This window comes from Rhinolophus ferrumequinum, chromosome 10 (assembly GCF_004115265.2).
Source record: "Rhinolophus ferrumequinum isolate MPI-CBG mRhiFer1 chromosome 10, mRhiFer1_v1.p, whole genome shotgun sequence".
NCBI lineage: Eukaryota > Metazoa > Chordata > Mammalia > Chiroptera > Rhinolophidae > Rhinolophus > Rhinolophus ferrumequinum.
This window is the reverse complement of record NC_046293.1, coordinates 32486744-32630922: the sequence shown is the minus strand read 5'-3', so window position 1 is coordinate 32630922 and position 144179 is coordinate 32486744.

The following is a 144179-nucleotide window of genomic DNA, read 5'->3' as shown; positions in this document are numbered from 1 at the left end:
TGACCATTGCTAAATGTCTCTTAATGCTGACAAACTGGAACATTGCTACAGGACCATTCCATAACTTGTAGAACCTCAAAAATTGTTGCACAGCTCCTCATTCCAAACATTAGAGTATAACATACATTTCCCAAATAACCTAAGTAATATTTATTGAAGAGTTACTATGTACCAGATACTATTCTAAGCACTTTATATGAATCAGTTTATTTAATCTTCACAGCAAACAAATGATATTTTAAATATCAGTAATATAAGTAAGAAGAGTTTCAATAAGTTTCAGTAAGTTCCCTAAGATCCCAAGCAGTAAGAGGTAGAGGTGAGATTCAAATCCAGGCATTCTGGTTCCAGAAGTCCTACCCATAACCACTGTGATAATCTACACCACAAAACTGATCAAAACAAAGTTTTGTTCCCCAAAAGTATATACTAGGTAAGGGAATAATATGCCATCAACAAAGTTACAGTTCAGTTGGGGAAAAATGCAAATCATAAATGATTTAAAGTGAGGCTCAACATAATTAATTGAAATGAACTTGAGAAGAAAATTGTTCATTTGATTGTTGTTTACTGTTTTAGAAAGTTATATGTTGTATGCTGTTTTATATTCTGTTTTGTGAAATACTTGAAAAATCTTATATAAAAAGTAAATAAAAATTTACGTAATTAGAATTAGAAAAGATACCAAAGTAAAAGCTCAAGAAAAATTAAGAAAAACAACCCAAAGTATGCGATCTTATTCATTTATTAAAGTTTATTAAAGTGAAATTTCTGGCAACCAAAAAGGAAAAGTGACCATTTACATAATTTCCATTGCCCATAAGGAGAAAACATACCAGACCACATTTACAAAAACTCAATTTTCCACAGGCCCTTATATTGCAAAGAATTTTATGGAATCTGTGATATTTTTTATTCTGCAGATAATTATAAAATACTTAATAAAAGAAGTAGAGTTGTGATAGGATTTTAAAAGGCAAAAGAAGTATGGGCAAGGCCGCTTTAGAAAAGAAGTGCAGTAGCATGAAAGCATGAAATTCTTTGTGGTATTTAAGAAATGGTGAATAGACTGACATGGTTAGAGTAGTGTTTCCTAAAGAATCTTCTGTGGAATTCCTTGAAGAAAGACCTAAAAATAAAAAACAGGTTCCCATTGTAAACGTAAGTTGAAAAAATGCTAATAATGGAGATTGCTTTTATGGGCTATGATGAAATAACTGTACCAGACTAATCTACTTCAAAAACAAAAACAAGACAAAAAACAAAAATAGTACATATAAAGCTCCTTGAAGGCAACAACTGGGAAACAACTAAGGCAATCAGGACCTAAAGGTCAACCTCCTAAAGGGAAAGAAGTAAATAGAGTTGAGCTCTATTATGACCTGCTGCTTTGTCTCTTTGGGGCATTTGCCAATTCACAGTTCAAAGCAAAGAATCCAAACAGAATGAAGTAGCTTAGAACTTGTGGCCATGACAATAGATTGGAGGAATAAAAATGAAAGTTCATGGATGCCATAGGAGACAGGACAGGAGGGGCAAGATCCTAAAGAAAAGGGCAGTTTGTAGTAATGACCCCAAAATTTTGGGTGCAATTGCCACTTCAAGTGATTTGTTGACTCCTTAGCTGTATAGGGTAAGTTGCTGAAGAAACAACAAGAAGCTGCTGAGATATTAAAAAGGCAAGTAGAGATTTGGGCCATCCGGGGTAAAAGAAATCTGAGTTACAGTGTCTGTCCTGATAAATAAGCCAAGACTTCTGTTGAGACCTCTGAAGGACTCTCTCCTGAAGTCAGGCCCAGCTCTGGTACCACTTGGACTTATTTGGCCTTGTTCCCCAAGCCACAAGGATTAGGAAGGGGACTAGAGTGCAGTCTGTTGTTCTAAGCAAGCCAGGCCATGTTGCTAGGGTGTGTATCCATCTAGGAATGGTCTCTTGAGGCTCTAAACCCTATAATGGGATTCAGCCTCACCAGGATTGTTGCTAGAAGACAGTTCCTATAGTAACCAGTGTTCTGTAGACTCAGGGTTAGCAAGAATATCAATTAGATATTCATATGAAAAAAAAAAACTTTAGCCCAATCTCACACCAAACATAAAAATAATTTTCACTAGTAAACATCTATGCACCCAACATAGGAGCACCTAAATATATAAAACAGGTTCTGACTGACATAAAGGCAGAGATCAACAGTAACACTATTATAGTCGGGGACTTCAACACACCTCTGACCACAAGGGACAGGTCTTCCAGACAGAAAATCAATATGGAAACAACAGCCTTAAATGATACATTGGACCACTTGGATTTAGTCGATATTTTCAGAACATTTCATCCCAATGCTGCAAAATACACCTTCTTCTCAAGCGCACATGGAACATTTTCCAAGATAGATCATATGTTAGGCCACAAAACAAGTCTTGATAAATTTAAGAAAATTGAAATCATACCAATTGTCTTCTCTGATCACAATGCTATGAAATTAGAAATGAACTACAGGAAAAAAACGGGAAGACACACCAATTCATGGAGGCTGAATAACTTATTACTAAATAATGAATGGGTCAAGCAGGAGATCAAGGAAGAAATCAAAAGATATTTCGAGATAAATGAAAATGAAAACACGACGACCCAAAATCTATGGGATGCCGCGAAAGCAGTCCTAAGAGGGAAATTCATAGCTTTGCAGGCCTACCTAAAGAAACAAGAAACATCACTAATCAACAGTTTATCTTCACATTTAAGGGATTTGGAAAAAGAACAGCAAAATAAGCCCAAAGGGAACACAAGGAAGGAGATAATAAAGATCAGAGCAGAAATAAATGAAATAGAAACCAGAAAAACAATACAAAAGATCAATGAATCCAAGAGTTGGTTCTTAGAGAAGATAAACAAAATCGACAAACCTTTAGCCAGACTCATTAAAAAAAAGAGAGAGAGGACCCAAATTAATAAAATCAGAAACGAAAGAGGAGAAGTGACAACGGACACTACAGAAATACAAAGAGTTTTAAGAAGTAACTATGAGCAACTATATGCCAACAAATTTGACAATTTGGAAGAAATGGACAATTTTCTAGAGGCGTACAACCTTCCAAGGCTAACTCAAGAAGAAACAGAAAACCTGAATAGACTGATTACCACCACGGAAATTGAATCAGTAATCAACAGTCTCCCAACAAACAAAAGCCCTGGACCAGATGGCTTTACAGGTGAATTTTACAAAGCGTTCAAAAAAGAATTATCACCAATTCTCCTCAAGCTCTTCCAAAAAATCCAGAAGGAGGGAAGACTCCCAAACACTTTTTACGAAGCCACTATCACCCTGATCCCAAAATCAGACAAAGACACCACAAAAAAAGAAAACTACAGGCCGATATCTTTAATGAACATAGATGCAAAAATCCTCAACAAAATATTAGCAAACAGAATTCAGCAATACATTAAAAAGATCATTCACCACGATCAAGTGGGATTCATCCCTGGTATGCAGGGGTGGTTCAACATCCGCAAATCTATTAATGTGATACACCACATTAACAAAATGAAAAATAAAAATCACATGATCATATCAATAGATGCAGAAAAAGCATTTGATAAAATCCAACAGCCATTTATGATAAAAACCCTTAAGAAAGTGGGAATAGAGGGATCTTATCTCAACATAATAAAGGCCATATATGACAAACCCACAGCTAACATCATACTCAATGGGGAAAAGCTAAAACCATTCCCCCTAAGATCAGGAACAAGGCAAGGATGCCCACTATCTCCGCTTCTATTCAACATAGTTCTGGAAGTTCTTGCCACAGCAATCAGACAAGAAAAAGAAATAAAGGGCATCCAGATTGGTAAGGAGGAAGTACAGTTATCATTGTATGCAGATGATATGATACTATATATAGAGAACCCTAAAGACTCCACCAAGAAGCTATTAGAGCTGATAGATGAATTTAGTAAAGTGGCAGGATACAAAATTAATATTCAGAAATCAGTTGCATTTGTATATACCAATAATAAAACATCAGAAGGAGAAATTAAAAAAACAATCCCATTTACAATCGCTCCAAAGACTATAAAATACCTGGGAATAAATTTAACCAAAGAAGTAAAAGATCTATACTCAGAAAATTATAAGACACTGATGAAAGGAATGAAGGAAGATATAAATAGATGGAAACACATATCATGTTCATGGATAGGAAGAATTAATATAGTTAAAATGTCCATACTGCCTAAGGCAATATACATATTCAATGCAATTCCTATCAAACTGCCAACGTCGTTTTTCACAGAAATAGAACATATAATCCTAAAATTTATATGGGACCATAAAAGACCCCGAATAGCAAAGGCAATCTTGAGAAATAAGAACAAAGTGGGAGGTATAACAATACCTGACTTCAAATTATACTACAAGGCTACAGTAATCAAAACAGCATGGTACTGGCATAAAAACAGACACATAGATCAATGGAACAGAATAGAGAGTCCAGAAATAAATCCACGCCTATATGGCCATTTAATCTACGACAATGGAAGCAAGAATGTACGATGGAGTAATGACAGTCTATTCAATAAATGGTGCTGGGAAACCTGGACAGACACATGCAAAAAAATGAAGTTGGACCACCTCCTTACACCATATACAAAAATAAATTCAAAATGGCTTAAAGACTTAAATGTAAGGTCTGAAACCATAAAATACCTAGAAGAAAATATAGGAAGAAACTTCTCAGACATTACCCGGAGTAAGATTTTTACTGATATACACCCTCGCGCGAGGGAACTAAGAGAAAGAATAAACATGTGGGATTATATCAAACTAAAAAGTTTTTTCACAGCAAAGGAAACCATCAATAAAACAAGAAGGGATCCTACTGAATGGGAAAAGATATTTGCCAGTGATATATCTGATAAGGGATTAATATCACAAATCTATGGAAAACTTACTCAACCCAACTCCAAAAAAACAAACGATCCAATTAAAAAATGGGCAGAGGACTTGAAGAGACATTTTTCTGAAAAGGACATACAGATGGCAAACAGACATATGAAGAAATGCTCAACCTCACTAACCATCAGAGAAATGCAAATAAAAACCACAATGAGATACCACCTCACCCCAGTCAGAATGGCTATCATCAATAAATCAACAAACAACAAGTGCTGGCGCGGATGTGGAGAAAAGGGAACGCTTGTGCACTGTTGGTGGGATTGCAGACTGGTGCAGCCGCTATGGAAAACAGTATGGAGGTATCTCAAAATTCTGAAAATGGAACTACCTTATGATCCAGTAATTCCACTCCTAGGTATCTATCCGGAGAAATCCAGAACTTCAATTCAAAAATCTCTATGCACTCCTATGTTTATTGCAGCACTATACACAATAGCTAAGACATGGAAACAACCAAAATGCCCATCGGTAGATGAATGGATTAAGAAACTGTGGTACATTTATACAATGGAGTATTATGCAGCCATAAGGAAGAAAGAAATCTTACCATTTGCAACAACATGGATGGATCTAGAGAACATTATGTTAAGTGAAATAAGTCAGACAGAGAAAGATAAGTACCATATGATCTCACTTATTTGCGGATTCTAAAGAAAAGAATAAGTGAATGAACTAATCAGAAACAGTTTGGGAGACAATGAGGAAAAACTGAGGGTTGCTAGATGGGCGGGGGGGGGTGGGGGGTGGGGGGAGGGGGGGGAGGGTGAGGGGATTGGAGGGCAGTCGGTGTCCACAGGATGGCCACGGGGTTTGAAAATCAATCTGGGGAACGTAATTTGGTGGTTACCAGAGCGTAAGGGGGTTGGGGGGTGGGGGATGAGGGTGAGGGGGATCAAATGTACGGTGATGGAAGGGGAGCTGACTCTGGGTGGTGAACACACAGTGTGATTTATGGATGATGTGATACAGAATTGCACAACTGAAATCTATGTAATTCTACTAACAATTGTCACCCCAATAAATTAAAAATAAAAAAAAAGTAATATAAAAAAAAAAATAAATAAATAAATAAATAAATAATTTTCAGATGGACTGTAAAATAAATGTAAAAATTAAACAATAGGATCTCTAGAAGATAACATAAAAGAACATTTTCATGTTTCATGGGTAGGCAAAGATGTTTTTTAACAAGAAAAAAATAGTACTAATCATAAAGTAGATTTTAAAAAATTAGACTACATTAAAATTAGGAACTTCCATCCATCACAAGACACAATAAGTAAAAAGTCAAACCAAGGAGAAGACATTTACAATACATATGTCTGAAAAGGATTTGTGTGAATAATATGTAAAGAAATTCTATAAATCAATAAGAGAAAAGACAATTTTTTGATGAGCAAAACACTAGAAGGACTCAATGCCAAAAATAAAAAAAAAAAGGTATCCAAATGCCGAATTAGAATATGAAAAGATAGATCTTATACCTCATGAAGGAATATCAAATTAAACTCACAATGATACACCACTACACATGCAATAAAAAGAGCTAAAAATGTTAAAAATCCACCAATATCAAATGTTGAAAATATGGAGCAACTGGTATTCTCTTACACTGATATGGGAATTTTAATTGGTATGATCATTGTGAAAAAGTTTTTAGCAGTGTCTCAACAATTCCACTCCTAACCAAAAAATATGTGCATATGTTCATCAAAAGACATGTAAAAGAATGTTCACAGCAGCACTATTTGTCATGATCCAAAACAAGAAATAGTCCAAATGCCCGTAAATAAAAGAAGGGATAAATAAATTTGTATATTTATACAAAGGAATGCCACAGAGCAAAAATTGGCAACCTTTTTCTATAAAAGGCCAGAAAATAAATGCTGTAGGCTTTGCAGCCCATATACATTCTCCATTGCACATTCTTTTACGTATGTATATTTTACAACCCTTGGAAAATATCGAAATCATTTTTAGCTCAGAGGCTGTACAAAACAGTTGGTGGGCTGGATTAGGCCTGTGGCCTAATACTTTGCCAACCACTGGCCTCAAGCAATACAACAAATTATGTGACTACATGGATGAATGTCATAACTATAACACTGAGCAAAAGACAATAGACACAAAAGAAAACATACTCTATGATACCAGTTACATAAAGTTTGAAAAGAAGCAAAACTCATCTATAGTGATAGAAGCCTGAACAGTGTGGTGGGCATAAAGAGGGTTTCTGGAGTGAAAGAAAAAGTCTCTATTTCGATTTGGATAGTGTTTATACTACCCAAATTGTGTATACTTTGCAAATATTCATAGACCTGTACACTTAAGGTTTATGCACTTTAGTATATTTATGCTTACTTCAATAAAAATTTACAAAAAACAACTGTCTTCACTACATGACTTCTCAGACCATTAAGTACACTAATGTGCATTTTGAAGTTCCCAGAATGTGAAAAATACAGACTTTCCCAAATGTATTTAATCACAGAATGTTTTCTCCCAGAAAACCTCTCAAAATTAACTCTTTGAGAAAAAGAAAAAAAATATAAAATTGGACTAGAACACAAGTTGTGTGTGAAAGTGTAGAAGAGAGAATGAAAATGAAATACTAGGCTAAGATCATAGGAGGCTTCAATGCCGTAGCTTCAAATGGCATATCTAGTTTTAATTTTTATTTTGTAGGATTTTAAGCGGGAGAGGGACAACATGAGATCTGTGGGTATAAAAGATAATCCTGGCAGAAGAGTAGATGGAGGAAGAGAGGCACACTGGAGAGGAACAGAAATTGTATGTTGGGGAGCAGTTAGTGATGCAGTCACACTGAAATGCAGTGGGAAGAGTTTAATCAGAGCAGCGACAATGAGAATGAGACAATTTAAAACAGGTTCAAGAAAAAAATAAAGATGTTGATTGGTCAATAAATCACTGGTGACAGATAAATACACTTGTTGTATTTTTAAGGAAAAAAAAATGTACTCTCGTTCTATAGCTTCTATTACCACTCACTTCAAATCTAGAAATCTATATTATCAGTAAATATAAGGCACAAAAGATGCAACACAGAAGTTCTACAGAGGAGTGCTTAGAGAGAGTAAACTGCTTTAAAAAGGGGTGGGGAGGGTCCTTGAGGGCTCGTCTTACAACCACACATGCAGAGCAATGCCCAGTTTTCACTTATGTGAAGTTTTATTGAAGCTGGCTTAAACCTACACTTGCAGAGCAAAAAAACTGTGGTTTTACTTAGAACAGCTGTTTATTTGTGGGCAGTTGGGGAAGGGGATAATGAAGCTTTGAGGAAAGTCAAAATCTCTCCATCTGACCACCCTTTTGCATCAGCATTTAAATTTGTAACATTTTAATGATATCATTCTTTTGTGAACTCAGCAGCTTTGCATGCTTTGTCAGTCACCAAAATGTCAAAGACAATAGTGGCCATACTTCAATACTTTCACTCCAAATGGCTTTATTTGGAAAAATAAGCACAAAAAAAGCAGGTGAATACATAATGAAATAAACATGACAATGTTATTCAACTTCATTTACGTCTCTAGTTTATACATGAGAGGTTGTCATGGGGTCTGTGTTAAACTGAAAAATATTCCCCCGTATATATTCACATCCAAATCCCAGGCATCCATGAATGTTATTTTATATGGCAAAGGGACTTTGCAGATACGATCCAGAGAAGCATCTTAAAATGAAGATTATCCTGGATCATCTGGGTGGGCCCAATGCAATCCCAGTGTTCTTTAGAAGAGGCACACCGAAGAGAGAAAGCAGAGGAAGTAGAAACTGAAGTGATGCACTTTGAAGAGAAAGCAGCCACTAGAATCTGCTAAAGGCAAGGAAACGCTTTCCTTCCCTAGAGCATCTGTGGGTTTAAAAGATAATGTTAGCAGAAGAGTGGGGAGTAACTGCCTGGAGGAAGAGAGGCACATTGGAAGGAGCCCTGCCGAAACCTTGACTTTCACTCTGTGAAAATTTTAGACTTCTGACCTCCACAACCATAAGAAAATAAAACTGTGTTGTTTTAGACCTTAAAATTGGTAGTAATTTTTTTATAGCAGCCATAAGAAACTAATACAGCATCCTACTGAAATGTTGACCAAACCTGGTGCACATCAGAATCACCTAGGCCGTTTGTTAAAGATACAGATCCTTGGGTCCCATTCCTAAAAATTCTGATTCCCTAGATCTGTGACAAGGCACAGAAATCTAAACTTTTTAAGAAGCTTCTTGGATGACTGTTGTGCTGCAAACCAGAGTATGTGAGTCAGAAGAATGGGGGAAATTCACTGCTTTGAATTGGTTTCCTAGGGCTGTCATACCAAATTACCACAAACTTGAAATCTTAAGACAACAGAAATGCATTCTTTCACAGGTTGGGACATCGTAAACCCAAAATCAGTTTCACTGAGCCAAAATCAAAGTGTCTGCAGGGCTGCATGCATTCCCACAGGAAGCTCTAGGGAAGAATGTGTTCCTTGCGTCTTCCAGTTTCTGGTGGCTGCTAGCATTCCTTGACTTGTGGCCACATCACTCTAATCTCTACCCCTGTGGTCACACTGCCTCCTCTTCTATGTGTATGCAATGCCCTCTTTGCCTCTCTCTTCTAAAGACACTTATGATTACAATTAGTGCCCACATGGATAATCCAAGACAATCATCCCCTCTAAAGATCTTGACTGAAATCACCTCTGCAAAAATCCTTTTATCTTATAAAGGAACACTCACATGTTCTAGAAATTAAGACCTGATATATCTCAAAGGCCATTATTCAGCCCACTACACTGCCTTAGTACCTTCAAGGTAATTTAGGGACGGAGGCAGTAGAGCTGAAGCAGACTTTCCAAAAATAAAAGAATAAAATCTTTTTTTATATTCAAATCCCCCTCTGACTCTTTACAAATTACAGTTATATTATGTAAAAAAAAACAACCAGTCTCACTGGAATATTCTGATAATTAATGAGGCTATGCCCAGGGAATTGGGGGACTATTGAAAGAAGTATGTCCCTAGAATTCAGTAGCATTTTAATGATGAGGTTACCTGCCCCTTTTCAAAATTGGCTCCTCACAGGGGCGCTTCAGAACATAAAAGTGTTGCCAACAAAGGAATCTTTGTGAAAATTCTGTCACAAAGGAATTTACCACATGTAACCATACAAACAGATTACAAGAAATGTTCGCTGCAGAGTTACTTTTTATGCAAAAGTATATTTCAAATTTAAATAAATCCAAGATTCCTTTACCTGCATTTTTACTCTAATCAATCAAGAATTGTAGACTCTGTGGTTCATTGACAAAGAGCATTCTTTTCCTATTTGGCTTTTTAAGGCACTTCAGGTAAATAATCCAGAAGCGAGATTAGCCCCAAGTCACAAGGAACACACACCAGAATTCAAACAATGGCTTATGAAATGTGTATATTGTGGTGATGCTCCACAGAAATAATAAGTAATATAGATTTTATTTTCAAAAAACATCTTCTTCCTTTCGGAAATGGTAAGTACTCATTCTCATATTATTCTAACATCCCTGTACAAGGAGGCATAAGGACTTTCCTAACTGTAAAGTGTTATCCTTTTCTCAAATGTACATTTTTATATCTATCCCTTAAAAACATTTATAGCTCCACTTTCCTATTACTTGCTTAAAATCTATAGATAACCATCCCCTTAAAATAATTCGTGGAATAGCTTTGAACAACCTCATTTTCAGTTTAGCAGGTCATTATTCCACTCAGCTTTCAGAAAAATAAATAATAATTTCTAATTCATCCCACCTGAGCATGACCATACTTTTCTTGCCTACAAGGTATCATTTGCTTATTTGAATGCACTTAGTAGCAGTGGCTCCAAATTTTGCTGTTGAAGCTCTGAGCTAATCTGCCAGTCTATGTCCTTAAAATTCCCAGAGAATAGGGTTGGCTAATAAATAACAAATAATGTAATATATCATATATACATAACTAATAGTGTTAAGTAATAACCAACTAATAATAACACTAAGATCCAACTCGTCAAAACCACCCAGGAAGCTTGCAGAAATGCAGATTTCAGGGCCTCACCTCAGACCTAGTAAATATAATTTCCAGGAAAATAACTTAGGAATTTTCACTTTTCATAAACAAAATAGAACCACTAGTAAGTTGCAATCCAATGATTAGAAAGACCTAATACTTGGAAATACCCACTTCATGAATGTTCTTCTCCCCATGAACACCCAGGTTTTTATGGTTTGATGGCAGTGTTCTATAGAAATAAAGTTAAGCATCATAACTGTGACATATTCTACTGCACTCTTAAATGCTCATTCCATTTTTGTGTTCTTAAATTCCTATCCAATTTTATTCTTCCCTTTTCAATCACCATAATGCCAACATTTCCTGGATAAATCCACACACTGCTTACACTTCATTATATCAGTGCCCAGTTCCATTTTCTAGAGACTTTTTCCTATTACCCTTATCCCAATCCAGAAACTCCTTCTATTAAGGCCAGGAGGGTGGGTAGGCAAGGAAAAATCAAATATCTAGGATTTGACAAATGGAACAAGAGAAGGTAGCAATTAACCTGCTCTGAGCACATTGTGGCCCACTAAACTTACCAGCAGGACCTAATTTCCCCTTGGTTAGCATAATAGAGAAGACTAATTATTAGAGGCTTATTCTTAGGGGGGGAAATCTAGTTCCATGTTGTGTGATGGGAACCTCACTCCTCTTATCTGTAGAGATTTTTAGTCAATATAACTACATGAGGACAGTGTAATCTTATTCAGTTTTACTGCAAGTAAACATTTTTTTTCCAAAAGGAAGTTAATTTATCCACCACAGACACAACTCTTCACAAAATGCCATTGACAGGAGTAATTGCCATCCATGCTCTTTACACCTAAAATAGTGGAACTTCTTGGGCAAAACACCAAGAAAGAAAACCCAGTTGTAACTGGGACAGAAAACACATTTTTTCTTTGTACAAAGTAAAACTCCTACGTTCAAACTGTCTTGGTAAAGTGTTTCACTGTAGAATGTTGTTGGCCAATTTACATGGCATTTAGATTTGAAGTTATATGCCATTTGGGGAAGATTACTATAATTAGAAAAATGGCCTGATTACTTTTCTGGCAACGGTGAAGAAAGAGAACAGACTTTTCAGCTTATAAAGACAAGTCCTTGAGAAACCTCAAAAAGTTTCAGGATCCTGTTTGACAGGAAAGAACATCTCATCTGAACCTCTTGGATCTGTTGAAAAACCAAGCTTTTTTTGAACAGTCAAAACCACAAGAGAGGGAGAAAAAAAAAAAAACCCAAAAAGTAAGAGATACTCCTTCCTATTGGATTTTGAAACAGAGATGATAGGAATGGTCCTTTCTGTTGCATTGCAAGCTTCCATGACGGGTCCTTCTCCGAAGCACAATGGGAAACAATGGGGTTGTGAGGAAACACTGTGGATTTTTCATTAACAAGACTTGGAAGAGGGCTTCTCAGGAGTGTTTTGATGGCTATGTCTGCCTAACTGCAAATAATACGATCTTATAACCTCATAAATTAAAAGGGCCACTCCTATTATTTTAGGTCTCAAGTTAACATTTACAATATAAAAGGCAAAAGCATACTAAGTTCCTCTTTCACTATGCTAAGAGAGGGAGACACTGCTGCATTGATTCGAACACGCATTCTCCAGGCCTCAGTCTTACGGCACATTGCCTTTCACCCAGAAGAAAAGTGGGAACAGTAAGAGCTGTGTTTGAGAAAAGTGACCCAAGTCTTTAGCTATTAGGTTCTATTTCCTGAACTTCGCAATTGAAAAACCTCCCCTAGACCAAACATGTCTTCACAAACATATAACTTAAAAAACTGCCCTGATTTTTTTTTTTTTTTTTTAATATAAGGGTACAATTGGGAGCGTGAAACAACTTCAAAATGTGCATTTTGGAGTGGAGGACAGAAAGCATGGTAGTGGGCAGAAGTAAAAAGAGTTATTAAGTGGTTGCAGCTTTCAAGTTATGAGCTGTCTAATGAAAATGTTCCCTTGGTCAGTGTGTCTCTTGTTACAGTGTTTCCTATCATTAGTGACTTCTGAAGTGTACCCTCCTTTTTTGAGACACTTTATCTAACTCAGAAAGGACAAGATGGATTTTAGGCTGTGCTAGAAGTGAAACAGCAGCTCTGTCCTCCACCAGTCTTAGAGGAGTCATAGAGAACCCCCTTTGATCTAGAATCTCAGGGTTTCTTATTCAGTGGCATAAATAGAAAATGTAAATACATATAAAACACTGCCTCCCATAGTGATTTTGACTCTTTTTACAATTTTAAGTTAGCCTTTAAAAAAATAATTTTACCTTATATCTCTCTTACTTTATATCAAGTAATTCATGTGAACATTTTGTTCCAACCAGATTCTCATTAATTTTATTTGTTTTCTGGGGGGAAAAAAGATTTAGTATATTATATCATAGCATTAATCAAGTAAATCGCCCATTCTTCTTTTGGCAATAACTCCTTTGGAAGAAAGAAAAAATATTCTACAATTACACAGCCTAGGTTCATTTTTGGTGTGTTTTATAAATGTTAACTAATTTGAAATATAATTTTTTAATGCAATTACAAGGTACATAAACAGTGTATGGACTCTTTGTGAATACACAGGATCAGAATTATTTTCGATGGAAGAAACATAGACCTTTTTATTGAGCTGCTAAGAACAAGTTAATTAAAGGTGGGCTACCATCCTGGGTCAAAAATTCTAAAACCAAACTGCTATCGGTTGAATTATGTCCACTCAAAATTTGTATGTTGAAGCCCTGATCCCTGGTACCTCAGAATGTGACTGTATTTGTATCGGATAGACCTTTACGGAGGTCTATGATTAATTTAAAATGAGGCCATTGGGTGAGCTCTAAAACAACCTGACTGGTGTTCTTGTAAGAAGAGGAAATTTACACACACAAAAAGACACAAGGGGTGTATATGCATAGAAGAAAGACTTATGTGAGGACATAGCAAGAAGGCAGCAGTTGTAGGTCAACAAGAGAAGCCTCAGGAGAAACCAACCCTGCCAGCACCTTGATCTTGTCTTGGAATTCTAGCCTCCAGAACAGTGAGAAAACACATTTCTGTTGTTTGAGCCACGCAGTCTGGTAGTATTTTGCTATGGGAGCCTGAGAACACTAATACACAAACCGTCAAGTAAAAGCAGCAGTCAGAATGCAAGGCTCCACTACTAGATTGGAGTTGACAACACAGAGAGCTGGTGTAAATACAGAGAATAAGGAAGGAGTGAGGTCTGGAACATAGGAGAAAGAGCCATGTTGCCAAGGCAAAGCAACAGACACAAGAAATATACATCTTGACTTCCAAGCTTGTGAAGGTGCGGGCTGGGAGGCATGGCTACTTCCTATTAGATGAGAATTCCATTGAATACAATATTAGAGAGTATCAACTTCATCTGTGAAGGAAGGTAGAAGAGTCATCAAGCCTGGGTTTTATGAGATGTTGGTAAGGCAAGAATGTGATCTTTTGGTACAATGAGAGATTAGGCAAAAGATGATTTCGGTTCCAATTAAGGCAGGATTAGAGATATCTCAATGGCTGTAACAAGGATTGAGGCTGACAGAATTAACCAAGGGAATAGAATGAGAGAGAAAATTTTTTGTCAATAATAGAGATTTTAAAAAGAGAGAAAAATGAACTCAGATGAGTTGACTCTATTTCTAATGTTATTTAGGTGTTTTCTGAAAAGCATCCAAAATCAATGAAGGGCAGGAGACGGGATATGTTTGAAAGTATGATTCTGGGCCTGGACATCCACTTGATATGGTAATTCCCTGGACTGTTGGATGTATCTTAGGGGGAAAAATAAAGGATGTCTTATGTGGGAATAAAGTTATGCAATGTCTTTAGCACAATTAAGACCCATAAAACAAATCTATAAAGAGACTCTCCATTTCCCATTCTCCTCGCCTTCTTTGTTCCTCCCTCCCAAAGAGTGAACCCTGGTTCCTATAATCCTGGCAGATTCTCCTCAAAGTCGGCACTTTCTTTTCTCTTCTTTTTTCTTCTTTTTTTTAGTGCTTAATTATTTATTTTTTAAATTAAAGTTTATTGGGGTGACAATTGTTAGTAAAGTTACAGAGATTTCAGGTGTACAATTCTGTAATACGTCATCTATATATCACATTGTGTGCTCACCACCCAGAATCAGTTGTCTTTCCATCACCATATATTGGATCCCTTTTACCCTCATCTACCACCCCTTTTCCCCCTTACCCTCTGGTAACCACTAACCTATTATCTTTGTCTATGAGTTTTTGTTTCTTCATTTTTTTTTCTGTTCTTTTGTTGTTTTTAGTTTTATATACCACATATCAGTGAAATCATATGGTTTGCTTATTCCTTTTCAATCTTTGGGACTGCCCTCTCATATATTTAGGTCTTTGGACTATCATTATTCCTAAACGATGCTACTTTACCTAGGCTGAAAAAACTCCTCATAAAAGACTTACTAATTTATCAGTTGATATGATTTCTCATTATTCAAAAACTAGACATTATTTGACAAAATATACCTTCTTTGTTATAAAGAATAGGAAACATTCATTCTTAGCTACATGGAGCCTCAAATGAATAGTAATACCACTAGATTATTTACAGCCTATGTTTCTGTGGTGGGTGAATTATTCCCAAGTAATTCAACAGAGCACCTTCTTTGAGCAAAAAAACTACAGCAGGGACAGCAGGATATAGAAAGATAAAGAAGATATGGTTTCTAAACTTAAGAAGTTCACAATCAAGAAAGGAGACACAGATCCAAATGTTGCAGATGACGAAAAATACCACAGTCTAATGCAGGCAAGGGCTGAGAAAGTTTAAGAAAGGAATAGATTGATTCTAAATGGGGATGAGGGAGAGGCTTCCCTGAGGAAATTGCATCCAAGTGTGAGAATCCTACTTGATAGGGTAAAACTCAATTCCCCATGAGAAACCTAGTTCCTTGACGAGGCTAAAAAACCATCAGTTGCAGAAGGAAAACATGAGTGTCACGTTAACTTATCTTGATGCCTAATTCTTCTGAAATTAAAAACCCAGAATGGCAGGCATACACATCCAGGTCTATTAAAAATAAAGCTTCAGTGACTCAATAATAGCTTCATTTCTGAAAGTCAATTTTAACAGAAATAATATAAGATAAATATTAAGAGATTGCTTCAGGGCAGCCCGCCTCAGAAACCTGAAGTTGCCACTCTCAATACGTCAGACATTGCCCACTGCTGTTCCAAAGCAGCCACAGACTTTTTTGGTACCAGTTATGTACTGTACTGTCATGGTTCATTGAGTGTCATAAGACACCATGTATATGTGTATGTACGTGCATGACTCTGTGAGTGTGTGAGGCAATGAGTGAGAGAGAGAGAGAGAGAGAGAGAGAGAGAGAGAGAGAGAGAAAGAGAATACTGATACAAGATTTGAGTCTGAATGGAAAACAAGGAACTTCTAAAAATAGTCCTAAGAAAAGGTAACAAGCCTAAGAAAAACATCTTATTTTTTTTGTCTTAGAAATACACTGTAACTGTTAAATTACATAGGAATCCAAATGAGCCAGCTCCTGAAATTAAATACACATATTTGGAATTGTTTTTAACAGTTTCCATGACTACTCCTGGGGTTGCCTAGTCTTCTCAGAACCTTGTTTTCACACACACGAAGGAGCACAACCACACCGCACACAGTCTCCAAAATTTACACTGGCTCCTCATTCAGTTAAGGATCTTTCCTAAATTGCTTTCCTAGTTATTTTGAAATTTCTCCCTGAACTTCCTTCAATTCCCTGAGATGCCTTCACCTCTGTCAGCTCTTTCTTCACTCTGTGCCTTCAATATCAGCCATCAAGACCCGGAGGGAACTGGTTTCCTGTTCTACCAATAAATCTCTGTCAGCTGCGCCAAGTGACTAGAGAGAACTCTCCTCACTGCCATTTTGCCCTGTCCAGTTCTTGTACAAACTCAGCCAAATACTCAGCCAAACCCAAAGAAGATTTTATGAAATCCCGGCTCCAAATCCATTTATAAGATTAAGACCAAATTTGTCAGCTGAATATAATGGACCCCCCACAATCTGGCATCTAGATTTTATCTACTGCTGTTGCTCTCCAATACTGATTCCAATTAGAAATGTCTATTCTCTTTCTTTAAACAGTCATAAATTTCCCCAACTCTGGTCCTCTGTTCATGCTGTTGTTCATGCTATTCTCCTTGCCTGCAATATCCTACCACCTTCTCTTCACTCTACTTAGCACTGTTGATTCTCATTATTTGCCATAGTTATGTTCTATAAAATCAGCACAAATACTGAATTAGCACATACTGAACCACTGCACTTAGGAGAAATACAGGGTTAGGTTCCTGCACGCCTCCATTCACAACATGTTTGTGAACCAATCAATACTTAACTTTTGTTTGATATGTGTTTCTGTTTAAAGACACCTATTTAACATAAATTACTGATTCATTAGCATTGAACTCAATCTAACACTATACAACTCATGAATGAATGAAGCTTATCAGACACATATTTCTCCATGAGGCACATCACAGCTTCTTGCATTCAGGAACCCTAGACAGCACTTTGACACTATGCCCAAGGGCCATTTTAAACAGAAAAATCATCAACAAAAATGTGAAAAACATGGCACTAAACAGACCACGAAAAGGACACTTGTTTACAGTGTGAGCTGGAACAAGAAGGCAGAGAGCACTGCCTTGTTTGACCTCAGCGGGGAATGTGCGCCAGTTGGGCAAGTGAAATCTTTCACGTCGTAGCTCATGTCCGTGTATGACTGCAAAAGTGCCACAAGCATTGATTTGGGGCTACAAAGACATTGTAGTGAGTAGGTGAATTCTCAAATATGGAATTCGAGAAGAATGAGGATTAACTGTATTATCTGTTCATCAAGGATGCCATAGAGTAGCAAAATTGGTCCTGAACTTTAAGTGGAAAATCAGGATGTTATGAGTCCTTTCTACCTGTGTAAAAGTTAGCCAGTGTTTCATCTCTCAAGGCCTCGGTTTCCTGAGCTTTAAAATGGTAGTACTAATGGGACTCTCAAATAAGAGATGATGGATGTAAAATCCACCTGTTTCAATAAAGCACTATATAAATGAGAAGTGGTATGGTAGTCCCATCTTCCACAAAAATCTTGCCTGATTATTCTAGCCCATCCAATCTCTGTCTTCCTTGAATTCAGAGCACTTACTATTTAAAACGCTTATTTGTCATGTGACATAGTCTTTCATATTTTGTACTCCCTCCATTCATTTGATTATTTAATTTTTGACCTCTCTAATAGAAGATAAGCTTCTTGAGGACAAGGAGCTCTTGTCTGCTTCTTTGTCTCATTCACCCGCATCTGGAGCCATTCTATTCATAAATGAAAACATGAATGCAAAGGTCACATAAATCATTCCACAGACTTCTCTCAGACCCTGACAGCAAGAGGGTATGGTTTACTTAGAAGCAGGCATCCCTCATGATGCCAGGTTGTGACTTAGCTTCTGGCTGGCAAGCCGTCAGACCAGCAAACTTTTCAGACCAGTTTGCAAAAGGGCTTATCTTTCCCTGTAGATAAACCACCTGGCACTAACCCAAAGCCTCTTGTATACAAGTTAAGAAAGTTTAGTTGACTTTCTGATAGCTCCTATGCTTCCAGCTTTTGACGGAGACCAGTTCCAAGCGTGCTAACCTTGGAAGAGCAAATCTTCTCATAGGGCACATGATCTGGAAAAACAAGTGAGATGTGTGCCCCTTTTGAAACTGCTATGTAGTTTTTTTCAGATATTTGAGATTTATAAAACTGTCTCTGATTTAGACTAATGTTTGGGTATTGATTAGGACCCAATACCCAAACATCCTGATAGTCTCCCCTTTCCTAATAACTGAAGTTATTTTCATCCACTTGCAATCCCCATTCACAGCAGCACACGGTTTCACATGATTCCATGATGGGAATAACTGGGGAGAGGAGAAAGGGGGCAATATTCAAAAGAAAGCCTCTGTCTGGTGTAAGAGGAGAGAATCATATCACACGGATAGCTCGTGACGTGCTCTTGGCTGTTGGTCTATCCTTATACTTTCTTAGTGATTTATTCAAGGGGCTCTGCTTTGTTTCACTTGCAAACTATTTTAACATTGCTGTGGGTAAACAGAGTGTCACCAGATTTCCCGTCTTTCCTGGGTCATTTTTCCTGGTTATATAAATGTTTGTCTTAATCCTACTTCTTCCTCTGCACTTTTCAAAATGTTTTTCTATGCTTCTAGTCTGCACAGGGTCAGTGTGCTAATTACCAAATGAGATGAAGATGAAAGACACTCCATGTTCGGGGCCAAATATCTAGGCTACAAGTCTTCAGGCAATATCATATTTTTAATAACACTTGTAGTTATCCATCCAGGCACCCTTCACCCGCACATGTTGTTTCAAATTACTAACTGACAGCTCCAAACAGGCTCAGAGCGGAAAACTCCGTGTCAAGGATACAGTAATGGCTGCTTCTGCTTTTGTGGTTTTCAGAAATGGGAAAGACTGCAGTCAGGTGTGCTGATTTATCAGCATGTTTTCTTCAGCTCCAAACTTGTATATTAGGGGGAGAAATCTAGGTTAAATGTGAATACACCAAGTTTTCCCACCATCCAAACTGTGTTGTATTTGGCAAATGGTTTTCTGGAAGGGGAACAACACGTTAAGCTCTGGCCATGACATAGTTTGTGATAAGCTGAACTGAATTCAAGAAGAAGCAATCTATGCCAACTGTTCTTACACCCTTATAATTTCTCATGCACGTGGGGGGGCAGAGGGAGCTCAAACAAAGCGTGAATGTTTCAAAAGCAATTTGATACATAAACTACATTAATTAATCCTGGTACTATTCTGAAGTGGTTTTAAAATTGTAAGCAATCCTCTGATCACATCCAGAGAGAACTATTTAGACTAAAATAGTAATGACTGAAACAGGACAAAAATGTACCAAATTATTTTTAAAATATATGTGAATATATATATATATACATATATATATATACACTTCCTATTTAATTCCAAAATGAACAGAAAAATAGAACTCATATAGCTGAAATAATCACAGACATTAATTTTTCTCTTTCTTTATGAGAACTGCTTATATTTTTGTAAGCTTTACTACCAGAAGAGAATTTCTATTTAAAGTGTTTAATGGTAGAGACTAAAAACTCTATTAACTAAAATCTAGCAGCCTCCACATTTTACTCAAGTAAACCCAGCATACTTTTTTGCTAAGGGGAATAATTCTAGCTGTAAGGAGATGATTCATTCATGAGCAACCAGCCTACACATTCCATTTTATCTATGGTGAGGCTGATGACTGAGCTAAGGTTTAGTACATAGTTAAAAGAGAAAATGCCTAGAGAAACTTTTCAGGGCCATAGCAATGATATTTCAAGTAATTTCAGAGTTTCTTAGAGGCGAGGCCAAATATTAAGAGTATGGCACAGGCCAGACTACATAAATCAAATTATTCTTTCCATTTAGGACTGTAGTCATAGTACTTGTTGCATAACAAAGAAACTCTCTTAAATGTACTCGTAGGTAAATAAACAGATATGAACTCAAGTAGGACTTAAGAGGTGTAAGAAAGACCTTTGCTCATCCTTTGGTTTGCCTCTAATGTCCAAATAGTATCGTTAGAGTGTATCAGAAGACAAGCAGTTAAACCAAGTGTTAGGGCAGAATATCTTTGAGAATCTGATAAAAATAATGAACTTGTTCCTGCAAAAATAAAGATAAACACAATTTGGCAAATTTGCAGGAGGGTTTTGAGTTCTGTGAAACTCTACGAGCTATATCTACAGAACTACAATGATTAAGGGACCTCATATTAAGAATCCCTCTCCCCCCAAAAAAATTTTTCCCCAGTAAGAAACAAATGTCATTGAATGAAGTAACTTCAAACTGTTTGAATCATTGACATTTATTGATTTATTCTCTTTCAACAAATTCTTATTCAGCACCTACCCTCACACAAAGCACTGTGCAAAATGCCACATACTCCTAGGTGATCTTAGCAGAACCTCACCATTCAAAAAAAGGTTTGGATAAAGGACAGCATTTTGCTTTATAGGAATAGTGCTGTTGCAAACCAAAGGGTTTTGTTCTTTATTGTGTTCTGCTCAAGTTTAAATTTTTATATTTATTTTTTAAAGGAAAGATTTCTGCAAGTCCAGAAAACATGTTAACTTTTATTTTTGCAATTTAGGGTAAGTGTCTGCAAAAACCCCACTGACTCAGTAGAGAGAGCATTATTATCAGTTACCCATTCCAAAGCATAGACTCAAATCTTATACATATTGCCTCCGCCTATGCAATGGGACCAAAGGGCAGTCAGGAATGTGACTCCGGAGCCCCACTTAGACACCTGCCTTCCGCTGCTGCAGTACAGGCAGGTTTAGCAGCAATGCCCCTAAATGAAGGCACTGAAACAGCTGCCAAATCCCAGCAGAATGCAAAACACAATCCTAACACTTAGCATTAAAACCCTTTAGCTGGAATTCCCAAAACCCCTTCAGCTAATTCTACTACCTTGTCTTTGGACATTGAATTATAAGATAAAAAGGTTTTTTTTCAGGTAGGTGGATTTGAAGCCTGCCTCCACCTTCCTAGTTTTGTGACTACAGAAAGGCAGTTAACATTTTTAAACCTAATTGGGTCCTTATCATGGAGGCTCTTTTGAAGACTAAATGAGATCTTCTTCTAAAAGATTTCGTGTGGTGCTGAACAAAGAGAAGAACTCTATAAAATGTTTATTCTTTTTATTACTATACATTACCTGCCCTGATCCTCACGAACTCTGAAAGTTAATAGGATCTGGCCCAGAAAAAGTAAAACTTGCTCAAAGTCATATAAGCTAATAGTCAGGGAACCCCAATGGGAAAGTCAGTCTCCCAGTCCCTTGTCAGCAAGCATGCTAATAAATACAGCATTGGAGTATATAAACATGGATCCAGGCAAAGGGTGCAAAACATTGCTGGTGCAATAACAAATAAGACCCAGTCTTTGTTTTCAGGATAGAACAGAGTGCAATTAGAGAAATCTCCAACATGGACATGTTTATGTACATGACAAGCTTTTTCAGCAGTAAAAATAAAACTAGGGGGTCTTCAGAGGAAAGCATGTGGGGGGTTGGGTCAGCAATGGTTTTCTACAAAAAATGACACTTGATCTAGGTAAGCTGCAGTGAAAACATGTGAAGTGAGGACACCAAGATAGAATTATTCTACCACTTATAAGTAATGAGACTTTGAATAAATTCCTTAATATTCCCTAAATTAGTTTTTCTCATGTGGAAAATGGAACAACATCCACCTCATAAAATTGCTGTGAGAATTCAATAAAGTAATGTTTGTAAAACGCTTATCGTTATATAATTCATTATCTAAACCAGGACACTTTTGAGAGTACGAGAGGACACTATTAAAAATTATACCAGGGTTAGTGGCATAATCCTGGTCATCTGGTCACCCTACTTATCACCATACGTAGCACACAGATGGCACTCAAGATATGTCAGTTCCTTTATCTGTTCCTGGGCCTTGAAGGATGCATAGCAATTTCCCAGGCAGAGGAAAGGGGAAAAATATTTAACAAACAGAATGAACGCCATGAACAAAGAAGTCTAATATAAAATGCTTGTAAAATGGTGCATCTCATTCAGACAATCACAAAATTATAAAATATAGCTGGAAGGAATCAAGATGTCATTGAATCCAAACCGTTCATTTTATAGATGAAGGAAATGAACATGTGAATGGTGAAATGACAGAGGTATCTAGTTTCAGAGCCAGGATTAGGACCTAAGTTTTCTGACTGATCACCACTATATCATCCTTCATCTCTAAGAAAGATTTCCCCTAAACCACAGTTGTCAGAGAAATAATAGAAAAATCCATAATTTCTCTTAACAGCTTGTCTTGTGGTTCTTAAATTCTTAGTGACTGAATCCAACCAATTGTAGGTCCAACTAGTACTGTCTTCGGGGAAGATGAGTACAACTAGCAGCTCTCTTGCCAAGGATGGGAGGAATTTTACTCTGCTACATGTAATTTATTGCGAAGTTAAGAAAGAACAAATAACTTAGTCCTCATTTATATAACATCGTTTCTTTGGATTTGGAGATGTCATTCATAATAGACATGTAAAGGACAAATACTTTAAGAATAGCGTTTCGTAAATAATAATATTCTTCATATAAAGCTCATTCTTTCAATTGACAAAATAACTCCCTAGGGCTGAACTTATCAATATTTTTCTGCACAGCATGAATGAGCTAACTGGCACACACTCCCCTCTTTCATAATGGTTCTCAAAAGGAAGTCGGGAATAGAAGAATCTCTGGGAGATATATATAACTTTTTTCTCGAAGGTCCTCAGCTTATTCTGATACTTTCCTGACTCCCTCCCAACATTCCTCCAACCCCCTAAGCCATTTTTCATAGCTCTGGGACTGAGCTGAACAGAGAGAATGTCTCCATCTAGAAAATAAGTTGGATAGAAGAGAGAAATTTCCATCCTTGTTTCGTTGCATTGCTGAGACCTTGCTCAGCAGTTTCCTTTCTAAAGCTTTTCAGATGCATCCCTGAAGCAGAGTTAGTTACTCCGTCCTCTGAGATTGTCTGGTATTTGCATTTGCCTCTATTACAGCCCTTAGCCACACTCCCTATTATAATAATTACTCAGATCGCTCTGCTCAATAGACTGCTACTCATATATATGTATGAGGCTTTATACTACCCTATAAACCCAGTAACAGCCTGACACATAGTAGGAGTTCAAATAGGAACATAATTTGAACATAATCACCCACTGAATGAATTACTTGGGGCACATAGGGAACAATCTATTAATACAGAATACTATCCATGAATTGTTTTTAAGACAGAGGAGATGGTCTCTGTAAAAGCACTGTAAGTTCTTTTGGGAAAAGTTACTGTAAAACTACAAGGCATTATTCTCCTTTATTGTATGGCAAATCACTACAGTGCTTTCCTTAAATGGTACTTAATGGCCTGGAAAGCTAATGTCTCTCATTAAATGCCTGACTCCCAGAGAGTCACTTATGTCACTGGAAGCACTTGTGTGATTTCGTTGCATGAAGTCATTTTGTTTGAAAAAGTGTTGCACACAAGAATTTTTTATCTTACCTAGCTCATTAGTTATAACCTTAGGGAAACAATAAAAAAATTTTTTTTTTGAAATGTTGAAAACCCTTCATGTGGTAGGAAAATGAGAGGGCAAAAAGCTAAGAGAATGTTTAAAAAGTAGGATGGAAGTGGGGTACTACCCAAATCAAGCCTATTAAATAACCACATGAAGCTTTTAGGCTCTCAAGTCCTGTTAGAATGCATGATGTTCAAGAAAAGTTTACTTAAATACACATATTTTGGCTTTCATAAACATGCTTTCTGATTTAAAGTAGGGAGAAGAAATTGCAAGATGTTGCAGACCAACAAAGTGATATGATGTAGACACAAGAATTTAAATTTCACCTTGCATGATTTTTAACAAAACATCAAAACATGTCAGACATAGTAAAAAATTTATGTCCTACAGTTATTTTATTTTCTTTACGGTCAATTGAATGGAAATAGTAATTAATCTGTTGGTCTACTGATATTTACTTTTTTAAATCCTTCACAACTGTGTTGTGCAAAAATAAATAGCAAGCACACTACCCTGTACTATTAGTGGAGGTTTAAACCCAAAACTCCGGTCTTCAGACTGCAAACATAGTTACTCACTTCACATGTTAGTAAAAGGTTTTTAGTGTCAATTTGCACCACAACCACCACCCTCAAAAATAAAAAAATAAACCTGCAACATTTTCAATCTTTAATCAATTCACATACAAACATATTCATTTATCACTAAAGGCATTTGTTCCAAACTGTCTTTCAAGGTTTTATTAATTCCAAATGTACATTTTGAGATGTTCAAACTGAATTATAAACATTTAAGCACTATGCTTGTATGTTACTAATTTGTTGTTAAAGTGATACCTTGGCAGTCTCCCCATGTTATCAATGACTTCCAAACACAGATATTTTCAGCAAGCATTTATTAAGCCCGTATCATATGTAATGGGGCTATGAGCTGCTATAAGGAGCTATGAAACTTGATTTTTGCCTCCAGACATTTCTATCATTTGTACACCTTACCAAAAGAAATGTGGGCAAAGGAATCAAAATACTTAGAAATACTTAGGACAAACCTGTTTATCCTAAGAAGTTATCTTTCACTTTATGTTAACACGTTTAAGTTATATTCAGCCTTCTCATTGATGACACTATGAATTTGCTTTTTTCCCTCTTTTTCAAACAGTTTTGTGACTGTCACATGAATACAGTTCCAGTGACCTCTGGCATACAAATTTCTACACACAGTGAGGGACACTACAGAGAACTGAGTGTTGACACAAACATGTTCAGGCCGAAGAACATGTGTCAGATGTTCCATTGGCTGGAGAAAGATATTTTGCCTCTCAAGCTCTATATTTTTATATTTAATTGAATAAACATTGTAACACACCCACCACGTGCCCAATATATTAAGCACTGCAGATATAAAAATGAATAAAACATGTTCCCTGCCTTCAAGAAAATAAGAGGAGTTAGTAAGACAGCTAATGGAGAAAGGGGGCACAGATGCCATACCCTGGCTCTAGCTGGGGCTGGCATTAATCGGGAACAAACTGAATGACAGAGAATTCATTATTTATTTGGGGCCGGTCATTTCTCTGCCATGGGATCTCTCAAACTGAAAGCTTCTTTGGATGGGACTGAAAGTAGGAGGCTCATCTTCAAATTTTTTTTTCTTTTGTGAGTTCTATAGACCTTCAAATTTTTTTACTGCTACTTCATGCTAACTTCTGGCAGGAAGGGGAAACTTTCAGCAACACAGTTCTTCTATAATTCAGCAGGGGGAAAAATTGTTTCTGCTGTGGTGTGGTAATCCACTCTGCTCCCCTAGCACAGAATGGTGTGAGGGCCAACTAAACGTGTCAAAAGTTTTAAAGTGACAGTTATGAAAATAAAACTATGCGGACTGATGAGAGAAGTCATTTTAGACAGTTATTATATTAGTCAGGGTTCTTCAAAGAAACAGAACCAATAGGATGTGAATTTATCCGTGCCTGCACGCACACTCTGCAAGGTCCTGGCATATATTGATGAATAAAACATATTCCTTAACTTCTTTGAACCTATGGTGTATTAGGGAGAGAAAAGCCCCCTGGAGTTCACAGACTAATATGGAAAGAAAAACAAGTATTTAATTACAATTTGGTGTGATTTTCAGGAAATACACAAGTAAGTATTTTTCCTGAAATATATATGTTAATATGAGAGTGAACCAAGGAGAAGCAAATATAGGGGAGTGGAGAAGAGGGTCAGACAAGGCTTCCCTAAGGAAGTAACATATAGGATGAAACCTTAGGCTTGAGAAGACTTTAGGCAGCATAATGATAAGAAAGAGTATTCCTAGGAGGACGAGCAGTGCAAAGGCCTTCAGGTAGGGAATAGCAGGACAAGTACAAGGGAGTAAGAGTAGACGTGAAGCATAGAGTTTGAGTAGGACCAGACAGGGTTCCATCGTGCAGTCTCGTTCAACCATAGTAACCTCAAAATATAGCCAAAACCCAAAGTATCTATATAAGCTAGAACATTTAAAAGTGATTTCCCCTCCATTCATTTAGGAGATTTAAATCTTTTGGGAAAAACACATATCTTAAATTATTAATAAATTACATGCAACTTGTTTTCCTTTATATTGAAGTTTCAGAGCTACAGAAATAATCTAATATATTTTTTAATTATTGAGAGGACATTTAAAAAACATTTTTAAACTAAATTCCTAAATATTACTAAATATTTAAAACTAAATATTCCCTCTATACTACTTATAGTATAAGCTTGTGGTTAAAACTTCTCACAAACCTTGAGAAAAGTAGAAAGAAGGTAACAGAAGCTTTGAAATTCAATAAAATGCATTTCAACAAAATACTAAAGGTTGAGTAAAACACAAAACAGAGAAATTAAGTGATATCAATGGACTAAACAATAGATTTTCTTTCCAAGATATCTGAAAATACATTTGAGTTTAATTTAAAATAAAAAACATTATTTTTTCCACTTTAATTTTAAAGTTTAAGTGAAAAGAAATGAATCTGCAGAGATAATTATAAGTTAATATAAAATACATGTGAACTATTTGGGGAGTCACAGACTACAGTGTCAGTAAGAATATGTGAGGGATTTGGGGACATGGCAACTTGATGACTCTACATACAAATTTATGGGTAAAGGACTAAACAATGATGCTCTCAGAGACAATTTAGTGCACTGGACATGAGCTCAAATGATCGTGAATTCAGTGGCAGATCTTTAGAAAAGATACGATGCCAGATTCCTAAGCCTTCTTTCTAATTGTAATTTTTGCTTTCTGCTTTTTTCTTTTATCTGTCTCTGAGAATCTAAGAGCCAGAGCACTGCATTTGAATATAAGTAATTGGTTGTTATTTATTCTCTATTATTTATTCATCTCTTGGATGTGAATATTACCATGTTTCTATTTGGACACTGAGAATAAGAATTGCACCATATGAGTCAACATTTGCAAGATATATTGAAATTCTAAAACCAGGACTGTGGAGTGACAGTTATAATTTTTCACCAGAAAATGACCTCCAAGGTCTCTGTGAGTCCTGAGATGCTATGATATGCTCCATTTGTTGTACATCCATCATAACCCAGGGGCTAAGGTCAAGGCTGCAATAGCAGGAAGCACTGGTCTAGGTCAGACAATAAATGGTGGGAAAGGAATGTGTTCTCAGCATCTTACATTAACAGTCAATAAAATTCAACATATATCTTATGAAAGGATAATACCAAATTTTTTTTAAATTAATTTTAAAACTCAAAATGGAAATGGGACAGGGCAGGGGAAAACCCATTTAACAGTCAATCCTAGCTTTCAAGGAACCATAAAAAAAGGAGAGGAACAAGTTTTAGTTTTTTTGTTTTCTATGAAAGGAAGTTAAATAGCCACATTTCCTCCAAATCAGGAACAGATTTGAGCAGCCACAATTTGCCAGGATGAGTGGGCTACCTAAATTACCTAATTGGATGAGGGTCATTTACTCGTAGTAACTGATATTGCTTTTACTCCGCTTAATTCTCCAACCAAAACAAATCAATCCACAAAACCTTTCAGTGGTCTTAAATGATGATAGTATTGTTTGCCTTTAACACATTATTTCTTTAGCATTTGAAAATGTTACCAAAGATTTTCTTCATTTTTTAGGTGTTTTTCTTTTTCAACATACAAATACTCTAAGCCACACAACACAAGTGGGGGGGAAAAAAGGAAAATTTTACACAGCATTAAAAATATACAAAAGATATTTTAAGGCCTTTAATATTCTAAATTAATCAATAGCAACAGAGTTGGAAAGAAAAAAATGTCATAACAAAATATCAAAGCAGCAGCCCACAAGAATCCACAAAAAAACTTCTTGAGCTAATAAACAAATTCAGTAAAGTTTCAGGGTATAAGATCAACCAAGAAAAAATCAGCTGTGTTCCTCTACACAAGCAATAAATAACCTGAAGACTAAATCAAGAAAACAAATCCATTTACAAAATATAATGATTAGGATGACAAGTTTTGAAGGCAGAGTGCTTGAGTTCAAGGCCCAACTGCCACTACTAATCGGGGTTTCGTGCAAATTACTTAACCACTCTGTGCCTCATCTGTAAAAATGGAAATAAACCACAATTTGCTTCACAGGGTTTTTGTGAGAATAAATTGGTTTATTCATGTAAATTGCTTAAAACAGTCACCTGACACATAGCAAGCTCTCAATAAATGTCAGAGATATGAAAGAAATTTAACAATGAACAAGCACGAGGAAGTATAATTAGAAAGCCTTAAAGTCAGCATTATTCATCAATGCTTATGGAGTTGAATTTGTGTATTTGGAGGAATTTGTTTTGTTTTCATTATTTAGCTGTGTGGCTTTGCTCTATGACACCACAGTGAAGAGTGGCAAAGGTCCTCAACGTAGATAATCAGGCAAAAACCACTATATACTCTTACAGGATGCTCTAATGAGCAACTAGTCTTTTCTGAAACCTGACTTTGTCTCATCATTTCTGCATCTATTCAATCATCAAGTCCTGCCATTCTACCTTTAAAACGGTTTTCCAATCTTCCCATTCCACTTCCTCCCTACTCTCCCTACTCTGGTTCAAGTTCTCACAGTCTTTCATCTGGAATATTGCCACAGCCTCCAAACGTGTCTCCCTTTCTTCCATTTCATAATCCTCAAATCTTCCCTCCACATATCAACCAGGGACGATCTCTATCCACACCATTTCCCTGGTTAAATGTGTCAAAGACTTTACCACAGCATTCCACGGCTTCTATTCTAGATCTCTGCCTACCACTCCAGCCTCCATTATATCACCAATTAGTTTTCAAGAAAGGGCTTGCAGTGCACTGTGTTCTTCTTGCTAGTTCTCCCTCCATTACCTTTGTTCATGCTATCCCCCTTCCAAGGAGAACTCTTTCTCATACTCTCACTCTATTTAGAGGGCTCACACCTCATCATTCTTTAAGATTTACATCAAGGGCCACCTTCTCCAGAACAATGATTTAAACCCATCCAAACTTAACACCCTCAAATATCTCCCCACCAGGCTGTGATTTCCTTGGAAACAGAACTTGCTTATTTATATCTGTATCCTCCATGTCCTGCAGATACAACAAGCAAAAGGGACCTTGAAAGAACCAACATATTACATTGGCTAAAATATAAATGGACCACTATTCAAAACCCATCTAGTACTACCACTCCTAACTCTGTCACTTTCCATATGACCCTGGGTAAATATTCCTTAGTATCCTCACCCATGAAATTAAACTATTACTACCTATCCCATTGTTTTTAACATTAACAGAGAAATAGAGATGTCACGGAAATGGCAGTGTAAGGAGTGCTTCTTGAAATCTCCCATGGAAGACGCAACAAACTGAACAGCTATAATTCAACAAAAGACTCCCTGCACAGCACACAGAAAGAGCTAAGAGATCTGAAAATCAAATCATCTGAAGGTGGGCAAACTGAGTGAATGGAGGATGAGGGAAGGGGGAAGTGCAGAGACACGTGCCACAGGACACAGGATGGAGCTCACTGCAGTCTGGAGTCACGGAGAGGAAAGAATCTAGGCTGCACGTGCACCCCCTATGCTCACAGTTCTACCTGAGGGATGAACATATAATATCACTGAACCCAGAGCTCACGGCAGAGACCTTGGCTCAAAGACTGAATATAGAAGGGTGAGAACAGTGGTTTAAGCCCTCATTGCCAGGCAGAAAACAGACACAGAGCCTGGCCTACTCCCTTCTAACCTCCCAGAGCTTTCCCCACCCACACCCTCCCAGGATTAGAAGCAGACTCCAGAAGAAATGGTAGCAGTATCAGATTAAAGAACAGAATATTTACAACCCTGAGAACTTCAGCCCCACAGCCACAGTCTCACAATGCAATTAATTCTGGAGAAAGGGAAGGAACTATAGGGGCACGACAATTGTGGACTGGTAGGTTCCATTGCTCAGAGCCACCTCTCACAGCCCACCCCAGCCCACCTTTCTGGGCATATCCCTGCAGGGGCAACCAGAGCACTGAGACACATATGCTCTGTGTTGGGCTGCAGGGGCAGCACTGGAGCTTCAGAAGCTCAGATCTCCATCGCCCTCCACATCCCCCCACAGAGATGGTACTCTGAGACTCAGGTGACCTGCTCACAGAGGAGAAGCCCACCATCCAGGGGACCCTCTCTCCCTGCCCCCAATCGCATGAGAACCCAGGAAAGTGCAAGAGAAAATATAACGTTACAACATGAGAGAGAACAAAAAGCTGCAGTGGGAGAGAAAATAAAACATTCTACCAACACCTACTGGAAAGCAAAAGAAAGACCTCTTCATATCAACCTGCTGCAGCACCCACTCTTGTAGATGCCCATGAAGAGAAATAATAATTCATTAAATGCCATGAATAACCAAGGTAACAAGGCAGCTCAGAAAGAAAATTAAAAGTCTCCAGAAAATGAACTTAAAGACATGGAAATATTTGACTTAAATGACAAGGAATTTAAGATTGCAGTTCTGAAAGAACTCAATGAGATTCAAGAAAATACAGAGAGGCAGTGTAATGTACTCAGAAACAAATCAAAGAACAAAATGAACATTTTACCAAAGAGACTGAAATTTTTAAAAAGAACCAAATACAAATTCTGGAGATTAAGAACTCAATAAAAGAAATGAAGAATGAAATAGACAGCTTAGGTAATAAAGCTGACCAGATGGAGGAAATAATTAGTGACATCAAAGATCAAAATCTGGAAATAACACAGATGGAAGAAGAGAGAGACTTGAGATTTAAAAGAAATGAAAGAACTCTACAAGAACTTCCCTACTCCATCAGAAAGAGCAACATAAAAATAATGAGCATACCAGAAAAAGAAGAAAGGGAGAAGGGAACAGAGAGTGTATTCAAACAAATAGTCGACAAGAACTTCCCAAACTTGTGAATCCAAGAAGCAAATATCCTCGAATCCAAGAAGCAAATATCACACCTAATTACCTCAATCCCAACAGGCCTTTTCCAAGGCACTTGGAATTGAAGCTGTCAACAATTAATGACAAAGAAAGAATTCTCATGGCAGCCAGGGAAAAGAAGATGGTAACCAACAAACGAATACCCATTAGATTATCATCAAATTTTTCAGCAGAAACGCTACAATTCAGGAGGAATCAAATATTCAAACTACTGAAAGAGTGAAATTATGAGCCACGAATAATATATCCAGCAAAGATATCCTTTAGATATGAAGGAGGAATAAAGACTTTTCCAGACATACAGAAGCTGAGGACATCTTCTAACACACGACCTGCATTACAAGAAATACTGAAGGAGGCTATTCAACCTGAAAAAAAAGCAAAAGAATACAAAACCACGGGTACTAATACAAACAGACAGACAGAAGAAGGAAATGGCAACCCCTACAAAATTAGGGCACCATACGTTTAAGCATAACACACAGGGAGAAGAAGCAAAACATTAAAAAGAAAAAAAGGGAAAAAGACAACTTGCTACTGCAACTCAGAAATCAACTCATAACATAAGTGGGATAAGTTGTGACAACAGAAAAATAAAAGGGGAGAGGGTAAAGGTCAGAACCTACAAAGGGGAATAGAGATAAGAAGCATGCTCAAGAAAAATGATTACTGTAATTATGAAACATTCTTTTACAAAAATTTAATGGACCACTCAAAAAAAATCTAGAACTGAAATATATAACATAAAAAATGAAGAAACAGAGGGAAAAATCATAGAATATCACCACACTGAAATAACACACAGCAACCAAAGGCAAAGAAACAAAGGAGATACCAAGCCACCAGAAAACAAGTTAGAATAATAGAAAATCCTTATTTACCAATAATCACCCTAAATGTAAATGTACTGAACTCACCAATAAAAAGGCATAAAGTAGCAGATTGGATTGAAAAACAAAATCCAACCATATGTTGCCTCCAAGAGACATATCTGAGCTACAAGGACAAATATAGATTCAAAGTGAAAGGGTGGAAATCGAAGCTCCAAGCAAATGGTATTCAGAGAAAAGCAGGTGTGTTCATAGTGATATCAGGTGAAACAGACTTCAGGATAAAAAAGGTAACAAGAGACAAAGGTGGACATTTTATAATGATAAAGGGAACAATACAACAAAAAGACATAACAGTTATCAATATTGATGCTCCCAATCAAGGAGCAAGAAATATACAAAGCCACTACTAACAGAACTAAAAGGAGAAATTGACCAAAACACAATTATAGTAGAGGACCTAAATACATCATTGACAGCTATGGACAGATCATCCAAACAGAAAACAAATAACGAATTAGCAGCCCTAAATAACACATTAGATGAAATGGACATAATTGACATTTATAGAGCACTTCTTCCTAGAACATCAGACTATACATTATTTTCAGATGTACATGGAACATTCTCAAAGATAGATGATATATTGGGACATAAAACTTGCCTCAGCATATTTAAGAAGATTGAAATCATACCAAGCATATTCTCCAATCACATGGCTTTGAAACTGTATTATCAACTGCAAAAGAAAGCAGGAAAAACTACAAATACGTGGAGATTAAACAATACACTTTTAAAGAATGACTGGGTTAAAGAAGAAACAAGAGGAGAGATTAAAAGATACATAGAAACAAATGAGAACGAAAATACATCCTATCAAAATTATTGTGATGCAGCAAAAGTAGTAATAAGAGGGAAATTTATATCATTACAGGTCTATCTCAAGAAAGAAGAAAAATCCCAGATAAACAACCTCACGTTACACCTTAAAGAACTAGAAAAAGAAGAACAAATGAAACCCAAAGTCAGCAGAAGAAAGGAAATAATAAAAACCAGAGCAGAACTAAATGAAACAGAGAACCAAAAAACACTAGAAAAAATTAATGCAACAAAGAGCTGGTTCTTTGAAAAGATTAATAAAATTGACAAACCCTTGGTTAGACTCACTAAGACAAAAAGGAAAAAGACACAAATAAATAAAATCAGAAATGGAAAAGAAGTTATCATGGATACCACAGAAATACAAAGGATCATCCAAGAATACTCAGGACTACATGCCACCAAATTAAATAACCTAGAAGAAATGGACAAGTTCTTAGAAACATATGGTCTTCCTAGACTGAAACACACAGAACTAGAAAACCTAAATACACCGATCAACAGTAAGGAAATTGAATCAATCATCCAAAACCTTCCCAAAAGCAAAAGTCCAGGACCAGATGGCATCACTAGTGAATCGTACCAAACATTCAAAGAGGACATAACACCTGTCCTCCTCAAACTCTTCCAAAAAATTTGGAAGAGACAATACTCCCTAACTCATTTTATGAGGCCAACATTACCCTGATACCAAAACCTAGTAAGGATAACACAAAAAAAGAAAATTACAGACCAATATCTCTGATGAATACAGATGCAAAAATCCTAAACAAAATTCTAGCAAATCAAATACAACAATGCATTTAAAAGATTATACATCACAATCAAGTGGGGTTCATCACAGGGGCACAAAAATGTTTCAACATACACAAATTGATCAATGTGATACATCACATAAACAAAATAAAAGACAAAAATCATATGATTATATCAATAGATGCAGAAAAAGCATTTGACAAGATACTACATCCATTTATGATTAAAACACTTAATAAAATCGGTATAGAAGGAAAATACCTTAACATAATAAAGGCCATATATGACAAACCCTCAGCTAATATCATAACTAACAGTGAAAAACTGAAACCCTTTGCTCTACATTCAGGAACAAGACAGGGTTGTCCCCTATCACCACTGCTATTCAACATAATATTGGAAGTCCTATCCAAAGCAATCAGGCAAGAGAAAGAAATAAAAGGCATCCAAATTGGGAATGAAGAAGTTAAATTATCACTTTTTGCAGAGGATGTGATGCTTTATATAGAAAACCCTAAAGACGCCACCAAAAAGCTATTAGAAACAATAAATGAATACAGAAAGTTTCGGGCTACAAAATCAACATACAAAAATCCATTGCATTCCTATATACTAACAATGAAATCTCAGAAAAAGAAATTAAAAAAAACAATTCCTCTTGTAATTGCAAAAAAAGAATAAAATACCTAGGAATAAACTTAACCAAAAATGTGAATGACCTATACACTGAAAACTATAAAATATTTTTTTAAAAAAATTGAAGACACAAAGAAATTGAAAGGCATTCCGTGTTCATGGATTGGAAGAATCAACATAGTTAAAATGGCCATATTACCCACAGCAAATACAGATTTAAACACAATCCCCATCAAAATCCCAAAGCATATTTTAAAGAAACAGAACAAAAAATCATCAGATTTGTATGGAACTACAAAAGACCCTGATAGCCAAAGCAATCCTAAGAAAAAAGAACAATGCTGGAGGTATCATTCTCCCTGACTTCAGCTTGTACTACAGAGCAACAATAATCAAAGCAGCATGGTATTGGCAGCAAAAACTGACACACAGACCAATGGAATAGAATTGAGACCCAGAAATAAACCCACAGAAATATGGACAGATAATTTTCGACAAAGGAGCCAAAAACATACAATGGAGAAAAGACAGCCTCTTCAGTAAATGGTGCTGGGAGAATTGGCAAACCACGTGCAAAAGAATGAACCTAGACTGCTATCTGTCACTGTGTACCAAAATCAACTCAAAATGGATCAAAGACATAAACACAAGACCTGAAACAATAAACTGCATAGAAGAAAACATAGGTACTAAACTTATGGACCTTGAGTTCATAGAGGATTTTATGAATTTGACCTCAAAGGCAAGGGAAGTAAAAGCTAAAATAAATGAATGGGACTATATCAAACTAAAAAGCTTCTGCACAGCAAAAGAAACCATCCACAAAATAAAGAGACAACCAACAGAATGGGAGAAGATATTTGCAAACAGCATCTCCGATGTGGGGAGAGATAGATAATTGAATTATTGATTGATTGATTGATAGATAGATAGATAGATAGATAGATAGATAGATAGATGGATAGACAGAGCCACAGAACTTCAATTGATACCTAACATGATCTCCTACCTTCGTACAGTTACATAGTTGCCAACTACAAAGGTTGTCTTCATCAACTTTCCTCCATTGCAATCTACCAACTTTTAAACCACTCTATTTCTCTTCTACATTTAATTAATCAAATATTCACTGAAGGCCTAACAGTATAGACCACTGTGTGTGTTCTCTTTAACTCATTTTGGTCAGTACTCTCAGAATGTGATTCTGGTTTCCTCATCATTTATTTAAGATGTGGTGACTCAAAATAGATGCAATAATTTAATTAAGGCTTTTTCTCTAAGCATCTAGATTTAAAAAATCAAGATTTCTGTACACTAAAGAATCAAGTTTCCTTCTACCAAAATATCATTATACTATTTATTAAGCACATGTTGAAATGGATTCTTCAGATTAATTTATTTTACCACTACCATTACACCTGAATAATATTACCTTGGTGCCTAATGCTTGGGTTGTTTGGGATTTTTTTTCTACAGAACACCTTCCCCTAATTCTAAGAAAACCATTTTTCTCATTGTCACAATCATTTTGAATTTCAAATATTTTAATCATATTAAATAGCTTTCGTGGTGAAAATTTGATTTTAAAAAATCACCTTGATCCCTTTTTCTCAGACAGCTAATTTAAATACTTAAAAGAATATGTTCTAAACCAAGCTCTTTGAGCCACCACTTCAAACATCTTAGGCTTTTTATTAGTAAACCACTGCTGAGAATGTTTTGAATATACACCACTAAGTCAACGCATCTATAGTCACAGGAGTATAAAAAGACCAGAGTTGTATCCTACACCTGATACCTGAAAGCTTTATAACCTTCAGAAAATTTACTTAATATACATAGTCTTTAGTATACCTTCATTTCAGGATAATCGTGAGGAATAAATAAGACTGTGTATGAGAGAATATACATATATTTTGAATGAGCTCAAGAAAACCTTACTAAATATAAATCTACTATAAATAGAATTGTATTTTTCCCAACTTCAATAACCACAAAGCTATATAACATGGGAAAGTTAAATTAGAGAAAATAGTTATCTCCATGCTTTTTTTGATTATGGGAGCAAGAAATGCACGGCATAGTATCAAATTTGTACTCTCTTTTGATCATTTCTATTACTCAATAAATACGTAATAACTCCCATGTCCCTCCATCTATTGCCTCACTTACTATGTATCTATCAGTAATTACTTTAAATGTAAATGGATTAAATGCTCCAATCAAAAGATATAGGGTAGCTGAATGAATAAGAAAACAAGACCCATATATATGCTGTCTACAAGAAACCCACTTCAGATCAAATGACACACACAGACTGAAAGTAAAGAGATGGAAAAAGATATTTCATGCAAATGGAAATGAAATTTTAAAAAGCTGAGGTAGCAATACTTACATCAGACAAAACAGACTTAAAAACAAAGGCTATATATAATAAAAGACAAAGAGGGACATTACATAATGATAAAGGGATCAACTGAACATGAAGATCTAACCCTTGTAAACACTTGTGCACTCAACATAGGAGCACTTACATATATAAAGCAAATATTGGCCTACATAGAAGAAGAGACCAACAGTAACACAATCATAATAGGGGACTCTAACACCCCATTGACACCCCAATGACACCAATTGACAGATCTATCAGACAGAAAATCAATAAGAAAACAGTGACCTTCAATAACACACAAGACCAGATGGATTTAATTGATATTTTATAGCATATTGTCCCAAAGCAGCAGAATATACATTCTTTTTAAGTGCACATGGAACATTTTCCAAGAGAGACCACATGTTAGGCCACAAAACAAGTCCCAATAAATTAAAGAAGATTGAAATCATATCAAGCATTTTCTCTGACCATGGTGGTATGAAACCAGAAGCCAATTACAAGGGAAAAAAAAGCTGAAAACACACACAGATACATGGAGGTGAAATAACATGCTACTAAAAATGAATGGGTCAACAACAAGATCAAAAAAGAAATCAAAAGATATCTTGAGACAAATGAAAATGAAATACCACCTCACACCTGTCGGGATGGCTATCATTACTAAATCAACAAACAAGTGTTGGCAAGGATGCGGAGAAAAGGGAACCCTTGTACACTGTTAGTGGGATTGCAAATTGGTGCAGCCTAAGGAAAACAGTATGGAGGTTCCTCAGAAACTTAAAAATAGAACTACCTTATGCCCCATCAATTCTCTCCTGGGTATTTATCTGAAGAAATCCAAAACACTACCGTGTTCCCCCGAAAATAAGACCTAGCCAGACAATCAGCTCTAATGTGCCTTTTGGAGCAAAAATTAATATAAGACCCAGTCTTATTTTACTATAATATAAGACCGGGTAATATAATAATATAATATAATATAATATAATATAATATAATATAATATAATATAATATAATATAATATAATATAATATAATATCGGGTCTTATTAATTTTTGCTCCAAAAGACGCATTAGAGCTGATTGTCCACCTAGGTCTTATTTTCGGGGAAACACAGTAATTTAGAAAGATATATGCACCCGTATATTCACTGCAGCACTATTTATAATAGCCAAGATATGGAAGCAACCCAAGTGCCCATCAATAAACAACTAGATAAAGAAGATGTGGTACATATACAATGGAATATTACTTGGCAAAATAAGTCAGACAGAAAAGGTTGAGAACCATATGATTTCACTGATACGTGGGATATAAAACTGAAAACAACAGAGGAATAAGACAAACAAATAAAGAAACAAAAGCTCATAGACACAAGCAATAGTTTAGTGGTTACCAGAGGGTAAGGGGGGGGTTGGTAGATGAGAGTAAAAGGGATCAAATATATGGTGATAGAAGGAGAACTGCTTTTAGGTGGTGAACACACAATATAATATATACATGATATATTACAGAATTGTACACCTGAAACCTATGTAACTTTACTAACCATTGTCACCCCAATAAACTTTAATTAGAAAAAAGAAAAGAAAATGAAGAGTTGGAGGGCTAGACTAGAAGCAAGAATAGACAATAAGTAGCATCCATACAATTTTTTTTTATATCTAGTCAGAATATCTAATTCATGAAATATCATAGATTTACAAATAATGTCAAATAATTGGAACATTTTTATTTTTATTTTTAAATGAGATTTCAAGCCTAGTTTATTTTTATAATTGCAATAAAAATTTTATTAGATGTAGAATCAGACCAAAATCTTGAAGATTTTGTATGCCTTTCTTTCCTGTCGATTTCCACCAGTTTTCTTTTAATTATTTAAGTTTTTAAGTTAAGTTCTTAGTTCATTTTATTGCTTCAGAGAAATTTATGCAAAAAAAGCCAGCAACCCTGAGGTGGGTAGACAACTTTTTAAATTATACAGAAATGCATGAGAAAAAATTACGATAGTATAGCCATGCACATAGCCAATGGAATAGAATAATTCAAAGTCCAAAAATAGGCCTAAATACATACAGTATTTCAAATCCGTGTGGGAAAGACAGTATTTTAAAATATATGGTGCTGTGACAGTGAATCATCGTCTGGTAAAAGATAAAGTTGGATTCAAAGAATCATAAATTTAAATATAAAAAAATAAAACCATAAAATTATTAGAAGAAAACACAAATTCCGCTATTAATTTCAGACAGGGAAAGGCCTTTCTAACCAGCAATCAAATCCAGAAGCCATTTAAAAAAAGATTGACAAATTTATTATGGAAAAAGTAAAAAATTTCTACTAGATACTTTAAGTAAAACCAAACTATAAGCAACAAATGCATTTTTCACTCCCCCCAGCAATCTCAATTCCAGAAATTTATCCTACAGATAAACTCCCTACATGCTAGATGACATGCATCCAATGTTATTCACTACAGCATTCTCTGTAGCTGGAAAAAAAAAGGGGGTGGGGAGGAACCCAAATGTGTATCTATCTATATTGTTGTATATGTTACATATAAACAACAATCTATCCACTTATCTCTAGATACTGGTATAGAAAGATGTCCGTGATACATTAAGAAAAACAAAGCAAGTGCATAAGAAAGAGATAAGCAAAAATATGTGTTAATCTTCTCTTGTATTTGTATATTTAAAAGATAAATAAGAAATTAATAATAAAAGATGGGGCAAGTGTGTACAAATGAAGTGGTAAAAACAAGTAAGAGTGAGACTTTTCGAAGTTACCATTTTAATATTGCTTATTTTAACCATATGAATATATCACCTATTGAAAAAATTTAAAGCTAAAGTGTCAATGGGCAAATAAAATAATTACCAAATTTTAAAAACTGTAAATAAGAATTGGCATAAAAATGAAGAACTGAGAACTCTTTTTAAAAATGGCATTAGACGAAAGACCCAGTGGATTTTGTATTTCACGTTCTTCTGATTTCTCCCTATGACATGACTGTTTTTACAATGGCAGCTTCCTTGCAAGTATACTCCATACCATTTCACCTGACCAGCCAGCAAAGAGACTGATTAATAAAGTTAAGGGCTTTTAACATAGGCAGAGTAGGAGCTTAAAAGCTGATGTGAGCATGTTGTTTTCATACCTAACAATTTACCTAAGCTCATAGTGTGGTATTTTCCTTGGTATTTTCTTTTTAAAGATATACATCAGTATTATTTTCATTCCATATCTATACAGCAACAGTATGCTTTATACAAGTACCAAAAAGAACCAGAGGAAATGGGCTTGAATCAAGAGCAGTCCAAAAAATAGAACTGCAACTGTTTTAGAACAGATGCATACATTCAATTTCAACAATATTAATGTGTCAAAACAGGTAACTGAAGCCAATCTGCCTTCCCTACGAAAGAAATGGAGAATGCTTTCTCCCTTGGGAAACCTTTCCCAACAAACCACATCAACTGATAGCAACACATCCACCAAATCTACCAGCACTAAGAAATGAAAGACAAACACAAGAGACATTCAGAAACAATCAAGCATTTGGGAAAAATAAGAAGGAGTGATTAAGTTGATTCCGACCAAATTTAAAATGTTGAAGTAGATAAACCCGGAAATAAAGAAGTAGAAAGCGCCACATCCTAGAAAAGTAATATTGAGGGCACCTGAAGATATAGAATATTTTCCAAAATTCTTATCCAGATCACAAAGGTAATACCATATTGCATTTTCAAATTCACGGAACTGTTCATTAGAATATAGATTCCTATTTCTTAGAAGGAACACTCTGGCTTACAGAAGTGAAGTAGATTGCCTACAATGAACCAAACCAACAGTGGACCCAAGATTTGAGGAGCCTAACCTCTGGACCACTACAAATGTCAAAAAGTGACAGACAACCAACAAGGAAGAAAACCAGAAACACAGGTTCAAAACCAAACCAAAACGAAATTAGCTATTTGACAGTCATTTTTCAGTTGAGCAATATTTCCCCATGTCACAGGAGCACATGTAGACTCTCATCCTTTTATACAACAGGAGAAATTTTAAAAATCAACAAGTAAATTTTCCTTGATGACTTCCTCAGTGCCAAAGCTCTTTTCCTGTACTATTTCATTCTCTCCTCGAAACAATATGTGGTGGTTAATGCCATTATCATTCTCATTTTGAGATCAGGAAATTGGAACCTGGAAAAGTTCAGCAACTTACCTCCTCACTCAACTACCAAGTGGCAAAGCCAAAATTCGAACTTGAACAGAACCTATGTTTATCTTAGAGGCCATAAAGCCTGAGGGTGAGGGGACAGGCTCTGGGTATAGATTGAATGAATGTTAATACTGGCACTACCACCTCTGAGCGTGGCCACCTTAGGCCAGTTACTAAACCTTTCTGTGCCTGTGCCTCAGTTACGTCATTTACAACATGAGAATGGTACTCGTACTTACTTCACAGTGTTCTTATAGGAATTAAATGAGCTAATACAAGCACTTAACAGCATGCCTGCACACAATATCCTACATGATCACAAACGTTAGCTTTATGAAGATGACTATACTGTTATCTGTAGCGCTCTAGACTGTTACAGCACTGTAAAACAACAAGGAATACCTATAAGATTTCCTTGAACCCTTAGAAGTTTAATGTAGCTTCAGTAAACTTAGCAGACAAGAATGTTTTCGAAATGTTTCTACAAGAAACATTTATGTGCTTAATGGAGTACTCCTTAATCATCCCAAAAAGTCATTGTAAGGAATGATAAGGTTAGATAAATAAGCTGCCATTGTTTGTGAGAACATTATTGGACTCACAATAGTGAAGACCGTATACCAACATTTTGATTACATTTCCTTTTCCTTTATTGTTCTGATTACCAAGGGATTTGCAATTAATGTTAGTTCTTTTAAAAAAGAAAACCAAAGCTACAATGCAACCATATCCAAACATTTGAATTCTTTTAGAGCTTCCCTTGCTCTTTGTATTAAAAAAAAGAAAAAAGAAAGAAAAGAAAGAATCTCGCCATGCTAATTTGAAAAGTAAAATACAATACAGTCGTGCTCCGCATTATGATAGTTTTGGTCAATTATGGACTGCATATATGATGGTGGTCCCATAAGATTATATTGGAGCTGAAAATTTCCTATCACCTAGTAATGATGTAGCCAGTGTGATAGTATAGCACAATATATACTCACATGTTCTTGGTGATATTGGTATAAACAAACCTATTGTGCTGCCAGTCATATAAAAGCAGAGCACATCCAATTATGAATGAGAATAAACTACTATGCTAATGGTTTATCGATTTACTCTACTATTTATTGTTATTTTAGAGTGCACTCTTTCCACTTACAAAAAAGTTTGCTTTAAAACAGTACGCCACATTATGTCAGCAACAGCCTCATACATCTCATGTTTAGCGCGTCTCTTGATTGCATCATTTTCTCTTGTGCTTGATTCTATCTCCTGATATTTTATATAGTAACATGCTGTACAGGCTTGTAGCGTAGGCACAATAGGCTATATCATACAGCCTAAGTGTGTGGTAGTCTACGCATATGCCATCTATGTTTGTGTAAGTGCACTGTATGGTAGTCACACAGCAATGAAATAGCCTAACAATGCCTATCTCAGAACTATCCTCGTCATTAAGCATCGCATGACCGTGGTAATCTCAGATTTCATCCATATTGAGTTTAGAGGCAGAAAAAAATGGTTGCCCCTCTAGTGCTCCAGTCTATATGTATTTTCAAAGCACAGGACACCACCTATGTAAATTCTAAATAAAACAATACTTACATGGGGATAACGTCAACATGTTTGAGAAGTATCTCTTCACACCTGTTTAAAAAATGGTATCTAAGTTTAGAGACACATTAGAAATAAGTAGATTTTACTGAATGTCAAATTGGTCCAATTTCCCAGCTGGGCCTTTTCTTTATGTTTACGTAGATTAATGCTTTTTAATTCTCTGACTTTGGACAGCACTCACATCCTCTGTGGATAAAAATATTTTCTTATTTCCTGTTCACTATGTGTTAGACATACTTGTCTGTTTCACCACACTGGAAAATTAAGTTAGAGCACATATTTTCAGAGACATGTAGAGACCACAAAGAAATGAGGGACGGGAGCATCACTCCTAGTCCTATTAAATGGGGAAGAAATATGAATTTGCTAAATACAGATACATGCCAGTAGAAGAAATTAAGAAGCCTGTTATTTCCATTTTCAACTAAACTTATAGGAGGGAGCAAACAATTTTTTAAATTACTCAGTAGGAGAAAGGCAGAGGAAACTATCTTTTTTAAAACCTTTACTTATTTCAAGTGTGTTTTTTCCAGGACCCATCAGCTCAAAGTCAAGTAGTTGTTTTCAATCTAGTTGTGGAGGGCTTGGCTCACAGTGGCCCATGTGGGGAATCGAACCAGCAACCTTGTGCTAAGAGGACTGCACTCTAACCAACTGAGCCATCTGGCAGCCCCCAGGGAACTATTTTAAGTCTATAACATCTTAGTAGTCTCTTGTGACGACAATGTTTTTACACTTTAAAACATGGAACGCGAACACATGAGAAATGTGTGAGTGAGCTAATGGTATACAATTGAATGATGAAGCTTTTCAGTGTGGCATGTATGGCCTTATGTCCTATTTTACGTTTCTTACCCATTCTGTGTCTTCTGCTAGTTACCTTCCTCACAATGATAGGACAAGTACAAAATGTTGGCATGAGAGGCCACAGAATGGGTGAGATACCTAAAATAGAACAGTCGGTGACATACACCACATCGAAAGGCTTCCTCATTCAGTTGGTAAACTACATCAGTGCAAGAGACTGCTGGAATAAGACTGTGCAAAAAATGGAAAATACAAATAAAATGGAAACTAAAAATTTTACAGTATGTTAAAAATCTGCATTAAATAATACCAACGGGCAATTTTGTCCAAGGCAATTCAGCAAATATTGAATGCTTACAGTGTGCCTTCCTCTGTGCTAGGTTATTAAGCGGTACAATAACCTTTAATACATTCACAAGTACATATTTTTTCTCCTTGAAGAAACCAGACAGAGCCAGGGAGAGCAAAACTTGTTCAAGCAACAGTGAGTAGATCAGCCCAAGTAGAGCTAATAATGTTCAGACGCAATGTGAAAATTGAAAAAAATATTGGCATCTGAGTAGAGCTCGGTTCATGTCTAAGCAAGTCACTTAATAGCTCCAGGCCTCAGATTCCTCATACATAAAAGGAGCAGTAATATTTAATATCATGATACTTATTTCATAAGATTGTTGTAAGCGTTAAATTAGGTAATGCATGATTTAGAGATCTCCCTGGCATGTAGTAGTCATTCAATTAAATATACTGTTAAACTGGACAATAATGGGAGAAGTGCTGGGATTAGTAGGTTGGGATTAGATAACAATCTAATCTATCTACAAGAAAGAAGAGCTAAAAAGAAATAGGCAAAGATGCTCAATCTCTCTACTATAAAGGAAATACTAATTACAATAATAGTGAGATAACATATTTAGCCCATCTGATTGAAAAAAATGAATACCGCCCACTATTTGATACAATGTAAGGAAATTGGTATTTTCTTGCACATTTAACAGGTGTGTAGATTGACGCAACCTTTTAGAAGGACAAATTGACAGCAATGCACATGCACTTTGACTCAGCAATTATACCACAGAAATCCTCATTTACATGTACAAAAACACTTCTACCACCCTAGGCCATCATCTGACCTATTGTAATAGACTTCTGTATTAGTCAAATTTGGTGCAATAACAAACCCCAATATCTTAATAACTTATAATAACAAACATACATTTCTCCCATGTTATCTATGAGATGAAGATCTGATATAGGCTGTGGCTCTTCTTCACATGTCTTTTCATTCCAGGATCCAGTCTGAAAGAGGACCCCATCTGCAATTCTCATAGCAGAGAGAAGAACCAAGGGGCTGAGCTGAAACTTGCAATCCGATATAAGGATTTTGATAGGTCATGTCTGTACACATCCCATTGAACCAAAGCCAGTTACATGGCCCAAGATTGACCATTGGGTGGATGGGTGATGGTGGGGAGTGCTGGGGCAGGGATACTCCTCCTGCACTGCACATCAAATGGCAACAAAGTGGAAATGTATAATCATCTTTCAGGGAAGCAAGGGAGTAATTGTATCTCACACCCCTAACTGGTCTACTTTCTTCCACACTGCAGCCAGCATGATCCAATTAAAACAGAAGTCTGATTTGTCACTCCTCTACTCAAAACCTTCCAATAGCTGCAGATCTCAGAGGGAAAACAAGTCTTCATCATGGTCTTATAGGCCCTACATGGTTTGACTTCCCTTCCCCATCCAACTACCTCTTTGATCACTCTCTCCCTCAAAGTTCTTCTTTAGCTGTACTAGCCTCCTACCTCACTCAGGGCCATTGTACGGACTAAGCCCTCTGCCTGAAGCACTCTACATCCATATATGCTGTGGCTCAGCTCCTCGCTTCCTTTATTCAAAATGGCATTTTGAATTTCATTCAAATGGCAACTTAAGAGTAGATAATTGGTGGTTACACAAATCAATACATGTGCTAAAATTGCATAGACGTATACACACACACACACACACACACACACACACACCCATAAATTAGTACATGTAGAAACTAGTCGAATTTGAATAAGGTCTGTAGACTGTATCAAAGTCAATTTCCTAACTTTGATATTGTAATATAGTTATGTAAGATATTACCATGGGGGAAACTGAGTAAAAGTACACCCAGAATCTCAGTACTGGGTGACCAGATGGCTCAGTTGGTTAGAGAGCAAGCTCTGAACAACAGGGTTGCTGGTTCAGTTCCCACATGGGATGGTGGGTTGCACCCTCCGCAACTAAGATTGAAAACTGCGACTGGAGCTGAGCTGTGCCCTCCACAAGTAGATTGAAGGACAACAACTTGGAGTTGATGGGCTCTGGAGAAACACACTGTTCCCCAATATTCCCCATTGGAAAAAAAATTTAATGGGGAAAAAATAAACTATTTTTTTTTCACTTTCAGTGAGACTATAATTATTTCAAAAGTAATTTTTTTTTCAAATGAGAAGGGATAAATGGTGATCAATAACCTTGCCACACCACATAAAATGACACCCTCATACCATTTATCCCTTTATTCTGCTCTATTCCATTTCATTGCCCTTATCATAATCTGAAAGTTTTACATGTTTTGATACAGATGATATATTTATTTGATTATTGTTTGTTTTTACACTAGAAAATAAATCCATGGGAGCAAGGGCTTTATCTGTTTTATTCATTGTTGATCCGTTGGCACCAAGAATTATGCTTAGAGCATACTAGGTATTCAATAAACTTCTTTTAAAGGGAATAGATGTGCCCAGTAGTCAAAGTTGGAAACTACCTAAATGCTCATAAATGGAAAATAATTAATTAAATTTGAAATACAGCAGAATATTACACAACAATTTAAAGAAGATCCATATTCACTCATATAGAAAGATTTTGGATTTGATATAACTAAGAATATATATTCCATGATATATTGCTAAAAGTAAAAATAAGTCGTAGAAAATTGGTACAACATGATCCTAATTAGTAAAGCAGAAAATCATAATGCTTAAGAGTGGAAACTCTAAGTGCACATCCTGTTTTCATTTTTCATTTGCAGGGTGGCCTTGGACACGTTATGTAATCTCATTTGCCTCAATTTCCACTTCTGTAAAATTAAAATAATAATGCTGCAGGAATTAAATGAGTTAACGCCTATAAAGCCAAGACACAGCATAATCCCTTTCTAGTACTTAGCATATTGTAAACATTTAAATATATGCTAGCTATGATTATCATTCACATACAAAATCCTATCTAACTATATGCATAAGTGTTTTAAATCCATAGAAAAGAGTCAAGAATGAAACACAGGCAAGTGTTAACAGTTGTGACCTAGGGAGAGATGAGAGGAGGGATGTGGGATTTTTTTTTTTAATTAAAAAAAACCACACATCCGAGAGTCAAATATGAATTATTTTAAATTACATAAACTGATGCTTTCTTCCAGAACTATGAATAACAAAGGATTAACTATATCTGCTTCACCTAAATTCACAGTGGAGTTTTCAGGGCCCCAGAGACCACACAGGACTGAGGCCTTCGACCCCCAGGGCCCTGCCCCCACATTCCTAATTGCTGAGAAATGCTGACTTGGGCTGTGGTGCCCAAGGTGTGCCGAAGGGCAGGAGTCTAAAAGCACAGGCTCCTCTCTCGCTGTCTCCCTCCTCTATACCCATTAGCGACTCTATTAAATTGGACCTCACACTACGGAAAATGGTTTGCAACTCAGAATTTTGCTAAGGACTCAGGCCACTTGCTAGCTTCCAGCTGGTTGGTCAGTTGACTTCTTATTTTCATTCAGGTTATATTTTGTCTTTTGAAAAACATCTCTGCAGCTCAGCATTGTTTAAGCTTGCTTTTCAGTTATGCTACTTTTCCTTTTGTATGTTTACCATACGTCTTTCTCATCTTCCTACTTCTTGCTTTTATTTTTCTCTTTTTTATTATAAATCACACCTTTTTATGTTTAATCATTTTTATCAGTCTTTTTTCATCTTTTATCTCTATTGGTTTTACTTAGTTTTATTAAAAATATCAAAATTTGGTCAATCCCCTTAATTTTTATTATTTTTAATTGTTTTATCCATTTTCAATTCAATAAATTCTATAAAAATTGTCATCTTTATTTCTTTTAGCTTTTTCTTTGTTTAGGTTTGTAAAATCCTTTGTTATATAATCTTTATTTGTTATATAATCTTTATTTGTTTTGCGTTTTTCTGGAAAATTTAATCTAATTCGTTTCTTCTCCTTTCTTATTTTTATTTGGTTTTATGTCATGATTCGTCTTTACGATGGCGAGCAGAAATCACAGGCAAGGTGGTGGTGATGGTGGACATACACACCATGCTAAAGGGAGACTTGTGGACTTACTATCATTCAGAAGTCCCCAGAGGCCCTCTCCAGTTCTATTACCCTCTCTACCCCTACTTAGCAAAAGGCATTCTTTTATAATGTTATTTGTCTTCTAAATATTTTCCTCTAGAATAGGGTATGAACTGTTCCATCTCTGTGTGAGGAGATCCTTATTCTAAATTCATAGTTCAACCATAATCTAAGGAGTTCCAGTTGGGCAGGAGATTATAGTAAGAGATGTTTGCTTCATCAAAACACCTGGCCTGACTTTGGCTAAACCACCCATAGATTTCTGTCAAAGAAGGCAAAGTACAATATCCATAATCATATTTCTAACATCATTTCTACATCACCCTGATTCCAACATACTTATTTCTAGCTTAGTCTTCTCCCCTCTCAACAGATCTATAGAAGATCGTCCAATGTATCATCAGTTTCTCCAGCTATCTTCCCTCATGTGACAGAAGGAGAAGCTCAAGAGAACTGAGCTGATCCTCAATGAAATGAGGGGAAAGGAGGGTTATTTGTGCCGTTTCATCTTAATTGATCAGTTCTGCTTGAAGTGGATAACACCATAAATGTATAGTAAAATCATTAAGTGTATGGTTTATTTAGCCTACCAAAATCAAATGAAAAGATAATGTTCCATCAACTGAAGAGATTTATATGATCTACAGAAGGTCTCAAGATAGACTAACACAGCTCAATTTGAATTTCTTCTTCCCTATGTCACTCCTCCACAAAGAAACACAAAGCTATACTAAGAATACATCTTGCTTAGTTTTCTGGACTTGGGCCGTAACGTTGATTCTTCTAATTTCCTGCGGTTTTCTCCCATTATGCCTCTTGTTTATTCTTTTTGGATCCTCTCCCTGTGGACCCAGCCCACTATTGCACAATCTCCATTATTTTATTCCCCCCATCCAGTCCTAGGAAATGACATTAGCCAAGAATCATCAGGCCATTCCTATTCACTACCCACACCCATTTAGGACACAACACTCTGCATTCAGCTTACTCACCAATGAAGGAACCTTATGTCAGGTATCTTCCAAGATCTGTCCATCCATGATATAACCTTATAATGTCCATTTGAATTTTGTCAGCTCAACCAGCAACTGCAATCCTAGCTGGTGTAAAGCTGCACAATTATGCTGGTGTCTACATTTCCTCATAGTTAGGAATGTTCCACCCAGTGAATGGGAATCCCAAGGAAATTACTGCAAAGGAATTCCACAGTAAGGAGCCTCACTGGTTTGTTTTTCTAATTCATTTTCGTAGTAGATATGTGCTACAAGAGACCTGTATTTTAGAAATCTGTATGCTTGTATCAATGGTTAGGATCCTTCCTGTTTTTCTCCAGCTATGAAGGGTACAGATAGGCACTAAAAAGGCCACTCTGAGAGCTGTCCAGTTCAGAATTGATAGCTGTGCAATTTATGCTCTAGAAATATAGTAGTCCCCCTTGATCATGGGGACACACTCCAAGACCCCCGGTGGATACCTAACACCACAGACAACACCAAACTCTATACAGTATATTCTATGTTTTCTCCTATATATACATACCTATGATAAGGTTTAACTTATAAATTAGGCACAGTAAGAAATTAACAACTAATAATAAAATAAAACTATTATAACTATACACTGCAATAAAAGTTAAGTGAGTGGCTTTGAGGCCATCATTAAGTAAAATACGTGTTACTTGAACAAAACAATACTACAATACCACAATAGTCAATTTGATAACCAGGACAGCTACTAAGTGACTAATGGGGTCGGGGGGATGCATCGCAGAGACACTGGACCAAATAGAGGATTCACATCTGGCAGGACAGAGCAGTATGATGCAAGACTTCGTCACGTTTGCTACTTGCTACTAGAACAGAGAGCAATTAAACCTTACGAATTGTTGATTTCTGGAATTTTCCATTTAATGTTTTCAGACTGTAGTTGACCTCAGATAACTGAAATTACACAAAACAAGACTACGGATAAGGGGAGACTATTGTATGTTCATTCTGCTCATACTTTCAGTTTCCTGATAAGCTGCACATGCCTGGCCCACCTGTGCTGTGATAAGGAACAGAGAGCTTTGCCATTACCTTTTTCCAATATTTTGTTTCATTTTATCTCAGACTCTAACAAGAAACAACTTATTAATAAAAACCCTGTGTATATTCCAGAAAATTATAAATGTTTAACTATGCTGTTAGAAGAACTTGTTTAAAGAAGAAGAAAGAGAAGGAGAATAAGAAGTAGAAGAGGAAGAAGAAGGGGGAGAAGAGGAAGGGGAAGGAAAAAGAAAAGGAGAAGGAGAAGGCGCTACCTAGTCAAGGGCCTCCAACAGGTTTTCCAGAAAAGGCACTCGAAGCTCCCTCAAAATTTCCCAAGTTGTTCAAATTCAGAGAAGTGATCATGGCCTTGCATGGCAGAGAATGTAAATTGGTTGGTATGATTCTAAGATTTACAGAAAGCTTTTGCCAAAATCCCAGAGCAAAAATAAATATATCACTTGCTGCCAACCCATGAAAATAAAATATTAAATAATAAAAATATTCTGCTGAAAGTCAACTTAGAGACAGAAACTAGCTATTACCAAAAGTAAGAATTTGAAGATTTCTTCCAGAGTCCGTGTTGATACCATTTAGAAAGTATAACTAACACTAAATTATACCTATGTTTAATACATAATACTTTCCATGGTTCTGAGAAACAATCTCAGTAACTCCTGCCATTGTTCATGAAGTAGGTATTACTTCTCATACAAATAATCCAATAGCAAAAGAAACATGTATGCCCAAAGATGTTATTCTCCGCATTATTCACAACACTTTTTATCCAAAGCTATCTTATATGATCTAAAATTGTGAAATGATTAAGTGATGATTAATTAGTAAGTGAAATAATCAATGTCAAATACACAGTGGAATAATTCTGTGCCGCAAAAATTATTTTTATGCCTTGCAATAACATGAAATAATTATATACAACAATTTTAATTGGAAAAAAGAAGAATGAAAAATTGAATAAGCAGCTTATATAAAATGTTAAAGAAAGAAATTTTAAATGGCAGAAATATCCCCAGGTAGGTATGGAAACATGGGTTACATTTAATTTCTTCTCTGTGTAACATGATATTGAATGAGAATTTTTTCTATGACGCAGATGTTTACAACCAAAATTCAAAATTGAGGACAAACATATTAAGTGATAAAGTAAAACATCCTAAACAGGTCAAAATAATGGGGTCAAACACTACCTCGCAGTTGATTAAACAGAAGCTAAACTGTTCTGCTACTCGATTCTTTATCATACCACTACTCTAATTCCAATAAGCAGACAATCAAGAGAAGGGAAAAGAAATTGAAGTAATGACCCAGCTTGTAAAGAGTGAATTATTCAAGGTGTACCCTCAGAGGGCACAAATGAGTCCACGTGAAGAAACAATGAGATAGAGAAATGAGCTGGAAGCTGCACTATCCCCTACTAGGAAAGGAGGTTAGCACCACAGCCTCCAGTGGAGCCCTAAGATGCCTCTTTCCTTTGAAGCCAACACCACCCCAAGAAAACAATATTTACCATCTCTATAGAAACCAGCACATGAAGAGAAGTAATTGCTGGTGAAAATAGCCAGTCTGAGCCACTGCAAGACCGGGTACCCTCCCGAAACAGACAACCAGCACAACACATATAGAAAGTAATTTTCCTAACCTTCCTCCCAGCTCATCCAATACACCTGAAAGACTAGACAGAGGCCCAAAAAAGGGAAGGAGAAGTGGTGACCCAGAAGCAAAACACATTAAAATAATATAATAAACTAGTTACATTATTTTAATGTGTTTTCTACCATAATCATGTGGAGGGTATGTATTTGTGTCTGTTTTTGATTTTCAAACTCTATTCTTATCACTTTTACTTGGTCATATCAAATATTTATGGGGATTAAGGATATGTAAATGCTTAAGTCCCAGGGCTCTTTATCTGCTTCTATATTAGGGCTTTATGTATTTTGTGAACGTGTCTCATTTTCCCCCTTAAACTGACACCTCTTTGAGTGCAGAGTTTAAATTTGATGTATCTTTTTATCCCCAAAGTATCAACATTATCCCTTGCATATAAAGGGTACTCACTAAGTATTAATGGGATGAGCTCATTGTTCATGTATTTTGCTATTTCAGAGTATGTATATGAAAAAGTTGCTTACACATTTGTTCATGAAAAGTCATCTGAGTGACTGGTTATTTAGTTCTGGAATTAGAATTTGGAAACCTATATAAGGTCTTCCACCCTAGTGGATCAGTAGTTAACTGATGTAGTTGCATGAAATATTTACAATTGAATCCAATACATAGCCTTCCAACTTATTCTACATTGAGAAAAATGTCCCAACATATTGTAAATTGGGAAAACCTTGGATTTCAAGGCAATTATCTCTATTATCAACATCTCAAAAATATAATTCATCTGATGCTGAAACTTGAACAAGTTATTCATCCTTAGCTACAATTAGTGATTGATATGAGAAAGTATTCTACATTATAAATTATCATTCCTCTCACATGTGTCAAAATTAAATACAAACATGAAAAAAATTAAGGTTAGTTTTCTAATCTCTTAGGTGGTAAATCACACTTACTCAAGTTGACCATGTACAGTTGGCCAAATAGTTATATACATGTAGATAGCCTGAAAGACATCTGAAGGTCATGTTATGTGATCTTTCACTAAACTAACTAAATGAAAATGCTACAGAACATAAGAATTAAGGCCAAGGTATTATTTTAAATGCATAAGTAAAAAGCTATGTCATAATTCCATATTTTAACAACAAAGAAAATTATTCAAAGTCTAGAATCAGAGAAAAGCTCTCCCAAGACCAAAAATCTATCAAGAAAATTAATATATGAAACACCAATTTTTTTATCAAAATTGTTTGCTCTAAATTTTATTTTAAATATTAATTTATTTGCAGAAACACACACACAAAAAATGTCTAATGTGGTTGCGAATATTATTACATGTATAAAGAGACAAATAAACTTGACCTAAAAGAACATAAGTTATAGGATATGTTTGTATCATCATTTAATTCATAAAAATATTAAACCTAAGATGCCAATTAGAAACTTAATTCATAATTGTAATAAAATGCCACTATATGAATGCAATAAATTATTTTTGTACCATGTTTCTCTTCAAATATATATTTGATCACTATAAAATGTATATATAACTTATTAAGAATGAAAAAAATTATGAGATATATATATATCTCATAATTTTTTTCATTCTTAAAAAAAGTTATATATACATTTTATAGTGATCAAATATATATATGATTTTATATATATATTATTTTAAACTAAAATTGAGCCATCCTATCTGAATGCTAAAAAGTTCTGACTATAACCTAAGGCAAAATAAATGTCTTTTACACTGAAAATGAAAAGGAGAGGTCAATGCAGTTGCTATGATTGGGCTTAAAACCTTGCTCTAAGCTTCCTGGCAGCTAAAAAGAAAAGAAAATTTAATAGTCTGTTACTTCACCTCACCAACAGAATTATGACAGTACTTTCTCCAAAGATACATTGTGAGAATATCCTGAGAAAATATAGATGAAGTGTTTCGCGTAGTGCCTGGAACACGGGACATATCTAATTAAGGAAGACACGGTAAATGCTACTACCAAATCCTAAGAGAATTTTCCTGCATGTATCATTGTATTAGTGATTTAAATGAGAATCATTTCATTAAATTTGACTGCAGGAGAGTTTGAAGCACAAAGATAGTTTCTTCTTTTAGGGAATACTCATTACATTGGTGTCTCGCACATAATACTGATTGGTCTTGTTACAAAGTAATGCTCTTCAATAAATTTTTCCGGTATCAAAGCCTCCAAGACTTTCTCTTTTCCTCCACAGTCTGTACATTTCCTGAGCTTTGGACAAAGCTCTCCTCTTCAACTCTTCCAACTATCTTGCAAAGAATAAAAACACCTAAATTCCCAGTCAATGCCACCTGCCATAATGGAGGACGTAAACTGATCCAGAGCTAAGGGAGAAGACACAGTAGAATACAGATGACATCTTTTCAATTGTCTTGCATGTTAAAATTTTACCTTCTTAAAAAATATCTGAAAATTTGAGTGAACCTCAACTCCCTGATCTTCCCCCTTACCTCCCATTCTCTTTATAACTAGGTTCAAACTTACTATCTCTGTTTCCTCCTTAAACTCTTACACCCACCAGAGGCAGGTTTTGTGTCCACCAAATCTCCACTGAAACTGCTCTTGTTCTGCAAGGTTTCGAATGATTCCTAATTACCAAACTTTATGAAACTTCAGTTTGTATATTTTTGACCACTCTAAAACATGTATTTTGGAACACATCTTCTTTCTTGAAACTCTCTCTTCTTAGGACTTATACGGCATCACATTCTCATGGTTCTCCTATTCCTGGAAAACCATTTTCTCTTTTTGTTCTTTGTCAGGTCATCATTCTCCACCTAACTCTAAAATGTTGGTATTCCCAGGAGTGCCATCATTGTCTCTCTTCTCTCACTTTTATATTTTTTCTAGGAAGATTCACCCCTATCCATCTTTCCATGATGCCCCCTGAACACAAAGTTATCCCTGCACCACCCTAATCTACACTAGCAGGAAATGGACTATAAGAACTTTGCATCCTCAAGGAGCATGTATTCCATCCAGTACAGTCATGGAGGAAAGTGGAGTTAAAAAAGAACTTCCCACAGGAGTCACAGAAAAATGGACTAGTGATTTCCTGTCACACAGCAATATCAGGAACTACCAGAGAGACGAATCAAGGAGCTTTTCTAATCCCAGAGAAAAGATTCATCATAATTCCTGTCCAGCAAAATTTGATAACTGCTATGGATAGTGACTTCTATGTATTTCTCATTTTCCTCTTTTCTGAATGGGAAACTTTAGAGCAATTATTCTACTCCTTCTCTACAATTAGATTTTGAGTGTTTATGGGGGAAACAGAATGTCTTTTACTTTATAGGTTACCAGACCACAAGAAGATGATATATCTAGCCTTGATCCAGAGATCAAGGACTTTGAGTTGGATGAGTAACAGGATGGATTTCAGAGCTTATCTTCCTTATGGAGGAAATGATGGTGTTCTATAAATGAACAGAAGTGTGTTCATGGATATTCGGGAGTCCAAAATGCTGTCCCCCAATATCCATTTACCCCTTTTTCAACGGTGATAGCATCTCCCATTTGGGGCTTGGCACATGGCTTTCCCGAATCAAGACTGCATCTTCCCTTCCCTTTTGTAGCTAGGTAGAGTCACGTGACTAAATTCAGGTCAATGGGATGGTAAGCAGAAGTGTTTATGAAGCAGCTTCTGGGAAGATTTCAGATGAGACAGAGCATGTTTGCCCTCTGCTCTTTTCTTTCTCCCTTCCTCCAGCTTTCTGCCTATAACTTAGATGCCACCACTTATGACAAGGAAATAAGATATAAGTAACCTTTGTTGCTCATGTTTTCGAGCACCACATTAGTCCTCAAGTACCAACCCACATTTTTATGTACAGCTAGAATAAACTTCTATCTTGTTTAAGCCACTATTAATTGGAACTCTCTGTAACTTAGAGTAAAACCTAGTGCTAACTGACACAGGTATATGAAATGGAAAAATCTCTCTTACTTGAGCAACTGAAAAGATGAATGGTGGTACCGTTCATTAAGACAAGAAAGGGCAGGTTTGAGTGGAGGATTCATTTCAGATGTGTTGAGAATGGAGTGCTCATAAATATCCAAGTAAAGACACTCTCAGAAGAGGATTTTAGGCAAAACTACAGAAATCTGTACCATACAAATGTGTATAAAACCTCAAGAATGGATACGTTCATCAAAAAAAAAATATATGGGCAACTATGGTATGAATCCAAAACATTATCTCAAGCCTACAAATTTCTGTCATTTCTCATATTCTGGCTTTCATTCTCATGTTCACTCAGTATACAAGGTATTTATGCTGAGCCAATCTCATATCAGATCTGACCTTGCCCCGTAGGAATAACCAGTGGAAAACACTGTTCTAATAAAGTCAGTGGAAATTTCAGACTTGTCCAAATCTTATCTGCACTATTTATAGCCCAAGAAACAGAACTAGAACATTTTGGGTAAAATGGGCTTTTCTGAATAACACCCATCATTCACAGCCATAACTAAAATAAAATCATAAAAATCTCAGGATAGCAAGTTCCTTCTTAACCAACACACCACTATAAATGTTACTTCTTCATAAAAATTACATGTCATAAATACAATGCAACGAGAATCCTAAATGAACAAATTTAAGAACTCTCCTCCATGTTTCAAAGAATAAGAGAACAAAAAAAAAAAAATTCTCTTCCAAGAAAGAACTTAGTAAATGCAGAAGTGTTAAGTACTTCTCATGTAGTCTCAAGACAGCTCTTTTCCATCTTGAATGTGCACAGAACCAATTCACTTATGATATTCTGACATCAGCAAGGAAGCTCCATTTAAATATCAGGAGCCATTTTTTAACTTCAAGGTTATTCAAACATCGTTAGAATTTACCAAAGGAGTTTATGGAATCTCCCTCAGCGGCTTTTAAGAATCAGTTAGACACTCATTTGAAAGAATTAGTTTAAGATAACTTGAATGTACTTCTTTTGCAACAGGGAGTTGAACCACAAGATTGTTTTTCTATGACACTATTTCCTGGCTGGAAATTGAAGGTGGGACAAGAAAATAACAGTAAGTTTGAAGTTTGGGGTTTTATTATTTAAATCACTTCCTCATATTTAATGAGCTGCAAATTTCACCATTTGTGGCATTTAAATATGTTAAAGACGCTAGGACATTTTTCATGCCATTGCCAAATGGGATTTATTTAATTTCTGACTAATTTGTACCTAGGATTTCTCTGAAGGAAACATAATGTCTTGGTTCTGGCTCCAGCTTTATAACTTCCAGTCAAGGCAAAGAACCGCAAGACTGTGCTACCACAGTGGACTGACCTCTATTGTTCAAGGACATGTTGGCTTGCTTGGACATTCTTTGATACTTGAAACTAGTATTTGAAGTCATAGAAAAGCGTCATCCCTATGGTTTGGAAGCAGTTAACTTTTCCAACCAAAAAATTGATGCAGTCAACTCTTGATCCGTGGGTTAATGAGGTAGAGAAAGGTTATGACTGAATTCCAGATCATAGATAAAGCAAAACGGCATGTAAGCATGATTAATCCCCACCCAAGTCGTCACCTCAACACTTTAAATTAATAATGAAAGAACATGTATAAAACAGTAAGGGGAAACGGACCCAAAGACTTATTCAGAGTATAACCTTGGGAATCAGGGCTATCAAGTACAGGGCGAGTGATGGACTATGCTCTCTACACTTATTTTTTTTTCTTTAGGAAGAATATAGATGCACAATTCTCTCTTAAGGGGTGCAGGAAAACAAGATCACATTAAATTCCCGTGTCCCAACAAGACCATAATTACCAACAAAGTACTTGTTGAGCAAACTATTAAATGGCTGGAACAGAGTATTGTCTATTGTTGACTGCTACAAATGACACCATGTTAAAATTCATAAAATGCCTGGTAAGTGAAGTTCTTATGTCGGAGTACCCCTTCTAGGAAAAGAGGCCTGCCTTCCCTGCACCTCTTAGTAACTCCAGCCTCAGACTACAGGAACTGAAAACAACAATGCTCCTGTGATTAAGGAAATCTAAGCTGCTGCTCCTGCAGCATTTACAGGCTACTGATTAAGCCATAGAGCATTATGCCAAAGTATCTTCATCCTCAATGCTTTCCATCTGGAAAATGTTCCAATGGCAAAAGAAACGTAACCTTTGAATGTGAAAAGACACTAAAACTAGTCACAGTCTTCTTTCACAAAGAAGGTGTATGGGAAATGAATGCACGTGACTGGCTTGCCTTAGATACAGCAAGCAGTGGATAAATTGATCCCAGTCTATAAGGCATGTATTCAAGTCCCCACAACTTCTATTACCTGTCCAGGTACCCTTGGAGAAGCCCTCTATATTATCCAAGGCTGAGTTTTCTCATTAAAAGAAAAACGGGGAGAATGAAAAAGGGAAGAGAAAGAGAAGAAGAAACCTGTGTTATACCTAACTTAATAGGTTGTTGTGAGGGTCAAAAAGCTAAGTGTGAAGTTCTCTGCAAAGTACACAACTCTATAGAAAACAAGGAACTACTATGCTTGTTATTTGATTATCATTACTTGAGTAATTATCAACTTAATGTCTTCTTAATTATCGCCCAATTCTGTCCCAAAATCCAACTGGAAGTTGCACTTTCTAATGCATAATAAGGGGAGCTATACCATTCACAATACATAGGCCACATACAATGTGTGCCAAGTACCAGGTCCAGCACATAGTATAGCATGTGTTATATATACACACATCACATATTTAATCTATAATTTGTCCCACAACTTCTATGAAACAGTGAAATATTTTTATAAAAATTGAGTACCTAGTGATTACGCCAAACACTTTATGCATAACTGCCACCTAAAATTTTTTCTCTTGGGGTGGGATTCTTGATTTTTATTCCTGTCGTATTCTGTAGAGTAATTATCTCCTTCTCTAGAGTTCCCAAAAGGATATGTCATCTAATAATTGCTCGTTACTAATAAAATTTAGGAAAAAAAGAAATTAACATTTATTGTGCACATATCATGGGCTAAGCACTTTACAACTGGGGAAACCTAATTCTTGCTGAGAAACCATCATGCTCCCGGCTCTATAATAGGCAATTTCCATATATTATCTCATTTAATTCTGACAGCAATAATGGAAAATGCCTATTTTTCAGGTGAGAAAAGTGAGCCTCAGTGAGGTTAAGACTTACCCAAATTCACACAACAGGTTGCAAATTTGGAATTCCAGCAGGTCAACTTTCTCATTCCAAATATGTTTAAATATCAAGCAGTTGATTTTAAGTAGGAAATAAGGTTCACAAAATTATTCACGGAATATACAATTATCTATAGAACAACCATGTCAATGGGCAGCAGCTTGAATTCTTCTTAAGACCCAAATAATAGGGGTGGGGGTGTGGAGGGTAAATAAAAATATGAAAGCAGTCCAAAAAGAAATTTATCACATTTGACCCCATCTTTTTTCTTTCCTTTAGTTATATTTTCCTTGGATTTAGACTTGTGGAAGCAGATGTCTATTCTTTCTTAGGCTAGTTTTTTGGAGAATCAAGAAAAGATATGGAATTTGACAGGTAAACTTTATGAATTAAAGTACAAAAAACCTTAGGCCTTGCAATAATGCTATTGGCAGCCAATCAATAAAAAATTAACTGTATAACTACTGTATTATGTTCTTTGCCTCGGCAACATGTCATCTCCAGAGTAGACTAGATGCTCTCTTTTATCATTTTATTGTACCCTATACATTTCCTTTTTAGCTGTGCAATGTCTTTCTGCCCCATGAGATCATATGCTAAGATACACAGGGTAGGGACTATGTATTTATCTTGTCTGCTCTACACCCAGACTCTTTGACAGCGTTTCTCTCTTTCTCTCTCTCTCTCTCTCTCTCTCTCTCTCTCTCTCTCTCTCTCTCTCTCTCTCTCTCTCTCACACACACACACACACACACACACACAGTATTTACTAAATATCCGCTGCATGAATAAATGAACCAAAGGGTTTAGCAGATGACCAGCCACACAGTTCGATTAGTGTTTCCCAGAGGGCCACGAACTCTAAGCCAATTTTAAATATAAGCCAAAGACCACCTGGCTTCAATATTTAAAAAATAACATTGTTGTACATTTTTTTGCCTTATCAGAATGTTTCCTGTGGCTTTTTTGCCTACAAAATGATTAAAGCTAAACTTTCCAAACCGATCTCATCCAAAAATAAGAGAACAGCCTGCCATCACACCTGCGTCAAGCCATTTCTGTTCATTTCCAGAGTCGTAGTTACTGTCAAAGACAAGATTTTCCTTTACATTTTCAGGATGTTTTCCAAATTGTTTTCTCAACAAGAAGTTATACCTTCCTGGTTTTATTTTCTGCCAGTTGTTAACTATTAATATTCCAAATGCAATGTACCTGCAAACTGGTAAAAAGGTAACTGGACTGAGGAAAAAATATAAAAACTGCACATGGAAAATCAATAAAGATTAATCTGAAGAATAAATCTTTGTCAGGTTAAAATTTTCAGAGAAAGTTCTAGAAAAAAATTCTAATAAACCCCCACACTCGTGATTAGCACTATTTAATCATAAAAAATTTTAATTTTGTAAAAGTTAAGTTATATAATGTGGTTGTATTTTTAAGTCTAAAATCACTGCAAATGAACTGGGTATGTACACACAGAAATCAACATTTGGATTTCTAAAATGCTCGTTTTCTATAACAACATCTTTGTTACCTTTTATGTAACACTGCCTTCTCTCATAATGGGTGGCAGAATACCCCATCTGCAGCATACTGTGCAGACTAAGTCTTTTTCTCCTGAAATAATCATGTCCTTTTTCTTCAACTTCCTTCCATAAATGAATCTCTATGGTAATAACTCATTCAGGAGTTTTCACCCAATGAGATTTACTGCTTCTGATTAAAATGGCAACACACATTACTTTTACTTGCATGGACAGATTAACTAATGATATGTGAAGCACATTTTTATATGAACTTGAGATGTAAAAATGAGTTGCCCTTTTGCATAATCTTTGGCCCATGGTTCTGAAAAGTTTTCTCAATGCATTTTGCAATACTAGTTGAACATGTCTTACCAAAGACATGTTCAACTAGTATTCTTCTTTCCTGTGAATTTTCTTCTGATGTTTTTGGGCTTCTTTTCCCATTGTGCAATGGCATCTTTCTCTTAATAGTTACTGGAAAAGCTTATTATGAAAATGAAAATTTCCCTCTGGAAATTTCAAAGATTTATCAAGATATCAATTTCCAAGTTCAAATTTCGTCTTTTTATCAGTGAAGTGAAAAATGTTATGATTATTATACTTTCTTTTCTTTAATAACGAATAATATAATTAAGAGTAGTAAAAATTTTGTTTTTACTTTTCTTTTACATTTTTGCTATGAAATATATCACATGTGTAAAAGAGTATGCTAATTGTTTATTTTTTCATTTCAGAGATAAATAATAAAGCGATCACACTTACACTAAGAGCCTTGCTACAGGCTACCTGGGGGACCCTCTCCAGTTACATTCCTTTCCCTGCCTCCTACCCACAAGGTAACTACCACTCTGAAGTGTATGTTAATTATTCCCTTGCTTTCGTTGTACTTTACCTATATCTTTGTGAAACATGAAAAAGCAGTTTGTCTCTTTTAAAACTTCGTAGAGTGAAACCATACTATACGAGTTCTTGTATGATTTGTTTCTTTCACTCCAAATAGTATTTCTGAGATTCAAGCATACTAATATATGTAGCTAAGTTGATTAATTTCCAGTGCTGTATAACATTCCAGTGTATGAATACACCACAATTTACTTATGTAAATTTTTAATACTTCCCACTTCCACAAGAGTGAAAATACCGCAATCATTAGCATGTCCCTGGTTATTAATGAGTTTGAGCATCTTTTCAGATGTTTATGAGTCATTAGCATTTCTCCTTCTGTTAAATGCCTAGAAATATTTTTGTCTGTTTTTCTACTTTTTTCATCTTTTTATGGATTTGTTGCTGTATCTACTTCTGTTTCTTGCTGTATTGATGCACTCTATACCTTTCTGAATGAATAGGAATTCTTGATTTTAATGTGATTGGATTTATAATTCCTTCCCTTTATGGTTTATACATTTTGTATCTTGTTTAAGAAAGTCTTTCTACCATAGATGGTAATGATATTCTGTAATTGAATTTCTTGTAAAATTTGTATGTTTCTGCTTTTCACATTTAATTTCAGTCTACTAGGCACACAAACAATGCATACACAAACAATATAAGATGATGTAAGGGTTTTTTTTCCCTTAAGATTCTCTAATTAATTCAGGACCATTTATTTAAAAGATTGTCATATTCTACTGCTCTGCAGTGTCACATTCACCATAAATTAGAGGTGGGTTAATTGCTGAACTTCATGTTTTGTTCCATTGATCCAGGATTAAAATCAATCTTTGTATCTAATAGTCTTTCAACTTTGTCATCCTTCTTTAAGATTGTCTTACATTTCTGTATAAATTTTAAAATCAACTGGTCCATTTAAACACACAGACACACAAAAGAAAAAAACCTTTGTGGGAATTTTGATTAGGATTGCATTGAATCTATGGATTCATTTGGATAGAAGAAACATTTTGACAAAACAGAGTCTTCCAAACTATGAATGTTATAACCTTCCTCTATTTATATCTTTTTTAAATTGTCTCTAGAAATGTTTTACAGTTTTCTATGAAAAGCACCTCCATTTCTTCCATTAAACTTATTGCTAGGCATTTAATTTTTTATCATAAATGGTATTGTTTTTAATTTTCATTTTCTAATTGTTATTGGTATTTAGAAACACACTGATTCTTCTATGATGACCTTGTTTAAATGACTTTATTAAATTCAGTTATTAATTCTAATAGCTTATCTGTAGATTGTTTTGAATTTTCTGCATACATAGTTGTCATATGAAAAATTACAGTTGTATTTCTTCCTTTATAATCCTTACGCTTTTTATTTCTTTTTCTCGCCTTATTTGTTGTAATTATTTTCCATCTCAAGAGGAAAATGGAAAAATCAAAAAGGAAACATACACATAGATGATGTATTATAGAACTGGACACTAAGAACCTATATAATTTTACTAACCAATGTCACCCCAATAAATTGAATAAAAATTTTTTTAAAAGGAAATATGAAAAGGGTAGATTTTCTGTTATCAAGTTCTTTGAATAGACTTTGAATACTTTGAAAGACCCCTTTCATCCACCCTTCTCTCCATTCCTAATTAAAAGATGCCCAACCGTACCTCTTCTTTAATATATCAACCAGTTCTCCAGGTTCCTAATGTGGACCACTTTGACAACTTCTTCCCAGTTATCTACACTTGCCTATCTCCTTGGTTTTCTGCTTCATTCTGTGCAAGTATAATATTCACAAAGCTAATCGTTATCACTCACCTGCGAGATACACAGCATTGTGCTCAGTATCACATATTTAATCCTCACAACAAACCAGGGAAGCTGATACTATTTGTTCTGATATCCTTGTGGTCTTTTTATAATACAAGAGTGTGACTTTCTTCTATAATTAAGAAAAATAAGAAAAACTTTCTAAAATAAATGTTTATTTCATGAAGACTGTATTGGAAAAATCTATACGTACTTGTAAATATATATATATATATGTGTATATATATATATATATACATATATATATTTATCTATCTGCAGTTCAAGGCAAAATATGGAAGGAGAAAGACAAGTAGAAAGTCTTATAGCACTGATGTGAATAAAGTCCATTTTAAATATGCTTAAACGTACCCAAGGAGGTAAAACACCATGTACTAATCCAATCTTCACATGGATTCTTCAGGACACTAAAATGGGAGAATTTCCTCTTTATGCCTGTTAACCCTTCTCTCCTTTGCTAAAATTCTATTAAGGAGGGTAACTGTCTGCAGCATCTATAATTTTTCTCTTTGCTATATAAATAGTTTTCTAGTAGACATTACATTAAGACCACAATACACAGCAGGTAAGATTTAAAAAGAAAAATGATGAAGACTCTATTTGGGCCTCTGCCAAACCCTGGCTGAGTGAATGTGAGAAGAGCATTAGCTCCACATTTTTTCAATTATGATATAATAATCTTGCCACCTACCTGAAAGAATTGTGTGAATTAATATGAGAAAATAATTTTAGTTTCTACAAAATAAACACTTTACAAATAAGTAAAATTGTTTCACACTGTTCCATTAACTTTGAATCTCCTTATTTTGAAAAGAAAATATAAGAAGGGAACAAATGACAAATATAGTTTATATTCTAACTACTTGCTCTTAAGAAAATGATTATTTTGATACATGTTTCTATGTTACGATTTATTTCTGCCATTTCTTGAGAAACAGCATTAAAAAATTAAAAATGTGTTTACAACTTTGACCTATTACCGTGTTTGCCCAAAAATAAGACCAGGTCTTATATTAATTTTTGTTCCAAAAAGACGCATTAGGGCTTATGTTCAGGGGATGTCATCCTGAAAAACCATTCTAGGGTTTATTTTCCTGTTAGGTCTTATTTTCGGGGAAACATGGTACTTCTACCCTTATGAATTTTTCCTAAGAAACATGCCAAAATATAAAAAAGAAAAAAAAAGTTGATATACAAATATGTTTATTGCAGACTAATAACACAGAAAATAAATTAACAATCCAATAATGGGGCAATATTTAAGTAAATTATGATTTAGCCACATAATAAAACATCATCTAAATAAAAAACATACATATATATATATGTATATATAAGTTTTTTAAGTAATTTTGTAAAAATAAGGAGGATGGCTTATCTTATAAAGTTAAGTGAAAAAAGACAACGAAATTATTTACATAATCTGAGCTCAGCTGTACCAAAAAAAGGATTAAAATGAATAAAAAAGGTTAACAATGCATGTATTAAAATGGTTGTGTTATAAATAATTATATTATCCTCTTTTAATTTTTCCAGCTACCTATAATGAATTTTTATTATGTTTATAACGAGGAAAACTGAAAATCATTTTAATAAAAAAATTACTTTCAGAATACATTTTAAATTCAATGGATTGAGTTTACTAAGAAAATGAAGCAAAGCGAGGCATCAACCTCTGGTTCCAAGACAATACCCTCATGAGTTGGAAACTCAGGTTCCAACACATTACTGGTGAGTCTGACATTACCATCAGACTCACTAGCACCTTACTCATTTTATTTCGTAAGGAGTGGAATTTAATCAACTCATGGGCCTTGGTACTGTGAGGTCCCACATGTTAGCACCACAAAAAAATCCTGCAAAACAGCACTTAGCAACCCCTAGCTCCACGGTTCACTCCGTTGCCATGACTAGACCAGATATCTGGTTCATCCAGAGCACGATTTCTGTTTATCTAAATTGGCCTAATGGGCAACTACTGCCGGCTACATGTTTGCCCTTCTACATATTTGCCCTTCTAAAGTTTACAAATAGATTATCTGAGTCCTGAGACCACTAATAATTTGTTTTGAAGGATAAAATTGTATCGACCATGTTTCTGAGGACAACCTCCTCTCCTTTTTCACGCTTTACTTTTTTAGTTTAACACAGGCACAGCTTTGTGCGTCACAAGAGTCATAAACCTCCCAGAGAATTTCCTCTGGTTCCAGTCAGGCTTTGTTCACCAGACTTGAAGGGAGCAAATGCTTGCACTCTGACTCCAGCAAATAGGGGATACCTGGAAACCTGACAGGATCAGCATTTGCACCGTCGTTGCATATTTTGGAGTGGTCTCCAGGTCCCACACATGAGAGGTCTTGCTCTGAGACTGAGGCTGGTCTTACAGGAAAAGGCATAGGCTTTGGAATCAGAGAACTTTGGGTCCAAATCTTGGCACAGGCATTTATTTATCCTGCAACGTTGGCAAGTTACTTGAGCCCTGGGACCTGAGGGGTCCTTGTTTGTGAAATGAGGGTAACAAATCTTAACCATTTAAAGTTTGTAGAATGATTTCTTGAGATGATGTAGGTAAAGTCTAAATACAGTATTTGATATTAATATTTACAAGATTGTAATGAAAATGAATGTACAAGTGTTAAAATAAAAGTTTCAGCTGAGACACTTCCTAAAATGAGGAGGTACACACAGTGCAAAACTTTTCAAAGAATCAAAGAACCAGAGAGAAGACTGAGATAAGAAGATTGGGAGTGGGAAATTAGGAAGGAGGATAATTGTTTCATTGTTTTTAGCACCTGGATTGTATTACCTTGACTAATTTTTTTTCAGTTTTGGAGTTTAACAGACAGCAATTTCACAAAACATAAATGTAATGCACAATAAATTATCACTAAGTAAACATCCATATAACACCCAGCAGCACAGGTCAAGACATAGAATACTGCCAGCACCAGAAGAACCTAGAGAGGAATTCAGAAAAGTACCAACCCTTTACTACAAGCCAAGAGACAACAACTTTAAAGAAGGCAATGTCCCCTGCTGGTGGGAACATGGGGGCAAGAAGCTGACTAAAGTAGCCTATGCAAGAGAGTAACTATTTTCTGGGAATTTATCAGTGCAAAGAATGTATGAGTGTTTCTCTTGGACCAAATGTGCATCTCGTGTGAAAGAGAAAAACATATGGAGAATTTTAGATACTAAGAGTGCCTGCAAGACAGATGAACAAGCATCAACAGAGAGAGGCAAGGGTTTTCGTTTAGGGGTGATGAAAGAAATAAGCAACTAGGCTAAATAGAAATGCATTTGCCCATGCCAGAGGAATGGCGGAAATTGCAATATGGGGGATATCTCTGAAGAAGCCTCATGTGTGTCCAAGCAAGGAAGAATCAGCTTTAATGTCTACTGTATCCAGAGCATGTCACCATTACCTCAACAGGACCAGTCAAGAGAAATGCCCCTGTCCTCTCCTTCCTTCCCACCCACCAACTTGGGAAGGACTAGAAATAAGTTAGTAAGTGAAAAGAGGAATTGAAGGCTAGGCGGCCATAACAGCAAAAACCTATCACGTAGGCCATCCATCCCGGGACACAGGTTTCCCAGCCCATAGTAGGCTTAGATTGCAGAAGTTTAAACTTTAAATCAAGTTTAGCATTTTAATGAAGATTGGTGGCTCTTACATGGAACTAGACATTTTGCTTGTTGGATTTAGACTCTGATTTACTTAAGATGGTCAAAAAAATAAATAAATAACCGCATTACACACATTTTCAGTGTCAACCAGCTTCGCTGAAGCTGTAAGAGAACAATGAAATAGTGTAAGGGAACAATGAAATAAAAGAAGGAACTGTTTCTGACTCCATCATTTGATTCATATGTGTTCAATACCAGTTGTTTCATTATTCTTATTATCATGACAGGGTTTGAGACAGGTGCAGGAAACAGCCACATGTTATCCAACTTTTGGCAGCCTTTGGTGTGATTTGGCCCTCCTGACACACCAGCAGGATATACAATTAAAAAAGAATATCTACCGTGGTGAAGTAGCTACCCTTGGAATAAAACTTTTTAAAGAGATTTTACAAACAGCATTGCCAATTTCAATGCAGTAAGTAAGGGAAACATCCTCATACCTCCGTGTCACTTACCTGAACACTAGGACACTGCTAGACATGTGTATCGCAATAACGAGGAAGAACACCTGTGGCCCAGGTGTCCAGGTTACCGCTCAGATCCACAGCACTTCCAGCTGCTCTTTGCTTTGGTGCACTGCCAGACCATTTCCCTGCACGTAACTTCAACAAAGCTCGCGGTAGAAAAGTTCATCACAATGAGGAAAAACTGAGGGTTGCTAGATGGGCGGGGGGAGTGGGGGGTGGGGGGGAGGGTGAGGGGATTGGAGGGCAGTCGGTGACCACAGGATGGCCACGGGGTTTGAAAATTAATCTGGGGAACGTAATTTGGTGGTTACCAGAGCGTAAGGGGGTTGGGGGGTGGGGGATGAGGGTGAGGGGGATCAAATGTACGGTGATGGAAGGGGAGCTGACTCTGGGTGGTGAACACACAGTGTGATTTATGGATGATGTGATTCAGAATTGCATAACTGAAATCTATGTAATTCTACTAACAATTGTCACCCCAATAAATTAAAAAATAAAAAAAAAATAAAAAATAAAAAAAAAAAAGAAGGAGTAAGGGATGCAGGAGCCAAGATACAAAAAAAAAAAAAAAAAAAAGAAAAAAAAGAAAGTGTCTTCCCTGGGCTCTGACATTGCTTGCACTTGTCATAGTGATTCTTAGGGCACTGCATCGTATCAAAAAAGCAGGGTTATGAGCATAAATGAAAAGTCATTCAAAAATAATCAAAATGTAGCTTTCTTCCTCTGTTTATAGCCGGAGAAGTAAAATTTTAAACTCAGTGATTACAAAAAAAAGGTGAAAATATCCAACACCAGAAATGTGCTGTCGATTAACCCCCACAAGCAGAAGTAGATTAAAATAGGGTTCTTGAATCCTAAAGCTGTTACTGGCTTTTATTTAATAGAGTTTTACAGTTCTAGAACTTAAAAACCGAATGAATTAAAAAATCATCCTCTCTTTGTTTATTGACCAGTGAATTATAATTTAATTTTGCTGTAGCTATAAGCCTTTAGCCAAGTTCAAGTCTTAACCTAATATTTTGTGTACCTGTCTTCACTGAAAGGACTTAGTCCATATTCCAAAAGTATCAGAGTTGTGAAAAACCTTAAAAAGCATTTTATTCCATGCCTCATTTTCCATACAGGGAAAACAAAGACCCAGAAGGATAAAATGACTTGTCCAGAATAGTCTAAGTAATTAGTTGTAAAGGTGAGCCTAGAACTCCAACTACCATCCTTTGCATTATGTAGGAGTTCTCTACCACCTTTAGTGTCTCCAGAGATGCCTCCAAGGCTGCCTCAGGTTCAGGAAGATTTTTAGCAGTTTGCTGCAGAATACCAGACCCTAATAGCCTTTCTCCATTTCAAACTAAACAACTTCGCTTTGTTTTACATATTCACCTCCACTTTAGAGTTCATTTGGCTAAAATATTTGAAAACCATTATTTCCTATGAATACCAGTGAACTTTTTATTTTCAAAATACACATTGTGAATCAAAAGAAAAATAAACCTAAGCATAATTTATCATTTTGCTAGTCTCTGCAAAATACACCTGAATTACTACTACCCCTTACCAAAAACAAGAAACATCAATTAAGCAGCCTGTCGATTGACACTCTCCTCCCAAAAAGTGCCAGCTGGCAAATAAATCACTAAATGTTTGTTAGTTGGACCTTGATAGAATAGTTGGTTTTAGCTACATCATATATTGTACCTTCCTTTGTTTCAATTCACAGAAGAGAACCACTCAAAGAAAATATGTTTAGAATATGACTTCATGGGAGAGGGTAAAAGGACCAATATGTGTACATCAGGCATTTCCACAAAAGCAGGTGAGTTATATTAGGTATGTCAACTGTAGTCATCGTTTCAAAATTCTGTCATTATGCGGAAAATTTACATCCCAGGATACTTTTATTCAGATATATCTACCTCCAGTCATTCTAGTTACATAAAAGGTGATCTCTCTGATACTAATGAAGAAAAATCTATGCTCTAGCAATGCCTGAAATGTCCTGTCTTGTTAATTCTTTATCACTGGTTATCACGTATCCTCACAATTGGCTTTCCAGTTAACTGAAAGAAGATGATGGGCAGAGTTGATGAATAAAAAAGACAACAACGACAAACAAATGTAATCTTTTAGGTATAAACAGTACTGCTTCTTCAAGAACAAGATGGAAATTACATAAGCCAAGATGAATAGATTCAGAATAGATAATAAGTTAGTATATACAGAGTTCAGTATATGTGTGAGGGCAAAATGAATTATAGCAATACCTTTTCACCTTATACACAAGAATTTGACCTTTAGTTAACGTTCTAGCTCTGTTCCCTCGGTAACCCAGTAAAAGCTGGAATGTTACCTATTTCACTAGGCAAGTTTGCTTTTGGTAGAAATGATCTCTGATTGGCAGACTGCATCTGGCTGGGAAAGCAATAAATACCTCATTGGAAGTCATACCGTTGGGCTCCCCTGAAGGACTAGTTTCTTTCACTCAGCATATGTTTTCAAGGGTCATCCATGTTGTAGTATATAACAATATCTCACTTCTTTCTCCTCTCTTTTTTTAACAGATTTATTGATTTCTAATTCACGTAACACAATTCATTCATTTAAGGTGTACAAGTCAATGGTGTCTAGTATATTCAGATTTATAGCAACATCATCACAGTCTATTTAGAACATTTTCATCACCTCAAAAGAAACCCTGCACCACTTTACATTCCTACCAGCAGGACATAAGGGTTTGTTTCCTCCACATCCTCCCCAAGTCTTATTTGACTTTTTGGTTCCACGTACTTACTTCTAATAATCAGTTTCTACTTCTCTAAAGGGTTTATACTTCATTCAATGATATTTTCAAGAATTTTGCCCAGGATTATCAAAGTCTCTAACTTCTAGATTGTAAAAATTTCCTTCCTGTTTTTAAGAGACAATATAACAACTGCCTCTGTCAGTCTCCTGCACTCATACTCATTTTCCAAGCTTGCTCAAACATCACCATTTCTCAAAGATCACTTTCTCAAAGTGATGATGTCTTAAAGATCATTTCTTAAAGATTACAAAGGAAAATAGATAACAGAATTGAGAACCCAGAAATAAAACCACATAAATATGGACAGATAATGTTTGACAATGAAGCAAAAAACATACAATGGAGAAAAGACAGCCTCTTCAATAAACGGTGCTGGCAAAATTGGAAAGCCACGTGAAAAACAACGAAACTGGACTGCTATCTGTCACCATGTACCAAAATTAATTCAAAATGGATCAAAGACTTAAGCATAAGACCTGAAACAATAAACTGCACAGAAGAAAACATAGGTACTAAACTTATGGACCTTGGGTTCAAAGAGCATTTTATGATTTTGACTCCAAAGGTAATGGAAGTAAAAGCTAAAACAGATGACTGGCACTATATCAAACTTAAAAGCTTCTGCACAGCAAAAGAAACTATCAACAAAATAAAGAGACAACCAACTGAATGGGAGAAGATTTTTGCAAACAGTGCCTCCGATAAGGGGCTAATATCCAAAATATACAAGGAACTCATACAACTCAATAACAAAAAACAAACAATCCAATTGAAAAACGGGCAGAGGACCTGAAGAGACATCTCTCCAAAGAGGACATACAATGAAAAAATGCTCAGCATCACTAATCATCAGAGAAATGCAAATAAAAACCACAATGAGATATCACCTCACCCCAGTTAGAATGGCTATGATCGAGACAAATAGTAACAAGTGTTGGAGAGGCTGTGGAGAAAAAGGAACCCTCATACACTGTTGGTGGGAATGCAGATTGGTGCAGCCACTATGGAAGGCAGTGTGGAGGTTCCTCAAAAAATTACGAATAGAATTACCATATAACCCAGCAATCCCTCTCCTGGGTATCTACCCAAACCATCTGAAAACATTTATACATAAAGACAAGTGTGCTCGAATGTTCACTGCAGCTTTATCTACAGTGGCCAAGGCATGGAAACAACCAAAACGTCCTTCGATAGATGAATGGATAAAGAAGTTGTGGTATATATACACAATGGAATACTGTTCAGCAGTAAGAAAAGATGAAATAAGACCATTTGTGACAACATGGATGGATCTTGAGACGCTAAGCGAAATAAGTCAGACAGAAAAAGCAGAGAACCATATGATTTCACTGATATGTGGTATATAAACAAAAAACAACAAAAGAAAAAGACAAACAAATGAGAAACAAAAACTCATTGACACAGACAATAGTTTAGTGGTTACCAGAGGGTACGGGGGGTGGGGGGTGGGAGATGATGGTAAAGGGGATCAAATATATGGTGATGGAATGAGAACTGACTCCGGGTGGTGAACACACAATATGATTTATAGATGATGTAATACAGAATTGTACACCTGAAATCTACGTAGCTTTACTAACAATTGTCACCCCAATAAACTTTAATTTAAAAAAAAAAAGAGAGAAATAGAAAACTGAGTATCCGCTTGTGTCTTTTTCAACACTGAGAAGAAAGTTTGCATAAAAAGAATCCCCAAAACGTAGATGCTCTCTTTAAAAAAAAAAACAAAAAAAACAAAAAAACAAAAAAACACTGCTGTGAGCAGCAAACCAACCACTGGCAACCGACTGCCTGGGGGTGGGGTCGGGGGGTGGGGAAGCGCAAGGCTCATAACACCAGCATGGGCCATGGAGCTGTGTCCTACACAACTAGACTGAGAAACAACAGCTTGGGGGGGGGGGGGACAGAAGAAAGGGGGGGAAGAGTACGCCAAACAATATAACAAAATAAATGTTAAAACTGCAATTCCAGAACACTTAAAACAAAAAAAGTGCAATTACATTTGGTTGACATTATTTTTTGTTCCCTATATTATTTCTACGTTGAATTATAATCAGTAACATGCTATTAAATATAAATCAACATTATAAAAGATTATTTAACTGTAAAATCGGTTAAAATATATTCATTAATAAATGCATACTTATAGTATTTTCAATTCAGGATCTAATCCTTTAGAAATGATCCACTGAGTCTAATAAATAATTATTTCCCAAAAAGTTTTTAATCAAACTTAGGTTTCAAATAAAAAATTATCAACATTGTATTTTACTACCAAAAATGTATTGAAATATTCTGATAATTTCAAAACAGAGAGTATATCAATGAATTTCATTATTATTCCAGTCCAGTCTTATGACTCCATATGCAAGAGGCATTTTTAATTAAAACATTCAGTGGCCTCCCACCCTTTGCAGGTATACTGAGAACTAAAAATTGAACGAAAATAGGATGAAATGAGCTCAGGTTTAGCTATCATGTCACATTGTACTGGCAACTGACATGGTTGATCTTAGTCAAGTATAGAAAACAGAGAAGAGTTATGAGATAAGCTGTATGAGAAATCTCAACAACTCCAAGTTCCCTTGGGGATTAATATCATCTGTATGTCTTGATTCCCAAAGCACCATATTCAAAATATAAATACAAAACATATTTTATTAAATGTACATTTAAATTATGTCATTTTTATTACACAGTTCAAACCCAAGGCCCTCCACACTTTAGCATTCTTAATTGCAATTTTCCTGTAAATCTAAGTTATATCTGTAGGACTTCTCACATTTTCTAGGATGAGTAGTTAATAGATGTACATATTTGGACCAATGCCTAAGCCTAATTTTGCTCTTTTTATGTTTAGTTCAAGTCTTGTCCAGTCCTCTGTAATTAATCATCCAGAAGAGAGGGGAAAGCATCTGGTAAGTAACAGGTTGCTAAATTAGAGCAGAGAAAAATTCTGTAGGAGTAGCAAATATCCCTCTGATTTTGCTGGTATCTTTTTAAAGAAGCCTCTCAGGTAAAAGGAGCATCTATACAGGGACATCTAGTGGCAAAGAGGAATCAATGCAGTTACTGGCTCCTTGTAACATTAGAACTCTACCTGTGCTCCATCTTCACAGATCAAGGTGGGAAGGGAGCCAATATTCTGGCTCCTGAATTCTATATAACGGCTGTACACAGTATTTATAACGGCATTTGAACCACACACACACCAAAAAAAAAAACTTAAGAAAGCAAAGAATTTGAACCAAACCTTCTTTTTTTCATGATAATAAACCTAAGCTTATAGCCAAGATGGATTTCTTCCCACTAGGTTTCTATATTTTTCAAGCCATAGTAGTGTTAAGAAGTAAACGAACAGTTTTACTAAAATTAATCTTTCCAGAAACACCAAAGCCAGAATAAACCAATTCCCCTTTATGTTGTAGAACATTGGTTCAATAGCAGTACTTTATAAAGCAATATGAGTGTAATAAATAAAAAAAAAACCTAATAGAAAACTAATGATCTATATCACAATTGAAATCATTAAAATGAAACAACAGTGAATCTTAATTAAACCATTCAGTATCCTTAAGATATTTTTATGTGCCTCTTTTATAGAAATTTTTTTGCTTCTGTCTTTAAAATGAGATTGAAAATTAAGTGAAAACACTACAGTGCAAATATTTTTTTCCCATTAGCTTTCTTTCCTGCTGGAGCAGGAAAAGCAAATCCTTTGTAGGTATTTCTGGAGAGTAGTGGAGCCAAAGACAAGAAAAGGGTGAGCATTTAGCTCTAGGTCTCAAAAGAAGTGAATTATTGACAACAGATACAATGTTTTGATTTTAAATTAATTACTGACCTTCATCATTTCAACAGACCAACCAAGAATCTTGCTCAAGGTCAAACTCCACAATGGGCATTTAATTGCAAGGTGTTTTGTGTGCACTTTGCCTTCAACACATGAATGATTCTCCATCATCAGGGGAACCAGCCTGCAGAACTTCTAGCTCTCTCCACGTACTAACTTTTCTAGTCCCAACTCTGGTCCATTTCTCCTCCTAATTACTATATTTTCCCATTTTTATTGACATAAAAGTAAGCTTTAATATTTTAATAGCCAATTCACACTCATATAGGTTTATGAAAACACTAATGTTGTATTCGGAATTGTTACCCAGTTATCAGGCAAAGTTAATATTCTCATTTTTCTGGGTACCTTATTTCTGATTGCCCAAATACTTACTCTCTTCCCTCTCAAGTGCTCAGCATTTACTGGTAGTCAGATGACTTGCTATTAATTTCTATTGAGTATGGAAGAAAAAGGGGGTCTATTGAAAGTAACTTCACAGAGTGATCTGATCATAAATTCCTAACGGGCAAGTCATAGTGGGTAGTCACATCCCAGGCATAGAATTTCTTTAGTAAAAGGCTTATTTTTGCCTTTGAAAAGCCCTGTCCATTGTTCTTGTGCATCTAGGTTAACACACCTTTGAAATATCCACTTTCAGACCCCGCCTTCTAATACCTGAACACCTCTTCAGAACCCTCCTTCTAAAGCATGCAAGAGAGCATAGAATCTTAACTATCCCCATCTTGCTCTCTCCTACTTCCATGTAATCTTCCTTATATTCCCCCCTTAAACTCAAATGCATAAAAGAAACTGCAAACTGTTATTCTTGGAGGCATTTTTCTCAGTCTGTTGAGATGTTGCTTCCAGGTACATCCTTTCTTTTACTCAAACTGTTATAAAAATTCTCCACAGGTTTGGATATTTCTTACGTTAATGTGAGAAACTCTGACATTGCTAAACATCTCATTTTACCTACACTCATATCATAAATTCATCCTATTTTTTTGCAACGATGGCACGTGTCATGTAAACATATGATATGACAAACCCATATATATGAAATAAGCAAATGAAGTAGTGTAAACTTTAAGAGCACTGAGAAACTTGGCTAAAAACGTAGCAAAAGCCCAAGCAGTGATTCCCTGAATCCAGATGAAGTAGGAAAGGAAAAGGTGTTACCTTTTTATGAATTTTAACAAACAGGGTGTGATAGCTGTGAAACTTGTTATTATACAATCATTTAATATCTAGAGTACATTTCTCAATCTTTTCCCTATGTCTTTCCCCATAATATCCCATCCACCCATAGTTTTCTCAGACAATGGATACAATTTTCATCATGAATGGGATTCTTTTTCTTTTTTTTTTTTTCAGTTTGCAATCAAAGGCCAGACTAGAAGACTAGATTTGGGGTATAGTCAGGTTGATAAAGTTATCACATTCAAACTCATCCTATGGGTCAGATTAGGATATGGTTCGGGAAGAGTGGAATTGGAGGAATTGTATGAATTTGTAGTTTTTTATAGACAGATTGATATGTACAGATATACCGATATAGAGAAAAATATAGATATAAATATGTGTATTTAATATTTTGTATTCCCTCGATCTGTCCATTGAGAAAACCTGGAGGCAATGATACCCAATAACAATGAGCACACCTGGTGTCCAGATCTTGGCTTCTAATTACCATTCTCCACTAAAAGAAATTAAAGCTCCTTGGAGAAATAGCTGACTATAGACAGCATTGAAGCAGAAAAAGTACAGGACGAGCCTAGAAGATCTTGTTATGCCAGAAAGCAAGGATGTGCGCAAGGAATGATGGGGATAGATCAAAAGGATGCAAAAAAACAGCTTGAACAAACTTCTACTGGTTAAATTGGGGGCAATTTAAGCATCATATCATATAAAGACAGAATGGAGCATAACCCTTTGAATAAAATGGGAAGCAAACATATTTAAATAAATGGATACGTTGATAGTTTGATGAGAAAAAAGATATATAGTTTTACAGTACCTCCCAACAAAATACTTATTACAAAGGGAAAACAGAAAATTTTACAGTGGAAAAGTCTGGCAAACACCACCGTACTCAAGAAAACAAACATCATCAACAATGAGACAAATCAAAATAAAGCCACATGATAGGATGCAAGGAGAAGAATTTAGCATCACGTCTAGTGTGCTCCTGCCAAAGACTGACAATTGAGTCTAATCTTAAAGAAATATCAGACAACCCAAACTAAAGGACATTCTTCAAAACAATTGAGCTTTTATTTTCAAAACTGTCAAGATCATCAGAGTCATGAAGACTAAAGAAGTGTCCCAAAGTGAAAAAAGCTAAAGAGAAATCACAACTGAATGCAATGAGAGATTCTAATGGATCCTTTTGCTATAAATGGCATTAGTGGAAAAATAATGCAACTTAAATAGATTCTGAGGAACATACCATAGTATTAAATCAATGTGAATTGTCTAATTTGTTAGTTGAATTCCGTTATGCAGGAGAATATCCTTGTTAGTAAGAAACACACATAAAAATATTCAAGAGTGAGCAACATGCTACCAAATGATTCAGGAAAACAAAAAAAGTTCTGGTACCGTATTTCCAACTTTTCTGAAAGTTCATGAGTATTTCAAAAATTTAAAGATTACATATATGAAAGTCTGCCCAAGCATTTGAATAAAATTATTTTCAAAATATACATACAAAATAAATTCAAAATGAAATTTCCACATCTGCTCCATTAATTTACTATTTGATTGGAAAACTTACCACTCTGTAATTATTTATAGAAAGTGGTACAGTCTTTTTTTTCTCTATTTGAATTGACTCATTCAACAAATAGTCAATCAGTGCCTATTATGGCATCTAATAAGGTCACAGCAGAGAATTAAGTAGCCAGTGTGTTAGTCTCACTGGTTTACATTCTGAGGAGATAAATAATAAACAAGTAAACAAATCATCTTATGTCGTGATTGTGATATGAAGAAAATAAAACAAGGTAATGTGAGAGAAAATCGATAGGGCAGGAGAGGGTAGCTTTAGAGAAAGCAGTCAGACACATCTTCTCTGGGAAGGTAATAAATGATGAGAACTAATCCTAAGAAAATGTGGATGAAGACAGCCCAGGCAAGGGAAACACCTTGTACAAAAGTCTGAGGCAAGAATGAGCTTGGTGACCTGCAGGAAGAGATGAACTGTCAGTGTAGCTGGAAAGCAAAAGCAAGGGGAGGTGAAAAGAAATGAGGTCCAAGATGAGATGCAGGGCCAAAGTCATGCTGGGCTTTGTGGGTCATGTTGAGAAGTTAAGGTTTTATTCTAAGAGTAGAGCATAACCATGAGAGGATTTTGACCTTTAATAATCTCGCTTACCTTTAAAAGATCACACTATCCACACTGCAGGACAAATGGATTGGTTGCAGGGATGCAAGATAGGCAGCAAAATGATAAATTAAGAAGTTATTATAGTACAAGTGTGAATTGATATAGTAAAAATTGAGAGTAACAGTTGATACATAAAGAAGTAGATAGACTAGGAATTTACTCTGGACTTGATACAACACACTTTTATAAGACACTATGTTTGTTGAGGAAATTCTATGTATTTGAATTAACTTCTGTCTGTTTTAGTACTTAACTCTCTAATCTTGGCAGGAATAAAGTAATTAGGAGACTGTGAACCTAGTTAGACCAAAAACAAAACAAATCTAGGGCAAAGTAAAAGTGCAAAAGAAAGGACTCCTTTTGACACGTGCTCTTTTCATTAAAAATGGCTGCTCTACCTTAATGTGAGAAATGCTAAGTGGTATTATTTTTTATTCAAAAGAAGTATTGATTGACAAAATGAGCACAAATTTGTAATTTGAAGCAAGGGAGAATACTTTTACAACTGAAAAAAAACAGGAAATGAGATATCAAGAACTACCATAATCTGAAGGTTTGTGTGCTGAATTAAAGTACAGAGAGAGCTTGAAGAAATAAGAATATCGGCCCTGCACTCTAGAAATTTTATCAGAAGATAAAACACCATTAGTAGGATGTGTTGAGCTAACAAATTTAACTAAAACCTGGAGAAATGGATGCCTGAAGCCCACTATAACGCACAAATAAACTTTGCAGCTGGTGGACGAGAGAGGGGTTCTACAGAAAGTAACCTCACAAGGCTACCTGGTCATAAGTTCCTAAATGTGTAGGTCGTGGTGGTTAGTCACACCCTAGGGATACAACTCTTTTAGTAAAAGGTTCATCGTTGCCTTAAGCAAGCCCTGTCCATTGTTTTCGTGCATCTAGGTTAACGCACTTTTGAAGTAAGCGTAACCACCCTCAAGAAAGCACATAATTTTGTTAATGATCCTGTAATCCAACCCTAAACAGTCATTCTCTGAAGCATTTGAGATCTTGCTTCCTGGCAATTGTTCTCAGTTTGGCTCAAATGAAATCCTATAAAAATCCTTTATAGGTTTGGACATTTCTTACGTAGACAAGTATCAAATAATCTACCCAGGTTAACTTCTTCTCCTGAGAACAGTGTTCTTTGGAAGTGAAGAGATCTAGAATATACCACTGTGAAGGGTTTTTTGTTTTTGTTTTTTTGTTTTTTTCTGAACTTTCCTTATCAGCCTAACAGCACAGCCTCCCAAAAGAATTCATCTGTCATAAATCCCCTCCCTGGGAATTTTGTAACCAGGGAAGATTGTATCCTATTACAGGAGACAAGAAGTTGGCACCAAGATAAGAAATTAAACAGACGTTGTCACAAAACTATCAAATCTACCATCTATTCTGCTAGGGCCCATTTATCTCTCGTAAAGGGCATTTACTTTCCTATATGCCCTTCTCCCCCTCCCTGCGCCTATTAAAATCATATATATGCCCCAATTTATAACTGCCTCCTTGAGTCAGTTTTTTTCTGTGAATACTCCTGTACACACATGAATAAATATCTGTCTTTTGTCTTGCTTATCTCTTTTGTCAATTTGATTCACATGTCCCCACTTATTCAACCTAAGAGGGTAGAGGAAAAGTTTTTCCTCCCTAAAAGGAAGAATAAAAAGAATTTCTTTTATAAAAAGAACAAGATAAAGACAAAACCCTTTCTTCACCCAGGTGTTACTCTCACAACAAATTCAATTTTAGATATCTTATGCCCCAACTAAATCTTACAAAGAATTTTAAGCAACATACATAAAACTAATATATATTTTATATATTTTGATAGTTTACAATCAAATCATTCTAGGGAAAATTTAAGGCGTGTGTAGGGAGGGAATAAAGCAAGTATTGAGGTCATAGCATCTATATAATTCATTTTTCCCTCTAAGGTAGTCCAAGGGAAAAGGAAATGATGGTTGTTAAAAAGGTTGAAATAAAGATACCATGGCTCCTTAGAGAAAGCAGCACTTTTCTTAACACTTAGAGCTAAATGGGATTTCTCACGTGGACTTTCCTACTGGGGCAGGCTACTTGATGACGTTCCCACTGTAAATGTAGTATCAGATTTCTTAATGGTGTTTCTTATAGCATTCCTCCATGAGGTAGAGGAATAACAGTTCACTGGAGACAATACTTAACAAAAGAGAGAGGAGGGGCAAATTGGCTTATTATCATCCCTGTTTGCCAAGTATTCATGTTTATCTTGCTGGTGGGACTTAGCTTCTTAAAGTTTTATCATCCTTCATTAATATGATCAACAGAATTCAACAGACTCCACAGCAGGTATTCCTCAGGTCCTCAGAACGTAGCAGTTCTTATATTTGGTACATTTTCAAATATATGTTTAAATATGGCAAGCACTTAAATATGGCAAGCACATAAAGAGGCAAAACACTTCAAAACACACTTTCTTGCTTCACTGGTGTCTACGATGAATACAGTGCAATTAATATGAGAGAGAGAGAGAAACTTATCTGAAAGTGTGATTGGCTAAGACAGTGACTTCAGCTCCGGCTCATAAATGTATAAGCTTTGAAAAGCCATTTATCTTTTGCGCCTCCATCCTTAAAGTCTCTAAAATATAATTTGGGAAAAGTTAGGTGTATACAAAGAAATATCAAGAACTAAGGGACGTTTACTCCTTTCAACCATTAGCCACCACTGATCTACTACTTGTCTTCTAAGAAGGAACAAAGCCACATTCTTAACACTGCAGAACCTATGAACAATGAGAAACCATTTGAAAATGTGTCACTTCCTAGAGAGTTACAAGTATGAACTCATTCTTTTGGGGGGGAAAAAAAAGAATTTGTCCTTGAGACTCAATGAATTATTATCCAGGAGGATGCAGGAAAGTCAAAAGTATGGAATATGGAATGTTCAACAGATGGTTCTATTTTTTATTATATGCAAAATGTCTCAACCATCAAGAAGTGAAAAAAGAATTTAACAGGTAATTTTGTCCACATGTTTAAAATAGAGCTGCAAAACTTATTTATCTTTCTCTAATTGCTTCCAGGAAATGATTTTTCCTGGTCTGCCTTTTGGTAATGAGATAGGGAAAACTGTGTCATTGTCACTTGAAGACTGGTTGACCAGTTGTCGGTTGACCAGTTTGTAATTCTAGCAGGAAAGGGCTCATTTAAAGGAAAATCAATTAAATGAGTTGCTTCGTTTTGAAAGAAGGTAATAAAGCATCATGGCTCAAAGTATGAATCTGCAATCAAAATTCCTGAGTTTAAATATTGGCTTGCTAGATGGCAAAGACCAATTTATTCACCTTCCTATACCTTTGTTTCCTTATCTGCAAAATGGGGGTGGTAACTGTAAACATATAATCACGTCATTTTGAAGATTAAATAGCATAACTCATGTAAAGTGCTTGAAACAGGCTCTGCTTTATAGTAAGTGCTCATAAATGTTCATTGCAATGATTATACTCTTAGTAGAGTGGCTCAGCTTGCTAGACTAGGCACCTATCCCAAGAATTGGTCCCACTAAGTAACTGCTAAGAAACACCAAAGGTGAATCTTACGCTGACATGGTTTAAGCTAGACCCAGAAATTCAGTCATTCCCATTCCCAAAGACTGTTATTTATTTTAAATAAATTTTCTCCCAAAAATGTTTTCTCCTAAAAAAGTTCATTCGACATTCCAAGTGTAGCTTAAATTTACTTTTACTAGCTAAGGAACATTCCATCCTACATAAACACTTTTTAAAAATATAATTAAAAGAATAAGATTCCATATGGGGAAAGAAGAAAATGAAAATGTGTTCACGATCTGAACTTCATAGATTATAGTTGGAATGTTTGTACAGCTGCACTATTTAATTGGTTTACTATCTTCCCAGAATTATGAGCAATACAAGGGGAAGATTTCTAGACTGTTCTTTTCATCCTGTGGGAGTTAAGGGGAAACTTGTCACAAAAGCAGTTTAGTTTATAGATAAAAGCAATTGGTGTAGCCTGAGTGTGTTGGACCAGGGGAAATAGTAAAAGAGCTCCAGAACACAGATAACAGGAATTTCTGCACAATCTGTATATCAAGAACGTGGCTATTGTACCCAGAAAAGGATACAACAAAAGTGTACAAGATCAGTCAATAAATTGAATATAGGAATTAAATAGAAATGTGCCTCCTGCCCCCATAATTGAACCCAATTCCCATAGATGGATAATGTTGAGCCATTTAACCCAGATTAAACCCTCCCCAGAAACCTTAGGCTCTAATCTCCCAAAACAAAACTTCATTCCCTTCAACTCAACAATTGCCATTACTCCATCCACCTTCCAGACATAAGAACAAAAAAATCTACAACTCTCCATAGGGGTTAAATTAGTGTGTATGTCAACTCACTGTTGTGCTTGAATCTTTGTATCTCTATATCCAGGTAAGATAGACATGATGGAATTCCAAAACATAAAGACCACGCATAACTAGAGTGCAGCCAAAAGGACACTGGATTTTGAGTCCGAAGATCTAACTTCAGCTCCTAACTCAGCTCAACTGGATCATCTTGGGCAAGACTCAATCTCCTCAGTTGTAAAGTTGGTATAAAAAAATCCTACCTAAGAGTTTCATGAGAGGGTGAAAAGAGATCATAAATGTCAAAATGCTTTGTAAACTCTTAGCGTGCTGTCAGAGTTTGTGACAAGGATTGTTTGATTAGGTTTCCAACAATTGTGTTTTATCTCCCTCAAAGAGATTGTGGCTTTCTTGGGAGCAGGTACTGTTTTCTCGTTTCTTATTGTACTCACCAACTTCTTGCGTGGTATTTTCATAGAGTGTACAAAAAGAAAACTGAGCTCTTAACACTTGCGTTTTGGTTTCTTCTACCAGTCATTTAATCTCTCTGATCCCTGTGTTTATTTTCTCACATAATAGGAAGTCCAAAGGTAGGACAAGTTTTAGGGTTAATTGATTCAGTGGCCCAAAGAAGTCATCGGAGATCACTTTCTCTTTTTTACTGTCCAAAACATCAACTTCATTCTAAGGCTGGTCATGAGATGACAGCCAGTAGCAACCCGGGCCTCATATTTCCTCCTTCACTTTGCCTGTAAGTGTAAATATGCATCTTTGCCTTAAGAACTGAACCAATAACAGCCACCAGAAGAAATGTCATAGCACATTGATTGGCTGAAGCTATTGTTCTCTATTACAACCACACTGTAGAATCACCTGGAAAGTATTTATAAAAACACCCAGTTCCCACACCCCAGATTCAACATGTGTGGGGTTGGACTGGGTCGTCTTTATTTTTTAAAAGCACCCCAGATGATTGGAGTATGTCTGCATAGTAATTAGGATGCACCCATAAAGCTGGGGATGGGGAGGTTTAGGAGGTAAGAAACAAGCAGATATGGTAGTGGATACACCTGCATCGTATACACCCTTTTAAATGTTTGAAGTGTGCATTTGCATATTAAATATTCAACAGTAAAGAAAGCTAGTTAGTGTTTCTGCTGGCTCACTAACAAAGAAGAACCATGTCGAACAGAACAAAAGGAAGAGCTAATAGCTGAGGTACTAACGACAAAAGTCCCTTTTACTAGTCTCAGACCGATATTCTTGTAGGAATTTCTGAGGTGGATTAGATTTAGCTGAGCTATGCCAGCATAAAAGAAGTTCAACAAGACCAAAGTTAAGGAGCATATAGCCCAGAGGTCAAAGTAATAAAGTTGTCATTCAGGAATCTGAACAGACAAGAATGTCAATATCAGGACTCTGAGGACCATGAGATGACAATGATCTGAGATAGAAGCTATTTCTATTAGGAAAGTGACCAATTCCAGAGAACAGGCAACTCAGAATTTGTAGAGAACAATTGTGGAAATGAAATTTGCTAGAAATGGTACAAAAAAGGACAGCAGTTGCAGATACCCTTCAAGTCAAACAGGCTGTCTTCATTTTATATAAGCACAGAGAAGAAAAGTAACTCTTCCCAAAGTAACAGGGAGGCATGAAGATAAACTACATGTGACCTCTGAGTAGGAAATATTCCTCGTTACTGTGCCTTTAGCAGAAAAATCACCAAGGTGCAAGGCTTACGACCTGGTGAACCAAACATTTGGGTTCTAGCCAAAAAAGAATTAAAAGTCCAGGACACTAATAACTTAAAATAACACCCCATCAAACAAATATGTGGTAAATGAAGGATGTGGGGAAATGTAGCACAGACATTCCAATATGCGTCAAGAACAAGATATAAGAGAAGCAATGATGTAAACGTTTTATCAAAATGGCATTACTGAGGTCATTAGTGATGTCTGAATTTTGGCAACTCAAGGAAACTTGGGTATGTAAGCAGAATCACACAGAACACAGTTCTGGCAAAATTACAAAGAGGAAGCACTTGTGCAAACATTATGTGACAATGTCCCTTTGGGAAAGGCATGAGTGTAGTCCAAAAAGAAGTGTGTTAGTCCCGTCTAATTCCTGACCACTCTACAGGCACTCCTTTGAATACCTTCAGGGTCAAATCAACAACAGATTCTATCTGGCAGCCCCTGACAGAACAACCTTCCAACACATACCACTTAAAGGCAAATGAGAATCAGGACACCCTTCTGGCTAAATTGAGCTTTTCATCTTTCAAGAAGGTTTGGTCTCTTGTCTTAGAATTGCATCCACTGCAAGTCCTAGGAAAGTAATGCCTCTTACCCTTCCCATTCTTAGTAAGAGCTTAAGGTTATGTATTTTTCCTCTTTGCAAGGGGAAATTTGATTAATAAAAATAATGTAGCTTTAAAAACCAGAAAAAGAATTGAAGACAAAAATGAGTCGATCTTTCATTAGAATTCATTCAGCCAGTACCTATAATAACCTACAATAAGCCATATATCATGATAAGGTCTAAGATCATGAAAGTTTTCTATTGACCAACGGCAAAAGTGATGACTGATACAAATGTGTGAACCAAAGCTTGGGAAGGTATTGGTATAAAGGTATTTGAGCTGAAATGGTAGTTCATGAAAATTCTGGCAGTGGTGTTTTGATAGACTGGAGAGACGAAGAAATGGAAAAGTGAGGATAAATTATTTGTGCCTATAAATTTAAATTAGTACGTGTGGCATTTGCTCCTTCCAAAATTTTAAATGATTTTCAAATTTGTCAGTCGATGTACTTTAAGTTGCTAATACATCTAATGGCATTAAGCCTCAGAAACGTATGTCAAGAATTGACATCAAATTTATGTCTTTCAAGAATTGTTCCCTCCTTGGATCGCTCTGCAGCTGTCCCTTTGGTGCCCAGTTACACTATTTTGTATGACGTGATAGCTGTATTGCAGAGGGTTAAGCACACAGATTTAGACCAGTTGTGCTCATCTCCTTGCTCTAAAACTGACAAGTTGTGTGATCCTAGATTTTCTCAATGAATAATCCCTTAAAGGCCCTTATCATGGTTCCTGGTGTAGGAAAGGCGGATAGTAAATGTTAGGTGTTATTATTTATAGTTTCCTTCTTGTTTTAAATTTTTATTGATTTGTTTCATATACATATGTTTGATCTCAAGAAATGTCGGCTTAATAACTGCCTTCATAAATAAATTGCAATGCATGAAAATATATATAATGAGCAAGCCTGAATATCTTCACTTATAAAAGGCCACATGTCAGAAATCCAGAGCATTATTCTTATGCATCAATAATTCTGAGCATTTTTCTTATGTTGGGCTAGTAAGGTTAGATTTAAGGATTACATTGGCTTTAGGAGTGTGTGCCTAAATCCATGAACTTAAGATCTGACATCCTCAGACTCACAAGAAAACCCAGAGAGTCATGTGTCCCTAACCCTCAAACACCCACCATTTCACTCCTCCTGAAATATAAGAAATGGGGGGTGGGAGGTAACATTTTAGAGCTAGAAAACTATAAAGTATAAGTTTTGTCATAAGTTTCTGGTACTCTAACCAGACCCTTTCCTTGGGTCCCTTTCCATGGGTGATAGAGGAGGGGATCCTGCCACATGTATAGAGGTGCACATCTGGAGAGCTCCTGCGAGGCTCACCTCCCCCTCTGAATTGAAGTGCAAGGCTCCGACCTGAAAACCAATGCATCCGTGGTTCACAGTAAGTCCTGACATGTTTGAATAAAGCCAACAGGAGATGCTTCTAAAGTTAGAAGCCATGTGAATGACTTCTTGAGGGTCTTGGAGGCATTGCTTGGTGCGTCCATGGCTGTATAGCAGATCACCCTTGAAGTGTGAACATCAGCAACCGCAGAGACAACCACATCAGCAATGATGCAGGATTCCACATCATAGGAAAGGCTCCTACCATTTAAGTGAACTTCTCATGGAGGTCTTTATTTTTTCATTTTTCAAACAACAGTATTTGATATCTGAACTTCCTGGAGACGTAACGGAATACTCGACTAAAAATACATGTTGTTTAGCAATCCTGCTATGAAATGTGATAGCAGTGTACAGAAAATCATTTCTATGTTCTTCACCTTGGTGCTAATTAGAACAAAGACATATTTGATACTGATACAATGTTATTGAGTCAAGCACAGGATTTTTTGTTTGTTTGTTTATGGACGTGGTCGTGTTTATAAGAAGAGGGGAATTTTTTTTCAATAGCACAATAGTTTGCAGCCATGAATTCATTATTCCATTCAATCCACTTGCACCCCCTAAGACCTAGCATAATATTCCTTAAAATCTGTGATAATTGTCAAAGTAATTTAGGTTTAATACAACATATTTATGACAGAGCTGCGGGGGTGGGGAAGAACAATGAGCATTAAGAGCTACAAATAGCTCTTCATAAAAATAGAGGTTGCAAAAACAAACAAAAAAAAAAGAGGTTGCCTGTAATAGAATTCAAATGGTACTCACTATCTCTCCATTCACCTTTTCCAAACATTAATTCAAAAGATTCTTGCCTGCTTTCTTGTATTTTTCTTTTAAGAAAGCAAAATTGTAGCACCCTGAAGATATGTTATCATTAGCACTCAGGCCATTAACTATTAAACAAATGTAGTGGTGGCATTTTGAAATTATTGTTATCAATATATGCTGAAAGGGAGGCAATGAACAGTCTTCCTATTATGAATCACCCGAACTCTCTCTGTAGACGATTTTTTCATACAAATGAAAAACCTCTGAGTCTTTTCAATCATTTTTTCTTAATAAACTATTTAGTAAACTGGTTTGAGGCAGTGATGTGCTGATAAATGTTTATCAGCTAGCATTTGTTGTCTTCAACCCTCCTTGTAAATGTCGTACTGTGGCTAATTTCAAGCTACCATTATGATGCTGCCAACACAGTGCTAGAAAGAGAGATACATAATGGGTTCTCACAAGCTGGTATGAACCCACCCCAACACACTCAAATGCTGCCATCAAGATGGATGTAGAAGGGAAGAGAACACAAACCTCCAAAATTCAGCTGTCCTACTAACATTTGGGGAGGTAGGTAAGCATATGAGAAATCATTTTTTTCGTCTGCCTCCACTGGAAAGTTTTCTAGTAGTTTACACATCTTACCTAGGACATACATCAAAAACAACTGAAAAAAAGGGGAGGTATCAGTGGTCTAGATGTTTTAATAGCCCTTGTTGGTATTATTATTGACTAGGAAAAAAAGCACTTAACACAAATTATCTCAGGGAATTCCCAAGGATCCCTGAGGAGTGAGGAGGCAGTAAGTGTGAATTCCATTTTATTGGGAGCAAAGGGTTTCTGAGAAGAAATCAAGTTGTGCAATAGAGTATTAAGCAGTAGTACTCCTTTTCAGCTGCACAATAGAAGAGGCTCACTCCTCTGGGTAAAACAACCAATCTGCCCCTTCCCCAGCCCACACTTCCGTCTTAATATTTTAACAGTTGCTCTACTTAAACTCAACCCATTTTCTACCCAGCAGGTGTTGGGGACCTGGTTAGTATAAACAACTAGAAGCAGCAGCATCTGTGAATCTGAATTTTCCTCTCACCTCCTCAGATATTGTCACCCATCCTAAAATTGTACGGCTAGAATAAAGTGTAGCTTTATGAAATGAGCTGTATTATTGAAAAACTAAAATTTGTCTTATCCATCTTGCTGAAAACTCATTGGCCAAAAGAATAAACAAATATTTTTCTTTTCAGTTCTCACAGACATACCTTCGTATTCTAAATTTCCTGGAAGAAATTAACCAGTTTTGGTTTCAGACCCATTGGAGTAGATTAAGCTATGTGCTCTCAGAAGTGGAAGGTTTGAAGTTTTTTGCCCCACCAGTCCTTGAAGAGAGCTGGCTTTCCAGGGACTGGAAGCCAGGGATGATGGCATCAAGCAGAAGTGGGAGGCTGGCAGTAGAAGACACCTGCACACTGGTCCTTCACAGCACCTAAGAATCAGCAGAGCTTCTGCGTGACTCTCAGGATGCTGAGCACTGCACAGCTCGGGGACCCAGCCCCTATCCCATGGAGAGAATGAATGGTAATGGCGAACCACCCCCAAATGGACCTCACAAGTTTAAACAGCAAACACCTCAGCAACTACCAATCAGGATGGAGAACAGAGCCCCCCTGTCAATTTTTTTCTGGTTCATATCAGCCTTTTGGCTCTCTTGTTGTTGTGAGTAGGTGGGGGAGATGGAGATGGGGAGGAGGTGTCTCCATAAAACTTGAGTTTGGATGTTCTGCTAGCCAGGCGAATGAAGCAATCCATATTTAATTTGATTCAGAATAATACAAAAGTGAGATGGTTTTTACTTCTCAGTGTCTGAGAAGGCAGTGTACTGAAAATCTTGGAGTTCTTTTACTGGGGCAGTCCCTTGCCTTAGGCTAACTGGAGACCCCAGTACACTGTGAATCCCATACTCATGAATGTTCTCTGGCTCCACAAATATCTCCACTGAGAAGGAGCTAACTACTCATGAAGTTAATTAAGTTTAGTTAGCTGGCTCAGAGCTTTGACATTTTATACCTGCAACATGTAGGGAATTTTAGAGTTGTGGATGAAAAAAGGGGTTCTTTGGAAAGTAACCTACAGGGTGATCTCATCATAAATTCCGAACTAGATAAGTCATGGTAGGTAGACATGCCCCAGCCATATAGCTTCTTTAGTAAAAGGCTTATCTTTGCCTTAAGCAAGCCCTGTCCATTGTTCTGTACATCTAGGTTAACATACTTTTGAAATAAGCTGTAACCACCCTCAAGAGAGCACATCATCTTGTTAACTATCCTGTAATCCCATCCCAGCCTTGCTTTTCCTCATCCCCATGTACTCTTCCTTATGTTCCCTGCTTAATTTCGAATGCATAAAGCAGTAGCAAAACTGTTATTCTGCAGATTTGAAATCTTGCTCTCCAGCATGTCATCAGTTTTGCTCAAATAAACTCTTATGTATAAAAATTATCTACAAGTTTAGATGTTTCCTACATCAATAGGGTTTTGGGATGCACCTCTTTGGTTAAATTAAATTTGAATAAAGATACAACATGTGATCAAAAAATACAGTGAATGTTTAAATAAAAAGAAATTTGTTACAATAAAAGACACATTAATCTCCCTCAAAATGTTCCTCCACACTTCGAACACACATATCCCATCATTCTTGCCACATTCTGAGGCAGTTCTGGAAGTCCTCTTTCGTGAGTGTCTTTAGTTGTGCTATTGTGGCTGCTTCAATGGATTCAAAACGTTTTCCTTTCATGGTCATTTTGACTTTGCGTAAGAGCCAGAAGTCTCATGGTGCCAGACCCAGTGAATAAGGTGGATAAGGACACACCATAATGTTTTTCTTTGACAGAAGTTGCCATACAAGAAGTGATGTATGACACTGAGCATTGTCATGATGGAGGATGCAGTAAAGCCTCTCGTGAAAAAGGACTTCCAGAACTGCTTCAGAAAGTGGCAAGAACAATGGGATACATGTGCTCGAAGCAAGGGGTGAATATTTTGAGAGAGATTAATGACAATTTGTCTTTTACTGTAATTTTTTTTTTAATTTAAACATTCACCATATCTTTTGATCACATCTCACATATGCAGCCCTCTTTAAATCAGTAATTACCATGTCTGATTTGGACACATAGATACAACTGAGATGCATTTCTAGAATCTCAGCTGCTTTAGACAGAAATTTTATGAAGCAAAGCAAAAGCAGGCAAAGCACAACAAATGTATCAATCTCTACTAGTAAGTCAAGTGGCTAAAGCTCCCCTGCCTTCCATGGTGTCAGAGGAATATGTCATTATACGGCATTAGATTATTGTGCCAGCTTTTCTCTGAAGAGAGTGAGGCCCATTTTCTGCTTTTCACTGAAATCAGGTGTGTCTATCTTCAAATCGGACAAATTGTTTAACCTCTGTGGTCCATGGTTTCCTCACCTAAAAGTTTGTATATTCAACTAGATGATCATTAAAGTTCCTTGCAGCACCAAAATTCTACAACTCCAAGATATTATGAAATCTCAAAACACAAAGGAAGAAGAACATTGTTCTCATTCTATTGTCTACCCAGCTGGATTTATCAGATTAAGATTCTGAGTTATAAATAAAGAAGAAAAGAACTGATAAAATATAGAACTTACATTTGCAAGAAGTGCATTTTTCATCCATATGGATCTTAACTATTTCATGTGCTAACAAATAATTGAACACACTATCTATAGAAATGTTTTTGTGCATGCAAACACTTTTCTCTAGAACAGAAAAAAAATAACTTCTTGTTATGTTATAAAACTGTTGGAATAAAAATAGGGAAATGCAATCCTCAACAGTTTCTCAGATCTAACTATGAGAAAAGTCATCACAAGCCCAAACACATCTGTAATAGAAGCACAAATGTAAGAGTGCCATCTGCTGGCCTAAATGGTCTCATAGAGTCTTTCTAACTTTATTCAATAAAATTGTTGTAACACAAACAGCTTCTAAAACTTGAGTCTACATCCTGTCTCACTAAAAACTGAGCTCTTGAATAATTTGATGTACAGAGGCTAAATAGAAAAATCATTTGTCCTAATGTCCAAACCACACAAAACATATGAATATACCAAAGTATTACTCTCTGAATTCAATAAGGACTTATTTTAATTATACCCTACAATTTTACCATACCAAAAAATTATAAATCTATCAAGTCTAAGAGCAAGCAGGTAGTGTCTTCCTTTAAAAGTTCTGAGAAAACTAGAATATTTAGAGTATTTATACCACAGAAAAAGTGTTGATTGCCAATGTTTCCTCAGTTTGACAGCAGCAATGAATGGGTGGCTCTATTAACAGAGTTCAATTAAGGGGGAAGAACACAGTTAAATTGAAAAGTCATATATTAAATATAACCATCACTTCATGCCTCCACACTGACATCAGTGGACAGATGAAGGGCAGACTTACTGTTTCCTTTATGAGGTGTGTGACGTTAACATCTGGGCCACCAAGTCCACTCTTATTCTTCTTAATTCCCCTCAAAATCTCCTTCAGAAAAGATTCTTTTAAGGGAACTCCCTATAGCAATGGAGCTGCTCAAAGTATGTTTCACATAAAAACAAAAAATTCCAATCAATTACTTAATCTAGGAAGCTTAACATGATCCCAATAAATTTTATTACATTGCCTGAAATGTTGGATAACTGTTTAGCACAATTCTGAAATCATCTAAGGCAGTGGTCTATGAGGCAATTGGAATATTTTTTATTCAGAAAAATACATGAAACTTTCTATGCAGAAAATATTTAACTAGAAGAAAACAATCACTCTAAATAGATGAAATTCAATATTACCAAGAACCAAGAGATGGAGTAGTACAGGTCCTAAAGGGTGCTTGGCATTCCTATTAATTTTCTGCCTTACCTATATTGTAAATATAGTCTCACAACAATTCACTGATTATTGGCATTAAAGATCTTTTGTTTTCTCATGATGCCATGCTGTGAAGTTGTTTGGAAAAGTCAATTATTAAAATATTAAATTAAGTAACTAGTAAACTTTGCATGTAGGCATGGACATAGACAAAATCTATACGAAATAAAACCAATATATTTACTGTTATTTTGCTGAAAGATGCTATCACTTGCATTGTTTCCTCCGTGTGTGAATGTGAATGAGTGAGTAAGCCATACTACAGATTCTTCACAGTCTGTATTTTGAATTAAACTATTTCATGATCAAAGTGTCATTTCAGTTAGTATTGGTGACATATCTTCATACCTTTTCATCACTGGTACCAGGATATATGAATGCAGTTGTGTGGAGTGACGTCATAGGATGGCGGCAGCAGGGCGCACTTTTTGAGTTCTCCTCTGGATCTTATCACAAACGGGACATCTATAACCCATCAACGGACTCTCTGCTCATCACGCAGAACAGCTAAGAAACTCCTGCAAGGATTACTTGAAGGTGGGCAAATTGGGCGAGCAGGGGAAGAGGGAAGGGAGCAGAGTGGAGACGTGGCCGCACCTGTGGCTGTGGAAATGCGGCCAGCATCCGCAGCTGCAGAGACGCAGGGGATCCCAGAACGGAACAGAGAACAAAAAGCCAGGAGGTGGGCTCTCCATGCATCCCACAGCTGATCTCTCCCGCCGAGGGCAGCCAGTTGGGCCCTAGGTCGGACAAAGGACACAAACTCCATACGTGGGCCCCTCCCCCCCTTCCAATCCTACCCTTGCCCTTCCAGAGATTTAAACTGGCCCCTGAACTGAGGAGTAGTGTCAGATTACAGAGGAGCCTTAGTGCTCAGGCTCTGAGAAGACTGGTGTGCAGCTCTGCCCAGGGAAGAGGCTGGGAAGAGTGTGATTTTTGCTGGGCTAGGAGAGAAGAGACTCCTCCACCCCCAGACACCACCTTTTCTGGCCTGCGGGAGGAGTGTGACACAGCTGGGCTGGGAGAGAGAAGACCCCTCCATTCCCAGCCCCCACCCTTTCTGGCCTGCCTATGGCAGGGCAATTACAACTGCAGAGGCACACCCAGGGATCAGCAGTAGGCGGCAGTCGTAGCTCTGGGATTTCAGCAGCTCAGAAATCTCCTGCCCACCACACACACACATACACACACACACACACACACACATACACACACACACACACACACACACGGAAGAAGTGCCCTAAGACTCAGGAGAACTGGACACAGGGCTGGTGGTGCTACTCTCAGTGTGCATAGGTGCAGACAGGGGCAGAAATTGCACTGACTTTGTAGAAATTATCACCCAAAACCCTCAGCCCCACGCATCTAAATCTGCAGTCCCAACGTCACTCTGGGCACCAGGTGACCAGCTCTGCCTCCACAATACACAAAGGACTCTTTGGTAGAGCAGAGGACAACCTGGAGATTACTTGGTGAGCTTAAGCCAAGACTGGCACTGCATTATTTTGTTTGTTTGTTTGTTTTTGTTTTGTTTTGTTTTGTCTTTATATCTTTGATATCTTTGCCTGTGTTGAGTGTGGGTTGTCGGTTGTTTTTACATGTGAATGTATTTGATTTTTTCTTTGTAGTTGTTATTGTTGTTGTGCTTGGTGATATGCTTTGTTCTGAAATTGCCCTACCAGGGCCCAGCTTAAGAGGCGCAAGATTCAACACACCCAGAGGCCAACTCCAGACCAAACCAGAGTACTACCGGGTTTGACTGACAAATGACACACCCAGAGGGAATTCTCTACAAGCACAAGAGCCCATAGAGGCCAAACCACATTTAAGGGGTCAACCCTCACGCAACAGAACACCCTGTGGTGGGCAGAGCTAAGTCTCACTACTAGTCAGCCTAGGAGTTAACTCCACCTACTCTATAGCGAAAAGCAATTAAAGATCTTCCTTAACAGGACAATATACACAACTCAAAAGTCACTTTTGGAGCACACCCAAAGGAGAAGAACGAAGTAGTCCAAGTCAAATATAAAGGACACATACTACATAAGATAACCCAGCAATAACTAAGAACTCTAGGGGATCTACCTAATCCATCGAAGCAAACATAGAGAGTCAGCCAGAATGAGGAAACAAAGAAACATGTCCCAAATAAAACAGCAGAAGAAACCTCCAGAAATGGAACCAAATGAAACAGAGGTAACCAACCTATCAGAGACAGAGTTCAGAATGCTGATGACAAGAATGTTGAAGGAGCTTAGAGACGACATAAAGAAGGATAGAGAAATCATAATGAACAACCAGTTAGAAATAAAGAACACAATTACTGAAATAAAGAACTCACTTGAAGAAATTAACAGCAGGTTAGATGAAGCAGAGGATCAAATCAGCAACTTAGAAGACAAGATAGCAGAGATCACCCAGAAAGAACAAGAGATCAAGCAGAGAACAACAGAAAGAAAAAAGAATAAAAAACAATAAAGATCGTTTAAGAGACCTCTGAGATAACATCAAGCACAACAACATGCGCGTCATAGGAATACCAGAAGGTGAAGAGAGGAAGCAAGGGATTGAGAACATATTTGAAGTAATAATGTCTGAAAACTTCCACAACCTGATGAAGGAAACCAACATACAAGCCAAGGAAGTGCAGAGAGTTCCAACCAGGATAAACCCAAACAGGTCCACACCAAGACACATTATAGTTAAAATGGCAAAGCTTAAAGACAAAGAGAGAATCCTAAAAGCAGCAAGAGAAAGACAGAGGGTTACATACAAGGGAACTCCCATTAGACTACCAAATGACTTTTCTACAGAAACATTGAAGGCCAGGAGGGAGTGGCAGGAGATACTCAAAGTGATGGAAAACAAAGGCCTACAACCTAGATTGCTTTATCCAGCAAAGCTATCATTTAAAGTTGATGGAGAGATAAAGAGCTTCCCAGAAAAGAATAAGCTAAAGGAATTTATTACCACCAAGCCAGCATTGCAAGAAATACTAAAAGGACTTCTGTAAATAGAAGAAAGATGAAAACAATCTAACTACAAATTTAAAAATGGCAATAACTATGTACCTATTAATAATCACTTTAAATGTAAATAGATTAAATGCTCCAATCAAGAGACATAGGGTGGCTTAGTGGATAAGAAAGCAAGACCCTTGTATATGCTGTACACAAGAGACTAACTTCAGATCAAAAGACACACACAGGCTGAAAGTGAAGTGTTGGAGTAAGGTATGTCATGCAAATGGAAAAGAGAAAAAAGCTGGAGTTGCAACACTTATATCTGACAAAATAGACTTTAAAATGAGAACATATTAAAAGACAAAGATGGGCACTATATAATAATAATGGGATCGATTCGACAAGAAGACATAACCCTAGTAAACATCTATGCATGCAACATAGGAGCACCTAAATATGTAAAAACAGATATTGACGGACAAAAAGACAGAGATCAACAGTAACACTATCATAGTAGGGGACTTCAACACAACTCTGACAACAAGGGACAGGTCTTCCAGACAGAAAATCAATATGGAAACAACAGCCTTAAATGATACATTGGACCACTTGGATTTAATCGATATTTTCAGAACATTTCACCCCAGTGCTGCAAAATACACGTTCTTCTCAAGCGCACATGTAACATTTTCTTAGACCATATGGTAGGCCACAAAACAAGTCTTGATAAATTTAAGAAAATTGAAATCATACCAATTGTCTTCTCTGACCACAGTGCCATGAAATTAGAAATGAACTACAAGAAAAAAACTGGAAGACACACCAATTCATGGAGGCTGAATAACATGTTACTAAATAACGAATGGCTCAAGCGGGAGATCAAGGAAGAAATCAAAAGATATCTCGAGACAAACAAAAAGGAAAACACGACGACCCAAAATCTATGGGATGCTGTGAAAGCAGTCCTAAGAGGGAAATTCATAGCATTGCAGGCCTACCTAAAGAAATAAGAAACATCACTAATCAACAGTTTATCTTCACACTTAAGGGATCTGGAAAAAGAACAGCAAAATAAGCCCAAAGCGAGTACAAGGAAGTAGATAATAAAGATCAGAGCGGAAATACATGAAATAGAAACCAGGAAAACAATATAAAAGATCAATGAATCCAAGAGGTGGTTCTTACAGAAGATAAACAAAATCGACAAACCTTTAGCCAGACTCATTAAGAAAAAGACAGAGAGGACCCAAATTAATAAAATCAGAAATGAAAGAGGAGAAGTGACAACAGACACCACAGAAATACAAAAAATTTTAAGAAATTACTATGAGCAACTATATGCCAACAAATTTGACAATCTGGAAGAAATGGACAATTTTCTAGAGGCGTACAACCTTCCAAGGCTAACGCAAGAAGAAACAAAAAACCTAAACAGACTGATTAGCACCAGGGAAATTGAATCAGTAATCAACATTCTCCCAACAAACAAAAGCCCTGGACCAGATGGCTTTACAGGTGAATTTTACAAAACATTCAAAAAAAGAATTATCACCTATTCTCCTCAAGCTCTTCCAAAAAATCCAGAAGGAGGGAAGTCTCCCAAACACTTTTTACAAAGCCACTATCACCCTGATCCCAAAATCAGACAAAGACACCACAAAAAAAGAAAACTACAGGCCGATATCTCTAATGAACATAGATGCAAAAATCCTCAACAAAATATTAGCAAACAGGATTCAGCAATACATTAAAAAGATCATACATCATGATCAAGTGGGATTCATCCCTGGTATGCAAGGGTGGTTCAACATCTGCAAATCAATTTATGTGGTACACCACGTTAACAAAATGAAAAATAAAAATCACATGATCATATCAATAGATGCAGAAAAAGCATTTGATAAAATCTAGCAGCCATTTATGATAAAAACCCTTAAGAAAGTGGGAATAGAGAGATCGTATCTCAACATAATAAAGGCCATATATGATACACCCACAGCTAACATCATACTCCACGGGGAAAAGCTAAAACCATTCCCCTAAGATCAGGAAGAAGGCAAGGCTGCCCACTTTCTCCACTTCTATTCAACATAGTGCTGGAAGTTCTGGCCACAGCAATCAGACAAGAAAAAGAAATAAAAGGCATCCAAATCGGTAAGGAGGAAGTACAATTGTCATTATATGCAGATGACATGATACTATATATAGAGAACCCTAGAGACTCCACCAAGAAACTATTAGAGCTGATAGATGAATTTGGTAAAGCAGCAGGATACAAAATTAATATTCAGAATTCAGTTGCATTTGTATATACCAATAATAAAACATCAGAAGGAAAAATTAAAAAAACAATCCCCTTTACAATTGCTTCAAAGACTATAAAATACCTGGGAATAAATTTAACCAAAGAAGTAAAAGATCTGTACTCAGAAAATTATAAGACACTGAAGAAAGAAACAAAAGAAGATACAAATAGATGGAAACACATACCATGTTCATGGATAGGAAGAATTAATATAGTTAAAATGTTCATACTGCCTAAGGCAATATACATATTCAACACAATTACTATCAAACTACCAACAACGTTTTTCACAGAAATAGAACATATAATCCTAAAATTTATATGGGACCATAAAAGACCCCAGATAGCCTCAGCAATCTTGAGAAATAAGAACAAAGTGGGAGGTATAACAATACCTGACATCAAATTATACTACAAGGCTACAGTAATCAAAACAGCATGGTAGTGGCATAAAAACAGACACATAGATCAATGGAAAAGAATAGAGAGTCCAGAAATAAATCCATGCTTATATGGCCATTTAATCTACGACAATGGAAGCAAGAATGTAGGGTGGGGTAAAGACTGTCTATTCAATAAATGGTGCTGGGAAACGTGGACAGACACATGCAAAAAAATGAAGCTGGACCGCCTCCTTACACCATATACAAAAATAAATTCAAAATGGCTTAAAGACTTAAATGTAAAATCTGAAACCATAAAATTCCTAGAAGAAAATATAGGAAGAAACTTCACAGACATTACCCGGAGTAAGATTTTTACTGATATATCTCCTCGCTCTAGGGAAGTAAGAGAAAAAAATAAACATGTGGGATTACATCAAACTAAAAAGTTTTTTCATAGCAAAGGAAATCATCAATAAAACAAAAAAGGACCCTACTGAATGGAAAAATATTTGCCAATGATATATCTGATAAGGGGTTAATATCACAAATTTATAAAAAACTCACTCAACTCAACTCCAAAAAATCAAACAACCCAATTAAAAAATGGGCAGAGGACATGGAGACATTTTTCTCAAACGGACATACAGATGGCATACAGACATATGAAAAAATGCTCAACCTCACTAACCATCAGAGAAATGCAAATAAAAACCACAATGAGCTACCGCCTCACCCCAGTCAAAATGGCTATCATCAATAAATCAACAAAGAACAAGTGCTGGCGCGGATGTGGAGAAAAGAGAACCCTTGTGCACTGTTGGTGGGATTGCAGATTGGTGCAGCCACTATGGAAAACGGTATGGAGGTATCTCAAAAATCTAAAAATGGAACTAACTTATGATCCAGCGATTCCACTCCTAGGCATCTATCCGGAGAAATCCAAACTCTAAATCAAAAAACTTTATGTACTCCTATGTTTATTGCAGCACTATACACAATAGCCAAGACATGGAAACAACCGAAATGCCCATCGGTAGATGACTAGATTAAGAAACTGTGGTACATTTATACAATGGAGTATTACGCAGCCATAAAAAAGAAATAAATCGTACCATTTGCAACAACATCGATGGACCTAGAGAACATTATGTTAAATGAAATAAGTCATACAGAGAAAGACAAATATCATATGATCTCATTTATATGTGGAATCTAAAGAAAAGACTAAGTGAATGAACTAATCAGAAACAGTTTTGGAGACATAGAGGAAACACTGAGGGTTGCTAGATGGGAGGGGGGTGGGGATAAGGGGGAAGGTGAGGGGATTAGAAAACAGTTGTTAACCACAAGGTGGCCATGGGGTTTTGAAAATTAATTTGGGGAATATAATCAATAATGTTGCAAAGATTTTGTAGGGTATCTGATGGACACTTGTCTCATTAGGGAGACCACCTCAGGGATGATGGAGATGCCTGATCACTGCATTGTACACCTGAAGCTGAAGCTGAACAATAATGAATGTCAACTACAAGCTTATATATATGTATGTGTGTATATACGTACATGTATATACTTACAAGAAGCAGAGTGCAGCATTAGGAATAGAAACAGTGGAAAAGTAATGGCTCTGTGCAATGTCAGAGGGATAGTGGATGGGGGAAGCGGGGTTCACACAGTGTGAGGGATATAAAAGATAATCGTCTAAGTATTACTTTGTCTTGTCCACCCGAAACTAATTAAAAAAAAAAAGAAAGAAAGAAAACTATCAGCAAACTTCATTTATGAATAAGGATGCAAACATTTAAAAATGACATCAAATACATTCTGACAGTGCATTAAAAGAATAATTTATCATAACCAATCTTTCAATCATTAGCATGTCACATCAATGTCAACATGTATGTGGGAATTCAATAATTTTCTCAGTATAACACAAGACCCTTCAAGATCTCAATAGCTCTCTCTTTCTCTCTCACACACACACATACACTATGACCATATGAATAAAACATATTAGATACATCTGACTTCTTCCAAGAATCTTTCATACCTTCCTTGTGCTTTTTCCTCATCCCTCAACCACTGACCACCAGTGTGTCTTTGGGGTCAGTAGCCTAACCCAACAAGGGTAGAATTGGCATTTGAGGAAAGATCACTCTAGTCTGTGTAAGCCTGACTCAGGCATTGTAGGATGCTTATCATTCCTGATCCTGCGCATTACATTTCATAGTACTCCCAAGTCACTGACAAATAAAAAGCCCCCATACATTGCCAAGTGTCTGATGAGGATGACCAATTCCTCATTAACCACGGAGGGAATTCCACAGAGAGTGACCCCTGCACTTGTACCCCAGTACTGACTGGGAACTCTATCCTTCTCAGATGACCTATGACCAGCTTCAGAAACTGGAGAGGACACCCATCATTTTAGTTCTCTTGGCCTTTCCTATCTGAATGTGCTGGAACATCAGAGCCCAGAAAATTTCAACAGAATCAAAAATGACAGCATTTCCACAGAATTCCCACAGAATCAAAAACGACAATCAACCCTGACCTATTAAGTCCAAATATTCACCACTGAAGTTCTTTTCCTCCTCTGATTCTCAGTATTACAAAGGTTAACAGTGCCGGCTCTGAAGAGAGATGGATATAAATTCAAATTCCATTCTGCCCTTTCTTCTATGTACCATTGGGCAATTTATTAGCACCTCTGACCTTAGTTTTCCCCATCTATAGAATGAGGGAAATAGTACCTATTTTGTAGGGTCATTATGATAATTTAATGAGATAATGCTTGGAAGATGCTGAGCAGAATGCCTAGCATATACTAAGTACATTCTATTATCTCCCCGAAACACTATACTGGCATATACTTCCACAGGCAGATTTCCAAAATCATTTTTAATTAACCCATTTTAAATGTTCCTTTTCCATATTTTGAGGAACTTCAGCCATAGCACACTTCACTGTAGTGAGAAACACACATAATTTACTCTTGAAAGAGTTTTGGTTAAATGACAATCTCCCCAAAAGGCTATGGGTACTAATGGCAGAAAAGGGTCAGACAGAAAAAGTCGAGAACCATGATTGCACTCATATGTGGGATATAAAACTGAAAGTAACAAATGAACAATCTGAAAATGGAACTACCTTATGATTCAGCAATTCCACTCCTAGGTATCTATCTGGAGAAATCCAAAACTCTAATTCAAAAAAATTTATGCACTCCTATGTTTACTGCAGCACTATACACAATAGCCAAGACATGGAAACAACCAAAATGCCCATCGGTAGACGACTGGATTAAGAAACTGTGGTACATTTACACAATGGAGTATTACGCAGCCATAAAGAAGAAAGAAATTTTACCATTTGCAACAACATGGATGGACCTAGAGAACATTATCTTAAGTGAAATAAGTCAGATAGAGAAAGACAAATACCATATGATCTCACTTATATGTGGAATCTAAAGAAAAGAATAACTGAATGAACTAATCAGAAACAGTTTTGGAGACAAAGAGGAAAAACTGAGGGTTGCTAGATGGGCGGGGGGGTGGGGGTAAAGGGGAAGGTGAGGGGATTAGAAAACAGTCGGTAACTACAAGATGGCCATGGGGTTTTGAAAATTAATTGGGGGAATGTAATCAATAATGATGCAAAGATTTTGTAGGGTATCCGATGGACACTTGTCTCATTAGGAGACCACCTCGGGGTGATGTAGATGCCTGATCACTGCACTGTACACCTGAAGCTGAAGCTGAACAATAATGAATGTCAACTACAAGCTTATATATGTGTGTGTGTGTGTGTGTGTGTGTGTGTGTGTGTGTGTGTGTGTGTGTGTACTTACAAGAAGCAGAGTACAGCGTTAGGAATAGAGACAGTAGAAATGTAATGGCTGTGTGCGATGTCAGAGGGATAGTGGATGGGGTGAGGAGGGTTCACACAGTGTGAGGGATATAAAAGATAATCGTCTAAGTAGTACTTTGTCTTGTGCACCTGAAACCAATAAAAAAAAAAAAACTCATAGGCACAGACATACACGCACATGAAGCACAGAGAGTCCCAAACAAGATGAACCCAAAGAGGCCCATATCAAGACACATCATAATTAAAATGCCAACGGTTAAATACAAAGAGAGAATCTTAAAAACAGCAAGAGAAAAGCATTTAGTTACCTACAACGAAACCCCCAGAAGACTGTCAGCTGATTTCTCAACAGAAACTTTGCAGGCAAGAAGGGAATGGCAGGAAATATTCCAAGTGATGAAAAACAATGACATACAACCAAGATTGTTCTACCCAGCAAGGCTGTCACTTAGAACTGAAGGAGCTTCCCAGACAAGAAAAAGCTGAAGGAGTTCATCACCACCAAGCCAGTATTACAAGGAATCTTAGAGGGACTTCTTTAAGATGGGAAGGGGGTTAAGGATGGGTGAAAGGGGAAGGGCTTAAGAAATATAAATTGGCTGTTATACAGTAGTCTTGGGAATGTAGGGTATAGCATAAGGAATATAGTCAATAATACTGTAAAAACTAGGTAAAAACTAGGTATGGTGCCAGATAGGTACTAGATCTACCAGGGTGATAGATGGGAATGGGGTTGGAGATAGGGTGAAAAAGGTGAAGGCATTAAGAAATACAAATTGGTAGTTAATACAGTATGGGGAATATAACCAACAATGTTGCAAAGATCATGTAAGGTGCCTGATGGGCACTGGACTTATCAGGGGATCACGTCATAGACTATGTAGATACCAGACCAATGCGCTATACACCTGAAGAGCTGAAGTAGAATAATATTGAATATCAACTACAACTAAATATTTAGGTAGATATAGTCACGGGATGTGGAGTGCAGCATGGGGAAGGCAGTCAATGGTATTGTAACAGCTGTATAAGATGTCAGAGGAATAATAGCTTGGGGTGTGGGTTATCACTTTATGAAGAGTTTAATGTCTAACTATTACATTGCTTTGTACACCTGAAGCTAATATAAAGAACAAACAAACTAATAGGCACACACAATAGTTCAGTGGTTAGCAGGGGTTAAGGAGGGCAGGGTCATAGTAGAAGAGGGTAAAGGGGATCAAATATATGGTGATGGAAGGAGAACTGACTCTAGGTGGTGAACATGCAATGCCATATATAGATGATGTACTATAGAAATATACACTTGAAAGCTATGTAATTTTTCTAAACAATACCACCCCAATAATTTTAATAAAAATTTTTAAAATTTTAATAAAAAAAAGAATGCAGTTGTCTGAAGTTCACATACTGCTTCCAGTGTTCTGAGAATGCCTTTAGGTCAGTTTACATGCCTCCACCAACCTTGCCAAAGCATAATGACAGAGCTCTGAAACCACATCCACAAGAATGCAGGAAACCAACCGTGTGTTTAAATGAAATTAATGACAATAGACAACTTGGAGGAAATTAATTCGTGTAAAACATGCCGTTCTTCATACTTACTCAACACTGAAAACCACCACAGATTAACTACAGTCATTAAATTCATACCAACAGTAATTTATATTTGTCTTACACTCCACAACAAAATGTTTTCCCAGTTTTTCACCTGTTTTTCAAGACACCATCTGTGATAGGCAGACCATTTTACAAACCACTTGAGATCATTCACTCAATCTGTCATAGCTGAAAAATAGCTACTGGGTTTCTCCACTTGAGTAATGTTTACCTTAAGACTAAAACCCAGTAGAGCTTGTCAATAATACACTAGTAAACACTAAACCATAAACTATAGGTTGACATAACCCAATGATGCACAATACTGGTGTCTGCTAGAACTACCACATATTCTGTTGATGGAATTCATCTATCAGCCAAATAGCTGGCACTGCCAGATATAGCAAAAGAAAGACAACGAACAGGTGCCAAAAATAGACATTTCCCTCTAAACCAAGTGATGCGAGTAAGGAGTTACACAATCAAATTTACTTTTTGAATATATCAAACTGACATCAGTTCCAAAATATATTTGAGATTATCTAGATGAAAAGAACAGAGGGTCTAAAAGGTGATGTTTTGTCAAGTCCCACAGTTAGTAGCAGAGATGAGAGTAGAACTCAATTCTGAATTTGAGTCCAGAAATTAGGGTTACAGATTGAAACGATGTGAAAAAAATCCAAGATAATGCATCAAAATGGTAAAAATAAAAATATAGGTAGCCAATAAATTAGGAGTTGGAGAATTTTAAATTTAAACAACATAGTATAATAAACCAGTCTTGCGCTGTTTAGAATTTAATTATTGAAAGTGTGAGGAAACACATGACTCACATCAGCAGCCGGTGAAAAAGTACCGTGATGCAGCATTTAGATGTATAATAAAGATATAGAGGACAGATATATCCTTAAAACTATAAAAATACCCATGTCCTCTCATCCAAGAATCTCAATTCTAGAATGAACATAGAATTATTTATAATGTTGTTTGTCTCAAAGTTAATTGGAACAAATAATGGAAATAATATAAATGTCTTCCTACACTAAATTAATAAAATTATAATGAATTTTCTGTCTTTCATTACAAAGGAAGGCTATGTGGTCAAGATAAAAATCATGTTTCAGAAGAATTGTTAATGAGTTAGGAAAATGCTTTAGATGTATTTTGATACATTGGTATATACTTTTGATATATTTTTATATAAAAATGTTCATAAATAATAGGTATGATCCTAATTAAGGCATTTATTGTGAATAAGCATATTTAACAAATACAGCAGGGGTGCCAAAAATATATATATATATATACACACATATATATACGTGTGTGTGTGTGTGTGTGTATATATATACAAATATATATATACACATTTTAAGAGATGTTATCTGCCCTCAAGCAGTAGTTCACCATAATCGGAGGTGTCTGGACGCTGATGGTAACCACTTTGAGCACCCTTTGTAATTGCAGAAGTCAAACGTGACTTGTATTCATCTTTTGTTATCGGTATCTATTGAGTATTACAATTAATAGTTTTATTCCTTTCTTAAAATGTGTATAGATTTTTTGACATCCTCTGTATAGTCACTAACACATACATAAAAAGAAACTGAAGAATATGTAATGTAGTAACAGTAGTTATTCTTGGATTAGAAGCTATTGATTTTCTTTCACCTTATACTTTTCTATGTTTTCCAAATATTCTGCAATGAATATATATTTGGATTTTTACCAGAAAAACTATTTTATTTAAACTAAATACAATGTGAGCTTAGACCCTTAGGATAAACTAGGAATTATGCTTTGGAATACTGGAATCTGCAGTGCTTTCAGGCAGTGCAGCTGAAGAGCGATTAGCACATGGGCAATTCGCCTGACTCTTAATTTTCTGGAAGTTAAAGCAAAAGTGGAATAGGAAGTTCCATTTTCTATCAAAAGAAAACCCAAATTATTTATAGATTTTTTTTTTCTTGGAACTATGGTCAAAAAGAAATTTAGCATCGAGTGAATCCTTACATAACAGACTTCATGAAACATATTGAGCAGTAATTTCAACTTTTTTAAATCAATTTTAAAAATCAGTAGATTTCCTTTGGCATCTTTTAAGCACCAGCCTCGTGATAAATCATATTCCACTACATAAAATTAAATACCAATACAATTTTGTTTGAGGTCTTTGTAATCTCTAGCAAGAGATGAGTTCTTATAACATGCATTTAGGTAACAAGTGTTGTTAATAAAACCATAATAATCTGTCCTATACTACTCTGTTCTAAAGGAATCATTTAATTGGTTGTAACAAAGTCTTAGTTAGAAGCAGAATGCTTCCATTTATTCAAGAGAAATGTCTTTAATATTTCAATATATTAAGTTAAAACACTTTAACCAGTTCCTATCACTAAAGGGGTAATAGGAACTCCAAATATTTTTGTGCACTATACATTGGAACATGTAATATGCACTGAATCACCTCAAAACCCTTTTCCTTCAAATCTGAAAATGTTCTATATAAAGTGTTCAACTGCATTCTTAGACATGGCATAAATAAAATTGTCTAGAAGAAAAGATTAATTGAGGTAAGCATGTCAACTGTACCCTAACCTTATATACATATCCTTTTCACCAGTCACCTAATCAAAAGCAAAAGAAAACCAAGGAATGAGTCTATCTCTTGGCCAGTCTAGATATGCCAACTTCCCCTTCACCTAAAACCTATCAAAAAGTGCACATCCCCTCACTTCGTCTTGCTCCTATCCACAGGCAATTGACTGTCCCGTCTATGTTCTCACCAACTATAACATCAAAAGATATGTTTGGGAGGAACACAGATCATACTTATATCTGTCCCCCAAAATTTATGAGCATACCCCAGACATACCTGCTTGAACTTCAATACCATAATTTTATTCAGAAAAGAGTTTAATTTCTTACCTTGTGCTGGTACTAGACTCTGTATGCAACAGACTAGAGATAGATTCCTGAGGAAACATATGGAATAATTGCTATGGTAGCATTATGCACATGGTTCAATGAAGAGCAAAGGAGAACACTGTCCAATTTAAATTTGTGTTCATACCCATCTTTTAGTGACCTTCAAAGTGGTCTTTCCTTCTAATATATTTGGATTTAAGGATCAATGAATAGTTCAACCATTTTTTCTAGCTTTGATCATATTATCTTTCCACTGTAAGCATTCTTACTATAACCTAAAATATGAAGTACATATTTATATTACAGTATTTTATTACTATATTTTACCAACACAAAACAGGTTAATTAAATAGTAGGTATGCAATCCTAGTAACACCTCTCCCCTGTGCTTTCTAACTACCATTTTTGGGTTCTGGTGAATATTTGTCATGTCTGTGGCAATCCAGAATCTTTTAACACTTTTTTTTCTTTTGTCTGCACATTTTTGTACGTTCTGAGTCCCATTTCTTCAACACAGAAGCTAGAACTACAGTCTGGCTTGCATCTAGGTAAAAGCATGTGATGCACCCATAGAACTTCAGTCTAGAAAACTGGTGACATGAGCAAGCAGATGCAGATGCAATTTATCTTTCAGTGAGCATAGCAGCAGAGGTATCTTGCTTTTCAGGGTCAGAAATCCCAGAACTTCTGGAATCCAGTCCAGCATCATCAGTGAAGTTGCAATGTCCAAGACAAAATGCAATGTCTGTACTAAATGATGGCAGCATTGGTTTCTAGTGGTTTAGTGGCTGAGCCAGACACTGTAAGTCTACTGGAGATTTTTGATGAGCCAAGTACATTTTTTTTAATTAAAGTTTATTGGAGTGACAATTGTTATTAAAGTTACGTGGATTTCAGGTGTACAATTCTGTATTACATCATCTATAAATCCCATTGTGTGTTCACCACCCGGAGTCAGTTCTCCTTCCATCACCATATATTTGATCCCCCTTACCCTCATCTCCCACCCCCCACCCCCCTTCCCCTCTGGTAACCACTAAACTATTGTCTGTGTCAATGAGTTTTTGTTTCTCATTTGTTTGTCTTGTTCTTTTGTTGTTTTTGGTTTATATACCACATATCAGTGAAATCATACGGTTCTCTGCTTTTTCTGTCTGACTTATTTCACTTAGCATACATTTTAATAAGTTTCTTTCCTGCATAGTTAAGCTATGGTGGATTTTATTGTTTGGAACACTAACACACTTCCCATGGCTGCTGACTGTGGACGGAGCCTTCCCAGAAGGATATCGGATTCTAAATCTCCCTAATGATCACAAAGCAATACCCTTAGAATGCCCCACTTCCTACCCCTCAGGAATACAGATAACGCATGAGTAGTTGCTAGCTCTCTCGGCAACTTGTTGTACTACTCCAACCGTGGAACATTTAGCTCAACAACCACTGGGCCGGCTCTTGGAAACACACTATTCTTCTTTGTTTCTGAGTATGAACACCTTTCGCTGTCTTCCTCCAAATCTTAGCACACCATACTATGAATTTTCTTCACTGGAAGAAGTGTCTGTTTCTCCCTATTTATCTTTTCCCTTCAGGCCAGTTCTCTTTACATTATAAAACATTTTTCAGTTTCATGGTGACTATTTTGATAGCTATGTTCTAAAATATTTTCAGCAAGTTTTTGAAAGTCTTAGTGAGGTATTTAACCTTTCCCTTTTACCTCCTAATAGACCTGGCAATTACGCTCAGAAAAAAATCCTCATAGGGAAATCATATTACATTTCCCTAATAGACTTTTCCTGTTAAAGTGCTTGTTCAGTTATTCTAAACATTATTATAGATTCTACTGGCCTATCTGACATCCAATTAGTTCCTTCTGGAACTTGAGCTTTAGTACTTAGTTTTGTACAATATATATTTTAAATGTAATAACAGTGTAGTGTTTTCATCTACAGAGAAGTCTACACATGTTGCCACATTTTAACAAGTATAGGCGTACATATACAGAAGCAAACATATATACTAATTTATACTCTACCATAATTCATCAAGACATATTCATAATTCATCACACAATATATGAAAGGCAACATTACTGAGCAAAGTGTAGTATAAATACAAAGGAGAAGTGGTTAAACTAATTAAGAAAAATTATTCTCCAGCCCTTGTACAGCCTCTATTCATGTACAAAATATTCTATTAGCTCAAATCCATGACATCTCATACCACATCAAGAGTATGTGTGGTATTATAGAAACCCAGTGTGATATTTTGCATTAGATTTCATAATACACCAACTAGCTAATAGATATGTGGTCAAAACAAACCTAATGACTTTTGCTTCCCTGTTTGAGGTTGCTATAAGTTCAAATGTAGAGAGTGTAAGTTAGACAAAAATGCATGTGATACAAGACTTAATTAGGAGACTAATAAAAGGATACACTCCTTCACTGGCCACAGATACTGTCTTCAATGAGAGATAAAATTTGGATCCTAGAATTAAGGTAGAGATTAAAAATACTAAGAAGCATTAATCAAAGCACACATGGGGGATCTTGGCACTAATTTATTATGTTACTGATGTGAATATATAGGTCAGTATGATTTCTACGGTACAGGGGGAAAATAATGAAAATTTTGCATCATGCCCAGAAAAAGTATCAATATTGATATTTGGCCTGACATGCTAAGCATTTCTCTAAGAAGTTTGTTAACTCATTTAATCTTACAACAATACTAAGATATATCTTTATAAACCCATTTTACAAAGGAGGTACATAAAGATTAAGTAACATCTCCAAGGTCACACAGTTAGTACCATTGAACTTGGGACTCAAACTTAGGTAACCTAAGTCCAAGGCTTGGGTTCATATGATTTACTATATTGCCTCTCCATTTTCTAAATAATTTCCCAGGTCCTTGAAATTATTTGATACTCTATACTGTAGATTTCTAAGTGTGTAATTGAAGCTGTGCATAGGAAAAAAAGGAAAAAAGGGGAACCCTTAAAAAAAATCTAGAATAAAGAAATATTCTTCTTCTGGGATTTGAGTGATAATTATACTCTAAGTTAAAAAAAAGTTAACCAATATTACACAAATATTGAAAAATTCATATCCTGGCAAATAATGCTTCCAGTTGTTCAAGCTAATTGCTTGGTTTGGACTGGCTTTTTCAGAGCATTCATGATAATTTTAGTTGTGCTTTCCATTTGCATCAATATAGATTAAACAAGAGGCCATTGCTTTACTAATCAACCAAATCTCAATAATTAGGGTCTTACTTCAATATAAAATATATTTCACCCGCAGTATAAACTAGACTGAGCTCCTTGAGGACAGACCCAGTCCTCAAGGAGCTCAGTCTAGTTTATACTGTGGCTATACTATAATTGAGAAATTCTAAATTGTGTTTGCAAGGCTCATCAAGCTGTCATGCGCCACAATCAGCAACATGAACTTGACCCTCAGTAACCACATGTTCTGCATATACATGTATTTTCTGAAAATGGTTTCCTGATCACTAGAGTCCAGAGAGTGGTTGCAAGTGTGAAGAAAGTATTCCTGGTCATTAAGGAATCAAAGTCTATATTCTGTTATTAACCCTTTTGCTGTGATGTTCGGCTATCTCCAAATGAATATTTGCATTTGCCAGACTTTTCTCCATTTACAAGATTTTTAAATATGTTCTCCTGTGGCTTGCACTATCAACAACAAAAATGTTTTTATGCCATATTGCGTAACATTTTGCAAGAAAATTTTTATGTCATTAAAAAAAAGAAAGCGTTCCTGGTAATACATAAGTCATACAGTAAAGAAAACAGATCCCTTCCAGGAGTGGGGTTCCATGTCATCATTAATTAAACCAGTAGGTGTTGACTGCTACATTGTAGTACAGGTTATGGATACATAGTAAGAATGAGCACAGACCCTGTCCTCAAGGAGCTCAGTCTAGTTTATAGACTAGTCAAGACAATCAAATATCATGATACACTGATAAATCTATACTCAAGAAGGCAAAAAACACTATGAGAGCCCAGCAAAGGCATTTAGATGGAAGATAAGGAGAGAGTGTATGAATCATACCCTGGGGTTGGATAGGAAATTGCTTCCAGAATAAAGGACACTTGAACCAAATTTTAAAGAGAGATTTTAGCTAAGGTGCAGGCAATTCCAAGTCTAGAGAACAAAAGTAGCAATTCTCCTTTGAAAATTGTATCAAAACAGCAAACTACAGGTTTGTTGGTGTGATTAAACAGTGTGCCTGTGGAGGTATGGTGAGTAGTGGAGCTGGAAAGACGTGCCAAAGCCTCATTCCAAAAGCCACTTGCTCTAATAAATAGATGCTGTGAATTTACTGCTATTCTCTGATGCTTGCATATCCCCTCAGTTAATGGTAAATAAATATATATCAAAGAGCATAATTAGAAAACCACTGCACAGTTTCTGATTAAATATAGTAGACTGAACAAATAAACAGAAGGTTGAATAAATTAAATCCTACTAATATAAATGGACTAAAAGGGTATAGTTAACAAATATAAACAGAGTGATTTGCAGGACAACAAGAAGAGAATGGACACAATAGCCAATGAGAGATATCAACAAAATTTTAGAATAGGGAAATCAAATGGATGGATGGTAACTAATTTAATAGATCTGAGAAAGGTGAGTAAATTTAGAGGAAGAACAAATATGACCCATGGCTACTGGTTGTGCTTCAGAATCCCAGAAAAGCACAGAAAATAGAGGTAAAGAGTGGTCATGTAAGCGGGTATGAAGGTTGGGCCAAGTACCACTCCTGCACCTTGGAAAAAGACTGGAAATCTACCATGAAGAATACGAATCAAAACGCTCTGAAAAGGCATAGTGGAGGGAAGACATGAAGTACCACGTTACAAACAAATGGATGGCATTAAAGTCTACTTACTCGAGGGTGATAGCCCCAGTCTTCCAGAGTGCTGGCAGCCAGACTTATACCCCCAAACAGGAAATGAAAATACTCATCTCTGGAGAAATTAACTGGACCAAGTAGAAGGAGCTAAAGTTTAAACTGATCGTTAAAAGGCTGGTTCGATTTTGAGTAGCACGAGGACATCCCGGGCAGAAGGTAGAGCTTGTACAGATACATAGCCATGAAGGAATGTGGCAAGCACGAGGAGTGGTAAGAGTTTCAGTATATTTAACAAGTGAGTACATGGATTGGAGAAGGGTGAGAAATGACAGGGTCACCCATTAAATGTTAGTACCTATGCTAAGAAGACTGCACTCCACAGGAGAATGACATGATCAGAATTAGAAGAGACAAATCTGGTTGTAGTATAAAAGATAATCAGGATGTAATAATGAGAAATCAGCTAGAAGACTGTGAATTTCTTATCTCTAAAAGGAAAACTAGAGACTGAACGAGGCAGTTGGGATAGAGAGGAGAGTCAGGACTCCAGAGACATACATAAGATAGAACTGATGAAATATTTTTATCGACTGGATGTAAGGGAGAAAAGTAAGGCAAAGAGATAATCTTGTTTCTAGCTTAGTAACTGGGAATAACGGTAACACTCTTAACTAAAATGGAGATATTACAGAAATGATCACTTTGATAAGGGAAAATATATTAGGAACAGATGTCCTATAGAAAGCTGGAAAATGTATCTATAATTTGGGAAGGAGAAGTCACCTAGAAGTATGGATTTGAGAATCGGCATCACATAATGAAGCCATGGGGGGAACTGAGAGCAGATACATGCCCCCACTCTTAGCTGTGTGCTCAGGGGAGGCATCACAAAGCTACAAGGGTACTCCTTGCTAAGCCCAAATGTGATATCAGAAACCTCTATATTGCTCTGCCCACATCCACCACCAGTCAATCAGTGTTAATACTTGAATTAAAAACCCATTTGTCTTCCTGATGGAGAGCAAGACAAGACAACCAAGGACTTGGCTCTGAAGAACAGGGCCACAAGCATCTTACAAACTACCAGCTTCACAGGTGTGTGCTGGTGTGAGCATAGATGGGACTCTCGTTTGAGAGTATTGTGAATCCATTTTAAACTAAACCATACAGCATGTCTACGTCCATAGTCTTAACTAAACTTCTTTCTTATTCTGACTCTGCAGAAGCCTCGTAACCACTTTGCAACCTAAACTCTTGCCCCTCTATAACCCAAGCTGGACAATGCAGCCAGACTGATATTTCCAAAGCAGAGATATAATGGTATCATGACCCCCACCCTCACCCTTGCTATTAGTGCCTCATTGCTCTTAAAATAGAGACCAAGATTTTTCACATGTCTATAAACATCACAGGGTTTAACCCTGATTCTTTAGCCTATTTTTTACCATACACGCCCCTTCCAACCCTCTCACCCTGCCCCATTTTCTGTACTGCTCCCCTTCACCACAGGATTTTGAAGATGCTGTCAGCCATCCTTGGGGACTCTTGCCATTCGTCCTTACCTAGCTAATTCCTATTCATTTTTTAGATCTCAGCATTAATGTCACTTCTACAGGAAGCTTTCCATGAATGCCCAGATGTCATCATAGCACCATATTACTGCATAGAAGTCACCACTGTTGTCATTTTGTGTGTCCATAAGCCCTGCTGTTTCAATACCTGTCTCTCCTATCTGATACTAAACTCCATGCGTTCGAAAAAATAAGTTTATTTTTGTTATCCCAATACCTAGTATCATGTCTGGCACACAGTAGGCACTCAATAAATACTTAATTAATTTGGTTGGCTTTGGTGATATGAATTTTAAAAATATATTTTCACCCCTGGAAAATATGCCTAATAAATATGCCTTAGTAAATAAAAGATTTACTAAGAGTTTATCTTCATTTTAAAAAGAATTAATATGGTTAAACAGACAAAATAAACACTTGGCAAATAGTATGACATATATTTCAATAGTCATTTTAATTTCATCAGAATTATTCCATCATTTCCCAGGAAACTTGCAAAGTATTATTGAATAGTCACATCACTTCCTGAAATTACATGCAGCTGGAAATCATGCTGGCTCCAAAAACAAGAAAATGAGAAATCTTTTCTCCTCTTTTATCGAATTTGCAGGCTGCGTTTCAAAAACATTGCAATCCTTATTGGCGTCAGCATTGTCTCAAGAGTCATTGGGAATCATTCTCATTTAGTTTAGCTCGCTGGGTGGAACACCTCTTATTTCCCACCTCTAAGTATCCCTTCTCTATAACAGGTTTTAAATTAAGAGCATAAAGCTCCTCTGGCAGCTTTGATGAAGCAACAGCGTCCATAAAACACCATTTGCTCCATTTCTTCCTTAACTTGTTCTTTAAGTGAAAGGGGCACTGTGGAAAAGGAGGTACTCTCACGGTACTATGTGATTGGGAGCAACTTCTTAGCTAATGAATAATATACAGTACTGGCCTTCTAATGCATGCTGATCCAACCTAACAGAAGAACTATAACAGTATCCCATAAAATGAAAGCACTACATTTGTACAGCCTTTTAGCAGCCAGAGCCAAAGAAAAACAGAAGTTTCACTCAGGTGCTTTTCTTTCAGCAGTTACAAATAACAACTCTTAGATATGAATTGTGCTTTAGGCAACACTGTAGAACAGACACACACACACACACACACACACACACACACCATAGATCACGTGAAGCATCTTAGCACTTTGTCCTTGCCTTCACATAGGACGTTTTTATCCCACTACCCTAGGCCTTGTGATTCACCCTGGTTACTTTGATCATACCAGCTTCCCTTGAAGAAAAAAAAAAATAGCCTCAGTCAGGACAACCTACCTGGACTTCTGGTGTTTTGGGCATATGTTTCAGACCTGGGCCCCTCCAGCCAACACAGCTACTGTTGTTTGTCTGATAAACTACTTTGTACTGAGATAGTAATGACAAGTTACTAGGTTGTTTCCCATACCATATACATTTGAAGCTTATTAAGTGGTGACAAAAATTACAGTGTCTTCATCTAAGTGACCACTGGTAGGAATTTGGGGAAGAGAAAAATGTAAATAAATTAGTTTAGGAGTTGTCTATCCATCCATTCTACCTACGCATATGCATTCACCTTTACAAACATCCCCTATGGGGGAAACAAGGGATGGCAAATAAGAATAAATCCTAGTTGCCAGAATGCTATTCAACTCAGTAACTTAATGGATATAGTCCCTGGATATGGTCCTCACTTCCAAGAATCTTATAGTCGGGGGTGTTCAGCTACATGCCAGTCTTCAAGTCAAAGGCTCTATAACTTCCATTCACTGGAATATAAGCTCCATGAGGGCAAGAACCTCTTTTTGGCAACTATAAACTTCTTGCCTTGCACTGAGCTCAATACTGAGCTCAATAAATATGCGATGAATGGATAAACACCAGTAGTATGTTCTTACAAATAACAAAATCTTTCTTAGCCTATTTTCCCTTCTGCAAAATCAGAATGACAACATATGTAGGTTACGTTAGATGACATACACAGAAGCTCCTAACAATTCTTTAGGAAATAATAAGTGCATCCTTTTTAAAAACTAGGTAGACTGAATTAATTGTGCTGACAACAAAAAATGTAACAGAGGGAGAGTACAGTCGACCTCAAGGACTCATAAGAGAGAGGGTTCTTTTGGAACAGACGGCTTGCAACACACAGAGAATCCAGACTCTATATACCAGTACCTACACTAGAATAGGAAAATTGAGAGTGAAAGAGCATACTAGGCACAATCTACTTTGAGAGAAGTAGGAACTAGCTATACTCTCACTCTATAGCTAATCGGGGGGTGATAAGAAAGTAAAGGACTTGGTCTTAAACTAAGTCCAGAGAGCCCAAAATAATCACAATCTGGTGATTTGGCGTCACATGTGGAATGTGATAAAAATATTGCTGAGGATCTAGAATATTCTGTTTCATCCCCAGCTCCCATAATGCTAATAAGTCGATTCAGTATCCTGGTTATCATTAGAGTGGTTCTAACCAACTAAAGAATTATTTAAGACTAGTAATTATGAAACATGGAAAATCAGAATGAAATAACAAAATATTCTCTAGGGTTTTGCCTAACTTCGAAATATGCCTTTGTTTCTACCATATGCCGTAAGTATTGCTCTCCAATAAAGATCCAAACAAGTAAGAATTCATTTTTAACAGTTATTAAATACATTGTTGTGTTAGGTCCTGTGTCAGACACTAAGTCATGTTATTTTTGTTTGAGTCATTACTTACATAATTTAGCCCTTTGTGCAACATCCTACTATCCACTGTACAAATATTGTTAATTGCTTCTCCAGTAGGAGAAAAAAATTGTACTGAGTTAGTACCTTCTTTCAACTTGGTCTCCTTTGGGAATGTATAAAATATTGAGCCAGAGCTTGGTGGTGCACTCAGTGTTCTCAGAAGAGACTTTTCTCCCAAATGACAGAGGATGACATGAGAAGAACAAACCTCATTAGCACTAGAGTTTAAACTTGTGATTGGTACTTGAGCTCATGAGATTTGTGACAATGAAACATGTTGCCAGTTCTTGTCTTGAAAACTGAGAACCGAAGGAATATTTTTTGGCATAGTACCTTAAAGTTTGACTTTTCAGTCTTCCTTCCTGTTCTTTAATTATAGCCTATGGAATGAATATGGTACACAAATCATTAAGCTATCTGTTTCATCATAAAATATATCCATTTGATCATTCAACATGTATTAATTAAGCACCTACTAGAATAATACAAAGATGAATAAGGTAAGATTATTTGAGAGAGACAGACTGGAAACAACTGCTCTCAAAGTATGATTACTGTAGGAAAAAGTAGAAGGTAAATGTAGAGAGACCCTGTGGGTCAGGATATTGTCATCCCAGAAGTGGTGGCAATTGAGCTGAATATTAAAGTATCAATTGAATGTTTTTCAGACACACAGGTGATAAGGAAAGATATTGGAATCAGGGAGAAAAGTATTTCAAAGACATGGATTGAGATAAGCAAACTAACTTTGGGGAAAGTGAGCAACATGTCCCAATAGGTGGAGCTAGGACAGACAGGAGAAGTAACTGGAAAGGTGGCTTAAAGGCAAATCATGACTGTCCTTTATTAACTAATAAACAAATATTTGTTGGGCACTTAACTATGTTAGAAATCATCCTAGGTAATATAGGCACAGCAGTAAACATGGCAGACAAAATCCCTGTCCTAGATTCTAGTATATGTCAGGCAAAGGAGTTAGGACCTTAGTCTAAATGCAACAAAGTTCAGCAGGAAAGATAGCACAAGCAGATTTAGAAAGTAACTCTTCAACAGTGTGAAGAATCTGGAACAGAAGAAACTAGACATAGTAAGATGAATCAGAAGATAACTTCAATAGACAGATGAGTCCTGCTTCTGCTGTTTTCCATAAAATACGGTCTTCTCGTTTACATATCTTCACAAAGAATTTGTGGAGAGTATTCATTCCAAAATATCATTTTTACTTGACTAAGTGAGTTCTCACAAAAGACGTTAAATTGTTCTCAAGCCATAACAAATTTCTACACCAAGAATATATTTTTGTTGGATTCACGTCATGTTGCACCACTAGCTACTCTCAGTCATCCTGACTCATTTCCTGAACTTCTAGTTTCCCCAAGAGAACTTCGTTTTGTCCAAGAGATTTGAGACAGGGTCAAACAGACAAAAGCCACCTATAAGGGCCCAGTGAAATTTCAATTTCCAAAGGACTTGCAAAAGAATGGATGAGCCACGACTCCTCGAAGCTAGAAAAAAGAAACTAGGCTAAACTAATTTTCTTCCTGTAACCCATCTTTCCCAAGATAATTAGGACCTTAAGGATCTATGATCTTCCAAACTCCACTACCCATTTCGTATACATACCAGAGTCCCAAAAATGGCCCAACCCTTGAAATTCATGTGTGAGGGCCCCAGAAATGTATTCCCTTTTAAATGGAAGTTCATACATTTTATATGTATTATTTCATGTGCTCCCAGTAACAAGCAAAGGAATAAGGCAAATTATATGAAATCAGATCCATTTTAAAGATGAAGAAATTAAAACCAAGGGAGAACAAGACTTTGACCCACAGGTATGTGCTAGTAAGTACTGAAGTCAGAACTAGAATCCAGAACTCTTGACTCCTGGACCATGTTCTTTGCTTTATTTCCATGCTGTCTCTTCAGCCATCAATCATTGTCTCTCTCCTATTGTGCCTATACAGCTGCATAACAATTCCTTGCTCTCTAAGATTAATAAATAACCTCTTTTATGTTAACCTAGACTTTATGAAGCAATCAACCTTACTTTCTAAAGCTCAAAACCATCTATGTTAACCACTCAATAAAATCTCTTCTTTCCTTTAATGATTCCCTTCATCTTCCTCTCCAACCTCCTCAGAGTTGCACAGAAGTTGAGCCTCAGTCACCCCACATTGACCCCAGTAGAATTCAAGCTATTTTTAGATCAAGACTGACATATTCAGGCAGCAAAAAGAGCCAGTGAGACGCCAAACTTAGTATCCACCCTGGAAATGAACAAAAAGGGAAGCAGGCTGGCTGAGTCACTGTCCCTTCAGATTTATAATAAATTACCTGAGAGAGCTTAGTGAATTAGCAATGACTCCATGCCAGAAATGCTTTGTCTCAGCCAATCCTGGAGCTTACTCTGCTAATGCCAGGCAACCTGAGGTTTTTCAACAATATTACTTTCACCTGAAGTCCACACAACTCAACCATTTCTGCCCAGAACAATGCCTAGAGAGTACACTGCAAGTTGGTGCTGGTATACTATGTAGTCACTTGAGGTGACAGACAGCCTGTGAAAGGAAAAATCTCCTAATTAGGACTCAGAAAACCTAGGTTCCTGTCTACTTATGAGCCACATGACTTTGAGAAAGTCATTAGGAAGCTCTTGTGACCCCAGCTGTGGAGTGTATGGCCTTCCCTGTCAGCCCCTTCAGGGATTTTACTCCACCTCAGTCCCAGACAACCCCTTCACCCAAAGTCACACCCTTCCTGGGGTGGCCTGCATATAATGACTGATCAAGGCATAAAGGACTGGAAATTTTGTCCCAGTGTGAGACATCACTGACAGGCCTTTTCAGTTCCAGAGCTCCCCACAAGGTCAATGGAGGCTGCCTGGCTGGGCCTTTATCACAACTGGAGTCTTCCCCTGCCCAACCCTGCTTCTTCCACTTCTCTTCCACAGCTTGACACCAAGGGAACTCCCAAATACACCCACTTAATGATAACAATTGCCTCAGAGTGTGCATCCTGGAGAACCACACATGCAACACCACAAATCAATGCCATTGATATTATTAATGAACTCTAACAAAATGATACCTGAAATAGGAATCCTCTCATATTCAAGTCCCTTTATTCAGGTTAAGAAATCTTTGTAAATCATGCAAAGTCACACCAGTGTTGTAGGGTTAGACAAGATCTCTGTTAAGCTCCTGAAGGACAAAAATACAAATAATAATAATACAATATAGCCCCCTGCTTCCATTTATTTACAACGGAATGGAAGCAACACCTAGATGCAATCATGGAGTCAAAGGAGTGTTTCTTCTCCCTCAGCAGCTTTATTTTTCTCTGCAGTCCCATCAGATGTGGTCCTTTTCTACATTCAGTGTCTAAGGCCTTTCTGCTTTCCAACTCCCTCTTTCATATCAGTGGGAAAACAAAATGACGCCAAAAGCCTGTAACTGTCTCAGACATATTGTTGAAATTATGTTTGTTAGTTGACTGATTATTATAGTGGGCTTTGTGGTAAACAATTAGCAACCATTTCAGGCCTGAAAGGCTTATTCCCTAGTGGCTGTAAGTGCTGCTGGCAGATAGTCCTCAGCTCTCAGCCCTCTCCAGGAATTCACTTCAGCTATGAGCACAACCCCATAAAATGACTAGTCAGTGCACAAGTTTCATGGCCCTTTTGCCCCAACTCAGGACAACTCCAGCTTCTGAGCTCCTGTGAAGTTGGCTGAGGCTCGGTGAAGACTGCATCACAGCTTCTCCCTCTGCCCAATAAATAATTCTTCCTTTCCTTCCCCCAAAAATTTTGGCCTCAAAAATACTCCCTAATAAGACTCCTGCATGTGAATCTCTAGTTTACCTCACCAAGCTCTGGTTCCTGACTAGTCCCACCATCTGCTTCAGTTGGTACCAGTAGTCTCTGAAACAGCAGATTCTAAAATGAGATTTTGGTGTTTGAATATTCTCTAGATGACAGGCAGTGAGACCCCATCACCAGTGGTAGATCCCAGATAACTCCAGGTCCTCCATACCCAACATATATCACAAGGAGTCAGAAGAATATGTATGAAACTGGATTCTGAGGATGCTGGATAAAAGTGGACAATGCAATTGTTACTTTCACCGGTGATGAACTGGGATGGTGTGCCAGTGGAAAGAAAGGCACTAGCAGATGCAATGTAACAGGACTTAGAGAATTTGAGGCAATAGAAATTCTAAGAAAACAGAATTACATGGTAGTTTTTTAGGACAATTTATGCTCTAAAGAAAACAATCATGAAAATCTGAGGATAATAAATGACTAATTAAAAACTAAGTGTGAAATAAACTTGGAGGGCTCACAGTTCCCAATTTCAAAACTTACTACAAGGCCAGAGTAATCAAGACACGGTAGTACTGGCATAAAGAAAAACATATAGATCAGTGGAATCCAGAACTAAGCCCGTACAACTTATAGTCAACTGATTTTTTTTTATAATGGTGCCAAGTTCATTCAATGGGGAAAGAATAGTCTCTTCAACAAGTGATACTGGAACAACTGAATATCCACATGCAAAAAAATAAAGGTGAACTCCTAACATACACCATTCACAAACATTAACAGAAAATGGAACAAACACTTAAATGTAGAGGTATAACTATAAAACTCTTAGAAGAAAATATAGGATCAAATCTTCATAAACATAGAATTATCATATGATCCAGCAATTCTCCTCTTATGTATATATCCAAGAGACTTTAAAAACACACACACAAAAAAATACTTGTACATGAATGTTTACAGCAACATTATATACAACAGCCAAAAGGTGAAAAAAAACCAAACGTCCATCAACTGATAAATATATGAACAAAATGTGGTCTATCCATACAGTGGAATATTATTTGATCATAAAAAGGAATGTAGTACTGATACATGTTACAACATGGATAAACCTTGAAAACATCCTGAGTGAAAGACACCAGACACAAAAGGCTACGTTTATATAAAATGCCCAGAATAGACACAAAAATCCATAAAGACACAAAGTAGAGCAGTGCTTTCCAGAAGCTCAAAGGAGAAGGGAATGAGGAGTAACTGTTAAGGGGCTCAGGGTTTCTTTCAGGGATGACAGATAGATTTTGGAATTACATAGTGGTAATGGTTGTACAACTTTGTGAGTATATTAAAACCACAGAACTGTATACTTTTAAAGGGTGAATTTTGTGGTATGTGAATTATATCTCAGTTCTTAAAAAATCTAAATTTTGGGGGTATGGGGAATAAACAACTAAGTGTGAAAGCCAGGGTGTCTCCTTGGCATCACTTAGAGATATTGTGTCCTGCAGCTGGAGGGTAAAGAAACCTGAGGAATAGGCCCAATATTTAGCAGACTTCCAAAAAACATTAAATTCTCAGTCTAGGTAAATCTGCTCTGCCAAGGTCAAGGCCATCGCTGGCAAAGAATGGGACCCTAAGATATGAGATGGAAGTCATCTAGGCTGATGCATTATAAATCCAGAGTCTGCAGATTCCTCTGAGTCCTCCAACCTGCAGGAAAGGCCCATTCCTTCCTGTTTGGGACACATGCTTTCTCCTTGTTCAAAAACAATGTAGAGGTTTTCCTCCTGTAAGAAAACAAGTGGTCCTGCTTCAGGATCTCTCCCCACTTTTCCTGGCTATAAAATCAATACCTGGGGTTCAGTTACAACATTATCCATCAGGGAATAGTTAGGCCTATTAAAGGAGGAAAGAGACTATATCCCAAAGGAACTGTAGGAACTAGCCTATGTATACTGACAGGAGCTAGGAGAAGAAATATGATAATCTAAGGAGGTGACACCAGAACCTATAGGAGACTTTTATCCATATTGATAAACTTTGTCTTTGCTTAGGACATAGGAGTTAATATCCTGGCAGTGCCCTTGGACGTGGTGTTAATATTCTGCTAGGATGGTTCTTAGAATTTTATAGAAAGTAATGGCCCATACTTTGTGAAGTAGACTTGTCAGAACTTTCTATAGCAGATAATGGAAGAAGGGATCATATGGCATAGAGAAGGTGAAGATGCTACGGTAGATAAACTGTAAGTCAGAAAACCCACCCGATAACTATTCTCCATGGAAGGAACCAAGTGTTATTCCATTTACCAAAAGAATAAAATATGTGCTTGTGAGTATCACATCCCTGGGGCAATGACAGAGATTGGTGCATTCTTAAAGACCTTCAGGGGTGATGGTCTGTTTATTGAATCAGTCTGTCCCTACAAATGCCAGAGAGAAACGGAAGGTCAACAAACTCAAACAAACAGCAGCCTTGACTGCAGCTGTTATGCCAGATATAATACCTACTAGGGCATATCAACAAGTCTCAGGTACATGGTATGCAACCATTTATGTGGCAAATGTGTTCTTTTCATCTTCATTGAAAAGAAGAATCAAGAAAGATTCCCATTCATGCAGAATGGAAAACAGTATTCATTTACTGCCTTGTCCCAGAGCTACATGGAAATGGTACATTCAGGACTGGGCACAACCAGGGCTGGTGGACACATTACTTGTGCCCCAGATCCTCCTATCATTCTCCATTGTTTACTGAAGCTTCAGTTTACCAGATGGCTGCATGTAAGGTTGTCCCTTACTCATTGATGGAGGAATAAAACTTGAGCTTGGTTCACAGATGGTGAACTCACTGTGTGGGAACAAATCAAAAAGATTGCAGCTGCACAACAAAATGTCCTTAAAAGACAGAAGTGAAGGAGAATCCTCCCAACGAGCAGAGTGGCAGGCAGCATATATTTTGATCATATATTTTGTGTGGAAAGAGAAGTGGCAGTTGCAAATGGCTTAGCTACTTGGTAAAATGGCTGAAAGCAGAAAAAAATGAAGGATCGGGGACCAGGAAGTCAGGGGAAAAGGCACGTGGATTTACTTATGGGAATGAGCATGAAGTAAGAATATATCTGCATTATATGTAATGCCCTCCAGAGAGCATCTGACATAGAAGAGATCATTCAATAACCAAGGAGACAGATATAGTCAATGAGCTAACGTCAGCTAGCCTCTGTCACTGGCCAGCCCAGTACTGAATTATGAGGGAATAATGAGTGAAGAAGCTGTGGTAGTAGAGATGGAGAATATTAAGGTCCCAGTTTGATGCTTCCCACTCACCAAGACTTACTTACCCACTGGCTCTGCAGAATGTACAACCTTCCACCAGTACTGAACCCCATTCCTCAAAGAAACTAACCACAAAATTGATAGCAAGTTGATTACATTTAACCCCTTCCACTTGGGAAGTAGCAGTTCTTCATCTTGACTGGAATAAACACATAAGAATGGGTTTGACTTCTCTGCCTACAGAGCACTACTATATGAAGATTTTCAGAATATTTGATCCCCAATACAGAATCGCACATAATTAGCAACAGATGAAGAGACCAGTTTTATAGTGAAGGAGGTGGCAGTGAGATTCACCATACCATATAGAAGCTGCCAGCCTAATAAAGTAACCAAACAAGCTGTAAAAGTCACAGCTGCGCTTCCAGTTTAGAAACAATACCCTGCAAGAAAGCGTTTCCATCCATTAGGGGTTAGCGGGGGCCTTTGGGGTTAGCAGGGCCCTTTGTTGAGATTGCATCACAGCCTACTAGCTCTTTTTGCCCAATCCCGCTTCCTTCTCTTCCCACACAGGTGTGGTTCTTGAGAGCACTCCCCCAATAAACTTACAGCTTGCAAATTTCTGTCTCATAGTTTGCTCTCCCGGAAACCTGACCTGCAACATTTATAATTATACCATAATGGAAATAAATTTAGGGCAACATTGTATTTTAAGCTTCTTATCTATAAATTAATGTTATTTCAGCTCATCTCATAATTCTGCTAACTTATCTTTTAATCATCCTTGATTAACTTATTGCCGAACATCCCCAAAGAAAGTCCAAGAACTTTTCGAACATTTTTTAAAGTCTCCAAAACCTACTCATACTACCTTTGGTCTCAATAAATGACCTCACTTCACTGAAATTAAGGCTAAATATTGTTTTCCTTCAACTCTTTCCTCCCACTTCTAAATTTCTTTGTGTGCTCACACATACTTTATCCTTTTCTTCCGTTCTCAGAAAATAAAGTGTCTCTTTCCATACCAAGGTTAATTCTTACGACTTCATTCTTTACCCTATGGTTTCCTGACTTCTCCGAAACAATATTTCATCAAAGTCTTGAATCTCTCCATCTGAAAGTTTCCTTCCTTTGAGTTTATTAATATCTAAAACATTATTCCATCAAAGTCTTTAATCTCTCCATACAAGAGTTTCTTTCCTTTTAGTCTATAAATACCATTGCTTATTTAAAAAACAAAAACAAAACCTTGAGGTCTATCTTTTCCTTAACATATCTATCTTTTTTTCTACTCTTTACCAACAAGCAAGATGGAAAAATGTATAATCACTGTATCTACTCTGCTTTGAGTTCATACTTCAGTAATCTATAATCTATATTTTGTCCTCCACTCTACTGAAAGATGTCTCTGAAAAGGGATGACTGACTTCCTAATAGTCAGATCAAATTATTTTTCCTTAGTCCTTTTCAATCTCAACCATTCTATGGTATTTTGCACCATTTGACCCTGTCTTATTCTTAAAATTCTTTCCTCTTTACATTTACCAAGAAGCTATACTACCCAGGATCTCAATCAAACTCTTTAACAACATTTTCTCAGTATTTATCCATGCATTATAGGTACTCCCCAAGTTCTGTTCTTGATTCTTTTCTATTCCAACTCTAATTTTTCTCTCTTTTAATAATCCCATTTTTCCCCATATTGAACTATAAAATATGATTCTCAAAATGAAACCACCAATTTGACACTTTGTCTTGGTCTCTAAATTCATTTTTAACATGAAACAATATATTAATTATTGATTTCAAAATAACTATACTATATTATTTTGTGAATGTTTCTATTCCCAGTTTACTAAGCATTTATGCTAAATATGTGTTGAATATAATTAATATCTTTTCAGGACTTAATGATGTTCCCAGGTGGCCTGAAGATTGGATTTTAATGGGACTCGCATACAAGGGTAAGAACAAAAAGCATAGATTCTTTACAAAGTAGAGAATCTTTACAAAGTAGAGAATCAGGTCAAAGGATCCTGCATAAAGGCATAGTGAGTGAAGTAGGGAAAAACATTACAGGAAGATACAATAGATATATTGCTATAGCATTGGCTCAGGGAGAAATCAGAATCAGAATCATAAACTCTGTCATATCTGTCCTTATCTCAACGTTAGTCTTAAAGACAGTGTTGATGAGAGTACAAATCATAATCATTTACAAAAGAACAAAAACTGAAAGAGTTTATTACCAACAGCCATCACTAGAGGAATGTATAAAGTAAGTACTTCATGAAAAAGGAAAATAATTTATTAATGAAGAGCTAAGATGGTAGATATGCCAGCAATCAAAGAGAATGGTAAACGTAGATGAATCTAAAAAACCATTCTATAAATCAATAATAACATTAAATGTGGCATTTATTAAGATAGAACTAAAATGCTGATCAAAATTTGAGCACCCTATATCTTTATATTGTCCAGGAAGAGGATAACAGCAAAAAGATTAAAGTATATTGACAACCTTATTAGTAAAGGGAGGAAATCAGAATAAAGAAAAACCACTTAATGCAAAAGCAGACAAGAACAGAGAAGGAAAAAAGAAAGCAGATGAAATAAAAGTCCCAAAATGAGATAGCAGAAATACATTCAAAAGCATCAGTAATTACAATAAATGTAAATGGAATGAACTTTTAAAAGATAAAATCAGCCATTTCCTGTTTACATTAAAACTCTTTCAATAATAACATTTATAGTGACTACCTTATGGGATTAAAAATTAATAGAGAAATAAAATTCATAACAAATTAAAATAACTGGAGGAGGATTGCTAAAAAACATGAATGACCCTGTCATCATTAAAGGCATTCGATCAATAGTTCAAAGTCTTTCCCACAAAAAGAATCAAGCATTTATCCCACCTTTGTAGTACAGTTACACCTCAGGATAACCAAATAATTGATGAAGGACCATTCCTTTTATTAAAAAGTATTCCAGCCAATAAACAAGGAAGAATTTATGAAATTAAAATATCACCATTTGAAACCATTAACAAAATAATGAATCTAGGCAATAATGATCAATGGCTATAAAGTTGCATAGTGTAGTCAGCATGAACCTCGATAAGAAAATAGCATTTGAGCAAAGACTTAGTAAAGGTTTGGGAGGCTCACCATATACCTCACTGCAGGAAGGATAGTCCAGGCAGAGGCCAGCGCCAAGGCCCTTCAGTGGGAGTCTGCCACCTTGTTATGAAGTACAGAGGGTGGGTAATATAACAGGAAACAGAACTGGATTGTAACAGGAAGCCAAATTACAAGCAACTAGGCGGATGGAATCGGTATCAGTTGAATGAGGGAAAACTGGGTGGAGAGGGTTTTTGGGTAAAATCAGGGCTTTGGTTTTGAATACTCGTATATTGAGTTTAAGATGTTTATAGACATCCAAGTGAAGTTATCATGTAGGCAACTAGATATGTAAACCTGGAATTCTAGGCCAGAGACAAAATGTGGGAACAATCAGCATATAGAAGGTATTTACAGCCAGGGAACTGCATTAACGGAAAATTGACAGAAAAATGAAGACGACTAGAACTGAGTCTTGAAGAGTGACCCGGGAGAAAACAGCCCTTTCCACTTTCTTATATACTGTGTAATTTATTATGTATTATGTTTATTTTTAATAAACTCTAAGAATGTAAAGTCTCATAAGGAGGAGAAATTTTTGTCTTTTCTGTTCTATTCACTGATACAAGTACATAGAGCAGCACCTGGCTTAGTGAGGATTCAATTAACATTTATTGATAAGACTCTATGGATTATGCTTTTTTATGTTTGTTTCAGAAATTCTTCCATATGTTGAGGTCACAAAAATAGTCCTCTTTATTTTCTTCTAAGTGTATTACATATTTGCCTTTCAGGTCTTCTAGGTAATCCATACCAAACTGAATAATATGAAGTACGGGTCTAATTTCATTTTTCACATATCTCTTCATTTCTACTGAATAAAGTCCAAAATTGTTTGCATAACATTCAAGGCACTTCATGATCTAGATCCACTTGCTCTTTTCTGTGTTCTCTCTCACTGCCATACTGTGGAGTCTTACAACAACTATACTACGCTGCTTGCAATTCTTGAGCTCTAGATAAAGCAATATGATATGCAACAGGAATAAAAGAAAAATGTGAACTTACTAAAAGATAAAATTGATATTTGTGGATCATATAATTATATGCCTAGTAATTTTTTAAAAATCATTTGGAAAACAAAATTAATAAGAATTTAGAGTATTAGTTAAAATATTTGCATCCATTAAAATGTTTTGTAAATATACCAAATTATATAAGACATGCTTACAGTATACTATTAAGAGATAAAAACAGAATTCAAAATTGTATTTACCATATTGTTTAGTCTAAGGTTAAAAAGATTCAAATATGCAATAAATTATTTAAGAAGCATACTAAAATGTTAATGACTATTGTGTTTTATGATTGAGTTTTTCCCTATATCCTAAGTTTTATATGTATAAACTAATTGTATAATGAAAAAAATTTTTTTTAATCATTGTATATTTACACATAAATACTAATACATTTTATCCTGATCAAAAAAGTTCCACCAAATTTAAAATAAGGCATTGAAAAATAAGGACCTTAGCAACAATTTTACATTGTTCATAACTACAAAAAAATTTAAACATCCACTTAGGAATCTTAATTTATGCCTAGAAATACATAGGCTCATTGTCACTAAATTAACAGACCTAAATAATAAAGAGATTTTGGGGGGAAATTTGTCAAGGTAGTATAATTTGTAAGACCAAGATATAGCATTTTTTGTACATTTTCTATGCTATAGCTAGACACTGAACTCATTATTTTATATACATTATCTCATTTTAATCCTCAGAGTACTTTACAACATAGATTTTATTATCTCCAGTAGTGGTTAAGAGCATAGATCCATGGCTTTTCATCTACATGGAGTAGAACCAAAAACCAATTTTGCTAAGTCCTAAGGTAAATACAGTAAGTCCTCACTTAATGTCATCGAGAAGTTCTGCAACTTTCAGTAAAACAATGTATAATGAAACAAATTTTACCAAAGTCTAATTGATATAAACAAGAGTTAAGTTCCTATGGCTTCTCATCAATGACAAGGAAAGAAACGACATTATTTGAGAACCTGCTGAACTCAGATAAATGAGCTTCTATTTTACAAGTGAAAGTGTCCCTGAAGATCACATATCCCAACATTTTAGAAATGAAGAAATTCTAGTACTCAGGGAGAAAAGAGATTTGTTGATGATCACACATCTAGATAATGGGAATAACATCAATACCAGAATGATTGTTTCATCATTCTTTCCACTATACACTTCAGTTCCCAGTCACTGAACTCAGGTCATAATGATTGAATATCTGCCTTATAAAATTACCCTGATAATATGTTCCTCCCCAAATGGTTTCTTTTTGGGAGAAGATTAAAAAACATACAGGCTCACATGTCACTTCACGTAATTCTGAACATTGGAGCACTTCAAGGACAATACCTTGAGGCCACATACCTGAAAGACCACCTGATTTTTTGGGAACATCCAACAGAACAGCCAGTTGAATAGACAGCACAGCTTTCAATATATAAAGTCTCTATTTAAATGTTTATGAAGCGGTTCTCCTTTTTGTTGCTAATAAATGAAAACACGGTATCGTCTATAAAAAAATTCATTACGGAATGCCATTCATAAAAAGATTCAATTAAGTATATGAAACTTATCCCATTGTGACCTATATTGAGTTGTTCTATAAGAAAATATAATATTTTTGTTCTGAGCTCATCTCTGGAGCAAAAAGATTGAATTTCATTAAGAAAAACAGCTCTGCCTTTCCGATTACAGTCTCAGAGGAATCTGACACTGTGAACTGTCTAGGGCATAGAGTGGGAGAAAGACCACTTATGCTGTCACTCTCAGAGAGAGACCAGAAAGAGAGGGAGACAGAGAGAGAGAGAGAGAGAGAGAGAGAGAGAGAGAGAGAGAGAGAGAGACAGAGAGAGAGAGACAGAGAGAGAGAGCCCACCCATAGTATACCTTCCATTTGAGATTGACCATAGTCTTTTTTTTTTTTTAACAGACAGGGAAAATGCCACAGCATTCATTCATTTTTGACTAGAGATTCAGCAAAGGGCATGTCCCTTTATTTAGCAGCGAAGGTTGATCTGCTAAATATCAAAGCTAACTCCTCTCAGTCCTAATTTAAGCAATCCCACTGAAATCGTCCTCTCTTTCTGGGAAGATGTAAATTCCTCATCTGCCTCTTTCATCACATACTCTTCCGATTATCTAGGTAAACCTCCCTCTCTGTGCAGAAATACCCATTTCACAAAAAATAACCCAACCGTACTCTGTTTGAATAGTCTCAAATGATGGAAAACTCACTATTACTTCCTGCAGCAATCTGTGTTTTATGAGGGCAGCTCTGATAGGAATTTTCCCCTTTGTTGGTCACAGAGAGTCTAGTAATGTTTGCTTAAAATGTCCCATGGGTGATTAGACATGTCCACCTCCACAGCGTAGTAATTAACCCTCACGTAAATGGCAGGTTTGTTCTTTCATTCATTCCATTTACCCACCACTTTCTACATGCCTTTATATTCTGTAGAAGCTTGATCTTCAGTAATTAAAAATGCATAAATAGTGAAACCGAGGGTCCTTATGACCTTGATTCCATTTAGTTTTAAATCCTAGCTCTAGATATCATATCTCTTTCTATATCTACTCCTCAGAGACCTAGACTTTCTCCTGGATAATCAGCAACCCCCGGAGGCAGCAGAGGACAGTAGCCCCAGACCTGACTAATGGTCACATGGTCCAGACCTCTGGCAGGCTAAAGATAACATCTTGACCTAAATTACATTTCAGTTCCTGAGCCTTAAGGTGGAAAGCACCCCCTGGCTACTTTCCCATGAGACCAGACAGAGGGACTCCAGAAAAGACCTCAGAGCTGTCCTCAAGACCCAAAGAAATTATTCATTACCATTATTTCACCTCTGAGCAATCAGTTCCCAACACGACCCTGAACCCCTAACCCACGGTGTCTTGTGAATTTGCCCTGTGTAACCTGTAACCTACATGCCATCAGGGAGTTGGGTTTTCAGAAGCATAATCTCCTTCCCCATCTCTGAATTGGCTAATTCAATATTAAACTATTTTTTTCTTTCTATAGAGCAAACTCTTGTTTGTGCATTTCTTTGGGCCAGTGTGGACTCAAGGAAAAACAATGGGGTTCTGGTAACATTAGGACACAGGCATTTGGTATTATAATATTTTTTGACATCTGTAAAGTAGTTTTTCTTCTTGGTCAGTCATGCTCAAATATTGATCTACAGAATGGTTACATCTGAATTACTAGGAAATTATTATTATATTTTTAACCCTGGCTCCCACCCCAAAAAGATTATGATTCAGAAAATCTAGAAATTCAAATGGAAAAACAAAATCTTCAAGAGCTTCTGATACACGTCTCAAGTTTAGGAACCACTGGTCTAAATAACTTCTGAAGTCTCTAGAGCTTCTTTAGTATTCTACAGGTCAGAATTGCTATTATGCTTTTTAGTATTTACACCCACTCTGTACACTGATTGTGACTACCACCCTACAACTGTGAGAACTTCTCAATTCCCCACTGTTTCAGGTGGTGTTCCATGGGAAACAGGTTTTACGTCAGAGGTTAGCACTACCAGTAAGTTTACTGAGGAGTAGTAGCTGTGAAGTAAGGAGATTAAGCAGGATTGAGCAGAGTGAGAAACTGGGCTGAGACATTGTCTCAAACAGGACTTCAGTTGACTCATACGGAGCTCTAAGGCTAGAAAAGCTCTTCAGAGTTGTTTTGAGTTGGGATGAGGGGCTTGAGTCTTTATACCAGGTACCAACCCGTCATTGGATGCTACCCCCAGGAAAGGATCATGAACTTGGAGAGGTGGCTTTCTGCAGCTGAGGGCTGCCAATGGCTGAATAAATTCTTTAGTCCTGAAGGGGTCTTGGGCACACATCACAACATCTAGTTCACCTTCCTCCACAGGAAAACAAGATGGAAAGAGTTAAGCCAGAGCATTTCTCAGTAGAGAACCAGCAGTTTTTAAGTTGCCAAAAAGAGAACAACATTATTATCTCTCACTTCCTCCCATTTCAAGCACTGGATATTTATGGAATGATTCACCACTAAAAGAAGCATGAATTTCTCTGTGGAATTATTTCTAAAGCCTTAAATGGCACTTCTAGGGCTTCTTCATGTTTATAGCTTTTGATCAATCAGAATAAACTGCCTCCAAACTGGTCATTTTGTTTGTTTAAAAAATGTATAATTAATACATGTATTTCTCCCTTACTAATGTTTTTTTGGAAAGAGAAAGGAGAATTCCTGAATTTTATGACAATCACATACTATAGCTCTTTCACAGAGGGTTGTAATGAATAATCATTACAATTTCTCAGAAACCAGGAAATAATGACCCTTTCCCATAACTTGCCTCATGCACTAGGTCTATTGGACAAACAGAATAGGTGAGATCATATCTTGGCACCTCCAAATGAGACAGGGCCTTTCGGATGTCTCATAACCATCTAGGAGCAATAGACGGGGCTATAAATGAGATGTTAAATACTACACTTAGAGTCAAATATCCTTGGCCTGAATTCTGCCTCTGCTGCTCTTAGCTTCTGATATTAAACATTTCAATAAGTCTCTGAGTCCCAGTTTCCTTGACTAGTAAAATATGAGTGACATTACCTCCATCAAAGGTGTCATAATTATGACACAGAAAGATATAACTGAATGAACTTCGTATACACACATGCAAAGTCATCACCCCTGTCCTCAAGTCCTCCATCACTTTATGTCTCTGCATTATCTTCATAAGCAGCAAATAAGCAACTTAAGGCAGGCATTTTCTTACATCTCTGATTCAGATGCATCATGAATCTTGTATATGATAATAAAAACTACCTACTATGTGCCATGTACTATGGCAAGCACTTGACATGCACTGTCTAATTTAATTCTTCCAAAAACTCCAACAAGTGAATGCTTGTATTATTTCCATTTACAACTGAGGAAACTGAAGCTTAGAGGGATATGAGACATTCCTACTATCATACAGTGAGTAGAAGCAAAGACTTTACAGTCCCTCAACTCTTCTTCCTTTTCCTTTCTTGAAGCAGTCCAAAGAGTAGACATAGCAGAAAGAAAATATTTCTGAAATTCTCTGATATCAATTGAGCTTGAAAGTCATTGATAAAAATGTGATTTTTAGTCACTTGCTAACTTTTATTTTTAATCCTTTTCTGCTTAGTCCGTGGATAGATTTTGGTTTTGTCGTGTGTGTGCAAATAGCAATGGGATTTTATTCAGAGAGCAAGTTAAGAGATAAGTCACTATTTCACAGTCATAGACTGAGCAAGCAAAGCTAGGCTGAAGGACACAGAAGGACCAGAACCAGCACCACCTCTTACCACCTTTAGCCAGAGAGAAGAGACACTTCCTACTGATAGGAGGTTAATAACATCATATTCACAGATGAAAGATAAATCATTATTACCCCCACAGCTGTAGGACTTTCAACTAAGCTACATTTTTTCCACCACATCTTTCATTATGTCCTCCAAACAAAGATTACATTTTTAAATTCAAGTTAATATACAGAAGGTGCCAAAAAATGTATTTTTAAGAAAAGAAAAAACTCTCTTAAAATTATAATACTCGATATATACCAATAACAAAAGATGAATACAAGTCATGTGTATACATTTTGGGGGCACCCCGGTATATATCTAGATAGATAGATCAATAGACAGATAGATCTCACATTTGGAATAGACACTTACACAAGTGACTTAAGTAATAATGTTTCAATTTAATGTACACAGGAACTAACTGGCACGCTTTTAAAATACAAAGTCCCTGAAGCCCATCTCCATAATTGCTGATTCATAGCTCTGGAGTACGTCTATGAAATCTGCATTTTTAACAAGCATTATGACTCGTTTTGATACAGGTAGTTCCCAACCATATTTTGAGGGAAAAATGGATTAAAAGATCATCTTAAACCAGTCAATGAATATATATATATATATATATATATATATATATATATATATATATATATATAACATATATACTAAAATGGAATAAATATTGTACTTACAACTTTGCACTTTCAAGACCTCAGCAAGGAAGAGAGAATGAGAGTGGAAAATAAATCTCCTAATTAGAACAAAAGAGTTCCATGGATATGGAAATTGAGAGCTCCTAATCTCTTCCCTTTGAGGGACAAAACTGTAAACTTCTAGTACAGAAAAGTAATTTCTGCCTCAGGCCAAACAAAAGGGAAGATACAAAAAGGATCTAGTTATTTGCCAAGAGCTGGTCACTGTTCATCAGTCTGTCACCAAAAGTCTGTCAATATGTAACAGGCAACAGCTGCAAGTTGTAGCAACTTTTAAAAGACCTCGGAAATCATGCACAGGGATGATTTTCCACTATATAATAGGGATTTTCCACTATTAAAGACCTTTCTAAAGAGAAACATGTTTCTGTTCAAAGCAGAATATGGACCATGATCAGACTAGGCAAAACTGTGAACAGTGGAAGATTTCAGGTGTTGCTCTAATTGTTACCTTTTAAATATGTCGTCCATAATTAGACAACACTTGATGTTAGAAGTAAATGATTAATGTTGGCTCTATCACAGTTCTGTCATTCTAGAAGAATCATGACCAGATAATATACTCTCTCCCTTCTTTCTTCAACATTCACATTAGGGTAAAAGTCTGACCAAATGATAGAGCCAGGTACCACCCGTAACCTAACAGCAGCTTTCAAAATTTCAGACCTCATGAAGAATATAAACAGCTCTGAAAATAACTTTGCACCTATTGTCTAGGGTCATACAAGCAATTTCTTTCTGCATGTGGGGATAGAAATAGCAAATGTTCCCTAGTTATCAAAGAGAAGATAACCTAAAATATTCAGATCACTAAAAATAAAAAACCTACCTAATAAAGTTAATATTTTTACATAAAACCTTTCTAGATTTACAGAAAACATATTTAGTTTTAAAAAAATTGAAAGCTTTCTTCTTGACTCAAGAAACCTGTTATCTCCACTTCTATTTAACACTGTACTGGGGCTCCTGGACCTGAACAGTGCAAAAAAGGCAATAAAAAAATAACAGGAATAAAATAAAAGATCTGAGTGTTTGAAAGGAAGAAATAAAACTGTAAAACTTTCATTATTGACAGATAACATGATTAGGTATGTAGAGAATCCAAAAGATTACAGACAAACTATTGAAATTTAACAAAGTCTCTAGATACAAAGTCAATATACATAAATCAATTGTAATTGTATATGCTGGACTGTAATAAAATTTCATTTTTAAAATAACATTTAAAAAGCGTCACTTAGGAATAAATCAACTAAGTGATGTGTATTACCTGTACTCTAATTTGTTTTAAATTATTGGGGAAGACATATCATATTTATAGATTAGAAGATTCAATGGTATAAAAATAGCAAATCCTCCAAAATTGATCTATACATTCAATGCAATCTCGATTAAAATCCCAGCTGAATATTTTTTTAAGAAACTTGACAGGCTGATTCAAATATTTAAATAATCCACTTGATTTATGACAAAAGTGACACAATGAATTAGGAAAAGCATGATTTTTGGTCAATGTTGCCTGGCCACTGGATATACATACATGAAAAAATTGAATCCTGAAACTTTACCTTACACCATATGCAAATATAAGTTCCAGATGTATTGTAGATCTAAATGTGAAAGCTGAAAGCTTAGGGCTTCTGGAAGAAATCGTAAGAGAGTATTTTTATGTTCTTTGGATAGAAAAACACTTCTTAAACCGAACACAAAAAGTACCAATTGTAGTGTAACAAAATTGATAAATTGTAGTATATAAAAATTAAGAATGTCTATTCATCAAAGACATTAAAAAGTACAAAGTAAAGCCTCAGAGTGGAAGAAGTTGTTCACAATGCAGCTCACTGACAAAAGGCTCCTAAGACTCAAGAGAACTTCCAAAATCAATAAGAAAGAGACAGACCATCCAATAGAAAAACTGGGCAAGAAAATTTAACAGGAACTTTGAAAATGAGGATAGCTGAAGAGTCAATAAACATATCTAAGAGTGCTCAACTTCTTTATTGAAACACAAATTAAAACCACTATGAGACACCACCACCATCTGCCATTATGGCTAGAAATAAAAAAAAAAAATAATAAATGACAATACCAAGCATTGGCAAGGATGAGAAGCAAGTGGAACGGAACTCACATAAAACCACTTTGGAAAAACTATTCAGCAGTTTCCACTAAAGATGCTTACCATATGCCCCAGCAGTTCCACTCCTAGGTATGTACAAAAAGAAATGTGCACCTCTGCTCCCTGTAAGACACTTATAAAAATGTTCATAGCAACATTGTTAGCATTAGCCAAAAACTGAACATTTCATACAAAAGAATGGTATTACGCACTGAGAATGAACATGCAACAACAGGGATAAACCTCAGAAACCCAATTGTCAGCTAACAACAAAGACAGACCAAGTGCATTCTCTATGATTACATTCATACATATTTTAGAAGCAGGCAAAACTACTATGGCTTAGAAGTCAGGGTGGTGGTTACATTTGGGACTGTAGTGCCTAGTATGTTATACCACGGTGGGTTATACCATGGGTTTCTGGTAATAGTCTATTTCATGTTCTGTGTACAACTGCCTTCACTTTGTGGAAACTGATTGAGCTACACATTATGGTCTGTGCACTTTTCTGAATGTAAGTTATACTTCAATAAAACACGATTTTTTTTTTAATTCCCAAAGCACTCCACAAAACAGAAGCATTCATTTTTCTTTGCCTATGACAAATGAGGGATCTCAAGAACTCCTAGCTCAGGTATGAAGCCAACTAAACCACTGCACACTCACAAATGACAAATGTTCCAGTCTGGGATTTTCCTAAGGCTGATTTATTTGCAAGATTCAGCTGTACCACTATGACTACTTTCCCCATTCTTTCTGGTCTTTCTCTTTAGCCATCTTCTGACATCTGTGTTTTGTTTTTGCTTTCCTTACTTGGTTCTGAAGTTGATGACACCAGACTACATTGGATCTCAGAAATTCATTTTCCATTTCTTAATTGCAATGGTAGTCATAACACAATTGCAGAAAGACAATTTGCCATCCAATCTACCAAGAAAACACAAAAATTAAATATTTAGATGCTAACCCATCTGTACTCTTTTAAAATTTTAGCATGGTTTTACTTTGACTCCTGGATTCTCTTTTTTTTTTCTCCTTTTATTTTTTTCTTTCATTCTCTTTTTAAATATGCATTGATGTTCTTTGTGTAATTTTAGTGTTTTGCAAAAACAAAAATTATGAATTCCTACTGCAAATTGGAATAATTATTAAATATTTATCCCTTTATTCTTTATATTACATTTTTAAGGTAAAAAAAACACCATTAATTCAACTTCACATTTTATTAAATATTATGCTGATGTTCCAAATCCCCCATGGCCCCAACTCTAATTCTTTTTCCACTTTTGATTAGCCTATTTCATCAGAACCACAGCAATTAAAATTGCCTCAGAAGAAAGGAGCAAAAATTAGAATTTAGTTATTGACTTTTCCAAAGGGCCTGGTAATGAATATATAAAACAATCAAGTGGTAAATAATCATTGATACAAAATGAGCAATGCAAATAACTTCCTACTGGGGTTTTTTTAACTTTCTCTATGATTAAGCTATAGTAAAAACAGTGCCTAGCAATTATAATTTCCAATAAAGAATCTGGCGTTAGAATTTTTTTTATTACTTTCACTGAGCTATCTAGACTTAAGCCTCTATTTTTGACAGTTAATACAAGTAACCCATAAATGCACATTTGAGTTATCTTCTTGTAAAGACTATGTAATTCTGAGACTAAATTTTCTGTTATGCCAAGATAAAAACTTACATATGGAGAACAAAACCTAATAAATCACAACTTATAAAGTTATTCAGGAAAAAAGGGGGAAAAATAATGGTAAATAATTGGTTTAATTCTCTCCCACTACCAAAAAAATCTTTACCAATAAAAATGTGTATGCTTGTAATGTATTGAAAGAAAAGCAATATAAAATCACAGGTAAATAAAAAATATAATGATATGCCTACACCTGCTTTTATTACTGACAATTGGGTGGGGAACAGCCTTCGCAAGTCTGACCATTCCTTTGGAAATGACAATGGCCTTAGTAACAATTTTTTTCCTCTGCGTGTTAGTGATTTCCATGGCAACTCTCCATCTGCTTCCCAATATTTTCACAGGCTTCTTAAATTAAGTTTACATATGTCAATGTTTCCAAGATTATCTTTGTGTTGGCATAAACCATATGGCTCTTTGACAAAGTTGGTTATGCCAATAATATTAGAGAAATATTTAAATGTCACGTTTGTTTTGTAAGACAAAAATGGGGTAAAATCAAACTGAAGTTGGGATGGGAAGCATTATTTCTCCAAATTTATTTATAATCAGTCTTTAATCCAATGACTCCAGGCTGTTCTGTAGTTTCTAAATCAGAAAGTGATTTAAGTTCTAAAAATAAAATATTCTATAGAAAATATACTAGAGTTTATGCAATAAAAATCTATAGGAAATATACCAAATCTTAATGTAACTTTATTTTAGCAATCTTAGTTGTATTAATCATACAAATATTACTAAGGATAATGCTAAAGTGTAAGACACCCCTTAAGAAAACAGAACATTAAAAGGCAGGTGGGAGCTGTAAGTCAAACAAAAATTGGAATTTCTTTTCTCACACCAAATCCTTGTCATGTCACTAGAGAATGGTTTCAGAAATACTTAGGTCCATGAGATGTGTCTTAAGTGTTAAAAAGAAAAAAATATTTAAACTTTCACCTGAGGTTTCTTCTTCAGTCATATGTCACAGAAACCTCCCATCACAAGTTCTTACGTAGAAAAAAAACTAACAGAACCCTTAACTCCTGAAACTTCAGTCCTAAGAAAGGCAACTATATTGATGAATACATTATCTACAAAAAACTATTAATTTTAAGGAGACCTTCCTAAAGGTGCACAAATGAATTTTAGATGACATTATTAAATGGATGTTTCTTTTTTTAAGTAGGCTAATCTGTCTTGCATATGGAGAAGGGGTGGACATACGTCTTATGACCTAAACAAGCTGAGAAGAGTATCCCTGTCATCTTTTCCACCACTCTCATTTGCCCTTGTGCCCTAAATCTCCACTATTTGCTTTCGTCAGCTTCAGTCACTGAAATTCCCTATAGAAATACTCCCATCTGAGAAAGCCATTATGTCTGGGCTCAGTTCATTTTTATTTCCCACAGCAAAAAGTAGTGCTCTGAGAAAATGGGACAAGTATGTTTTCAAAGGACAGACTAGAAGTGTCTCCACTAGGGCTGTATTTAGGCAGAGCATACTGGAGTGAGCAACTACCCACGAGGACTGTTTAAATGTTGGGACGGGGAAAGGAATGTCACAAGCACCTTAATTATCTGGAACAGGTCCAAACATGGAAGGGCAAAAGCAAGTTTAACTTATCCTGAGTTTTCCAAGCTTAGGCCCTGCCCTGATGCAGTGACACTTAACTTCGTTTGGATCTCAGATTCCTTTGGGAACAGGATAGAAAGCTACAAACTTCTTCCCCAAAAACCTTCCCTTAAAATACGGCTGTAATCCATGTAGTAGCATGTGACAGGGTTTCCTTCTCTTTTTTTATGGCTGAATAATATTTGTGTATGTGTGCGCGTTTAGGTTGTTTCCACTTCTTGGTTATTGTGAATAATGCTGAAATGCACATAAAAGTGTAAATCTCTCTTTGAGATCATGTTTTCAATTCTTTTTGATAAATACTCAGAAGTAGGATTGCTGGATCATATGGTAGCTCTGTTATTAATTGTTTGAGTAACCTCTCCATCTTTTTATCCATAAGAGCAGACATTATGCTAAGTGAAATAAGCCAGTCACAGAATGACAAATACTGCATAATTCCACTTATATGACATATCAAAAGCAGTCAAACTCACAGAAACAGAAAGTAGAATGGTTGTTGCCAGGGCCTTGGAAGCGGGGGAAATGGGAAGTTGCTATTTAAGGGGTATAGAGTTTCAATCATGCAAAATAATAAAGATCCAGAGATTTGTTCTCACAACATTGTGCTTATAGTTGACAACTGCAATGTACGCTTAAATATTTGCTAAGAAGGTAGATCTTATGTGTTGTTGTTTTTTACAAGAAAAATGTTTACCAAAAAAAAGCAGTTATAATATCATGGAGTCCAAATCCCTTCTGATGTACCAGGTTGAGTCCCTGATCATAACCCAAGAAGGTCCTCTATTCTGTTATGACTCAGGAAAATAGGGCTTACCTGACAAGACAGGATCTCTCCAGAATCAGGATGGTGGTACCAACCCGCCGATGTAACCAATAAGATTTCCGATCTACAACAACTCAGAATAGCTATTGCTACTGTGTTTTATTAATACAGAAAAGAAATAGTGTATTGGTACACCTTTCAATTATTAATTTCCATTCTGAGTCCTATGTCTGGGTTGGAAGATATTTGCATCAGCTCTTTAGAATGGTCTAGAATAATGTGACTTCAGAAATAGCGTGCCTTTACCTTTACTAATAGGAAAGAAGATAAAAAGTGGACGGGAAAGGAAAGAGGAACGGAAAATAGAATTATCTTAGTGAGAAGCAGCACTACCTGTGATAGATAAATACAGTAAGTCCTCACTTAATATGATCGATGGGCTCTGCAACCTTGAGCAAAACAACAACAAAACCAATTTTACCACAGGCTAATTGATACAAACAAGAGCTAAGTTCCTATGACATCTCATTAATGTTATAACAAAACGGCATTGAATGAATCCAGGTTGAGGACTTGCTATTGATAAATAAGTAAATAAAATGTAATGTATAATAGTAGCCCATACTTATTGACTTATAAATATAAGTCAGCATGCTACTAAATATTTCACATACATTGCTTCACTTGCATCTTCCAAAAATAGTACAGATTAAGTAAAACTAGTCTGATTTTACAAGTAAAATAACTGAAGCACAAGACGTTAAGTAACCTGATTAACTTCATCTCAAAACAATCTGAATTATTTTATCTAAATTCACATTGCACTTTTTGTCTGTATTATCCAAAGTTTAACAATTATTTTGTCCTCCTGATCACCTTGTCCCCTAAACTGGGGGACAAATTAGAATAAATTTAGGTTGTTTCTTTTTCTTACAACATCTTGCACAGAGCTAAGGAAAGTATAAATGTTTTAAAATTCTAGCTTAAAAGTCAGTTAAATTAATTCATAAGAGACCCTTTTATAACTGATTATAGCTTTGCATTAAAATATATGTCAGAATCTTTTTTTTTTTTTTTTTTTTTTAAGGAGGGAGCAGCTCACAGTGGCCCATGTGGGGACTGAACCGGCAACCTTGGTGTTATTAGCACCACACTCTAACCAACTGAGCTAACTGACCACCCCCAGAATCATTATTTTTTATAGTAATTCCCATAACCTAAAAGTGCTATGAATCTACCAGCTTTTTCACCCATCATGGCCAGGTTGATGATCACAACTGAGGTCAAAGTCAGGCAAGGAAGAACAGCTGCTACCTCCCCTCAGTATACGAGGAGGTCCTGACTGCACTGCTGGGACCCAATAGATGTCAAATACTGCTTTAGAGGATCATTAGTAAATCTCTTTTGAAGCTCTTCATTCAGTTATCTGGGAGCACAGTAATTATACTGGAAGGCATTTTAATCCATTTGTCATATTTCAGAATTGTTTAGAATCCGTTAGTATCAACCAAGAGGGCTTCAGAAAGTCCTAGATCAAAATATTGCGGAGGAATTCCTTGCTCCACTATTTACCAGCTGTGTGATTGTATTTACTGCATTTTCTTATTTTCTGTACTGTTGATGCTCCAGCATGTAGGGCCTCACTGAAAGGGGAGAGATTGGCCATCCCAGGGCTAGCCAATTCAAATGCACCTTTCATATGCAAACCAACTAATCCAGAGCCCATAGTTGAAATTAAATCCTTATCAGGGAGCAATAATCCTCTACCCTAATCATCCCAGAGCCAGGTACCAGAAAACTGGGGGCAGTCTTTATGCCCCACAGCCCACTGCAATTATTCAAGCTACTCAATCCTAAATCTGCTTACCCTGCCTCTCCCACTCCTTTCCACAGACACCATAGTAAAGGCTCTTGCCAATTTTCCTCCTGCTCCTTCTACCTCCTGGTGCTTCCCCATGTCATCCTGTGTGCTGTGATGGCCTCTTGTTTCTAGGGAACGTGAGTAAAAACTTCTTTCTTCATGCTAGTCATTTTCATATCTGCACATCTTACCATACCTGATTAAAACAAATCCCAAGTACATTTCAACACAGTGATCTTGGGGGAGTTTCTAAACCTCCTATGACTCAGGCTCCTCGTGTTTACAGTGAAAGTAATAATATTACCTGCCTCAAAAAATTGTTACAATATTTAAGTCATTAATACATAGAAAACTTTGAGACCAGTGCTCAATACATAGGGCACATTCACCAGCTGTTAAATATTATTACTGTGATTAATGTTGTCATAAAAATAATTGATTCTAAAATTAGCATTCTATACCAGAATACTTTGTAAACTCTGGATTACTTTTAGTTTTAACATTCAAGGATTTAGCATCCATGGGTTTCACTATGTGTGAAAAACACTGAAGCTTCATGATATCTTAGTTATGTCTAATTTTGCAAAGGACGGAATTGAACTGAGTGCAAGGTGAACATGATTTTAGTGATCGACCCTGAACAATGGCCCAAAATCTGTTGTTCAACATGGCTTCCTATAGTCTGATCTCTGTAGTTATTCTTCTTAAATAATAAACCTTTCTTTGATTCTGTGTGGAAAATGCCCTCCCAGATCCCTCCCACCCACCACACCCCAAAAAAATTTGGCTGATAATGTAAGAGAAGATAAAGTAAACAAATCTAAGAAAAGAGACAGGAGACAGTTAGAAGCCAGAAAATGTATGTTATGGATTTTAAAAAGGGGTAGAATGTTGAATTCAGCAAAAGCCCGGATACATGATATAAAGTTTACCATATGCTCTACACAGAAACAAGAAAAAGCAATTCTTTAGATCATTTCAAGGATCTTTCCAACCAATATAAAAAATTGCTTATGTATGAGAAATCAAACTACACTGAAAATAAAAAGAGGGTCAACTTATAAAATAAAGAGATACATTAAAAAAACAGATGACCCTTGAAATAAATGTGATTTGAGAAAAAAGCCAGATGCTTGTTAAAAAGAGAGAGAGAGAGAGTTCAAGGAAGCAATAGAGAACAAAGAAACTAGACTGAACTTTGCTATGAATAAAGGTACATTTAAAGTGTTAACAGAGCATTTTTTTCCCCAGAATATGAAGTAAACATGAGATACAGCATTAATTGAACAGGTTGCTATGGAAACATTTTCTCCAGTGCCAAAGAACACATTGGCTTATACAGAGGATGCCAAAAAAAAAAAAAAAAAAAAAAATGTATACACATTTTAAAAAGGAAAAAAACTGTATTAAAATGTTAATACTCAATATATACCGATAACAAAAGATGAATACAAGTCATGTGTATACATTATTTTTGGCACCCCAGTACCTACTCACTGTAGACAAAAAAAAAAAATCACAATCATGAAATGAAAATAATGATAGTGGGTTTTCTATTCCATGTATAGCTTGGAAGTCATCACTTTGTTCTAATAACATGTTAAAAGTTGAACAGACAAAAAAATCAACTCTTCTTGGATCCATAAGAAAGAAAAGGACGTAGGGCAAACCTGTACCCCAAAATTGGAGAGACAGTCAGGCAAACACAGGGAGTCATGGCTTACTGGAGCAGAGACTCACCTACAGAAACTGCTGTGGGAAAAACCCAAACTGTAAAAAACGAATTATTGGAGGCTCACTATGGACAAGTCTGAGAGTTAAAATGTTTAGGGGGATTCAATTATAGGGTGACCCCCCCCACACAATATTATGAGATTTACCTGCAGGAGTTCAACCAAATTCCCACAATAACTATCAGAGAAGAATCTCCTGCTTTCTGCAGAGGGAGAGGAAAAGGAACCATTTTCAAATACAGGAGAGCACTCTGTTCTTAACAAGGCCTGCCTTCAGAGGAAACAACCAGAGCATAGCCTGCTGGGGTATTATCAGAACCTAATGGAGTTGGGGAAGAAAAATACTACCTAAATGTGGCTGGCTCTATCTTCCATATGGGAGAAGGAAAATACCCAACTCCAGCCCACTCTAGCCATTTTGTCCCACCTAAAGAAGGGGAGAGAGGAACTAAGAAACACCTGTGACGTTCCTAGTCCAGAGGCACAGGCACTAAAAGACTGAGCCCACCCTCCCCCTACACCTCACCACCACATTATTCAAGACCTATGTACAACAGTTCCTTCTACTTGGTATATCATTTTAAGCTATTACAAACAAACAAACAAACAAACAAAAAAACACAATTTGAAGAAACAAAATAGGCATCAGAACCATACATGGCATGGATGTTGTAATTATCAGACTGGGAATTTAAAACAACTCTGATTAATATGCTAAGGATCCTAATAGATAAAGTAGACATCACACAAGAACAGATGGGCAATGTAAGCAAAGAGATGGACATCCTAAGAACCTAAAAGAAATACTAGAGCTAAAAAACACTGTAACAGAAATGAAGAATGCCTTTCATGGGCTTATTAGTGAACTCAACAAAGCTAAAGAAAGGATTTCTGAGTTTTAAGATGTATCGATTCAATCCTCAAACACTGAAAAGCAAAGAGAACAAACACTGAAAAAAAGAAACAGAATATCCAAAGACTGTACGACAACTACAAAAGTTTTAACGAGCACATCATGGGAAAAGCAGAAAGAGAAAAAGGGACAGAAGAAATACTTGCAACAATAATGACTGAGAATTTCCCAAAATTAATGTCAGACACCAAACCACATGTCCAAGAAGCTCAGAAATCACCAAAAGCAGGATAAAGGCCCCAAAAACTACACATAAGCATATCATTTTCAAATTATAGAAAATCAAAGATAAAGAAAAAATCCTAAAAGAAGCTGGCAGGTGGTGGGGCGAAGAAGACCTTGCTTATAGAGGACCAAAGATAAGAAGTATATTCAATTTCACAGAAACCATGCAAGCAAGAAGAGTGGAGTGAAATATTTAAAGTGTTGAGAGAAGAAAAAACTCACAAACCTAGAATTTTGTACCCTGAGAAATTATGCTACAAAAGTGAAGGAGAAATAAAGACTTTCTCAGACAAACAAATATTGAGAGAATTTGTTGCTAGTAGATCTGCCTTGCAAGAAATGTTAAAAGAAATTTTTTTAGAGAGAGAGAAGGAAAACAATGTACTCGTAAGTCGGAATTTCGGATCTATCTAAAGGAAGAACATTAAAGAAGGAATAAATTAAAGTAAAATTAAAAACTTTTATTTTCCTTTTTCTCAATTGGTCTAACAGATGATAGTTCAAAATAACAGTAGCAATGAGGTATTCGATTATATATGCTTATGTATATATCTCACATATATATGCTTATGCATGATTATATATAAGTGAAATGAATGACAGCAATTATGATTCTTTTGTTCTTATAAAGTAATCACACTACACCTGGAGTGGTATAGTGTTATTTGAAAGTGGACTTTGATTAGTTGTAAATGTATATTGCAAACTCTAGGGCAACCAGTTAAAAAAGCAAAAAGAAATATATATATAACTACAATGCTAAGAAATGAGAGAAAATGAAATCATATAAAATGCTCAATTAAAACCATAAAACAGAAGGAGTGGAAGACAAAGAACAAGGGCAATGTATTTTCACATCAATTATATCTATTTCCCAGTTTTGCCAAGGCACTCTGTCATATTGAATCAATAGTACAAGTTACTTAAAAGGAGTCAACTTTAAGTTTTAGATAATATTTGAATACAACTAAGATAATTGGCTTTACTTTCAAGGAAATGAATTTTTTAAATCCTAAAATATTTTTTTCACTTTTAACACAAAGTTGTAAGTTCTGAGTATAAAATATTACTTTAAGACATAAGATAGAGAGGATGCAGGTTCTGACATCAAAGTAGCTTTCCTGTGCACAGAAAAGGAAATAAAAGATCAGGTAGACAATAGAAGTTAGAAGGAACTGGAAGGTTAAAGACTAGGGCAACATGCTACCTGGGACTCCAAGGAAGAAATAAGGGTCCACATACCATGTTCCTGGGCCACAAAGTGATAAGAATCTTGATGAGAAAAAACTCAAATAGTGGGGAAAAACTT